The 144,179-nt window shown below is 42.9% G+C and overlaps 3 protein-coding genes across 4 annotated transcripts; 1 reads left to right on the forward strand and 2 right to left on the reverse strand.

Moving 5' to 3' along the window:
- The first annotated feature begins 15,845 nt into the window (after positions 1–15,845).
- Positions 15,846–20,935, forward strand: LOC140899399 (uncharacterized). Its single transcript, XM_073315277.1, has 3 exons — positions 15,846–16,309; positions 16,685–18,520; positions 20,932–20,935. Exons 2-3 carry the CDS (start codon positions 17,397–17,399, stop codon positions 20,933–20,935), a joined length of 1,128 nt encoding a protein of 375 aa, XP_073171378.1. The 5' UTR covers positions 15,846–16,309; positions 16,685–17,396.
- On the reverse strand, positions 20,413–47,121 carry LOC140914981 (arylsulfatase D-like). Of its 2 annotated transcripts, XM_073354172.1 has the most exons (10): positions 47,019–47,121; positions 42,324–42,473; positions 39,811–39,932; positions 35,285–35,407; positions 30,412–30,835; positions 27,995–28,131; positions 27,644–27,778; positions 24,931–25,093; positions 22,625–22,746; positions 20,413–21,831 (listed from the first exon to the last, which is right to left on the reverse strand). In XM_073354172.1, exons 1-10 carry the CDS (start codon positions 47,090–47,092, stop codon positions 21,461–21,463), a joined length of 1,821 nt encoding a protein of 606 aa, XP_073210273.1. In that variant the 5' UTR covers positions 47,093–47,121; the 3' UTR covers positions 20,413–21,460. The 2 variants fall into 2 exon arrangements, with proteins under 2 accessions (XP_073210273.1, XP_073210284.1); XM_073354183.1 differs by lacking the exon at positions 35,285–35,407.
- A 3,970-nt stretch (positions 47,122–51,091) lies between these two features.
- LOC140899890 (arylsulfatase D-like) lies at positions 51,092–84,530 on the reverse strand. Its single transcript, XM_073316592.1, has 10 exons — positions 84,511–84,530; positions 81,099–81,248; positions 79,701–79,822; positions 77,416–77,538; positions 71,047–71,470; positions 68,009–68,145; positions 67,073–67,207; positions 56,770–56,932; positions 52,148–52,269; positions 51,092–51,649 (listed from the first exon to the last, which is right to left on the reverse strand). The coding sequence occupies exons 1-10, from the start codon at positions 84,528–84,530 to the stop codon at positions 51,279–51,281; spliced, it is 1,767 nt and encodes a 588-aa protein (XP_073172693.1). The 3' UTR covers positions 51,092–51,278.
- Between the last annotated feature and the right edge of the window lie 59,649 nt (positions 84,531–144,179).

Genomic DNA, 144,179 nt, shown 5'->3' on the forward strand with positions numbered 1-144,179 from the left:
AGGAAATCGATTTTAAGAGCCCTTTAAGTCGAAATAAAGGGCTTCATTGTGTGGACGGGTGCAGGTTTAAATCGATTTAACGCTGCTAAATTTGACCTAAAGTCCTAGTGTAGACCAGGGCTTAGAAACACTGAGTCTTAAAATGGCTCTGAGTAATCAGACTGTCACTTTGAGAAAGGTACATGAAAACTCTGTAAGCAAAAAAAAAAAAAAAAAGAAATTGTTACACCTTATGTAAAAATGGATATGGATAATGTTGTAGAAGTTAAACTATGGAAGGAATGGTTTCAGAGTAACAGCCGTGTTAGTCTGTATTCGCAAAAAGAAAAGGAGTACTTGTGGCACCTTAGAGACTAACCAATTTATTTGTAGCTCACGAAAGCTCATGCTCAAATAAATTGGTTAGTCTCTAAGGTGCCACAAGTCCTCCTTTTCTTTTTATGGAAGGAATGTGCATTTGCCCCAGAACATGTGCAGGGTATATTGTAGAAGGGGCAAAAGAAATGCAAACATACCATGCTACTTAATTAAAATGCTATTAGGGCTCCAAAGGGAGCCACAATAGGTTGGGATTTCTTTTTCAGATTGCTGTGTGTTTTGGAAGCAGAAGTTAAAAGTAATCAAAACTCTGGTGAAAGTTGATTGTGTCCCTTTTAAGATAGAGTCTCTGAGCTGCTGATGGCTTTAAATCCAAAAGCAGGAAGCGTCTGTGAAAATGCAAATGACGTAAATGATAAAGGAAGGAAAGAACTAGCAGCACAAAGGAGCTGCAGATAAAGGACACACCTGGTCAGCAAACAAATTGTCTAAATAAAAGGCATGGGATAACAAGATAATTTTAATAAATTTAATGATAATAAGTATCCCTGTAACAACGTATAGTGTGTATGATTTTTGGAAAAACCCTTTAAGGTCGTATGGTAATGATGCTTCTCAGCTATTACCTGTAAATAAAACTTAAAGCTTAACACAGCAGGAAAAACATTATAAACTTGGTCTGCTGTATAAGAAGGAAAACTCAGGGATTTAATGACTAAACAGTGGGATAATTTCCCCATAACCCTTAAAAGATAAAAGCCATTGAAACCTGGCCTGCCTATAGAACAAAAACAGGAAAATGTGGGGGCAATTCCTCTGTTTTTCCTGCAATTAGCAAGGAAATTTGTAAAAGAAAGTGGTATTATTATTAAGCAATAATCTGTCCCCACCGGGGGGTGGGGGGGTGGAAATTGTTTCTTTTGTTTTTAGACTCTACAAGCAAGCTGGCGCCAGAGGAAGAAAAACTCAGAATACCATGGATCTATGTTTTGTGTTGTTTGTCTATGGTGTTTGTCTTGTTGCTAGCATTGTTGTGTTTTAATGAACAGAAAACCTCATGACATGGGTGTGGGATGGCTTCAAAAGGCTGACCTTGGGGGGAGAGGGGGAAGATGTGTATGGGAATGCAAAAGGCTAACTCAGGAGAATCCCAAAATTCAGTGGCCACTGTTAGGATCTTGGGACAAAGACCGAGTAGACGTCTTAAAAGACAAACTCAGCCAACTTAAAACTAAATTGGCAAAAGGAGAGGTTGATTGTTTCATGCAGTGGTGGGAAGAGGCAAATCATAGGTGGACAGAATCAAAACTTGCCTCTCTCAAAGATTCTGGCTTCTATCTCACCAGATGCAACTCATTTTACTGTTGTTGATTTGTGCTTTGCTTTCTTTTCTGTCCCGGTTCACCCTGACTCCTAGTTCCTGTTTGCCTTTTCTTACAAGGGTCAACAGTACACATGGACCACACTGCCCCAGGGGTATACTGAAAGCCCGTCATATTTTCCCCAGGCATTAGCCTGAGACCTTGCTGACCTTGTTTTCCTGTCCAGGTCCACACTAGTCCAATATGTAGATGATCTACTCCTCTATTCCCCTTCATGGTCTGCCTCTGAAACTGACTCTTTCGTGCTCCTTACTGCCCTAGCAAATAAGGGTCACAAAGCTTCTCACTCTAAACTACAACTCTGTCACATACCTTGGCTTTCTCCTCTCTCAGGGTTCCCATGCACTTTCTCTCACCCGCGTCCAAGCTATCCTTAGCTTTCCCCGACCCCGCGCCCCACGCCAGGTCCGGAAGTTTTTAGGCATGGCTGGATTTTGCAGACAATGGATTTCCTAATATGCCTCCCTTGCGAAACCTCTCCAGGAACTCACTCGATTCTCTGTGCCTGACCGCATGCCGTGAGCCCCTGAGGCCAATTCTGCCTTTGTTTCCCTCAAACAGGGTTTGGCTTCTGCCCCTGCCTTAGGGCTGCCTGACTATTCTAAGCCTTTTACCCTTTTCTGCCACGAACAATCTGGATGTGCACTTGGAGTTCTCACTCAGATGCACGGAGAAAAGAACCGCCCAGTGGCTTATTTCTCTGCCACTTTAGACCCTGTTGCCCAAGGCTTACCCCCCTGCCTACATGCTGTGGCTGCTGCAGCACGCCTAGTCAAAATGTCTGATTCCCTTGTTCTCTGCTCTCCTCTTACCCTCCTGGTCCCTCACTGACCTCGCCCTGCTCCAAGACTCTGCCCCAGAAACCGAGAAAGAATCCTGGGTTGCCCAAGGTTGCTCTCTACATCCTGATTCTCTTTGGCGCTCGCCTACTGGCGCCTTTGTAGCCCCCTTTTCACTCTACCCGTCTCTGGCTACCCTGCTACACGGTGTTTCGCATGTCGGAAAGGAGGGGATGGTCTCTGCTGTAACTAAGATAGGATGGTGGGCCCCCCATTTTAGCTCTTTTGCAGCCCGCCACTGTGCAGCCTGTACCATTTGCCAAAGCCATAATATTAGTAAACCTGTAAAAGTGGCCCAGGGGTTCCGGGGCCTGCCTCAAGCACCGTTCTTGCACAAATGCCTAAGTGTCAACAATATGAATTTATATTGGTTATGGTATGTTTATTCTCCGGTTGGATTGAAGCCTTTCCTTGTCGCAAAGCTGACTCACTGTCTGTTGTCAAATGTTTGTTAAATCATATTATGCCTGCCAAGGGAATTCCTGCTACTCTGTCCAGTGATCAGGGTACACATTTTACTGGACAACTTGTTCAACATCTGGACCGTATATTGCATATCAAACACCTGTTGCACTGTCCCTACCACCCACAGAGTGCAGGTGCAGTTGAAAGACGAAATGGTGTACTTAAGAATAAGCTTGCTAAAATTTGTGACTCTACAGGATTAAGCTGGCCAGTAGCCTTACCATTAGCCCTTATGGACATGAGATCCACTCCATCCCAAAGGCATAAATTAAGTCCCTTTGAAATTGTTATGGGACGCCCTATGCGAGCTCTGACTGCCATTACTCCCGTTCCAGATTTGAACTTGACTCACAGTGCGCTCCTTCAGTATTGCAAGGGACTAATGCAAGCTGTAAGTCACTTCAATTCACAGGTTCGAGTCGCCTGGCCCACAGGACCCACCTCCGACGCTTGCCACAACCTCGAGCCAGGTGATAGGGTCTACGTACGGCGCCATCATCGAAAGCACACCTTGGAGCCCCGGTGGAAAGGTCCTCATCACGTACTGCTTACTACACAGACGGCTGTTAAACTATCTGGCATCGCAGCGTGGATACATGCTTCACAGTGTAAGAAGGCACCATCCCCAGAGAACCAATCGTCACGTCAGGACAACACAGAGTCAATTTTGACTTCAGAAGAAGACGTAGAGGAACAGTCTGCAATACCTTACAATCTACGCTCTCGTAAGGGTTGCCAAAAGCAGATGACGAACAAAAAAAAAAGCAGTAGCAAGCCTAGCGCCTACTGCCTGGTGGACGTAAAACTGTGACTGCGGTTTCCTCAGTTGAGGTTGTCAGAACCAGAAGAGCCTTGCCTCCAACATGCGCCTCTGCCTGTTCCTCGGCTGCTGGTATCTTACGGTCTGGGGAGACCATGATGACAATTCTTTTATCCAGCAGCAGGTGTGGATAGCTCAGACCCTTAATATTTCTAATTGCTGGGTCTGCAGCCACATCCCAGCCCACTCTCAAACTGGTGTTCCTGTCCTGGCTATCCCACTCAAGTCCCCAGACCTCACTGGAGGGCCTTGTCCGTTTAACAAAATATGGAACAGCAATGACACTTGGGAAGCGGTGGGAATAAATGCAACTAAATGGATAAGTGTGGTGGAGGGAAAAGGTCATTGGTGTTGGGTGTGTAATGGGACAGGGCTGGATCTGGGGAAAAGCCGTTGTCTTCAGGATATTGTGGCCAATGGTGTATGGGATTATTCAAACAAAACTAAAAAGTGGCGCGCTGGGTATGGAGATATGGATTTTTTTCTCAACCTGGGATCAAACAGAGAAATCAATCTCAGGTTCCCCCTACAGTAACCTTAGTGAAAACAATACAATCTTTCAATGTCATGCAAATAACACCACTCCTCATAAGGAGAATTACCCTGTACCCTTTGGGGGATACTCCTCCTCCTTTGCAAACACCTATACGACAAATGGGTGCAACCGATCCTTCCTGGCCTTAATAGGCCATCACTGGGTGTGTGGGACCAGAGCTTATACCGAACTAACAGCTAATTGGTCAGGAACCCGTTATCCTGCCCGACTCTTCCCACAATTCCGAGTGCTAGGAACCTTCCCTCGAGAACGCCTCCGCAATTTCAGGCGAAAAAGAAGGGACTTAACAGATGTCCAATGGCACGTAAATAACATAAGCCCCTTAACCTGGGAAGAGGCCATTGGCAGTTCCTTAATACCATTAGGGGGAGTAATACACCATACAAAAAAGGCTCTTAAGGTTACAAGCAGTGGTTGAAATAATGGCAAATGAAACCGGAGAAAGTTTAAGAGCCCTGTCCAAAGAAACGGGCAATCCGACAGATGGCCCTCCAAAACCGTCAGGCATTGGACATAGTGCTGATGGCAAAAAGAGGGACTTGTGCTCTCATTGGAAAAGACTGCTGTGTGTATATACCAGACAACACCAATGAGGTAATAGATCGTGCTAGCCACTTAGAACAAATCGCATATCTTCCCCACAAAGAGCCAAGTTCTTTATGGAAGTGGCTAAGTAACCTTTTCAATTTCTCTGGCATAGGAAACTGGTTGTTTCAGGGAGCCCTAACTCTCCTGTTTGGAATCCTAATAATTTTTGTATGTTTTCAGTTACTTTCCTGTTGTATCCAAAATTGTGTCAGGCATGCTACACAGATAGCTGCCCCAAACCAGAGTGCTAATTTGATGATTTTAAATATCACTGATGAACAAAGAGATAAAGAACGCTTGATATGTGGAACCCAGTAATTGTTGGTCATTGCATAGCTTGACCAAAAGGAGGGATTGTGAAAGTAGAATGAATTATATTGAAATTATAATTCATTAAAGAAATGCTACTTGAAGGGTTTGCTGAAATATAGTTGTCAGGAAGAGAAACATTAAGGAGTGTGAGACAATGGGTCCTCAAACTAATTAACTTAGAGCGCCTACTGAGCTAGGAGATTGGTAAACGTTAGTATGCAAATAAGATATGTATGTTTATTTGTCAGTTTCTGCTTTCTTTTGTCTCTTATGTTAAATTGGCTTTGGCTTAGCTGTATAAATAGGTTATCTTGGGCCTCAGAGAGGGGCTTACATCTGGGTGCATTAGCAAGGCGCTTTGCTAATAAACAGAGTTGTCTGACAAATTATGTGAGTCCTGAATCTGACTTTGACAGGTGCTTCCAACACAGCCACGTCACCGGCCTGATGGAATTCTGCCAGTATCAAGCATCCCAGTGTCGGTGAGGATGGGGACCTTGCCCATATTGATCTCTCCAGTGATGGATGGGCCAATGCTGCTGGAGGTACTGGTGTCAGCTTGCATACCAGAAGCATCTTAGGCCATTTGCCTTTATCTCCCTGCACTGAAGATTCGGTGCCTGTGCCCAAAGTGTCCATGGGCCTATCAATGGTACAGGACACCGATGGTTGCCATGAGACGTAGGTGCCAGATGATCTTGGTGCCGAGGATACCGAGCGAAATGGTGATCGCTTTCAGCTATCCTTAGGCTCACTGAGGAGACTTCCCGCTCTCTTTTTCGACTTATGAAAGGAGTCCCAGGACCATTTCTTCTACTCACTGTCCTTCAAAGTCAAGGTTAAGGGGAAGACTCATGCCTACTGGAGGGTTGCGTTCAGAGAGCTGCCTACATAAAGATTATTTTCTGGCGGAGCTCTCTGTCCTTGCGGGATCTTGGTCAGAGCTGCTGGCAAAGGGAACTCTTTTGTTGGATATGGCCCTCACCTAGGCAGCGAATGCATTGGGAGTGCTTGTCTGTGACTGGGATCACCTTGCTGCAAGTGCAAGACACTTCTTGAAGCCCAGAAAGCCGGGTATACCCTTGTCCAGGGGAGACTCCCCTCCTCCCCCCACACTGGAGGTCGACACAGGAATAAAGTCTTTTCTTTCTTCTCCTTCTTCTTCTTCTTTTTTTATGGCATGGCCAAATAAAGACTCAAAAGAAAGCTAAAAGGTTCCTAAAAGCTAAAGATTAACAAATGAAAAGGAGAGTTAACAATCTGCTAATGGACAGTTAATGGCTCCATCTGTACCCAGGGGTGGCTGAGAAGGAACAAAGGAGCATGAGGAGAGACAGCGCATGTGCTGGCTTAATGGAAACTGTTAGGATATAGATATTCAGGCCTGTCTGCAAAGGCCTGTACTTTAAGAATTTAGGGGTATTCTTATCACTTGGCTAGTTCTAGAGGTATAAAAGAAGAATCAAAATCACTGTCTGCTGGTGTAAGGGCCTTCTCTTACTGTGACAGTCTGAGGCCCTGTTCTTAGGCTAAGGCCTTTGGCTAAGCAGCAGAGGCAGCCATAAGCTAGGAAGCGACCGGTCACATCCTCACATTCCAAACTAGTCACATTGAAATAAGGTGCTATTGGGCTGTCAGGCACTATCAGGACAGGATTGTATTCCTATAACTTCCAGAGAAAGGGAAGTGCCTAGAAAATGTAAAAGAAAACTTAGTTTGATAGCATCCTGTCTGGCAAGAACTCACTTATCAATAGCTGGGATGTGAAATCCTCACTTCTGTATTGTTTTGTCATTATAGTTCCCACTTTGCTATTGTTTGTCTGTATAATATCTGTCTGGTTCTGTGATTGTTCCTGTCTGCTGTATAATTAATTTTGCTGGATGTAAACTAATTAAGGTGGTGGGATATAATTGGTTACATAATCATGTTACAATATGTTAGGATTGGTTAGTTAAATTTCAGGAAAATGATTGGTTAAGGTATAGCTAAGCAGAACTTAAGTTTTACTATATAATCTGTAGTCAATGAGGAAGTGAGTGGGTGTGGGGGGGAGTGGGGGTTGGTATGGGAGATGGGAATAGGGAATGGGGGTAAGGAAATTGCAATCATATTTTGCTAAAGGGGGAAATGGGAACAGGGAATGGGGGTAAGGAAATTGGAATAATGTTTTGCTAAGGGCAGGAATGGGAACAGGGACACAGGTGTAAGGCTCTGTGGTGTCAGAGCTGGGAAGGAGGACACTAAGGAAGGAAACTGGAATCATGCTTGCTGGAAGTTCACCCCAATAAACATCGAATTGTTTGCACCTTTGGACTTCGGGTATTGTTGCTCTCTGTTCATGCGAGAAGGACCAGGGAAGTAAGTGGGTGAAGGAATAAGCCCCCTAACAGAAACTGCTACTGAAGTACAGAGACAGCTACAGGGTACTGCTCGAAGAAGAAATCATCTTGAACAAAGTCTGTATGTTGCTAGATTTTAGACTTTTAGATGCATTTTCACTTATTTGCTTTTAACCATCTCTACCTTTATCCCTTTTAGTTGATATTACTTAATCCATATTCTGTTGTTAATAAATTTGTTTTCCTTTTATTGTAAACCAATTCAGAGCTGTGTTTGAAGAGAAGGGTGTATTTATCCAGTTAAATTCATAAGCTATGATGTACTGACTCTTTAACAGAGCAGCAAATTTAAACACACAAACTTGAACACACAATGGTAGAGGCTGTGCATTGCAGAGAAACATCTATGAGGAGCTTGATGGCTGGAGTTCATTGACCGTTACCTGCAAGGTGAGGTTTGGGTCAGGAGAGCCTTGAGGAGTTTGCTGGTGAAGAAGACAGACTGGTGTGACAGAGAACTGACGCACAATCTAATCACCAGCAAAACTCATTCTTGCTGAGGCAGAGATGTAACACAGTGGCTTACAGCTCTTGGTATCCTCAGTAGGTTTAAAGATGAAGCAGCTTGAGCCCAAAGCACAAGATACAGAATATTGGCAGGGATAAGTTTATATTTTGTAGCAGTTCTTTGCCTGTAGATTATCTTGCTAAAAAATGGAACATTAGGGATCGTGTAATAGGTCTCTGGGTCCAGAGAATGGTTTCTGGATAATTATTTCTTGTTTGTGGGAGGATGGTATGTTCTCTGCTTCAAAGGAAATGTTACACTGCTTCAAAGATGATGTTGATGCAGTCTCCGGCAGCATGGGTCCTAGGTGCTACTGTGCATCTTTCAATAATCACAGTGGCCATGAGTCCCCATCACATGTGGTGGCTCAGATTTCTCTCCACATTTCTAGTATGAGTCCCTCAATCCTGGCATAAAAATCACTGATTAAGATAAGGAACCTTACAACAACACTGAATATTTAATTTGTAGGAGAGGGTGCATTTTTCTAAAATATACAACTTGCATCAGACTGTCTCTCATTACTCACCAATTAGTTACTGAACGTATGCTAAGACAAAGATTCTGAATTGGCATTGACTTCAGAGGAGCCAGGATTTCACCCAAGATATTTTATCAGCAAGTGCAATATTGTAATGGTATACTGGCTGTTGTCAGTTGTTGGCTGTGTGTGTCTGTTCTCTCTGTGTGCTGTGCCGGCTCTGCACAGATAGCTGGCCCAGCAGACCTTGTTTGAATGCCCCAAAGAGACCACACACTTGATTCAGTGGCGGAGGTATTCGATCAGGTTTATTGTCAATAAATCAATGTCTACTGTTACACTAGCACATGTATGCGCGTTGCAGTGGACTCAGCTCAGTGGATGGCAAGACTTTCTGTTCCCCCCTCAGCTGGACAAAGACATACCCCCTGTAATCCCTCTTTTACACACTGACACAAACAAATGACGTGGTTTGTTACCACCCTTTACCTTGTACCTGTTGGTTTGATCAAAACATCTCTATCCATCACCCAGTCATCTTGGCCTATTCTTTAAAAGGGGTCAGTGTGTCCTTGTGTCATCTTCAGGGAGTGTGTTTATACCATAACCTTATATTGGGGTGTTCTGGTATTACCTTTCTGGAATGTGTTTACGTGAGTGTCCTGTGCCTAGCACTTCTAAGGAAGGTTTGTATTTTTGCAAGTAGGCATGTTTTGTAACAGGGCAGGGCCTGACTTGGCCTGACTCTTGCTAATTCTGCTTTATATGAGCAGGGCTTGTCTCTGTTTAGGCCAGAGACCTTACACTAGGACTTTTCTACCGGGCCTCATGTCTCTCTCTATTACACTGACCTAACCTCCACTTTCAATTACTCTTTTTATACCTTTTGAGCCTGCCGTGTTTTTTTCAGAACCTGATCTACAAAAGCTCTATTAAAGCAAAGTTTGTGATGGTGGCTCCACTAGTTAAGGCAGCTGCTGCTGTCCATCTGCTATTAAATTTAGACAGTCAGCAGGTATGGTTGAATTTTGGGTCATTGTGTGCTTTATGTCATCTTTCCCTCCTCCTCTCCCCTCACACATCTAACTTCCGGAAGTATATTCTGATATTCAAAACTTTAGTTTTTCATCTGACAAGTTATTTACTGGGGAACATATATTGATCACAACAGTCAATAATAAAACTCAATATTGGAATGCTACAGGAATGGGAAAGAATATATAGAAATTGTTTCTCATTTAATACCTTTTTGAGATGAATAAGACAGTTTCCTTCCTCGCTTTGTAGCATGACAACATTCTATTCTGTTCCTTTTCTGCCAATCAATTGAAATGTGTGAGTCACATGTCTGCAGGATCAGTCCTAAATCTTAAAAACCATATGTAAAAATCACTTTCCAAGTCCCAAGTTCTTCCTACAGCAATTGGTAACAGAATTAATGCCTACAAGCAGGCGAAACAATAAGCTCCCTGTATGGTTTAGGTACTGTAGTTACAATAAACTGTGGCTGCACATATATACACCATGCAGACACCATAGTCCTCCATGGGGATCAAACTGTTGTACCAATAAAATAAAAACCAGCAGGATCTTATTAAAGGGAAAAAGGCAAAATACCACATTTATTGTGAATACAGAAAGAATCATAGTAAGCAGTTAGTTATAGTTATAACATTCCATTCAATCTCAAATTTATTCTCACATTCATTCATACAAACACACACACACACACACACAGGTTCTGCAAGGTTGTTATCATAGTTACCAGCCTTAGAGTTGCTCATGCCAAGCCACTGGCCAGGTGGCCTGGACATGAGGAGGGAGCAGGGCCTTGTCAGATGCTCATCTGATGCTCCTGGAAGTTGGTTTGCAGAATCAGACCCCCCAAAGTTCTCACTTTTTAGAGTCTATTTTTATAGGAATTTCTTCCTATGCCAGTCTATGGGAATTGCTTCATCATGCTGTTGCTGAATCAATCAGCAGATAGCACATTCCTGACGGCTCCAAGATGTTATCTTGTTCTTTGGTTCTCCCATTCTTGAGGCTGTTGGGTGGATTCCAGTCTGCCCTCCGGGTGGGGTCCTCTGGTTATTTCCACTTGACACTTTCTTCAGCCGATGGACACTGGATTCTTAGGCTGGCACCTCCCTGATCATTCAGTTATTATCCACACCAAGCATCCATCCACATACATCCTCTATCTCTATTTTAATGACAATTGTTAATACAACAAAAGGGCGGGGAGTCTCTGGGTGCTGTTTCTGTTGTTAGAGTATTGCTTTGAGTCTCTCTCTCTGTGAACTGCTTTGAGAACAGACTCTGTCTTAGAATGTACTAACACAGTTAGCAGCTTGCAAGTTTCACACATAGAGGGAGAGAAACAGTACCAAAAACCAAGAGACCTCTTAATTAGTAATACCCTGGAATTTAAACTCTGGGGAATCAAACTCATTTGTGATTTTAATACAGAACTTCTTTAATATGATCCAACATAATCCCCCTTTTGACACTAAGATTTATAATCGTCAGTGTCACTTTCTATGTAGCCTATTCAAGAGAAAGTACTGTGAGGCAATTTGAGTTTGTGATTCCAATTCATGCCACATACATGATCCTAGTGATGTATCTTTACTACAAGGTTCTGGGGAAACAGGCAAGGTGAGGCACACCCACTTTTGAGGAGTCCATTCGGTACAACCTCTAGTGTCCAATAGCTTCCCTCCCTCCCCAGCCCACTGGCTCAAGGTCCAGGGTAGCCAAAAGGATCCCATGTGTAATATGGGGAGTGGGTTAACCTTCAATACCTTTGCCTCCAGGGACTGTTGGTGTGCAATTTTGACAACAATTTCTCCGATTAACAAGTCTGGTTTACAATAGTGGAAACATATTGCATCCATTCATATTGATAGGTGTCAAACAATGATCTCTTTCTTTTTTAACAAATGCATCAAACCCTTAATATTTCCCAATATGACCCAGAACATTTTGTGTTCCAAAGTAGCTAGTGCAAGTATCTGCATTTCAGTGCATCCCATAGCTATGGCTGTGTAGTTTCCTATTTCTAATATATATATTTTTTTCTTATGGATAAGCCATGTGGTAGTATTAAGCCATTACTAAAGATTCCATTGGCCTTTTAGGTTACCCAGACCAATTTGGACCAAGTCTACATTGGCATGTACTTGTTTTTGTATCAGGCTGTCCTGTAGCTGGGACAGAAAGCTTAATTTATTTTTAAGTTCCTGCAGGTCTTCAGTATTTTTTTTTTAAACACACAACAGTGCTAGCAACAACACAAAACACAAGACAAAACATAGAACACAGAACACAATTTCTATTGTGACAGTAGATTCATGGTATTGGGTTGCTTTTCAGCTGGCAGCTTTTCCTGATTTTCTGAAAGACAAAAAGAACATGTTTCTACCCCTTTTGGGGTGGCAGATTATTGCTTAAAATATTTCTTTTACAAATACCCTTGCTGATTGCAGGCAAAACAGAGAAATTGCCCCCATATTTTCCTGTTTTTGTTCTATAGGCAGGCCAGGTTTCAAAGGCTTTTATCTTTTAAGGGTTATGGGGAAATTATCCCACTGTTTAGTCATTAAATCCCTGAGTTTTCCTTCTTATACAGCAGACCAAGTTTATAATGTTTTTCCTGCTGTGTTAAGCTTTAAGTTTTATTTACAGGTAATAACTGAGAAGCATCATTACCACACGACCTTAAAGGATTTTTCCAAAAATCATACACACTATACGTTGTTACAGGGATACTTATTATCATTACATTTATTAAAATTATCTTGTTATCCCATGCCTTTTATTTAGACAATTTGTTTGCTGACCAGGTATGTCCTTTATCTGCAGCTCCTTTGTGCTGCTAGTTCTTTCCTTCCTTTATCATTTAGGTAATTTGCATTTTCACAGAAACTTCCTGCTTTTGGATTTAAAGCCATCAGCAGCTCAGAGACTCTGTCTTAGGGACACAATCAACTTTCACCAGAGTTTTGATTACTTTTAACTTCTGCTTCCAAAACACACAGCAATCTGAAAAAGAAAACCCAACCTATTGTGGCTCCCTTTGGAGCCCTAATAGCATTTTAATTAAGTAGCATGGTATGTTTGCATTTCTTTTGACCCTTCTACAATATACCCTGCACATGTTCTGGGGCAAATGCACATTTCTTCCATAGTTTAACTTCTATAACATTATCCAGATCCATTTTTACATAAGGTGTCACTATTTCTTTTTTTTTGCTTACAGAGTTTTCATGTACCTTTATCAAAGTGACAGTCTGATTACTCAGAGCCATTTTAAGACTCAGTGTTTCTAACATTGCTTCTTTTTGTTTTGTGCACCTCACCCCTGCTGTTGCTTCAGAGAGGCACTGTCTTTTTTTAATTTTTTTTTTACTACAACTCTCATCTGCTATTTTGTTACAAAAACAAACAAACAAAAAACAAACAAAAAGAATCCAAAATTTTTTTTTTTATATTCTCCTGATTTTGACTGCCCTGCTGCAGCCACAACTTAAAAACATTTTAAATTTTGTAAAGCATTGAGTTACCTTTTAAGGGTTAAATGCCAAATCCCAAAGCCAAACAACACTAATTACCTGTGTCTAGCAAAAAGGTGTGTCAGTTTTGCAACTTTGAATTAAAGAGTCAAATAGATTTTTAGTGGCATTATTTAAAACAAAAACAAAACTAACTGGTCCTTAGAACTTTACATATTTACACACACACAGACAGATACATACACATTTTCTTTTCCTTAACATCCCTTCCACACTGCTCTGTTTTTTACATCTTACATTCCCTTTATACATTTGAGGCAGTTAAGTTCCAATAGAACCCTCTTATGTTCTTTTAGCAAATTTGACTAAATTGTCCAGTCAAATGATTTTAATCAGATAGTTTATTTTTGCCTGGCTAATTTACAGACATTCCTTTGGAAAAGGGCCCATTTTTCTTTCAGAATGGCTGCAAAGAAACCAAGAATGCTCTAACACTTTTCCTTTTTAACATTTTTGGGTTAAAAGTTGTTTGGGTGAAATACAAAGTTTAACTGCTTAATTCCCTCCAGCCTCTGCAGAGTTAACTTTTTTTTTTTTTACTCTCTTTTCTCTTTGTAATTATGCCTGGGGGTGCCGTACATAGGACCTTCTCCCCCTTTACCTGCCTCCCTCCAGCCTCTGCAGAGTTAACTTTTTCACTCTTTTTGTATTCCTGGAGTGCCTCTTTCACTATTTTCAGCTGGCTTTGGATATTTGTAGCCAGCACCTTCCAATTATCTGCTCCCTTTTCCATTTGTGCCTTTTCCTCTTTACATGAAGACAAGCGGAGGGAAGAATCCTTACATGCCTCCCACAACAACCAAATTGCTGCTGCATCTCTTTTGGCAGCACTAGAAGGTTTGTATATGAGGATATACTGAGCCAATCTATCCTCTAGGTCCGAAATAGTGCAGACATCAGCTAGGGCTTGTTTAGTCCAAGGACTGTGCCCAAATTTTTGAAGGATTTGTTTAAAAGGTGTAATTTCTTTAACAAAAGGTGAGGTTGGAGTTCCTTCTGACTCCATTCCTCCCTCTAGTACTGGCTTACCCTGTTTTCTTTTAAACATCTTAACATGGATATTTCAATCTCTTTGTCACTGCTGGTATTACTTAGCAAGTGACACAGCCTAGATTCTGAAATCATAGCTTAATCTATGCGTTTTTCCCCTGCTACCTTCCCGGAGGCCAGCAGGTCCCCTGCTACCTTCTCGGAGGCCAGCAGGTCTGGTTAACCTGTTTCTCCCTGCTACCTTCTCGGAGGCCAGCAGGTCCGGTTAACCTGTTTCTCCCTGCTACCTTCTCGGAGGCCAGCAGGTCCGGTTAACCTGTTCTTCCCTGCTACCTTCTCGGAGGCCAGCAGGTCCCCTGCTACCTTCTCGGAGGCCAGCAGGTCCCCTGCTACCTTCTCGGAGGCCAGCAGGTCTGGTTTAATCTGTTTTCCCTACTACCTTCTCGGAGGCCAGCAGGTCTCCTGCTACCTTCTCGGAGGCCAGCAGGTCTGGTTTAATCTGTTTTTCCTGCTACCTTCTCGGAGGCCAGCAGGTCCCCTGCTACCTTCTCGGAGGCCAGCAGGTCTGGTTAACCTAATAGAAATGCCTAGCTCACTAGAGCTGGCGGTGTGCACACCAATATTTACAATAACTGAGGTTTTTTACCAATATTCCCCCTTTCGCAATTCTCCACCAAAATGTTGTACCAATAAAATAAAAACCAGCAGGATCTTATTAAAGGGAAAAAGGCAAAATACCACATTTATTGTGAATACAGAAAGAATCATAGTAAGCAGTTAGTTATAGTTATAACATTCCATTCAATCTCAAATTTATTCTCACATTCATTCATACAAACACACACACACACACACACAGGTTCTGCAAGGTTGTTATCATAGTTACCAGCCTTAGAGTTGCTCATGCCAAGCCACTGGCCAGGTGGCCTGGACATGAGGAGGGAGCAGGGCCTTGTCAGATGCTCATCTGATGCTCCTGGAAGTTGGTTTGCAGAATCAGACCCCCCAAAGTTCTCACTTTTTAGAGTCTATTTTTATAGGAATTTCTTCCTATGCCAGTCTATGGGAATTGCTTCATCATGCTGTTGCTGAATCAATCAGCAGATAGCACATTCCTGACGGCTCCAAGATGTTATCTTGTTCTTTGGTTCTCCCATTCTTGAGGCTGTTGGGTGGATTCCAGTCTGCCCTCCGGGTGGGGTCCTCTGGTTATTTCCACTTGACACCTTCTTCAGCCGATGGACACTGGATTCTTAGGCTGGCACCTCCCTGATCATTCAGTTATTATCCACACCAAGCATCCATCCACATACATCCTCTATCTCTATTTTAATGACAATTGTTAATACAACAAAAGGGCGGGGAGTCTCTGGGTGCTGTTTCTGTTGTTAGAGTATTGCTTTGAGTCTCTCTCTCTGTGAACTGCTTTGAGAACAGACTCTGTCTTAGAATGTACTAACAATGTACTAGAATGTAACTCCCAGGAGTTTGCCTGGGACTGGTAAGTATCCGAGTCTGTGTTTGTTTGCTTGCTGAGGAAGTATCCGAGCGTGTGTTTGCTGGGGGGGCAGTGTGAGAGCCTGAGTGAGTGTCTGATTGGCTGCTAGCCTGCAGGGGGCGGGCAGTAGGGTGTCTGTTTGTTTGCGACAGGGAAGCCTGGCTGTTTAAAAATAGCCAGAGCTTCGCGAACCAGCTGAGTGGCGGAGAACCAGCTGAGCAGCGGGGACAGCAGAGCAGCACACAGCAGGAGTTTGCCTGGGACTGGTAAGTATCCGAGTCTGTGTTTGTTTGCTTGCTGAGGAAGTATCCGAGCGTGTGTTTGCTGGGGGGGCAGTGTGAGAGCCTGAGTGAGTGTCTGATTGGCTGCTAGCCTGCAGGGGGCGGGCAGTAGGGTGTCTGTTTGTTTGCGACAGGGAAGCCTGGCTGTTTAAAAATAGCCAGAGCTTCGCGAACCAGCTGAGCAGCGGGGACAGCAGAGCAGCACACAGCAGGAGTTTGCCTGGGAGTTCGCCTGGAGGGAGCCCAGTGAGGCTTACGTCTTGCAAACTGCTCTGAGGAAGCTCATAGTAGGAAGGTGATATGGAAGGGGGGGGTTCAGCTGTTGTGACCTGCACTGGATGTGCCATGTTTGTCTTTCTTCCACAGGACAGAAGCGACTTTGTCTGTACAAAGTGCAAGCTGGTCTCCATATTGGAAGAGAAGATTGAAGGTCTGGAGCAACAGATAACAACCCTGCGTTGCATACGGGAAACTGAGGATTTCCTGGACGAAACTCAGGATAGGCTTCTAGGGGCACAAAGCTCTACAGATATAGAGCAGGTTGCACAGAGGAGCCAAGAGACCAGTGAAGAAGCTTGGCAACATGTGACCTCCAGAAGAGGTAAGCGGAATGTCCGGGTTCCAGTAACACAGACACAGGTAACTAACCGCTTTCATGTTCTCTCCACAGGTATCGTTGCGGAGAGTGGACCAGATATGTCTGGGGCGAGAAAGCAGAAGGAGACTCCGCTGGTTGGAAGGCATGAGATGCGCTGTCCTGAGGTTGGGGGTTCCACGACCACCACCCCCAAGAGGAGAAGGCGGGTGGTGGTGGTCGGGGACTCTCTCCTCCGGGGGACTGAGTCATCTATCTGCCGCCCTGACCGGGAAAACCGAGAAGTCTGCTGCTTGCCAGGGGCTAAGATTCGTGATGTGACGGAGAGACTGCCGAGACTCATCAAGCCCTCGGATCGCTACCCCTTCCTGCTTCTCCACGTGGGCACCAATGATACTGCCAAGAATGACCTTGAGCGGATCACTGCGGACTATGTGGCTCTAGGAAGAAGAATAAAGGAGTTGGAGGTGCAAGTGGTGTTCTCGTCCATCCTCCCCGTGGAAGGAAAAGGCCTAGGTAGGGAGCGTCGAATCGTGGAAGTCAACGAATGGCTACGCAGATGGTGTCGGAGAGAAGGCTTTGGTTTCTTTGACCATGGGATGGTGTTCCATGAAGGAGGAGTGCTGGGTAGAGACGGGCTCCATCTTACGAAGAGAGGGAAGAGCATCTTTGCCAGCAGGCTGGCTAACCTAGTGAGGAGGGCTTTAAACTAGGTTCACCGGGGGAAGGAGACCAAAGCCCTGAGGTAAGTGGGAAAGCGGGATACCGGGAGGAAGCACAGGCAGGAATGTCTGTGAGGGGAGGGCTCCTGCCTCATACTGGCAATGAGGGGCGATCAACAGGTTATCTCAAGTGCTTATATACAAATGCACAAAGCCTTGGAAACAAGCAGGGAGAACTGGAGGTCCTGGTGATGTCAAGGAACTATGACGTGATCGGAATAACAGAGACTTGGTGGGATAACTCATATGACTGGAGTACTGTCATGGATGGTTATAAACTGTTCAGGAAGGCCAGGCAGGGCAGAAAAGGTGGGGGAGTAGCACTGTATGTAAGGGAGCAGTATGACTGCTCAGAGCTCCGGTACGAAACTGCAGAAAAACCTGAGTGTCTCTGGATTAAGTTTAGAAGTGTGTGCAACAAGAGTGATGTAGTGGTGGGAGTCTGCTATAGACCACCGGACCAGGGGGATGAGGTGGATGAGGCTTTCTTCCGGCAGCTCACGGAAGCTACTAGATCGCATGCCCTGATTCTCATGGGTGACTTTAATTTTCCTGATATCTGCTGGGAGAGCAATACAGCGGTGCATAGACAATCCAGGAAGTTTTTGGAAAGCGTAGGGGACAATTTCCTGGCGCAAGTGCTAGAGGAGCCAACTAGGGGGGGTGCTTTTCTTGACCTGCTGCTCACAAACCGGGTAGAATTAGTGGGGGAAGCAAAAGTGGATGGGAATCTGGGAGGCAGTGACCATGAGTTGGTTGAGTTCAGGATCCTGACGCAGGGAACAAAGGTAAGCAGCAGGATACGGACCCTGGACTTCAGGAAAGCAGACTTCGACTCCCTCAGGGAACGGATGGCCAGGATCCCCTGGGGGACTAACTTGAAGGGGAAAGGAGTCCAGGAGAGCTGGCTGTATTTCAAGGAATCCCTGTTGAGGTTACAGGGACAAACCATCCCGATGAGTCGAAAGAATAGTAAATATGGCAGGCGACCAACTTGGCTTAATGGTGAAATCCTAGCGGATCTTAAACATAAAAAAGAAGCTTACAAGAAGTGGAAGGTTGGACATATGACCAGGGAAGAGTATAAAAATATTGCTCGGGCATGTAGGAATGTTATCAGGAGGGCCAAATCGCACCTGGAGCTGCAGCTAGCCAGAGATGTCAAGAGTAACAAGAAGGGTTTCTTCAGGTATGTTGGCAACAAGAAGAAAGCCAAGGAATGTGTGGGCCCCTTACTGAATGAGGGAGGCAACCTAGTGACAGAGGATGTGGAAAAAGCTAATGTACTCAATGCTTTTTTTGCCTCTGTTTTCACTAACAAGGTCAGCTCCCAGACTGCTGCGCTGGGCATCACAAAATGCGGAAGAGATGGCCAGCCCTCTGTGGAGATAGAGGCGGTTAGGGACTATTTAGAAAAGCTGGACGTGCACAAGTCCATGGGGCCGGACGAGTTGCATCCGAGAGTGCTGAAGGAATTGGCGGCTGTGATTGCAGAGCCACTGGCCATTATCTTTGAAAACTCGTGGCGAACCGGGGAAGTCCCGGATGACTGGAAAAAGGCTAATGTAGTGCCAATCTTTAAAAAAGGGAAGAAGGAAGATCCTGGGAACTACAGGCCAGTCAGCCTCACCTCAGTCCCTGGAAAAATCATGGAGCAGGTCCTCAAAGAATCAATCCTGAAGCACTTGCATGAGAGGAAAGTGATCAGGAACAGCCAGCATGGATTCACCAAGGGAAGGTCATGCCTGACTAATCTAATCGCCTTTTATGATTACTGGTTCTGTGGATGAAGGGAAAGCAGTGGATGTATTGTTTCTTGACTTTAGCAAAGCTTTTGACACGGTCTCCCATAGTATTCTTGTCAGCAAGTTAAGGAAGTATGGGCTGGATGAATGCACCATAAGGTGGGTAGAAAGCTGGCTAAATTGTCGGGCTCAACGGGTAGTGATCAATGGCTCCATGTCTAGTTGGCAGCCGGTATCAAGTGGAGTGCCCCAGGGGTCGGTCCTGGGGCCGGTTTTATTCAATATCTTCATAAATGATCTGGAGGATGGTGTGGATTGCACTCTCAGCAAATTTGCGGATGATACTAAACTGGGAGGAGTGGTAGATACGCTGGAGGGGAGGGATAGGATACAGAAGGACCTAGACCAATTGGAAGATTGGGCCAAAAGGAATCTGATGAGGTTCAATAAGGATAAGTGCAGGGTCCTGCACTTAGGACGGAAGAACCCAATGCACAGCTACAGACTAGGGACCGAATGGCTAGGCAGCAGTTCTGCGGAAAAGGACCTAGGGGTGACAGTGGACGAGAAGCTGGATATGAGTCAGCAGTGTGCCCTTGTTGCCAAGAAGGCCAATGGCATTTTGGGATGTATAAGTAGGGGCATAGCGAGCAGATCGAGGGACGTGATCGTTCCCCTCTATTCGACATTGGTGAGGCCTCATCTGGAGTACTGTGTCCAGTTTTGGGCCCCACACTTCAAGAAGGATGTGGATAAATTGGAGAGAGTCCAGCGAAGGGCAACAAAAATGATTAGGGGACTGGAACACATGAGTTATGAGGAGAGGCTGAGGGAGCTGGGATTGTTTAGCCTGCAGAAGAGAAGAATGAGGGGGGATTTTATAGCTGCTTTCAACTACCTGAAAGGGGGTTCCAAAGAGGATGGCTCTAGACTGTTCTCAATGGTAGCAGATGACAGAACGAGGAGTAATGGTCTCAAGTTGCAGTGGGGGAGGTTTAGATTGGATATTAGGAAAAACTTTTTCACTAAGAGGGTGGTGAAACACTGGAATGCGTTACCTAGGGAGGTGGTAGAATCTCCTTCCTTAGAGGTTTTTAAGGTCAGGCTTGACAAAGCCCTGGCTGGGATGATTTAACTGGGAATTGGTCCTGCTTTGAGCAGGGGGTTGGACTAGATGACCTTCTGGGGTCCCTTCCAACCCTGATATTCTATGATTCTATGAACACAGTTAGCAGCTTGCAAGTTTCACACATAGAGGGAGAGAAACAGTACCAAAAACCAAGAGACCTCTTAATTAGTAATACCCTGGAATTTAAACTCTGGGGAATCAAACTCATTTGTGATTTTAATACAGAACTTCTTTAATATGATCCAACAAAACTAGGCACTAAAATGACAGGCTTCTACTTCAGCAGGAGCCATGGGTCAAATTTGTCGCGGTGAATCTGAATGGAGTTACACCAAGGATGAAACTGACCAAGTATTGCTGAATCCTTTACGGAACAGCACCTCATTCACTTAGATATTTGCTTATTATATTACATTACGTAGATTTCTCCAAACTATGATTTTTTTTCTTGTTCACTAACTGAAGTGGTAAATCCCACCAACGATCACCATACTTCTTTACCCAAGATGACCGTAAACATATAAAGTAAGTTTATTTATTTTATACATTTTTATTAGTGTCATTTATCAGTAAAACTGCCAGTTACAATCTAGAACAGGACCCTTTGCTCACCAACCAAAAGCTACTTTTAGTAATGATTGTGCAAATGACAATAAAAAAAAAAATCTTAAAGAGCAACATTCTGCTTTCTGGCGTGCATGATTATTTAACTTTACTGTTATCCAGTTAAAGCCGTAGTTTGTTCAAAAGCTGTTGAAAAATTGCAGTCGGTTCTTTCCTAAGCCAATTTTACTTTTTCTTGTGTATATCTCTCTGACGGTTTCAAATATTTATCTATAGCTAAACGCCCAACAGAGAATGGAGTTATACCTCTGCGAGGCAGTGATGTGCTGGGAAACGGAAGTAATTGTAACACAGAATCCACTGTGCCTGGATGCCTTATGGCCAAAATATTCAGACCTGGGTGCCTAAAGTGAGGCTCCTAAATACATATTGGAAGGCACAAGTCTCTCCAGGTACTATTCCATGTGTACATGGAGTGCGCTTTATGCACCTAGCCAGTAGTGGAGAGTAAATGGGAGAAAGCGCTACCATAACCCCCTCGTCCTCACTTAAGGCCTCTTTGCTCCCCAGAGAGGCATATTTTAGGTATAATTTGGCCCAAAAGAAACATGATTTTTCAGAAATGATGTTATTACAAGTTGACTGCACCAGAGCATTCACAGTTGCAGGGTTTTATGAACAACCACCTATTTTACAGAGCAGGGTGTGCACTGTCACCTTCTTTATCACACCAGCAAAACGGGAATGTCCCACAGCACGGCTGCAGCCAGGGCTTCCACATAACGTTGTACAAAGAGAGCTGTTGTGGGACTGGAGTCAGTGTCTGGCGATGCTCCTGAACAGCTCTTTCTATTCTGCTTATTACTGTGTCAAACAGGGGCTCAGTGCCAGGTGATAGAGGTTTGGCCTCGGAAGGGTCTCTGGAGAGATCAAAGAGTAAAGGAGGGTCATGATGGGTTACACCTTCCCCAAAACAAGGGCAAATTCCTCTTCCGTAACACGCTCCAGCACCCTCTGGATGGAATATTGGGGTCACATAATGAGCCTTCCACAGTGCCCCACCTGCCAGGAGAGAAATCAGATATAGGGACTAAATGATGAGTACAACATAGCACTCTGGTATTTGAGAGTGCTCCTTGAAGGAATACAAAGACATTTACCAACGAAAACACACAAGGTTACAAGGCTTCTTAAAGTCCTTCAGAACAGATACTGATTTTGAAAGCACTAGATGTTGTGGAGATGAAAACGTCTGTAGGATGGTACAGTAGGTGTTTTCATTAAACTTCCACTTACATCTTTTCTCTATGTTGATTGCAAAGAGTCCTTTGTTGTGGTGCACCTTCTGCTGGCATTAGACATCACTACAACTTCCATGACAGTTCTGACTTACCAAGAACCTCAGGAGTCAATCCATAGGTTCCACAGAACTTGGGCCAAGCACAGAGAACTTCACTGAGGCTATGTCTACACTATGCAACTTTTAGTGACACAGCTATGTCGCTACAGCTGTGCCGCTAAAAGTCGAGCAGTGTAGCTGCTGTTTGTCGACTCTCCTGCCAACAAAAAAAGCGGCATTAGCATTGTCGGCAGGAGAGTGCTCCTGCCAACAAAGCACTGTTCACACCAGCGCTTGTTGTTGGCAAAACTTTTGTCTTTTGGGGTGTGTGTGTTTTTTTTAACACCTCTGAAAGACAAAAGTTTTGTTATTCAGTTGCCAGTGTAGACCTGGCCTAAGTATTATTGCAAAAAAAAAAAAAAAAAATCAGTTAGTGGTTGCTATGATGACTGCTTCTATGAGGAGAAAATATTTGCTAGAGTTTGTATCCATCATGGGGAGAATGTCTATACTCACTGTCCTTTTGGTGCCATCGCACCGCGTGTAAGTATGACCCACAGTAGTGAAACATGAACTCATGCTCTGACTGTTGAACTTTTCCTTGTAGTAAAGGCATCAGGTTCCGGCCATCAACTACCCTAATGTGATGGAGATAAGAGAAGTCACCAAACTGGGACAATAAATATTGTATTTATTACTCACTCTGCAGTAAAAAATTCTTAGTGCCACTGGCACTACGTCTACAGATGGTTTACATGTTTATATGTTTATAATTTCCCTGCTGCATGTGGCCTACGTTTAGAACAGCTATTAGAGAAAAGTTAAGCAAATACTGTAAATCCCTAAATAAAATGCTTTCTAAAACAAAAATTCAGACTTATCCTATTGAATAGTACACAAACAGTTTTTACAAAGAATTAGTTCTTATGGAAAACTAAGACCCCTATTCAGGAAAGCATCCCTAAAGAGAACAGCACTTAAGCACGCTTTCCTGAATAGGGGTGGATTTAAGCACATAAGTGCATCCCTGATTTGGGGCCTAAATTAGTATTTAATAGTTTTCTTGTAATAACACTGATGAATAATTTTTTCTTTCCTATGTAACTTAAGAGTCCCATTTTTAAGGCACTTAGGTGCTTTTGAAAATATTACCCCGGCGTGTATATTTCTGACACTTCTGCAATTAAGAGCAGTGTGGCATTCGGGGGATGGCCTCCCCATTCAGAGTTCTACACTGCAATAAAACACCCAGGGCTGGCCCCTATCAGTTGACTTGGGCAAGCGGAACTCGGGCTGCGGGGCTGTAAAATTGCACTGTGGTGCTGTATGACTAGAGCATGACTGTTTATATAATTAATATTGCCACTCGTTGGACAGTTGCAACAAATCTTATACAAAGTATATCATGTAAGGTGTAAATGGAAAAGTTATGATTTGATGAGTAGGATTATCCTGTTTATGCGCATGTATCATTTTGTACCTGAAGTTATGAATACTGGCTACATAGATCTAGATTTCAAATGTGTTTGCTCCTGGGATAACACCCACAAGGTAATTTACGTCCAGTCTGGCCAGCACATTGTGAATGAGCTATTCAAGGTGATGGCCCATTAAAGAACACTTAAATATCACAATGGGCCACAGAAGAAGCTTGTTCCCACCCGGTAAGCCTTCCTGTGGATGCTTGAGCCAGAATATGGGTAATGGCTCCTATGAGTCATCAAGGCATGCAAGGGCATGTGACAAGCTCATGTGACCCTGGACTCCACCTTGTGCCCCTAATTTTCCACAAACTAAGACTGAGAACAGTCCCTCCACATGGGAGAAGGTATAAAGGACCCTGGAAGCATCTCCATTTTGCCTCTTTCCTGCTCTGATCTCTGGGCTATGGACTTACACTAAAAGGAGCATTCCAACCAGGGGACTGAGGACCTTCCAGTCGTTTGGAAGTTACCAGAGACTTTACAAGCCAGCTGTCTGATCCAAGAACAAAAGCTGATCCAAGAACTTTTCAATGTATGTATATAATTTATTTGACTACTTTAACTCTCCTTCTTTTCTCTTATAAATAAACATTTAGATATTAGATACTAAAGGATTGGCAACAGTATGATTCTTGGGTAGGATCTGAGTTATATATTGATCTGGGTATGTGGCTGATCTCTTGCGATCAGAAGAACCCTTTGTTTAATGAAATTGGTTTTCAATAACCACTCATCATAAAGTCTAGTGTCTGGGTGGTGAAATAAGGGCTGAAATGCCTGCGGAGACTGCATTTTTGACTTCTTTTTAACCAGTGTGGTGAGACAGAAGTTTACTTTTGATACTGGTTTGGAATATCTAATGATTGAATAACCAGCAGCTGGAGGTGAGTCCAGCCTATTTCTCAGCAGTTTATCCTGAATCTGGTGTTCTCAGATGTGACTCACTGAGGCATGGTGACATGCACTGTAGGCTTTTGGGCTTGGGCTAGAACCTGGGACCTGAGAATCATGCGGGGAGGGTTTCAGAGGCTGGGGTCCATTCCAAGCTCAGACATTTACACAGCAATGTTATAGCCCCAGAGCCTGAGCCCTGCGAGCTCGAGTCAACTGACATGGGCCAGCTGCAGGGTTTTTATTGCAGTTGTAGACATACCCTTAAATAGTTCATTTCATACTCTCTGCGGTTTCCTTGTTCTGACAACTATCCTACCCCCATGCACTACATGCTCTAACCCATAGTGTGCATACCACACAATGAATGTAAAGTTTAGCAAGAGCATAAGCAGCAATATTGTTGTTACAGATATAGGGAGTGAATATACTTTGTTGTCTCCATACCTGTCCTGGGGCACTATCCCTCCACCCAGATGAGCCACTGTGGGATAAATGTCCATAAGGCTTGTAGGTTCATCAATAACTGTGTCAGCAGGAAAGACTCCTGGCCATCTAAGTATCCCTGGCACACGGATGCCTCCTTCCCAGCCTCCCATGCCTTTTCCACCTACAGCAAAGTGACATATAACAGTTATGACTCATTAACAGACATTAGACTTGTGCATGAAATTAGAGACAGATGGCAGCAGCACATTGCAAAGGTTTAATTCAGTGGTTAAGTTCTGATTTCATAAACTTCGAGAGGGATGCACAGAATCACTCAAAAAGTAAAAATCAAACACGCCCTCAAACTGGGAGGGTGTGTGTAATTAATGTCTGTTGCAATGACTTGCAGCTTGGGACAGATGGGAAAATGGGCAAGCAAGCTTTCAAATATATGTTCTTCGGCAATAATTTTCTCTCTCTTCCCCTCACACAGCTCTTCCTGCACTCAGCTGTTAGTCTACATCCTTATGTAGGGTCAGAATGGGGCGACATGAAACTTTTGAGAGCCTACACCAAATAGCCCCATGGCCTAGCAAAAAGGGAGAGACTGGAAACGCTCTGAGAAAACACAAGACTGAAGGGTATGAAATACGTCTTAAAAAAGCATATAAAGAGCCTCATCCCCCATTTTAATTCAGAGTTTCAGTACAGATTGGTTCTGTTTAGACATGGGCTAACATTTTCAAAAGTGACTCAGCATGTAGGATTTAGTCACTTAGGAGTCTAAAACCTAAGTGCCTATTTCACTTTTGAAAATGAGATTTAGGCTCCAAAGTCACTTAGGTGGTTTTGAAAAAGTTACCCAAGAACTTCAAGACCAGAAACATGAATCTCAATAATACAAAAGCTATCATATATCCTTATTTGAACTTTCAGTCAAATGTTTTTCCCTAACCACATTGTACACAGGAATAAGACAGATATAGATAGAATAAGATTTTTACACAGATCAAGCATCAGAATGCTCAGATTGCTTATGTGCTGAAGAAAAGATGTGTACTGTGGTACAGTTGGGTACACCCAATATAGCCATCAGGTTTCCATGTCTTTTCGCTGCTCGCCCTCCAAATCCCATCAGACTCATTCACCAAATCTATAAGTACTGCTTCCATTCAATGGCAGCAATCAGAGCCACTTAACAGTCCAACTGCATAAGGAAGAGCCAGGAGCTAGGAAAAGTTCCTCCTTCCCCTCTCTAAAAGCAGGCAAACTCTCCCTTTCAGTAGAACACAATTTCCACAGCTCAGGGAGTCACAGTTTCAAGTCTTTGCCCCTGGCTCTGTACTTGGCCAGTGCTGCACTAGAAGTCAGGCCAGGTTGCAAAATTAATACAAGCTGCAGTTTGAAAAATGAAAACATTTACATGCTTTCTGATCAGCATTTGTCTTGTGTAGAGTATACTGAAAGCAACAAAACTGTGCAGTGATTGCCTTGTCACTGTGAGGGACAGCACACTCCTCCTTTCCTTTTCTGTTCTGATTACCCATGTATCTATGATTTCTGGGGTACAATAAGTAACCATAATTGAATTTGTCTGACTGCATGGAAATCATTCACATTTACTATCTAGTAGGAATGATTCCATAAAATGCCATTGAAGCTTGTGAATGTCAAGAGTTTGTATACACAAAGAAGAAAGCTTTTTTTGGTACCACTTCTCCTTACGATTTTCCCTCGCTCTCTACAAAAGATCAGTTAATAACTATTTTAATACAAATATTTTTCCCTTCTCTGAAGCCTTCCATCCAAGGAACTCACAATGATTTACAGGTGTTATGCAAGCTTCACAATACCATTGTGAGACAGGCAAGGTTAATACCTTCATTTCAGAGAAACAAGATGGAGCACAGAGAGATTAAGTTTGCTGTCCATGGTTACACATGACATCTATGCTAGAACCAGGAATAGAATAATAGAATATCACGGTTGGGAGGGACCTCAGGAGTCATCTAGTCCAATCCCCTGCTCAAAGCAGGACCAATGCCCAATTAAATCATCCCAGCCAGGGCTTTGTCAAGCCTGACGTTAAAAACTTCTAAGGAAGGAGATTCTACCATCTCCCTAGGTAACGCATTCCAGTGTTTCACCACCCTCCTAGTGAAAAAGTTTTTCCTAATATCCAACCTAAACCTCCCCCACTGCAACTTGAGACCATTACTCCTTGTCCTGTCCTCTTCTACCACTAAGAATAGTCTAGAACCATCCTCTTTGGAACCACCTCTCAGGTAGTTGAAAGCAGCTATCAAATCCCCCCTCATTCTTCTCTTCTGCAGACTAAACAATCCCAGTTCCCTCAGCCTCTCCTCATAAAACTCATGTGTTCCAGACCCCTAATCATTTTTGTTGCCTTCGCTGGACTCTCTCCAATTTTTCCACATTCTTCTTGTAGTGTGGGGCCCAAAACTGGACACAGTACTCCAGATGAGGCCTCACCAATGTCGAATAGAGGGGAACGATCATGTCCCTCGATCTGCTGGCTATGCCCCTACTTATACATCCCAAAATGCCATTGGCCTTCTTGGCAACAAGGGCACACTGTTGACTCAGAAGAAGAAAGCAGCTTTTCACCCCAGATGGGACCCAACTCACATTGAGCCCATCAGTGTTAGTCAAGCACATTAATTTTCTATTGCATTTCTAACCTTAAAAGAAATCGTAACATATTTCTTACCTTTATATATGCCATTCCAGCCACCTAGCTGAGTTTTTCCCTCTTGAGCCTCCAATTGTCCTCCATGGTCAGAGGCAAAATACGTGAATGTGTTGTTTTTCAAATCTTCCTTGTCAATAGCATCAAGAATTTTGCCTGTAAATTAAAGAAAGACAGAAAAACAGTCAAAACTTTGCTATGAATCAAACAAAAAGATCAAGATCTAATTAAAATGATCAGAACACTAAAGCTTTGCAGAGCCCTTGCAGAAACCTTTAATAGCTTTTAAGACTCTAAAAACTTGGTCGATATCAGTATTTCACTTTTACACTGATACATTTAAAGAAAGTCTCTTTCATAAAGGACACTTACCCACCAACCAATCCATTTCTTCTACATTGTCTCCATATAAGCCGTGTCTGCTCTTCCCAAGAAATTTCTCCGTGGTGAAAAGGGGTGTGTGAACATGTAAAAAGGAAACGAAGAGGAGGAATGGTCCATGCTTGTTTCTTAAAGAATTAAATGAATATTTTTGTTGTGCATTTGGAAAATTCTAGAAGCTTTCACATTCACACATGTACACACATACATTATAACTAGCACCGTATTCATCCTGACATAATGCCACTGACCTTAATTTGGCCCGTCCAGAGCATTCTGTCTCGTAATGTGCACAATGGATGACACTAGCTATTTTGGGGGGTAATGTCTCTCCTCAGAAGGGTTTGCATTACAATGCACCAAACAGTATATATTTTCAAAACAATTTCCCTAGTGAGAATGATCTCAGAAGCTCCTCACAAGAGGGCTTTACCTCAACACAAAATTTAGCTATTTTCCACTCCGTAATAAAGAGAAAGAGAGAGCGTGGCACCATGGAAGGCTGTAAACTGGGTGAAAGAAAAAAGAGGGACACATGATAATAGAACAGTTAGGCAGAAATAAATGTCAGACTTCAAGGTATCACATGTAGTCAGGAAGGGTAAATTTTTAAAAAACACCTCTATGACTGAGGCTTCTAAGTCCAATTTTCAAAGCAATTTATGCACCTTTACTTACAAAAGTATTTAGATGCCTAAAGATGCAAATAGATGCCTAGAGGAATTTTCAAAAGTGCCTAAGTAAGTTAAGCATCTAACTCAGTGGTGGGCAACCTGCGGCCCGCGGGCTGCATGCAGCCCATCAGGGTAATCTGATTGCGGGCCGTGAGACATTTTGCTGATGCTGACGGTCTGCAGGCCCAGCCCCCCACAGCTCCCAGTGGCTGCAGTTCACCATTCCCAGCCAATGGAAGCTGTGGGAAGTGGGAGCAAGCATGTTCCTGCGACCCACCACTTCCCGCAGCTCCCATTGGCTGGGAACGGCAAACCGCGGCCACTGGGAGCTGCAGGGGGCCAGGCCTGAGGATGGTCAATGTCAGCAAAATGTCTCGCGGTCCGCAATCACATTACCCTGATGGGCCGCATGCGGCCTGCAGGTTGCCAACCACTGACTAAAAGTCACTGAAAGTCAGTAGGACACAGGCTCCTAAGTGTCTATGCCACTTTTGAAAATGGGACTTAAGCACTTCTGAATTTTTTACCTGAAGTTTTATTTGCTATGTATAGCACAGTACAGTTATCTGGATGTCTCATGGGGCTTTTTGTAGTTTGTTCCCTTCCAGATGAGCACCAAAGGGGATGAGCCACTGCAGGAGGCAGGATACCTGACCAAATAGATCAAACAGTCAGATTTACTATGGTTAATTAGTCTATATTCTTATGTTAAAAAAAAAAAAGATGTCTGAAAGGGAGTAAGAGAATAAGCCACAGAGAGAATAGCCTGGCAACCACTGTAGGAGAATTGCTGGATTATGTAGCGCTGGACCAGAAACAGCCCTCCATTAACAGAGATGGGGGGCTGGCAAGAGAGAAAGAGCAGCCTGAAAGCTAAAAGAGGGGATGACAGGATAGTAGTGTGTGTGTGTGTGGGGGGGACAATAATGGAAACCTAAAAAATAAGCGATTGCCAAAAAGCATGTTTTATTTGCAGCAGTCTTGTGCTGTAATGGTGCCACTCTTCACTGGCACAATGGAGAGTATGGGCCATCAGGTTGCAGCCCATCACAAGATCTCCATACAAATTACTTATTCTCTCACTACAGCTTTTCAAAAGCATTTAAGTGATTTTGGAGCATGCACCCCACTGATTTTCACTGGGACTTATGAGCCTAAATCATCTGGCACTTTTGAAAATCCCACCCATGTGGGTTAACAAGGTGGTCCCAATTCTGCGAAGACTTACACCTCAGATGATACCATGGACTTTGGCCCAGCATTCTTTCATGATAAATATGAAGAGATAGATTTAGTTAGAAAAAATCTTTTAGCGTTTGGTTGATAGCTGGAGAAGCTACACAGTGTTGTTTTGCAAATAATAAAAAAATTGAAAAACAAGTCCTTGGTGACATATGTCACCTGGTTAAACTCTACCCTATCTGAAAAGCTCCAGGTAGTTCCAGATCCAGGATTGCTGAAATAAAGTCGAATCCGTGGTGTACTCATTTGTTGTCAATACTCAAAATGCTCTCCCCATTAACACGTCATTCATACATGTTTTCTTGGCTCCAGAAACCAAGTCAGTGAGCAATGTGTTTGTAGGCAGAAATTTCTTATGTGTTTCAAAAATATCTGAAAAAGAATTATCCAGAGACATTAACAGCTTATGCAAAAAACTCCACTTGCACCAAGGATCTTAAAAAACTCCTGGGATCTTGTCTCCTTTAAGAAAAAAGGAAGGCCTTTAGTTACCTTTCAATAAATGAAACTGCTTCCTTAAGCATGAGGGCAGACGTCCTTTCCAACTTCATAGGTTGTTCAGTAATATCATAGTTCCTCATCAGGATACAGTTCCAATATTGCACAAATCCATAACTGGAGTACCAGGAAGTGAAAAAAAGAGAGCCAGCTAAGGCAAAGAAGGCGACTATTTTCCAGCTGGCGGAAATCAAGTCAGTAAGCTTTCCAATGATAACTGTGAGCACAGCAAGGGCAATTATTTGAGTGTAAAGCCAGAGTTTGGCTTGAAGGACTGCATCCAACTCGGGAGGTTTGTTTTTCTGACAGTTGTTTAGGAGAGTAAAAGGCATGCCGTAAAAATAATCAAAACCATGGTTTGAAGGGTGGTGGCAGTGATCATTGAGGGCTTCACAGTTCATACCCTGATGCCACTTCCCTGAAAGTTAAATAAACAAAGAAAGGCAATTGTTAGGGTTGGGATTTTCACAGAAGCCTTACGAGAGCTAAGTGCCCATTTAAATGGCAGTTGGGCACATAAACCCCCTAGGTTCCTTTGAAACTTCCAGCCTAGAACATTAAAAAGCACTTGTAAAAGATGGAGTTAGCACTGCAATGCAGGTGCCTGCTGTGCAAGACTCGGAAGAAGAACCATGGATTTCAGTCCCTCCCTGTGTCTGCAGTCTTTTACGGTGCTTGTCTTAACGCAGGCCCTGAATCTAAAAAGAGATCTTCATAGGTGGATCCTTGCACCTATGTGGAATTCCACTGAAGCCAGTAGAACTCCATACTGGCATAAAAGTTTCTGTGGACTCTGTCAGGGTTTCTGGGGCCATAGATTAACCTACCCAGGGAAGGGATTTGTTTTGTAAAAAACATTAGTCTGCATCTATGCAGCCATATAAGAAATGAATACTGAAACATACTACAGGAAACACATGTACCAACATTTATGAAATAATAGTTTTCTACAAATGTAGGCAATTGTAGCTATAATAAATGTGAAGTGAAAGCAATGCCACTAGTTTGCTGTAGATGTAACTCTTCCCCCAAAATGAATACCAGTTATTCTTTCAATTTTGGCATATGGCAATGTACGATTCAGTTTATATATATTTTATATATAACCCACAAAAAACGACGTTAAAACATTTTTAAGATTGCAAAGGCAAGCACTCAGAACTTAATCCTAAACAAAGAAACATTTCCTATGTCCAAGTGTATTTAAGGAGATTTATAAATCCACATGCAATGGTCTACCTAAACTTAATTCCAAAATCTCTGTGCATTATAAGCCTCCTCCCCAAATAAGTCTTCTCAGGTTGTCAGACCCATACCAGTATCTAATCCTCTATTCTTTCTTCTGTATAAACCAGTAATCCCAAATTCCAACAGAAAATGCCTGATTTTCCTCTTATTACGAATCCAGAAAAAATATGAAAGATGAATTTGCAAGCACTGCAAACTGTTTTCTTGTTGACTTGATATGCACAAAGAATTGCTTCCAGCTTATATAAAATGAACACAGCTTCCAGTAAGGGGATGTGTACGCCGCAACGTAAGCCTGGGCTCAGACTCTGGCTTGAGTCCAAATCCTCCTTCCATCTACATACAAATCTCTCAGACTCGTGCTCAGACCTAGGATCCTAGCACCATCTGGAGCTAGAAGGTCCGAGCCTTTGTCAAGCCAGGATCCAGAGTTAGAGCCCTATTGCTTTGCAGTGTAGACACAGTCCTGGTTAACTCACATCCTGTAAGTCTGCCAAAAGTATCCTACAATTCCATGGGCCAGCTTCCTTTGTCCTCTCTATCCCAACAATCTCCAATCACCTGCAGTGAAAATGGAAGCCACCCCTTTTGGTGAGCAGCAGCAGCAGCAGCTCAGCAAGTCAGCATTAAACCTTCCATTGTCTCCTGACCACCAAGCTGCAAATACCATCAAAGAACCTTCTGTGTTTACAACAGAAACTGAACAGAACAGGCCTTTTGCAAAGCACGCTGCCTAATGATCATGGGAGCACAGCCAGATTTTGGTGAATCTCTGGTGCGAGGCCAGTAAAATCGTAGACTTTAGTAAGACTACCTGGAATTATCCCACATATCAGCAGATAGCTAAAAAGCTGACAGCGCTGCAAATCTTCTGGACTGGTGAGCAAGGCAGGGAGCGGATTAAGAGGCTGAAGAGCAAGTGCCGGAAGACCAGGGACCAGAACTGCACCTCAAGTAACTCGCCAGCCAAATGCCCATTTTATGAGGGGTTTGATCAAGTGCTGAGCACTGTGCACGATGACCTAGTCAGCTGGGATAGTGCCGTGTAGAAGTCATGTTGGCCCCTGAATTCATCATGTGAAATTCTTTATGCGAAAGTTCTGGATCCACGGCTGGTCATCCCAGTTCTGCATGCAGATGTGATCCCACCGGTCTGTGCGTGTGACCCTGTGTCAGAAGTGCCGGTGTACGTGGGGGCAATCAGAGGCTAAACTGAGTGTAGTGAGCAGCATCAGCCAGTGAGAGTCTGCCATGCCTGGGTACTCTGCCTCCTCCTGCTCTATCATAAAATCAGTCAGGTGCATTTGGTGGGTCAGAAAATGCCACCAAAAGGTCCACCAGTGTCTCATAGAAGCTCTGCCCATTTCCTGACACAAGCGTGAAAGCACAAGCAAGAGAAGTTTCTTCAAAAGGCACCTCCTTCACGTGGCTGGCTCCAGTAGCTCAGAGCGCACAGGCCACATTGAGTCCTCGGCAGGCTGTGTTGGCGGGCTGTTCAAACTTCCTCTAACATGCAAGGTGGACAGTCAAGTTTTCCCACAGTGCATCACAGTCAAAGGAGTGGAGCAACCACATTTGGGGAGGGCGCTAGGGAATTTGGGATATGGCTGGTTTGACTCGGGGCTGTGTGCTGCGGTGTAGATGCCAGAGCCCCAGTTTCAAGCCCAGATTAGAAAATTGTCAACATAGGATTAAGAGTTAATGTAAATACTCAAGCCCCAGGTTTTCAGCTGACTTGAGTTCCACTAACACTGGGATTACCCTTAGACCAGTGGTTCCCAAACTGGGGTTCGCAGAACGTTACTGGGGGTTTGCAGAACGTCACTGGGGGTTCGCCAGAAAAATTTCACTAATGGGGGTGAGAGGACCCCGGGCATTGAAGGCAGCAAATGAGGTTTGCAACTATGTTAATACTAAGTTTGGTTCCTCCATTACCTGACTTTTTAATTTTTTAAAAAATGTGGGTTTATCACATACTTGGGTATGTATTAAAGGTTCACGAGTCTCAAAAACTTTAGATCCAAGATGGCAAAGGTGGAATAGCACACTAGATCACATCAAAATCCATCTTGCGAGCAAGTAAAACAAGATGCGAGGAATCTTCCACTGGTGTCAAAAAGCAGACTGCTACCTGAAGAAGGATCATTTTGATTCACTGGAAGAGCCAACAGCCAAAATGAAAGTGGTCACTGAGTTTGTATCGGGAGCTGGTAAGACTGAGTTAAAAATAACCTTTGCTGAGGAAAAAGTTTGATGGTAATGGTTAGCAAGTATGGAACAGTCCAGGGAAAGGGTGAAATTCACCTAAACAAATCAGCACAAAAATATTCTGATGAAAAATCAAAACATTCTCTTTTTCGTGATGATTCGTAAATAAGCAAATTCAAGTGATTTCATGTCCTCGGATTTTTTGGCATCTCTGCTTGTGTGTTTACATACTCATCTTTTATTGTTTGCTTTTATTCTGTGATCGGTAAATAAACAAATAAATAAATAAATTCCTGGATTAGTCTTCAGACCTCCTCCTCAGAAAAAAGCACCTGCTCTTCTCACCTACCATTAGGGGTTACAAAGGCAAACAGTACCAATGACTTGACTTCTATGCTATACCATCACACATTTGGATAGTACTTCACATTTTCAAATGCTACTTAATAATCCAGAGGCAGAACATGCTATTTCTGAACACGGCTGGACTTACCTACCTATGAGTGGGGAACATATTATATTAGCCAGTTGTGTACTACCTACCTGCTGTTAATTTCTATATCCCTTTCCCCCTCTATAGCCAAAAGAAATGATTAAAGTCCTTCCTTTGTTGGATTTCTGTCTCTGTCTCTGTGTGTATATCTATATCTCAAAGGAAGCACTGAGAGAGTTTTGTTAAGCTTTGGAAAGGCTCCTGGACCTAGTACAAAGCTCAGTTGTTCTAACCATTGTAACCATGCCACTTCTTGTGACATATTTTACTTCTCCTATTTTATGCTCCCTTGGGTTCAGATGATTAAATGTTCAATGGGAATGTTAGATCTTTGGGGTAGGGGCTGTCTTTGCATTATGCATGGGTAAAGCACCTACCACATTAGGGCAACAAGCCCCAATTGGGAGTCTCTAGGTCTTTCCACACTACAAATATTAAACAGTGCTAGTTTGCTACAATATAGGATGAGTGTACAGTTATCATAAATATCAGAGAGGCAGTGTTTCCTAATGGATAGAGCACTGGATGGTGACTTAGGAAATCTGGGTTCTATTCCTGGCTCTGCTGCTGGCCTGCTGGGTGACCTTGGGCAAGTCCTGTGTCTCAGTTTCTCCATTTGTCAAATGGAGATAATAATACTGACCTCCTTTGTAAAGCACTTTGAGATCTACTGATGAAAAGCACTATATAAGAGCTAGATGATCACGATGGTCCCTTCTGGCCTCAAAGTCTATAAGGTATTATTACCACTATTATTAATATAGACACCTGCATCTATTAGGTATTTTTTTCACCTGCTCAGGGGCTACCCATCTGTGACTGACAGACAGTTAAGAGAAAATAAAAACCCAAACAGTCTCCCAAACATCCGGGTAATCATTCCTGTGCCAACTCACGATAAAACATATTCCTACATACCTATAAGTCCCGTGGTGTAACCCTGCTGACGCAGCACCTTGGCAAAAGTGGTTTCATTTACAGGGAGTCCTCCTGACCCAGCATTCCACTGCAGGGCACGATACCCATTACTGGAAGCCATGCCTGCAGTACATAACAAAATACACCGAGTATTTTCTGCTTGATTTTTCATTGTTTTCATTGCTTAAGCCACACTCCTGCCAAGATTTAAGCAGGGTTAGGTAATATCTTTTATTGGACCAACTTCTGTTGGTGAGTGAGACAGAAGAGCTCAAAAGCTTGTTTTTCTCACCAGTGTAAGTTGGTCCAATGAAAGATATTACCTCACCCATCTTGTCTCTCCAATGTACTGGGACCAACACAGCTATAACGACACTGCATAGAAGTGCCTTGCATAATGACAGGTTTCAGAGTAACAGCCGTGTTAGTCTGTATTTGCAAAAAAGAAAAGGAGTACTTGTGGCACCTTAGAGACTAACCAATTTATTTGAGCATAAGCTTTCATGAGCTACAGCTCACTTCATCGGATGCAGTGAGCTGTAGCTCACGAAAGCTTATGCTCAAATAAATTGGTTAGTCTCTAAGGTGCCACAAGTACTCCTTTTCTTTTTTACTGCATAGAAGATTTATGCATGCACTTAACTTTGAACCTGTGGAACTATTCATGGAGCATAAAGCACACCCACATAAGTCTTGCAGGATCAAGGCCATAAGAATAAAATGTAGCAGTCCCAGATTGTTTATATACTAATGTATGTATTTGCACCACATGCATTATTGCGGTATCAAAGTGCTTTAATGGGTCAAGGACAGAGCAAGACAATAAACAAATAATATTTGGCACTGTTTTTTGTATCAGAGAGGAGGGATGGCCCATGCTTTAGGGCATTAGCCTGGGAATTGGGAAGCCTGGGTTCCATTCACTGCTCTGTCACAGACAGCTCTATCTAGCCAAGGGTAGTACCATGTGACTTGCAGAATTGCTAACATCATACTTATAGCTAAGAAAAGGGGAAAAATACATGATCTGGGCAATTACAGACCAGTTAGTCTGCCCTCAGTAGTATACAAGGCTTTATAACAAATTGTGAAGGACAGAATAATTAAATTAATGGAGGTAAATGGTAAAGGGGATGTAACACAACAAGGGTTTGCCAAAGATAAATCATGCAAGTCTAACCTGATTTTGTTCTTTGAGAAAATAACTGATTTTTAGATAAAGGAAGTGCAGTAGATATAATATACTTGGACTTCAGCAAACCATTTGACATGGTACCACATTGGAAATGTTTAGTTAAATTAGGGAAGGTGGGGATCAGTACAAGCATCGTAAGGTGGATGAGAAATTGTCTAAAAGGGGAGAAGGCATCAGGCTGAAAGGTGAATTATTGGACCAGAGGGAGGTTACTAGTGGAATTCCTCAAGGATCAGTCTTGGGACCAATCTTATTCAATATTTTTATTAATGACCTTGGTACAAAAAAATAGAAGTGTGCTAATGATGATCATTTGCTGAAGATACATAGTAGGGAGGCATCATCAATTCGGAGGAGGATTGGAAAGGTTACACAGGAAGATCTGGATGACCTGGAAGACTGGAGTGATACAAATGGGATTAAATTCAACATCACACACTTCGGATCTAATAATAAGAATTTCTGCTACAAGCTGAGGTCTCATCAGTTGGAAGCGACAGAGGAGGAGAGAGACCTGGGTGTGGGGTTGATCACAAGATGACTGTGAGTCACCAATGTGATGTAGCTGTGAAAAAGGCAAATGCAATCCTAGGACGTAACAGGTGACGCATTTCCAGTAGAAATTGAGAAGTATTAACGCCATTGGACAAGACCTCATTTGGAATACTGTGTGCAATTCTGGTCACCCATGTTCATGAAAGATTAATTTAAACTGGAACAGGTGCAGAGAAGAGCTAATTGAATGGTCTGGGGAACGGAGAGCCTATCTCATGAGAGGAGACTGGAAAAACTTGGCTTGTTTAGTCTAGCAAAAAGAAGGCCAAGAGGGAATATAATTGCTCTCAATACATAAGGGGGTAAATACTAGTGAAGGTGAAGAACTATTTAAGCTAAAGGACAATGTCAGCCCAAGAACAGTTAGATATAAACTCACCATGAACAATTCAGTCTGGAAATTAGAAGAATCTTTCTAACCATCAGAGGGGTGAGGTTCTGGAACAGCCTTCCAATAGGAGTTGCAGTTAATCTTAACTATTTTCAAGAGAGAGCTGGACAGATTTATGAGTGCAGTTGTCTGACAGAATTACTTGTGCTGGTAGGAGAATCTCAGCAACCCTGGGACTGACATCTGGTTTAGGTCTTCTTTTCCTAAAGCTCATGCTTCAGGCTTTCAGCTGGCTACCTGCCAGGGTCAGGAAGGGATACCCGCACTCCAATGTATTTTGTTGGGAGGTTTTTTTGTTTGTTTTTTAATCTTCTTCCTCTGAAGCATCAGGAATGGCCAAGCTGGAGATGGGACACTGGACTTATCTTTGGCAAACCATTGAGGTGGCACCAAGCATAATCTCTCTCAGGTATGTGGCTGGCTGGTTCTTGCTCGCATGCTAAGGGTCAAAATGATACTATATGAGCAATCGGGAAGGAAGTTTCTTCCAGTCAGATTGGCAGTGACCTTTGGAGGTTTTCACCTTCTTCTGCAGCGTGTGGGTCATCTGCCATAATTTTCTGGCTATATCTCACTCAATCTTTTTCATACTGCTGCAGGGGCCGCAGGCACTGGGCAGTTTGTCCCTTTTATTCTCTGCCTATGATACATAATAGTCTCCTGTGGGATTTGGTCTAATTTCAGTTGTTGGGTTTAGTGTGTGGGTCCTGGGTGGTGGTGGTGGCCTGTGATACAGAGGAGCTCAGACTAAGTCGTCCCGTCTGGCCTTAGTCTTGATTTGCCTCCATTCCCCTTTTGAAAAATGCAGATAATATTTCCCTACATTGAAGGTTGCAAGACACTCAGTAATGCCTTGTGGTAATGGGGCCAGATAGATCTCCACCCAAGAGTCTCAAAATTCATCACAAACGTCAATTAAGTCTCATGACACCAGCATCAGGCAGATAAATATTATCCTCATTCTGCAGGAAGGAATGAAACCCAGTCCCTAGGCTTTAAACACAAAAGTATATTTATCTCCTCCATGTCTTTGGTTTACACAAGTTTAGGCAAGCTAAGACCAATGTCAAATCTGCATACCACACAGTTTATAACTCTCAAATATTTTGTGCTAGCGTTCACATTTATATCAGCTTAAAAGTCACTTCTATAGTTCTGTTTCAGAGTAACAGCCGTGTTAGTCTGTATTCGCAAAAAGAAAAGGAGTACTTGTGGCACCTTAGAGACTAACCAATTTATTTGAGCATAAGCTTTCGTGAGCTACAGCTCACTTCATCGGATGCATACTGTGGAAAATACAGAAGATGTTCTTATACATACAAACCATGAAAAAATGGGTGTTTACCACTACAAAAGGTAAACCAGCAGGAGAGTAGGGTGGGGGGAGAGAAAACCTTTTGTAGTGGTAAACACCCATTTTTTCATGGTTTGTATGTATAAGAACATCTTCTGTATTTTCCACAGTATGCATCCAATGAAGTGAGCTGTAGCTCACGAAAGCTTATGCTCAAATAAATTGGTTAGTCTCTAAGGTGTCACAAGTACTCCTTTTCTTTTTTCTATAGTTCTGTAGTTAGAAGGCCTGCAAATGATATGAGTATATGATAAAGACATAACCACTCAAAACAGCACAGGGAAGTCAAGTTCTTCCTCAAGAGACTGCTAGGACTACAAAGAATAATTAGCTGTCAACAATATCTTGAAAAGCTAAAAGTTTACATATTTGGTCTCTTTATAGTGTCAAAACACAATTAGAGTCTATAAAATAGCTGATATTCTCATCTGATAACAGCCCTTTGCTCCCTTGCAATGTTGACCTAAAATACAATAATTTCTCTCTTTTTGTATAATTTTGTGATCTTCCACTCTATACAGAAATTATTGTGGTATGTCAATCACCCGCTGCAAAAGATTTTAAATAAATGGGAAGGGTTTTCTAAACTGTCACAGCTTGACCATTGCTTGTTAGAACCCACTGTATTCCCTTCGTCCATAGCTTTCAAGCTCAGCAGAACACAAGGAAGTGGACACAGCATTCTCTGTAAAAGCTAAAGATGTGAAGAATCTCATTTTACATTGGCATCCTTTCACTCCTACACTAAGACACTTAAATGTGACTCTGACTTTTTTCATACGGTTATGCTGAAGGTTTGTAAAATGATGTTAACCCCTCCCAGCCCCAAAAGTTCATTGTTTACCAAGTGTTACCATCCAAATCTGAGATACCAGCAATAGAGTATTTTCTTCTACTTAGGATAGAAAATTACTGCATTATCTTATATTTCACTATTTGGGGACTGTTGGTAGATGTTGACTTGTTACTGATGATCACCAGAGCTCAGCTGATTAAATAGACAGCATTGTATCACTAAAAACGTGCCCAACCTGATCTGATGGCGTATCTGCCAGTCAGGAAAGCTGCTCTGCTTGGAGTACAAAGTGGAGCTGCAGCAATGTGCTGAGTAAGTTTCACCCCTTCCTTGGCCAGCTGGTCAATATTAGGGGTCCTACAAAGAACAAACAAAAGAGGCATATGTTAACACAAGTAGGTAGCAAGTTGAAGGATACATACATGAAACTTATTACAAGAGAAATCGAAACTAACTCAGCTTTTACATGGTTTCCCTGGAAGCATTGCTCTTTTATGCTATATGTATACTTTAAGAATGTTTGGTACAGTGCTGAGTAGCCTTTCACCACTAGAGAACTAGGACCAAATTAATCCCTGAAGTAACTCCACTGATTTGAATGAGTTAACACAGGAATAAATGTGGCCAATGGTTTCAAATATAGCTTAGTCTGCAAAAATGAAACTGCTGCAATTACACATGTAAGTGGAAAGGAGTACTAGTGGTACCTTAGAGACTAACCAATTTATTTGAGCATAAGCTTTCGTGAGCTACAGCTCACTTCATCAGATGCGTTCAGTGGAAAATACAGTGAGGAGATTTATATACACACAGAAAATGAAAAAATGGGTGTTATCATACACACTGTAAGGAGAGTGATCACTTAAGATGAGCAAAGTAAAACTATTTCCCCATGTTTATTCCCCCCCCACACCCTCCCTCCACTGCTCCTCAGACGTTCCTGTTAACTGCTGGAAATGGCCCACCTAAATTTGTTAGTCTCTAAGGTGCCACAAGTACTCCTTTTCTTTTTGCGAATACAGACTAACATGGCTGCTACTCTGAAACATGTAAGTGGGATGCTGAACATAGAAGGAATGATTTCCCATTCAAATGCTTTGACTACAGTAGAACCTCAGAGTTAAGGACACCCCGGGAATGGAGGTTGTCTGTAACTCTGAAATGTTTGTAATTCTGAACAAAGTGCAGTTCGGGCTCCAGTTTCAGCAGCTGACACTCCAAGCCAGGTTCCAGCAGCTGCTGAATCCCCTCCTCAGTGCTGGCATCTTTCTTGCAGGGAGCTTCTTTCCCTGCATCGGACTGCAACCTTGTCCCCTTCTGGCCAGAGGAGGGAGGTGTGAAAACAGCTTGTCCCCCTCCCATCCGGGGGAGGGGTGTGAAAACAGCGTCCCCATCCTGGCCTGGGGAGGGGTGTGTGAAAACAGCACCCCCCCCACAAACTCCTGGCCGGGGGGGACGGGGGAAGGTGTGAAAACAACGCAGACCCCAGTGCTGCTCCTGCTCTGCCAGCTGCCTTGGGCTGGCAGACGCAGCGTCTTCACTCCTAGATGTAAGTGGCTACCCCGCGGATGGGAGTGGGGTGAGGGGAGGACAGGCAGCCCAGATGTGCCTACCTTTAAGATGTAATACAGGCACAGTACAGTATTTGCTTTCTTTCTTTTTCTTTTGTCTCCGCTGCTGCCTGATTCTTCTGGTTTCACACGGTATCCGGTTCACCAGTCAGTCCATAACTCTGGTGTTTGTATCTTTAAGGTTCTACTGTATGTCACTTTTATAACCCTATATTTTGGAGTTCACTGAACCAAAACCTCCAATCAGGTATCTGGAGCTTTTGTGAGCCAAGCAGTTACTGTTCAGTGTTGACACTACAGATTATATATGGCAGCAAATAATAATATAGTTACACAATGATATTTTTATAAGGTTCTAACTCTCCCAGGGGGTAGGACTGCAGCAGTAGGAGGAGGGAAACAGGCCTTACAGACCTTCCTACCTCCACGAATGGCAGATCTGGACAATGGGGGCAGGAAGTCTACAGTGCTCCTTTCTGGAACCCCAGCACCGCCATGTGAGGCAGGAGGAGACCCCCTACCACCTCTTTGGGATTGCCTATAAAAAAGGCGGAGCTTCTTCAGGTGGAACAAGCCCTTCTGCTCCTGCTACAGACCCAGGCTAACTGGGAGAGTACAGGCCTTGTGGGCCATCCCTCATGAGTAAATTAGTGAGTGCCAGCCCACAGGATCCAGTGGGCAGAGGCCTCATGTACTCGGAAGAAAGGAGTGAGAAAATGGATGAAGATTGGAGGAAAAGCATAGCACAGAAAGAGCCAGGTTTATAGATAAAAAAAGTAGAAATGGGTAAAGTGTAAGATATATGTAGAGATAGACAAAGGGTAAATAATAATGATACAACATGTAGTCAGAGGTTAATGGACAGAAAATAAAAGGAAATTCAGATCGAGTGGAAATAATAATGTTGCTTCCTTCCCCCATTTCTTTTTTTATTGTATATGTAGGCCCTAATCCTACAAGTATATACACATGGACTTAACTGTATGTGAGCTGGCCCCATTGACTACAAGAAGACTACTCATATGCATTAAGTTAAGTGCATGCATGAGTGTTTGAAAGACTGGGGCCTTGGACTGTAAAGTCATTGGGGCTGGAGCTTCTCTTATTTTATGCCTGTAAAACATGTAGCCTACTTGAAAAAATTAAACACATACATATATTATGAGAGAGCCTTTACCTTATGGTATTGTTACCATAGCAACCTATGTCTCCAATGCCAAGATCATCTGCCATTATCAGTAAAATATTGGGTTTAGAATCCACAGCGACACTCATTCCACATGTCTTTGGAAATATGCATAATGCCAGCAGAGCAGTTAGGTAGCTCCTGAAATATAGTAAAACAACTTAAGTCGTTACCCGTATGAACCACTGTACTGTTCCCAATGGAAATGCTAATATGAGCCAAGGTTTGAATTAACTTAGGACAAAATGTAGCCCCTGCCTCCACGGCCGAGGAGAGCGCTGCTGGCAGCGGGTCTGCTGCATGAGGAAGTGGGAACTAGATACAGGGGTGGGTGTAGAGCAGGGGTGAAAGTAGCTTAAATGACTTACCAGTATGCAGGGCAGCCGGGGTCCAGGGCAAGGTGTGGGGGGAGGGAGCGACTCTGGGCCCCCAGAAGGGGCGTGGCCTCTGGCAAAATCCCCCAGCCAGCCCTTCAGCGCTGCCTGGCCTGTGCCGATTTAAAGGGGCTGGGGCTCCATCCACAGGTGCAGTGGCAGCAGTGGCAGCTGGAGCCCCAGGCCCTTTAAAATGCTGGGCCCCAGGGCAGCTGCCTCTTTTGCCCCCCTCCCCATCAGCTGCCCTGCTGGTACGATCAGCACTTTCTTACCAGTATGCTGTACCGGGCCATACTGGCTTACTTTCACCTCTGGTGTACAGCTAAACTCCACAGGGCCTGCTGTGAACAGGAGACAGAAGGGCAAAGGCTCCATTGTTGTGTGTACCCCCCCATCTGTTCCTTCCTTCCACGTACTGGTCTCCCTGCTCCCAAGTAGGTTACTCTAGTCATTGGGCTGCCTCTGTGGAGGAGCTCTGCAAAGGTCTCCCACTACAGGCCTGCATGGGAGAGAGGATTCCTTTTCCCATTTACCTGGCTTTCATGCTGGCCCCAGGATTATAGTCTGAAGGTAAAATTTTCAAAACACAAGAATTAGGGGTCACCAAATGAAATTAATAGGCAGCAGGTTTAAAACAAACAAAAGAAAGTATTTTTTCACACAACGCACAGTCAACCTGCGGAATGCCTTGACAGAGGATGTTGTTGCCAACACCATAACAGGGTTCAAAAAAGAACTAGATACGTTTCCATCAATGGCTATTAGGCAGGATGGGCAGGGATGGTGTCCCTAGCCTTTGTTTGCCAGAATCTGGGACAGGGGATGGATCACCTGATGATTACCTGTTCTGTTCATTCCCTCTGGGGCACCTGACATTGGCCACTGTCAGAAGACAAGATACTGGGCTTGACGGACCTTTGGTCTGACCCTGTATGGCTGTTCTTATGTTCAAAATTGACTTAAGCTCCTAAATCCCATTTTTTTCACACTTTCTAATATACTAAGTATGTCTGTCTCGAACAGGGTCAGCTTTTGAAGAGTTCTCAGCTGCTCCAAATGTCAGTTAAAGATTACATTCCTTGAGCCTGACTCCACATTTCTCTCTCTTGCAAAGTCCTTGGTGAGGGAATCAGTAATTTTGCTGGAGTAAGAACAGTAGCAGTTCTATAGTACTGCATGAGAAAAGAGTCTCCCAATATCAATCCACTCCTAAGCCTTTAGCTTTTAAAGAATTGCTGTCAAGTTGTTTACTCCAAAAATGTGATGTATGGAAAGAATAGCTGTCACCCCACAAACAAGCTGGAAACAAAAGCATATTTAGAAACAATTCAATGGTATAAAAGATAAATCTGCTTCATACTGTAAATAAGGAATATGCAGCTGCAGCCAATGAATTGCTTAAGAGCAAAGTTCTTGTCCTTATGCAATCGTCTATTAATAATTTTTGGCATGGCTATGTATTGTCATGTGAGAAACTTGGGTCTGGACGCAACTTTGAGAATTCCACTTACTCATACTACTTGTCCTCTGGAAGGGAGGCTGCTGATCACAGTACAGTTGAAGATAGCTCTTAAAAGTTACACCATGTTGTACTGGTATTATGAACTCCCGCAAAGAGCACAAAGGGTGATACAGTAATAGCCATGCAAGATATTGGAGCGTAATACATTACACCGGAGGAAAAACAACAGCCCCTAGGAGGGCAGATTAATTCATGCAGGCATTTTTTTGTCTGAAATGGACTGACAGGAATAACTCTCTCTTCTCTCCTACTACTAAAATCAAGGCAGTTTGACTTTATGAAAGCTGCTTTTATTAGTATCTACAAATGTCTTAGCCCTTAATTTTTGCACAGCGTGAGGCTCTAAATATTTGTCGATGACACTGGAGTTATCAACCCAAAATAAATTCCTGCTCAGGGTAATAGAATTTTGCTGCCTAATGTACATTCCAGCTACAGTTTCAAATGGATGCCCTAAGCTGCTGTGCTCATACCTAGAGATGATGGCCTTTCAGTAGTATTTCCCCAAGTATGGAACAAGGGCATTGTGAGATCTAATTATGTATTGTTGGAGTAGGCTAGGGTAAAAAGGAAATGTGGAATTGGAATGTACCATGTGCAACAATATTTTTATTGTTCATTCACCCACAGCATGCATAACCACTCATGTTTCTTAAAGAACATATGTGGTGTCAAAACATTATCATATCCTCCTTTAAAAAGACCCCCTAACTGTCCTTTCTAGTTAATTTAGGGTGAGCAGATGTCCTGATTTTACATGGACAGTCCCAATATTTGGGGCTTTTTCTTGTATAGGCTCCTATTACCCACAACGGCGGACTGATTTTTCACACGTGCTATCTGGTCACCCTAAGTTAATTCTAAGTGGAATGAAGCCTACATGAGAAATTGGCATCCTGCACTGCTTGTCTAATCACAAGTGAGGAACTGATCAACCTAGGAATGTGTACAAAAGGCTGAAGGAATAGGCTCCACAAGCAAAAGGAACAGACCAGGAGAGAAAAAAATATATATTTTAACGTAATGGAATTTTACAGGGAAAATTACAACACATGCAGAATTTCAGGGCACGCATTGCTGCAAGATTCATCTGGATCTGCATCGCTTGGTGAGCTGGGCCCATTTTAAAGCAAAAGCATTTTAATACTGCCAAATACATACCAAAGTTATCTATTTGGGAACAAGGAATGCCGGCCAGGTGATTGTGTCTTGGAAGGCAGTGACTGTGAAAAAGATTTAGGGATCATAGTGGACAAGCAACCTAACATGAGCTCTAGTGCGATACTGTGGCAAAAAGGGCTAATGCTACCCTTGGATATACAAAAAGGGGAGTAGTTAGTAGGAGTACAGAGGTGATTTTACTTCTGCATACATCATTAGTGAGACCAATACTAGAATACTCCACGTAGTTCTGGTGTCCACATTGTAAAAAGGATGTTGAAAAAGCAGAGAGGGTGCAGAAAAGGCTACAATGATTCAAGGGCTGGAGAAAATATCACAGTGAGAGCCTTAAAAAGAGCTCAATCTGTTTAGTTTATCAAAAACAAGATCAAGAGGTGATTTGATTACAGTGCATATGTACCTTCATGGAGAAAATACTCGGTACTACATGGCTCTTTAATCTAGTAGAGAACAGAACAACAAGAACCAATGGCTGGATGCAGAAGCCTGACAAATTCAAAGAAATAAGGAGCATATTTTTAACAGTGAGGCTGATTAATCATAGGAACAAACTACCAAGGGAAGAGGTCATCAAATGATGATGATGTCTTTCTGGCAGATATGCTTTGGCTTTACATAAATTATACTTTACATAATCACAAGTAATTGGCCTCAATACAGGGATAACTGGGTGAAATATAACAGCCTGTGATACACAGGAGGTCCAACTACATGAGTGAATAGTGCCCGCTGGCCCTAAACCTTATCAATCTATAAACCTGCAGATTTTCCTTCAGATGGGACAGCAGGAAAAGAGAAGGGAAGAAAATCAGTGATAGAAACAAATGTAACAAAGGAGATGTATGAGGAAAATAGGGCATGTAAGAGTAAATTAACCAGAGAATTACTACAGGTCACATGAAATATAACTAGAGTGCAAAACTCTCAGATACTCTAGTATAAATGCACAGGTTTCAGAGTAGCAGCCGTGTTAGTCTGTATTCGCAAAAAGAAAAGGAGGACTTGTGGCACCTTAGAGACTAACAAATTTATCTGAGCATAAGCTTTCGTGAGCTACAGCCGAAAGCTCATGCTCAAATAAATTTGTTAGTCTCTAAGGTGCCACAAGTCCTCCTTTTCTTTTTATAAATGCACAGTAACTCCACTGATGGTGAAATTGAAAGCAAACTTTTCCCCAGTGTATCTGTGCTTGTCACAATCCAGCAAATCCCAAACTGGATAGAGCTGAGTTTGTAGGGATCAAAGAAGGAAAGAGGAGAGGAAATAGGGATGAATTGCTATTTTCCTTTCTTAACACTGCCCATGTTGTTTTCCACTGTTTATGACACAATGAGCCACCCCGTCTGAAGGCAGCAGTTCTGATTAAGCAGACAATTGGAGACAAGGGCAGATAGGAGCTAGCAGAGAAGAGATGCAATTTGACTTGAAAGCCAGACAGAAGTCAAGAAAAACAGACTTTTACTGCCTAGGGTTTACTATTTTGAAACATCCTGTAAATAAAATTCTGCATCAAAACAGAGTATGGCTCAAAAACACCTGGGAGCCTGTGCAGAGGGCACAAAGAATACAAAGCTCTGACCATGTTCCAGAGGATCTGGACCTACACACCTTCTGGACAAAGGAAAGGTCTTCGAGTGCGACCCCTTGGTACAAGTGGCAGAACACTGCTGGTCGACTCCCATCTGAAAGCCAGATTCCTGCACTGCAAATCCGGAAGCAGGAACTCTGAGAAAGAGAGCCCTGGCAAAGCTAATGTTATGAAGGCCAGAGAGGGAATAAAGGCAAATTAGAGTCTTCCTTAAAAAGCGTAAACTTCTCTAAGGGATTGAGGGAAAATTCCTCTCTGGAGAAAAAGCATGGAGCAGGTTTTTAAAAGCAGAGGTTGTTTAGCTTTTTCATTTTGCAAGCCATAGTGAGAGAGACAGATCCTTTCTCTGCTCTCTCCCACAACTGCCACTCAAGTTCCAACCCTGGGGTGGTTTGTTCTTAAAAGGGACAGATTTTCAAAAGCACAGCTCCTATTGTTCTCAAAGACCAGTTGGGTGCTAAGCCCTTTGGAAAATCTGGCCAAAAGTGTTTCATCCTCTCTGACACCAGGAATGGCTGCACAGAACATTACTGCAATGCACCCTAAATAAGAACTGTTTAAAGGAAATATGGGCAAAGTAGGATCTGACACAGCCCAGGTGACGAGTCAGACTTGGCATGACCACTGATAATGAGGTGGGGTGAAGATCAGAATTCAGGAATGGTGAGATTGTACCTCTGCTTCTACTCAAAGTTTGGGTATGGGGACACATTCTCAGCTTAGATATATTTTTGGGAATCCCTAATAGGTTTAGAGGGCCAAAGTAGATATTAATACAAGATATCTTAGCAAGGTGCAGAAATCAGGCAATGTGGGAAGGGTCAAATGAAGAGCTAAGGTTTTAGAATTTTAAAAGGAATTTAGGCATGAATGGAATATTGACTCATAAGTGCCTAAATCCTTTCAAAAATAAGAGTTAGGCTCCTAAATCAGTTAGATGTTACAATGCTGAAGGCAGCAATGGCTAAATACTATCAAAAATCTTGGCCCTAATAAGTAGAAGCCAATCAAAAAAGAAGCCAGGAAAAAGCTGAGAAAGCAGCTCAGACAGGTTCCAAGCAGGCAAGAGAAAGTTTCCATCTAGTAATTTATAGGTTAGCGGAGTCTTAGAGTTGTTAATATTTTATATACATATTTTAAATATAGCCAAATCAAACATATCCAAGGGAAGGTAGAGGTGTCTGGGTGGTCTATGAGGAGAAGTGCGTAGGATCCACATAGTCACTCCCTTTGGCCCCATATAAATTAATCAGCAAAATAATGCAGCCTTAAGATATTATTTTTTCTGCACAGCCCCTGTCATGTCCAGGAGATAGCTTTGTTAGTATGGCTTCAATGGAGATGTGCTGCCAGGGATGGGAGTGGGGAAAGGTATGGGGGTCAGAGCTGGTCTAAATGATGTGGGGCGATTCACGTTAGGGGATCCTCAAAGGGATTCTCTCCCTCTGAGCCCTCCCATGGGCTTTTCAGTAAGGGGGGGGGGGGGAGGAGCTGAGTCATTATTTTTATTAAAAAGAAAAGGAGTACTTGTGGCACCTTAGAGACTAACCAATTTATTTGAGCATGAGCTTTCGTGAGCTACAGCTCACTTCATCGGATGCATACCGTGGAAACTGCAGCAGACTTTATATATACACAGAGAATATGAAACAATACCTCCTCCCACCCCACTGTCCTGCTGGTAATAGCTTATCTAAAGCGATCATCACGTTGGGCCATTTCCAGCACAAATCCAGGTTTTCTCACCCTCCACCCCCCCACACAAATTCACTCTCCTGCTGGTGATAGCCCATCCAAAGTGACAACTCTTTACACAATGTGCATGATAATCAAGTTGGGCTATTTCCTGCACAAATCCAGGTTTTCTCACATCCCCCCCACCCCCATACACACACAAACTCACTCTCCTGCTGGTAATAGCTCATCCAAACTGACCACTCTCCAAGTTTAAATCTAAGTTAAACCAGAACATCTGGGGGGGGGGGGGGATAGGAAAAAAACAAGAGGAAATAGGCTACCTTGCATAATGACTTAGCCACTCCCAGTCTCTATTTAAGCCTAAATTAATAGTATCCAAATTTGCAAATGAATTCCAATTCAGCAGTTTCTCGCTGGAGTCTGGATTTGAAGTTTTTTTGTTTTAAGATAGCGACCTTCATGTCTGTGATTGCGTGACCAGAGAGATTGAAGTGTTCTCCAACTGGTTTATGAATGTTATAATTCTTGACATCTGATTTGTGTCCATTTATTCTTTTACGTAGAGACTGTCCAGTTTGACCAATGTACATGGCAGAGGGGCATTGCTGGCACATGATGGCATATATCACATTGGTGGATGTGCAGGTGAACGAGCCTCTGATAGTGTGGCTGATGTTATTAGGCCCTGTGATGGTGTCCCCTGAATAGATATGTGGGCACAATTGGCAACGGGCTTTGTTGCAAGGATAAGTTCCTGGGTTAGTGGTTCTGTTGTGTGGTATGTGGTTGTTGGTGAGTATTTGCTTCAGGTTGCGGGGCTGTCTGTAGGCAAGGACTGGCCTGTCTCCCAAGATTTGTGAGAGTGTTGGGTCATCCTTTAGGATAGGTTGTAGATCCTTAATAATGCGTTGGAGGGGTTTTAGTTGGGGGCTGAAGGTGACGGCTAGTGGCGTTCTGTTATTTTCTTTGTTAGGCCTGTCCTGTAGTAGTTAACTTCTGGGAACTCTTCTGGCTCTATCAATCTGTTTCTTTACTTCTGCAGGTGGGTAGTGTAGTTGTAAGAAAGCTTGACAGAGATCTTGTAGGTGTTTGTCTCTGTCTGAGGGGTTGGAGCAAATGCGGTTGTATCGCAGAGCTTGGGTTACCAGCAGGAGAGTGAGTTTGTGTGTGTATGGGGGTGGGAGGGATGTGAGAAAAACCTGGATTTGTGCAGGAAATAGCCCAACTTGATTATCATGCACACTGTTTAAAGAGTTGTCACTTTGGATGGGCTATCACCAGCAGGAGAGTGAATTTGTGTGGGGGGGTGGAGGGTGAGAAAACCTGGATTTGTGCTGGAAATGGCCCAACGTGATGATCGCTTTAGATAAGCTATTACCAGCAGGACAGTGGGGTGGGAGGAGGTATTGTTTCATATTCTCTGTGTATATATAAAGTCTGCTGCAGTTTCCACGGTATGCATCCGATGAAGTGAGCTGTAGCTCACGAAAGCTCATGCTCAAATAAATTGGTTAGTCTCTAAGGTGCCACAAGTACTCCTTTTCTTTTTGCGAATACAGACTAACACGGCTGTTACTCTGAAACCTGTCATTATTTTTATTGTTACTTGACAGCAGGAATTGGTTATCACTGGGGTGTGGCGGCAAGAATAACTTTCACAGCCCTCTACCACAGTACTAAGACTGGCTATGCATATTACAATTTTCAGCCTCCACTAGGGTTGGGTTTGGTGCTGACTGTTCCTCACTCTGGCAGTGCCAGGTATGCCACCCCATTGCTCTGACAGCTGCTGAAAAGCGAGCTTCCTTCCCTCTTGCGTCCTCCACCATGCTCTAAGGAATGCATTAGGGACTGGACTGACAGCCCCATACCAGTTAGAGGAGATTGCCATCAGCCAGGAGAGGCCTGTCCTCTTTAAGAACCAAAGGCGAACCATTTCCCAAATGGTCTCCATGGGAGAGCTAATCCCTCAACCAACCAGCTTCTGGACAGCCAGAGGATATATCAGCCACCACCGCTGCTGCTAGAAGAGCTAGCTGCAAGATAGAAGGATCACCTAGAGGAGCCTCTATGGGGATCTAGTGGTGGACTAAGCGATTCTTCTTCCATGGGGTATCAAGGGAAATTATTTTGGGGGTGGGGAAGTATTTTACACAGGACGTGTCTTATATATGACCAACTGGGCTGAAACATTGCAGGCAGCCCTTTGCTAGAATGTTGGTAGTACATCCTTGCATAGAAATTCAGTATAAAAATGATGCTGAGCTAGTGAACCTATATCCACAGATGTCAAGAGATTCAAAGTTATGGTTACTGCAGCATTTTTAATTTTGGCACACTGCAATGTATCTGAGCTATATCTTCAGCAGTGGATAGATACTCCTAAGACTTGCCATACTGGAACATATTAATTTTGTCCATCTAGACTGGTATCTTGTTTCACAAAATGGCCTTCATTAAGCCCTATTTCATATAGCTAGCCAACTGTGTAATCCTAAATCAACAAAAAGAGAGTCCATTTGCTCAAAAAAAAGCACTTGATTTTAAAGCTTTTCATACAGTTAACCTTCAATATATTTTCTTTACAGAGCAGGGTGTGCACTGTCACCTTCTTTATCACACCAGCAAAACGGGAATGTCCCACAGCACGGCTGCAGCCAGGGCTTCCACATAATGTTGTACAAAGAGAGCTGTTGTGGGACTGGAGTCAGTGTCTGGCGATGCTCCTGAACAGCTCTTTCTATTATGCTTATTATTGTGTCAAACAGGGGCTCAGTGGCAGGAGACAGAGTTTTGGCCTCGGAAGGGTCTCTGGAGAGATCAAAGAGTAAAGGAGGGTCATGATGGGTTACACCTTCCCCAAAACATGGGCAAATTCCTCTTCTGTAACACGCTCCAGCACCCTCTGGCTGGAATATTGGAGTCACATAATGAGCCTTCCACAGTGCCCCACCTGGTAGGAGAGAAACCAGATGTAAGATGATGCATATAGACATAAAATGGCATTAGAAGAGTGAAAAGTCTTTCAGCACTGAACATATTTTTATCACTTAACAAGTAAAATTTTTAATTTGTAACACAAAGTGCCAAGCTTTGCCTTCATACTGCTTAATGCGGTATTCAGATTTTGGGTCCATCCAAACAGGATTAAGTCAATACTACCCGTCCCAGAGCAATGGAGCAGGGACAACCTTAGTTCTGTACCCAATATTCTGGTCAGCATACTTGTGCCCATAGTGTGTATATCAAAATATACATGCAGGACAACAGCAAATTATTGCTGCTCTGTGGGTACCCGCATTGTTCCTAGGTGGCACAGCTACACACTGTTTCCCATCCCAGGCTTGTTGCAAAGCTACGATCTAGCCTATATTAAAATTGCATTATACAATACATATGCTTTCCTAGAGATTGAAGCCATCATTGTTTTTGGAAGAATCTTTATACTCACTGTCCTTTTGATGCCACCGTACTGCATGTAAATACATGCCACAGTAGTGAAACAGGAACTCGTGCGCTGAGTGCTGAATGGACCCCTGCAGTAAAGGCATCAGGTTTTGGCCATCGATCACCCTAATGTTGATGGAGAGAATGGTAGTCACCAAACTGCAGTGAGTTGCAGGATAACAAGTTCTGTACTCAACTGTCATTGCATATGAAAACACTTGCAATTGAAAGCACGATTGAAAAATTACATTTGGAACAAGAAACATTTATGAGTAAGGGGTGAATCTCAAACATGTAAAAGATTTATATGAACTATATGCAGCTTAGGCAGAGGTGAAAGTAAGCTGGTCCGGTCTGGTACGGAGTACCGGTAAAAAAAGATGCAGTAGTGTACTGGCAAATAAGTGGAGTATTCAGTACTGGCTTACTTTCACCTCTTTTGTCTGCAGAGCAAAAAGTTCAAACTCAAAGCTAATAAAAGCTTGGAAAGGGAAAAGTCTTTGTCACATTTGTTTGTTGTTTCTCCCCCTCTCCTCCTCCAGCCAGGATGCATACGCGGCTAGGCTCCCCATTCCCCCAGCCCTCCCACTCAGCAGGGGCTGCAGGGGCTCCCCTCTAGCTAATAGCAGGTAGCAGAGGGACTGGCTGAGGGAGAAGCCTCCCCAGGATGCCTGCTGTCTGCATAGGAACAGTTTAAACTTAGCTGTTCACTCCGCGGTCTGAACCGCGGCATTCGGGGCTATTTCTGGTTTTCTTGTTAATTTCACTCAGGGTTGTTGCTGGGAGCAGGGGAGGGGGGGTTGTGTGAGACCAAGGCAGGGGCAGAATACAATAGCCATCTGGCCGCACAGCTTAAATCCAGAGCTAATAAAAGCCAGTGGAAGGGGAAAACTCACTGTCACATTCGTTTCTCTCCTCCCTCCTCCTCCAGCCAGGCTGCTGACAGGGCTAGGCTCAGTGCTTCACCGAACCCCACACTCAGCAGGGGCTCCCCTCTAGCTTGTAGCAGGGAGCAAGGGGACTGGCTGAGGGAGAAGCCTCCCCAGGATGCCTGCTGTCTGCATAGGAACAGCTTAAACTTGCTGCTCCCTCCCTGGTTCAGACTGGGATTCTGGGCTCTTTCTGGCATCCTTTTTAATTTCATTCACAGTTGTTGGGGGGGCGGGGGGGGGTGGGGTGGAAGGTGAGACCAAGGCAGGGGCAGAATACAATAGCCATTTGGCTGCACAGCTTAAATCCAGAGCTAATAAAAGCCAGTGGAAGGGGAAAACTCACTGTCACATTCGTTTCTCTCCTCCCTCCTCCTCCAGCCAGGCTGCTGACAGGGCTAGGCTCAGTGCTTCACCGAACCCCACACTCAGCAGGGGCTCCCCTCTAGCTTGTAGCAGGGAGCAGGGGGACTGGCTGAGGGAGACGCCTCCCCAGGATGCCTGCTGTCTGCATAGGAACAGCTTAAACTTGCTGCTCCCTCCCTGGTTCAGACTGGGATTCTGGGCTCTTTCTGGCATCCTTTTTAATTTCATTCACAGTTGTTGGGGGGGGGTGGCGGGGGGGGGGGGAGGGTGGAAGGTGAGACCAAGGCAGGGGCAGAATACAATAGCCATTTGGCTGCACAGCTTAAATCCAGAGCTAATAAAACCCAGTGGAAGGGGGAAACTCACTATCACATTCGTTTCTCTCCTCCTCCAGCCAGGCTGCCCGATGTGGCTAGCCTCCCCGTTCCCCCGACCTCCCCCCCACCTCAGCAGGGGCTGCAGCGGCTCCCCTCTAGCTTGGAGCAGGGAGCAGGGGGACTGGCTGAGGGAGAAGCCTCCCCAGGATGCCTGCTGTCTGCATAAGAACAGTTTAAATTTAGCTGTTCACTCCGCGGTCTGAAAACTGGATATTCAGGGAAATTATTGTGCCTCCTTTGAAAGAAACAGTAGTTTTCATTCCACCCTCTTTATATAATGAATTAAACACCTGGAATGTCCTTAGGACATAAGGCTCAGATCTCTTTTGTTTTGTGGGTGTCGGTGTCCTGCAGAGTGCGGAGGCTGAAATTGACAAAACTTTCTCTAAGTATCTAAATGTGCTTCTGCTGTTATAGTTATTTTTGTACAGGAAGGGGAAGGGGAATAAGTGATACTGGTATAAGGCACCTTAATAACAGTATCATTGCAATAATTTCCCTGAATATCCAGTTTTCCCCTCCAGACCCTTTGTGGTTTTGTCTATGGGGCTATTTGCTTTCCCTGTGAATCTTTAGTTGTTTTACCAAAATTGCTTTGCCTAAAATAAACCCCGATCATCAGAACACATCTTCCCACCATGTTCTCCATGTTTTTTTTTTAAACAGTAACATTTCAAAGAGGATCTGCAAGCAGTTTGGACATCACAACCATGATCCTCTGCTGCGGAGGGAATGGGATAGATTTGAACTTGGAAATGGTTTCTGATTTTGATTGTATTTTTTGTGTATTATATTATTGAAGATCGCCTCATCCAGGGGGCAGAAAAGAATTGCCCAGGCTTTGGTATCCCTCTTCCTCAAGAACCGTGAGTGAAATTAACAAGGAAGCCAGAAATAGCCCCTAATTTTGCAGGTTTCAGAGTAACAGCCGTGTTAGTCTGTATTCGCAAAAAGAAAAGGAGGACTTGTGGCACCTTAGCGACTAACCAATTTATTTGAGCATAAGCTTTTGTGAGCTACAGCTCACTTCATTGGATGCATACTGTGGAAAATACAGAAGATGTTCTTATACATACAAACCATGAAAAAATGGGTGTTTACCACTACAAAAGGTTTTCTCTCCCCCCACCCCTCTCTCCTGCTGGTAATAGCTTATCTAAAGTGATCACTCTCCTTACAATGTGTATGATAATCAAGGTGGGCCATTTCCAGCACAAATCCTTGTTGGATCATATTAAAGAAGTTCTGTATTAAAATCACAAATGAGTTTGATTCCCCAGAGTTTAAATTACTAATTAAGAGGTCTCTTGGTTTTTGGTACTGTTTCTCTCCCTCTCTAACAACAGAAACAGCACCCAGAGACTCCCCACCCTTTTGTTGTATTAACCATTGTGATTAAAATAGAGATAGAGGATGTATGTGAATGGATGCTTGGTGTGGATAATAACTGAATGATCAGGGAGGTGCCAGCCTAAGAATCCAGTGTCCATCGGCTGAAGAAGGCGTCAAGTGGAAATAACCAGAGGACCCCCTGGAGGGCAGACTGGAATCCACCCAACAGCCTCAAGAATGGGAGAACCAAAGAACAAGATAACATCTTGGAGCCGTCAGGAATGTGCTATCTGCTGATTGATTCAGCATCAGCATGATGAAGCAATTCCCATAGACTGGCATAGGAAGAAATTCCTATAAAAATAGACTCTAAAAAGTGAGAACTTTGGGGTCTGATTCTGCAAACCAACTTCCAGGAGCATCAGATGAGCATCTGACAAGGCCCTGCTCCCTCCTCATGTCCAGGCCACCTGGCCAGTGGCTTGGCATGAGCAACTCTAAGGCTGGTAACTATGATAACAACCTTGCAGAACCTGTGTGAGTGGGTGTGTATGTATGTGTGTGTGTTTGTATGAATGAATGTGTGAATAAATATGAGATTGAATGGAATGTTATAGCTATAACTAACTGCTTACTATGATTCTTTCTGTATTCACAATAAATGTGGTATTTTGCCTTTTTCCCTTTAATAAGATCCTGCTGGTTTTTATTTTATTGGTACAACATCCTAATTCCGCAGTTCAGACCAGGAGTGAACAGCGGAACGGGCAGCCTAGCCAGAGGACGAGACAGGAGAGAAACCAATGTGATAGTGAGTTTCCCCCTTCCACTGGGTTTTATTAGCTCTGGATTTAAGCTGTGCAGCCAAATGGCTATTGTATTCTGCCCCTGCCTTGGTCTCACCTTCCACCCCCCCGCCCCAACTGTGAATGAAATTAACAAGGATGCCAGAAAGAGCCCAGAATCCCAGTCTGAACCAGGGAGGGAGCAGCAAGTTTAAACTGTTTCTACGCAGGCAGCAGGCATCCTGGGGAGTCTTCTCCCTCAGCCAGTCTCCCTGCTCCAAGCTAGAGGGGAGCCGCTGCAGCCCCTGCTGAGGGCGGGGGTCAGGGGAATGCAGAGCCAAGCCGCGTGGGCAGCCTGGCTGGAGGAGGAGGAGGAGGGAGGACAAGGAGAAAAATGTGATAGTGAGTTTTCAGGCTTATTCCAATAGTAAAGTTTTATTCCAGACAGTACTGGTAGTAGTAATAGTAGCTTTATTTTCTATAGCTAAGTCACGCAATGGGAGGGATCCATGAAGTATGTAGGAGAGGTGGGTTGCTTGTGTTTGGACTGTAAGGGTAAGAAATGTAACTTACTTCCACCCCTGGCCACGCCCCCTTCTGCCTGAGGCCCCGCCCCTTCCGGGGGTTGGGGGAGAGAGAGAGAGAGAGAGAGAGAGAGTGGGACCCGTACCGGTAAGAGCTGTATTTTACTTTCACCCCTGAGCTCAGGGATCTGAAAAAGTAGGCTAAAAATGGCATGATAAACATCCAATATTGAGCTCTAATGTTAGGATCATTTTCAAATAAGATTCCATATTGGGAATTTAAAGTAATGAATATGTTTTACAATTTCTGTACCTGTCCTGGGGCACTATCCCTCCTGCCAGATAAATCACCGTAGGGTAAATGTCCATGAGACTTGTAGGTTCATCGATAACTGTGTCTGCAGGTAACACTCCCGGCCATCTAAATATCCCTGGCACACGGATCCCTCCTTCCCAGCCTCCCATGCCTTTTCCACCTATTGTTAAACAACAAGGCAATAGAAGATATTTTAGAAACATGAAGTATTGCTTACTTAACCTGCCTAACGTTACAGGTTTGTCCTTAATTAAGCCCCTCAAACTTTTTTCAGTTTTAACATAAGCCCATTCTCCTCAGGAACACATTTAGTTGTTTCAATCCATTAAAATGGATTTTCTTCAGCTGCCCCCTCAGTAGCTTACCTATCTATTGATTCCCCTTTGTTGCCATACTGGACCATAGCATGGATCACATTTTACTACGTAGATAGTCACATTGATGCCTCCGTCCCCATTCACAATTCAATGGATTGCCTTCCATTCACAATCATGTAATATCCTGTGAGAACTATAGCAACTGTTTAATATTGTAAGAGTATTTAATGTGTCTTAGAGGTTTTTAATGCAATTTAGCATGTGACCAGCCAGTTCTCCATGGAGCACCAGTTTGAGGACCTCTGAATTAAAGTGTTCCATCCCGTCACCTAGTTACGTATGTACGAGTGTATCTCCAGGAATTTTTTTTTTAACATTTTAATAACATAAGAAAATAGATGCAGCTTTATCAATTCCTTTCACAAAATATTGAAATCCTCTTATACCCCTACATTTTGAGCAGTCTAGCTTCAATTAATTACTTGAACAGTGGAGTGATCAGCCAGTGAGGTACCAAGACCAGGCTGGTGCAGAGGGCAGTGGAGAGGTGGGAGCCGCGGTTCCAGCAGCAGCAAGTGAAACTGAGGACCCAGCAGCAGAAAGTGAGTGGAGAAGCCTAAGAGGTGCTGCTGGAGGAGAAGTCCCCCCGTCCCTTTGTGCTGGGTGATTCAACTGCGTTAGCCAATACATATATGCTAGGCATAGTATACACCACATTAATAGATATTATGTGCATGGTATTAATGTAACTCACAGGGGTGTTGGGAAGTTATCAGGGCCAGGGCCGGTGCAAGGAGGTTTCATGCTCTAGGCGAAACTTCCACCTTGTGCCACCCCCCCGCCCTATGGTAGCTCCCCGCCACCCCCTCCACCCTGAGGTGCCCCCCCTGGCGGCAGCTCCCTGCCGCCCCTCCCTCCTTCCCCTCGGCCTGGGCAGCCCCCCCACGGCAGCTCCCTGCCACCCCCTCCCTCTTCCTCCTTGGCCCGGGCAGCCCCCCCGCGGCAGCTCTCTGCCGCCCCCCCTCCCCCTCAGCCCGGGGAGTCCCCCCCTGTGGCAGCTTCCCGCCCCAGCTCACCTCTGCTCCGCCTCCTCCCCGAGCATGCCACTGCTTCTCCTGCCTCCCAGGCTTGCGGTGCCAATCAGTTGTTTGGTGCGCAAGCCTGGGAGGGAGAGAAGCAGAGCGGGGCAGTGCTCAGGGGAAGAGGCGGAGCAGAGGTGAGCTGGGGCGGGGAGCGGTTCCCCTGTGCGCCCCCCCTTCCCCCCATTACTTGCTGCAGGTGGCCCTCCCCGCGCCCCCCTGCCCCAGCTCACCTCCACTCCACCGCCCCCCCAACCACTTGGCGCCCTAGGCGACCGCCTAGTTCACCTAGTGGTTGCACCGGCCCCGAAAGTTATGTTTCCTGACTGTATTATGCTCTTCTCACAATTCTGTCCACACACGCCACACACCCCACAGCACTTTGCAAACCTGAAGTCAGCTTTGGCATTAGAAAATAGAAACTTGCCAAAGCAAAGATGCATGAATACTTTCTACCAAGTACAGTTAGAGAGTCCCATCAGCACTTGGAATGTAGTATTTAAAATGAGATATGGGAAAGTATAGGGAGGTACCAAAGACAAAGCTGGCACAAACTGATGGGTTAAACTTAAACTTTAAGTGATGTATAAAGAGTTTTGCAACTTGTAAAGTCATACTATAAATAGTACTAGCCGAAATGCGTACCTTGAAGCACCCCTTCTGTGTCAGGTGAACATACTGTGAGGTAAGAATTGCTTCCTGGATGGATGGTATATATGTCTTTGTTTGGTATTGTACTGCTTTGTCTTTAGACAGGAAAGTCAGATACACCTTTTGGTCAATAACTAAAGGTGAAGAACCAACTGAATAAGCTGTTAACGGAGAACTGACTAGCCGGTCAGTGCACATAGGCCCCCTCAAGAGCCAACAAAGTGAAGCCAGTAAAAGGACACGCAGGGGCTTGGAACTCCATTGCTATGGTCCCGAAGGCAGAGGTGGTCCAAACATCAGCTGCAACTGACCTTTGTATGTGGGAGGCCCCTGCCTCCAGGCAGTGGTGAGCTGCCAAAATCTTAACAACCGATTCCCTCCTCACCCCATGAGGGGGTTGTGGCCTGCCCCACCCCGTCCCGGACCCCTGCCCCATTCAGCCCCCTCCCCTGTCCCCTCACTGCCCCCAGAAGTGGGCAGGAGTCTTGTGGGCCACCGTAGTGGATGCCCACCCCACCCCTAAGAGCCAGAGGGACCTGCCGGGGGGCGAGGTGGGGAGTCCTGGCGGTGCTTACCTGGGGCGGCTCCCAGGAAGCATCCAGCAGGTCCCTCTGGCTCCTAGGGGTGGGAGAGCATAGCTAGGGGGGGAGTAGGAGGAGCGGCCACTCCCCCCACTTATCACATCAAAAGTGGCGCCTTAGGCACCGACTCCGTGGGTGCTCTGGGGCTGGAGCACCCATGGGGAAAATTTGGTGGGGGCAGAGCCCCCACCAGCAGCTCCCCGCCCCACACCCGTCCCCAGCTCCGCCCTGCTCCACCTCCTCCCCTGAACCCGCCGCCCCGCTCTGCTTCTCCATGCCCCCGGTTTCCTGCGAATCAGCTGTTTGCACGGGAAGCCTGGGAGGGCTGAGAAGCAAGCAGTGGCTTCGCGCTCAGACCCAGGGAGGCGGAGCGGAGGCGAACTGGGGCGGGGAGCGGTTCCCCTGCGTGCCCCCCGGGCTACCTGCTGCGGCGCGGGCGGCCCTCCTCACGCCCCCCCCCGCCCTAGTTCGCCTCCGCTCTGCCTCCCTGGGCCTGAGCGCGAAGCCGCCACCTGCTTCTCAGCCCTCCCAGGCTTCCTGCGTGAACAGCTGATTTGTGGGAAAGGGGGGGTGGGAGGAGTGGAGAAGCAGAGTGGTGTGGAGCGGAGGTGAGGTGAGCTGGGGCCGGGTGGGGAACTGCCAGTGGGTGCTCTGCACCCACCAAATTTTCCCTGTGGGTGCTCCAGCCCCGAAGCACCCAGAGAGTCGGTACCTAAGGCGCCACTTTTGGCCAGTTGTTAAATTTAGAAGCCAGGACTCTAAACCGGTTCTAAAAGGGCTTCTAAATTTAACAACCGGCTCCAGCCCACCACTGCTTCCAGGTACTGGAGAGATTCCCTACTGCTATTGATAACCTATTGTGAAGGTTTGGGTGATCTCTTCCCCATCCATCCCTTTTGGTTTCTGGGATTCTGGTGAGGGGAGCTCTGCTGTCCTTCCCAGGGAGGGAGCTGCCAGCTTAACATAGGGAGCATGGAAAGAGCCACACAGTCCCAGAAGGAGGAGTCATATGGGAAGCAATTTTACAGATTTTATAACCCTCATACCCATGGCAAGGGAAAGCCTGCAGAGGCCCAGATATTGCCACAGAACCTTGAAATCTCCACAGAACCTTGTATGCCAGCTCCCACCCTTCTATTTTTTGGAGAGGGGATTAGGGAAGATAGAGGTCACTTTACCTGATAGACCCTTTAACTCACTAGTTTTATCATCAGGTACTCATCCTGAGGGTTGAATCTAATTTCCTAACTTTAATCAAGGACTAGGTAATGTCCCCAGTCAACGATTAGACAGTCTCCCCATGATAATGTGTCTCATAGACACACAGATTTCCTTTTTATATCTACAAGAACACTTGCTCTCTCTGATCCTATGCTGGGAGATAATCCTGATTCTTCTCCTGGATGATTAGCAAAGCCTGCTTTCTGCTGTGAGAGTTGTCTGTTCATTGGGAAGTTAGTAGATACCATAATAGAATCGTAGAAGTATAGGGCTGGATGAGGCCTCGAGAGATCATCTATTCCATCTCCCTGTGCTGAAGAAGTATACCTAGACCATGCCTGGCAGGTGTTTATCCAGCCTGTTCTTAAAACCCCCCAGTGGGAATTCCACAACTTCCCTTGGAAGCCTATTTCAGAGCTTCCCTACCCTTATAGTTAGAACATTTTTCCTAATATCTAACCTCAATCGCTCATGCTGCAGATTCTGCCCATACTTCTTGTCCCACCTTTAGTGGACATGAAGAACAATCGATCACTGTGCTCTCTGTAATAGCCCTTAACGTATTTTAACACGGTTATCAGATCCCCACCTCAGTCTTCTTTTCCAAGGACTAACCATGCCCAGGTTTTTTAACCTTTCCTGATAAAAAGTTTAGAAAACCCAGCCTATTGTTTTTGTTTCTCTCCTCTAGACTCTCTCCAGTTTGTCTACATCTTTCCTGTGGCCCCCAGAATTGGAAACAGTACTCCAGCTGCGGCCTCACAAGGTTTGAGTAGTGGGACAATTAATTCCTGTGTCTTACTTATCCATATGATACTTTTGTTAATGAGTAGAACAATTTTAGTCTTTTCTGAACTACATCACAGTGTTGACTGACATTCAATTGGTGATCCACTATAATCCCCCGATCCTCTTCAGCAGTACTAACAACTAGCCAGTTATCCCCCATTTTGTAGTTGTACATGTGATTTTTCCTTATTAAGTGACGTACTTTGTATTTGTCTTTACTGATTTTCATCTTGTTGATTTCAGACCAGTTCTCCAATTTGTCAAGGTTGTTTTGAATTCTAATCCTTTCCTCCAAAGTGCTTGTGACCCCTCCCAGACAGGTGTCATCCCCAGATTTTATAAGCATACTCTCCACTTCATTATCCAAATCACTAATGAAAATACTGACTAGTACTGGACCCAGGACAGACCCTTGCGGGACCCCACTAGATACATCCCCCCTGTTTGATAGTGAACCATTGATAACTACTCTTTGAGTATCGTCTTTCAACCAGTTTTGCACGCACCTTGTAGTAATTCAATTTAGACCACATTTCCCTAATTTGCTTATGAAAATGTCATGTGGGACTATCAAAAGCCTTATTAAAATCAAGACATATATCTATAGCTTTCCCCTATCCACTAAGCCATAACCCTGTCAAAGAAGAAATTTGTTTGGTTTGCCATGATTTGTTCTTTGTAAGCACCCTCTTATCCTGTGGGTGCTTACAAACTGACTGTTTAATAATTTGTTCCAGTATCTTTCCAGCTATTGAGTTACGCTGACCGGTCTATAATTCCCTGGGCTCTCTTTGTTCCCCTTTTAATATTTAAAGATATTTCAGAAATCAAAGAATCTTTCTTGGATCTCAAGGTTATGCAGGGGATTTATGGCAGGTTTGGCATAAGTCCAGAAATTCTAAAGGAAGCATTTTCCCTGAGGGTCCCTCATTATTAGCTGTCAATTTGAGTAGAGCAGTGGTTCCCAAACTTGTTCTGCCGCTTGTGCAGGGAAAGCCCCTGGCGGGCCGGGCCGGTTTGTTTACCTGCTGCGTCCTCAGGTTCGGCCGATCGCGGCTCCCAGTGGCCACGGTTTGCTGCTCCAGGCCAATGGGAGCTGCTGGAAGCGGCACGGGCCAAGGGACGTATTGGCCGCCACTTCCAGCAGCTCCCATTGGCCTGGAGCAGCGAACCATGGCCACTGGGAGCCGCGATCGGCCGAACCTGAGCACGCGGCAGGTAAACAAACTGGCCCGGCCCGCCAGGGGCTTTCCCTGCACAAGCGGCAGAACAAGTTTGGGAACCACTGGAGTAGAGTGTTTAGCAGCAACTCTGTTCTAGACCAGCTTGATGACCCTGGTGTGAGACCTGTGACCATCACAACAAGGCTCGAGGTGACAACTTCCAAATTATTCCTGCTATCCCTCCTGTACCTCTTAGGTTAGAAAGCAGTCTTTTGAGTTGCTTCATCTTTTCAACCCAGTGTAAATGAAAGTACCCCTGATTTAAGGGGGTAGAAATTCTAAGTATTATTGGTCAGTGGTCCTGTTTATAAAAAAAATTGGGAAAAGATAGTCACAAGCCAATTTGCAGTACCATATATGCGTATTACTGAAACGATCAGTGTTTTATTTTATACCCAGAAGACATATTTTAAAAGGTAAAAAGGCTCTCCAACTGGGGTTCGCAAGAGAGAGTGAAGGTGGAGTTTAAAGACTAGTGCATGGCTAAGAAAGTCTGGAGTATGAGAGCTCTTCCTAGACAGACACCATTCAATAGAAAAAGTCAAAGGGAAACAGTCTATGAATGTACAACCAGAAAGAATTTCTGTTCCTTTTAACAAAATAAGTGACCAGGTCATAGAAGAAAAACCTGTTGGACTATATTCTGTTATTTAGGTGAAACCAAACAGCCAGGCCTTAAACCCTATTGCTTAAGACCTACAAACCATTCAGAAGGTTGAAGATCAAAATCTTGGGAGAAGTAGGCTTAAAATAGATTTTGACTGGAGGTTCTGAATGACAGATGGGACAATGATTTGAGGGTCATTTTACATTCATATTTGCTAAAAGGGGAAGTGTGATTGATTATATCACAGTTCCAATTAGAAGTAGGTTTTGTTTCTCAGATCTTTTAGTGACAGCAATCATCAACCCTTGTAGATGAATTTCTGCTCTCTGACCACTTTCCCCCAGATGGATTTAGACAGATTGTGTCTCACTTCTGATTCTGAAGCTGTAAATTTGTTGTGAATTAAGTTGCATCCATAGTTAAGAATAAAATCGGAGAGAAACTTGAATGCAGTGAGTTGTTAGTTTTGAAAAAACACCTTTTGAATATTAATGATCCAGCACAGGATCATAGTACTTATTGAGAAATACATATAATATTTATTGTTAAAAAATACAGGTTACCTGACTCCTAAAAAGATTATTTTCATATAAGAATCTAGTATGAGTCAGCTTACTTTGGTCATAAGAAACAGCTTCAGATAATGTGTGTCAGAAATCATGGTTCTCCAGATTCTATTGAGAAATTAGTTATCCTCAGAAGGAAATATAGCAAATAGCTGAATAAAAGTTGGAGCATCAAAAGGCCCTTTGGAAGCAATTTGAACTTGATGCCACAGAGAAAAAAAATCATCTTTATTTTGGAAGCTGGTCGCAATGGGCTATGACAAGATTAAAGTTAATATTGAAGCCTTTATCCCCAAACCTTTGTTCCTTTCCAGAATGGCTTCCAGTCTCCAGATAAGTTACAATTTTGATAAACCAACAATGTCCTAACAAAGCTCCTAGAGAGGATGTTATTGCAACAGAATTTTATAAGGACAGTATAAATTTGTGGGCCCTTGACCCCGGTGTTACTAAATTATTTACTAATATAAATAATACAGGAATTTCTCCCCTCCATGTTGGTCCACCAGTTATATTGTTCTTCTTTACAAAAAAGGTGACATCAATGAGTCTGTGAATTACCAACCAACTTGCCTTTTATATGTTATTTTTAAACTACACTAGAGCTCTCCTGTGGATATTAAAGGTTTAGGTAGAAAGTTGTAATTTATTTGCTGAGAAACAAGCTGGTTTCAGGAATGGCTGCTCTATCATTGAAAACTATTTTACCCTGCCACTGCTAGTGGCGTCTCCTGATGGCCATCCTGGGGATTAGCTTTGACCAGACATTGTGCCCTCCTCGGCAGTGTCTCTCCCATGGTCCTCTCAGTGTGTAGACCCCTCTTATTCCAGGAACCGCAGTTTCTTTTTCATGACTCAACCCTCCAGCCAAGACACCATATGTGTTCCCCCCTTCCAGGGCTGGAAAGTCTCTCTTCACAAACAGACTCAGGCAGTGCCCCACTGGTGCCACTTCATCAGCAGCTGGTAGGGGGACCTGGACCTTCCCTCTATTCCAAGTCCCTGCTCAGGGGCCCTCTCACTCTCACTACCCCATTCCTTGCTGCTTTTCCCCTGAACTTTGCTTACCTCTTTTGGCTCTCTCCCTTTTCTGGGTTTACCAAGCTCCACTCTCTCCTCCTGAGGAGTAACTGTAGGCTTCTTGCCTCCAGCCTCAGACACACTTCCCTTCTCCCAGGGAGTGACTGGAGACTCCTTCCTTCCAGCCCCTTCTGTTGCTATCTTCCTGGCTTATATAGTTCCTGGCTCTTTCTGCCCAGTTTAGCCTCTTCTAATTAAATCTCTGTTCCCTGTTTCCTCTTCCAGGTGAAGCCTGGGCAGTTAATAGGCCAATTTATCCATCTTAATCCCTTCAGGCCTGGTGTGGGGTGAACACCCCATCATATACCCCTATTCATTTAATTAATAAATATTGCTCCCCCCGAAGGGGGGAATTTTTTGTGGTCCTTATTGACCTGAAATTGGCTTTTGATTCCACTGATAGAAGTCATCTCTGGGAGAAACTTGTGAGGGCTGTCATAGCTCTTAGGCTACTCTCTCTTCTGAGAGCCCTTACTAGCCAAATGGTGGCCAAAGGTAGGATAGGGCAATGAGGTTAGTTAACTGACCCTATCTCCCTCATAAAGGGAGTCCATCAGAGTTGTTTATTGGCCCCTTTCCTATTTCATGTTGTTTATTGGCCCCTTTCCTATTTACACTAATGAAGTTCTGGTGACTTTAGAAGGGGTGTAGTGTTTCCCTTCCTGAAGTTTTCACCAATTTACATTGGCCTTTCTTTATGCAGATGGCATGGTTTTGCTGCCTCAAATACTTCTGGGCTTAATGTGTATGTTAAAGGATTTTAGCTCTTTTTGCCAGCAGGAGTACCTGACCATAAACTACCAGAAAATTAAAGTAATTTCCTTTGGCCACAGACCAAAGCTTCTTAAATGGATGATTGAGGGCTATTATATTGAACAGGAACATTGAAACCCTTTTGGGTATTTGTTTCACCTATAATGGCTAATGGGATAAATCTACAGAAGAGGTAAAGAAGAAAGCCTTAAGTTCTATGCCACTGGTGCTTTATTTTACATGGGTGCACGGGGGTAATTTAATCATTCTGGCTTTTAGAGTTTTCAGGGATAAAGTCCATGTCCAAATATTATATGGTGTGGACATTTGGAGCTGGAAAACGCTTAATGTGTTAGAGGTGGTGCAAAAAAAGTTTTAAGGAGAGTGCCCCGCTTCCCAAATTACCCACCATCTGCTTTACATAGGGCAGATGTAGGAGATTGTACAATTTCAACTAAGGCTCAGTGCTTTTGCATTAATATTGGCTATGTGTTCAGCATATGGATCTACAGAGTCTTGGAAGGCTATGTCTGGAGGAACAGCTTAACAGGACACATACCCTAAAATTCCCCTGGCTTTCGCAAGTCCATTGTTCTCTCCATTCCTTGGGCGTCTCACAACTTGACCTGGCAGGGATGTGAAATCTTTACTCAAGTTTAGAGCAGGAAATATTTGCAGACAACAGGATGTCAGTTGTCCACCCAACAGATATGTCCCATTGGCTTTCTCATTTAAAAATATTCATAGTTACAAGAAATATTTAGATATTTTGAATAATAAATTAAGGAGAGCCTTTACAGCTCTCTGTTCTCAAACCATGCAAGCAGTCTATTTGGAAGGGAGATACACTGATATTGAGAGACATAGTTGTCTTTGCCAAGCAGGTGTGGCCAGGTCAAAGATTTACTATGCTGTCTACTTTCTTGTCACCTGGAAATGAATGGTTAGCCCCATTCCTTGCTCAGATGCTTTTTACCACACCACATCAGATACTGGATTACTTTTTATGGGGAGAAAATGTCCAGATTATATGGGCTGTTGCCATATTTGCCTGGTCAGAGGAAAAAGAAAGTAGATAAGACCTAGATCTTTAATCTTTAGCACTTAGAACTTTAATCCTTGTTATGTTATTTCTGTATATTGTTTCAGGGGTATCTATATAATTTTAAAGATGTAACTGATTTTGTGAGAAGGGTTAATCTTGTGTTTTCAATTTTTCAATTTTTAAAATTTATATCTATTTTACTGAGTGCAGTTGATTTTTACAATATGCCTTAATTTGAGCTGCATTATGGCCTAATGCTAAGATGCTATTTTAATAAATCTGATTTGATTACTTACTTGCTGCCGATGGTACCATTAAATACTCTGTTGATTATATCAGGAAGACAATTTGCATTTTTAAGGAATTCACTCTGGATAACAATCCTCACCTTTGTATATTCCATTCCAACCACCTAATTGGGCTTTTCCTTCTTGAGCTTCCAAGAACCCACCATGGTCAGAGGCAAAGTATGTGAGTGTGGTATTTTTCAAACCTTTCTTATCAATAGCATCCAGGACCCTGCCTGTAAATAAAAATAGTGATAAGTACGTACCAAGAAACAAAAGCAGAGCTAGAACTAGCAAAACAAATATTGACTCCAGTCCTACAAATATGCACACACTTAACACTACGCATGTGAGTAGACCCACTGAGGTCAAGTGGACTACTTGCAAAGATAAAGATAAGCGTGTACCGAAGTGTTTGTGAGATCTGAACCTTTGCTTGTGATTTCATTGGCAATTTATAAATGCAAAGGAAAGGTATGATGTACTATTATTATCAGTAGGAGTAGAAGTATTGTGGTAGTGCCTATGATCCCTAGGCTTGGACCAGGACTCTGTTGTGGTAGGTGCAGGACAAACACAGAGCAAAAAGTTGGTCCTTGTCTTGGAGACCTTACAATTTGAGGGCCATCTACACAAATGCTGACTGTGTGGCTAGCAGAGGTGTAAATCTGCAGTTCTCCAGTATGCCAGGCATTAGCTGTCTGTGTGGACCCTGCTGCTATGCACTGAACATTTCCTAGTCTGCACTGACGTATTGCAGTTTGAATCAAGAATATGTCCATAGACAGTCCACAGACAGCCTGGGTCAGATTGCCAGATGCACTAGGGAATGGTCAGTGCAGACAACTGCCCGGTGGAGAGCTGTACCTTTACACACCCCAGCTTACCGCACAGTAATGGTTTGTGTAGATGAGCCCTCAGCAGCAGACTACCACAGTGAGTAAACAGAAACCATGACTCTCCTTTTATGAATGTTGTGAGCATTTTAATTGTGTGTTAGGTTGTTAGAGCAAGTATCATTTGTTAAATTGACTTACCCACCATCCAGTCCATCTCCTCTACATTATCTCCATATAAACCATATCTGCTCTTCCCAAGAAACAACTCCGTGGTGATGAGGGGTGTGTGGACATGTAGAAAGGAAACAAAGAGGAGGAACGGCCCATGCTTGTTTCTTTAAAAGAATTAATCTGTTATTTCCTTGCAAAGAAGTACCTTACCTTATACACATACTTTGCTTTTTTTAAAATTGAAGTCACAACTCTTTTGTGAAGGTAATCTGTGATATTAATTTGTGCTAATGTTCCAGTAACTAGATGCTTACGGGGTTAGTTTCTGTGAAATCATAGACTCATAGGACTGGAAAGGACCTTGAGAGGTCATCTAGTCCAGTCTCCTGCACTCATGGCAGGACTAAGTATTATCTAAACCATCCCTGACAGGTGTTTGTCTAACTTGCTGTTAAAAATCTCCAATGATGGAGATTCCATAACATCGCTAGGAAATTTATTCCAGTGCTTAACCACCATGACACTTAGGAAGTTTTTCCTAATGTCCAACCTATACCTCCCTTACTGCAGTTTAAGCCCATTGCTTCTTGTCCTATCCTCAGAGGTTAAGAAAAACAACTTTTCTCCCCTCTCCTTGTAATAACCTTTTATATACTTGAAAACTGTTATCATGTCCCCTCTCAGTCTTCTCTTTTCCAGACTAGACAACCCATTTTTTTCAATCTTCCCTCATAGGTCGTGTTTTCTAGACCTTTAATCATTTTTGTTGCTCTTCTCTGGACTTTCTCCAGTTTGTCCACATTTTTCCTGAAATGTGTCACCCAGAACTGGACACAATACTCCAGCTGAGGCCTAATCAGTGCAGAGTAGAGCGGAAGAATTACTTCTCATGTTTTGCTTACAACACTCCTGCTAATACATCCCAGAATGTGTTCACTTTTTTTTTTGCAACAGTGTTACACTGTTGACACATATTTAGCTTGTGGTCCACTATGACCCCCAGATCCCTTTCCGCAGTACTCCTTCCTAGGCAGTCATTTCCCATTTTGTATGCGTGCAACTGATTGTCCCTTTCTAAATGGAGTACTTTGCATTTATCCTTATTGAATTTCATCCTATTTATTTCAGACCATGTCCAGATCATTTTTAATTTTAATCCTATCCTCCAAAGCACTTGCAACCTCTCCCAGCTTGGTATCATCCACAAACTTTATAAGCGTACTCTCTATGCCATTATCTAAATCATTGATGAAGATATTGAATAGAACCAGACCCAGAACTGATCCCTGTGAGACCCCACTAATTATGCCCTTCCAGCATGACTGTGAACCACTGATAACTACTCTCTGGGAATGGTCTTCCAACCAGTTATGCACCCACCTTATGGTAGCTCCATCTAGGTTGCATTTCCCTAGTTTGTTTATGAGGAGGTCATGCGAGATAGTATTAAAAGCTTTACTAAAGTCAAGATATACCACGTCTACCACTCCCCCCATCCTCAAGGCTTTTTACCCTGTCTAAGAAAGCTAACAAGTTGGTTTGACATGGATTTGTTCTTGACAAATCCATGCTGACTGTTACTTATCACCTTATTATCTTCTAGATGTTTTGCTTTATTATTTGCTCCATTATCTTTCTGGGTACAGAAGTTAAACCCAGTGATTACAAAATTTCATTAATTTTTGAATATTTAAAATATTCCCCTTTGTCTTCTATTCACAAGTAGAGAGGTTCCATTCTGGAGGCCAGATTCTTTGCTGATTTAAATCAGCTGAAGTCAAGAGAGTTATGAAAATTTATACCAGGTGAGAAACTGGCCCTAATTTGGTGCCTGACTATTTTAGGACCCCAGTTCATTGCTGCGACAGAGAGAAAAGGAGGAACATAATGAAGCACCAATATAGATCAGTAGCTGAGTTGAGCTGCAATCATTTAAAATACTCTGGTCTCATCAGGACAAAAAGCAATTCTATAAATAGAGCCTGGAAGTTTTCTGTCCAAAAGTTGAAAATTTTGAAAAGTTAAGAGTTCCTGAAAACATTAAATTAGAAGGAAAACCTTCAGGCAGCCTTAACTTAAGAGGAAAATGTTGGCACAAGAACAAATGGATACAAACTGGCTATGAATACATTCAGACTGGAAATTAGAAGAAGGTTTCTAACTATTAGAAGAGTAAGGTTTTGAGCCAGCCTCCCAATTGGAGTTGAAGAAGCAAATAATGAGTTTTAAGAAAGAGATGGACACATTTATGAATAGAATTGCATGACTGGGTAGCCTGTGGTGGTGGTGGACTGGCCTTGACAGCCTGGAGGTCCCTTCTGATCTGCGTCTTATGTTCCTAAAATCTCATGCCTCAGGGCTTCAACTGCTTACCAGTAACAGTCAGGAAGGGAATTCCCCCCCCGGCTCCCCCAGTGTATTTGTATATTTTGTCTCCTTCCTCTGAAACCTCAGAGATAGCCCTGACTAGAGATGGGACACTGAACAGGATGGGCAAGTGCTTTGAGATGGTACTGAGAATATTTTTATTTCAGGTGCTTGCTCATATGCTCAGTATCTCACTGATCGCCATATGTTGGGTAAGGAAGGATTTTTCCCTCAGGTCAGACTGGCAAACCTTGGCAGTTTTCACCTTCCACTGAAGCAAGGGGCACAGGTCACTTGCTAGAATAATCTTGGTATACCTCATTAAATCAATTCCCTGCCATTGCAGGAACCTCAGGAATTGGTGCACCTCACTCCCTTCTGTTCTGTGCCTGTGCCACACACACGTTTAGTCGTCTAAGGACTGTAATATTTTAATCTAGCACTGGTTGTTAGTTTGGTGTGGGGGTGGTGGTTAGTGGCCTATGATATTCAGGAGGTCAGACAAGGTGATTTGGTGGTCCTCTCTGGCCTTAAGCTCTATGTCCTTTGGAGTCAAGATAATAATTACATATAGAGGGCTTTACATTTGAAAGCATTATTTAAAAATTAACTAATCAATCAATCAATTAGATAAGTAAACAATGTAGTGAGATATTCAAGAACTAAAACAAATATGTTCAAAATGAAATGTACTTTACCTTTCAATAAAAGAAATGGCCTCCCTCAGTATAAGGGATGTAGTTCTTTCTACCACCATTGGCTGCTCAGTAATTTCATGGTTTCTCATCATAATGCAGTCCCAATATCTTATGAATCCATAACTCGAGAACCAGGATGCAAAGAACAAAAAACCAAACCAAGCAAAACAGGTGATTATTTTCCAGGTGACTGAGGCCAAGCCAATAAGTCTTGCTATTGAAAGGGTGAGTACAGCAAGGACAATTGTCTGAGTGTAAAGCCAGAATTTGGTTCTCAAGACTCTGTCCTTCTCTGCAAGTTTTGTTATTTGACAGTCATTCATTAGACTAAATGGCATGCCATAAAAATAATCAAACCCATGGTTTAAAGGGTGATGACAGTAGTCGTTGCGGGATTCACAGTTCACACCTTGATGCCACTTCCCTGAAAATATATATATTTTTAAATGTAAAGTTACAATACAATACAATCATTTAAAATATTCTGGTCTTGTGAGAACAAAAAGCAAAAAACACCTCGCTAATAAAATTACTTTTTCCTCTTATAATAAGACCCTAATTATGTAATCTGTTCCAAGAGGCTGAGTCTTTACATCCTCACAAGTCCCTCTGAAATCATTGGGGCTCTGCTTGGGTACACAGTCTCTCTTGCCTGGGTCAGTTTAGGCCCTAATCATAGGCCCTAAAATAGGAGCCAGTAATTGAGAACAGCCAGGATTTAAAGGGCAAGGCAGAAAATATCTGGCATTCTTTGACTTCTGCCAGCTATGAAAAAGGGGAAAGAAGTCCTTTTGTAACACAGGCTGAAACAACATTGTTCTCTTGCCTCTGTACCCTCCAGAAAGCCAATATAATGAATGAGGGAAGTAAGTAGGATATTGCTCTGGAAAGCTTAGAATAGTGTAGCAGTAGATCTATGTAGAAAGTCAGATGATGTGTGGGTTACAAAGCGATAAGGTGTGATTTGGATATAAAGATGGAGCCAATTATAAAGTGAAATAGGCTCAAGACCCCTTATACCAGTGAAAGTGACATCTTTTCTGGCTATCTGCCAAATAAGCCATGAGATGCTGGGAGATGTCAGTGCAAACCCTATACTGGATGTAAATAGCTTTAGTGATGAGAATATATACAGTGAATGGGCATAAAGAAATACTAGTTTATGATAAATTACAGGCATTATTTTTAGTTATTTTGACTTAAAGTTAAAAAAAAAAAGTACCTATCCAAGCTCTAGATACCCTTTCCAACTCAAATAATAAAGTCATCATGAAACAAAAGAACAGCCGCTCCTCCCCTGTAATATATACTCATTACTCAGAGAAAAAGACCACATCAAAATCCAGCTTAGACCTCCTGCAAGGGCCCACTCAAACAGATGGGCTTTGAAGCATACTCAGAAGATCTCTAAATTCAAGATGGTTTGAACCAAAGCATGGGGGCTGTGAATTCCGAAAACCCAGGGGCCAGCTGTTCCCTTTCATCTATAGTAAGGGAGCTCCTCAAGTGCCACTGCTGATTGCCAGGGTGATACGGGGGAAGTTCTAGTCCATCAGATAGGCCATTTCAATGTCATGGATCAAAAATAATACCTTGAATTCCGCTTTGGAATCAACGCACAACCAGCCCCAGCTATGGAGCAGAAGGGTCATGCGCTTAGAGCAAGAATTTTGCTAAACAAGTGGCCCACTGTATTACTAGTGTCATACTAACTTCAGACTGCAATTGGATTTAAAAGTTTAGCCGCAGATAGAGAGCACTGTAGTATTCTAATCCTGATCTGACACGAGCATGGATCACAACCAAAAGGTCTATATCTGAGAAAAAAGGATGCAACCTCCTTGCCAGATGCAGATATGAAATGATCAATAGGTGGGTGAACATTCTAATCAGGAAGTCTGGATTGCCCTCAGCTAAATACTCAAGGTATTTCCCAATCCACCATGATCAATTCCACTTTGTGATGAAAATATAGGCATACTGTTTGTAAATAGATATAATGAGATTGAATTTCAGAAGTGCTGAACGCTCAAATCTTTAGCTGAAGGTAATGGTAGCTGCGGATTCACAGATTCTCTTTAAAAAAACCCAGGTCCACAGGGAATAAACATATAAATAAGAGAAATAAGTTTTTGGCAGACATGCAGTAAGCCACATTCTGAAAGACAACTCATCAAAAGTTTTTAACAAAAATATTTTTCTCAAATCACATTGCTGATTGTTTAATGGGTGCTCTTGTTCTGCAGTTAAACCCATTTCAATTTTAAAGAGACACAAAAAGTGCAGCCCTTAGACACTTAGAAAATCCAAAGTTGTGATACACATCTTAAAAGAAATTGTGAGTTAATTTAGTGCCCAGCTAAATGCAATGTGGGCAGGAACTGTGCAAGATGCCTTACTTAATGGTTGTGCACTTCAATCCTGCTATTTATTGCCAATACTGCTTATGATCACCAGACTCTGTTCAACAAAGACTAGCAGTCTCGCTCAATTATGTGATGCTTTTGATGCCTATGTTGGGACTCAAACTTAGGCACCCCTGGGGAAAAAGTGAATGTACTCTGCCATCTAAATCCTCAGAATGAAATGCCATGGGCTCCCTAAGGGATAATGTCTATGGTGAAGTACAGGAAACTGAACACGGTTTATGTCAGTGATTCAGTACTGAAGCCAAGCGGAAGCACTTGGCAGTATCGGATATGATGTTTATCAAAATTCTGAAACAACTACAGCATTATTCCTCTTATATCACAAGGAAAATGAAGATTGAACACAACACAACTTAAATAAAAATAATAAAAATCCTGTTTTCTAATGCCTTAAGGGCTACATTTTCAATATCTTCTGCTAATTTTGGTGTCTGATTTTGAATTTACACAAATCAACGTGTGCATGCACATTAGATAGCAGATGTGTAATTTATGTGTGTAAATGCTGTTTTGTACATGTAGGCCAGAGTTTTTGGCTGCCCAGACTTAGGCATCCATATTAGGTTGGGTTGAGTCCTCTGGAAATTGAGTCTTGAAAATTCTCTGTTAGGGAAAAAGGTTTCCCCTCCTGTCTAGGGTTAGGAGGGTAGCCTTCCCTGGACTTCTGTATTAGCCAAACAAAACACAGAGTCTTGGCTCTTTGATAAAGTGAGGCACTTTAATGCTAGCAAGTACGACAGCTGAAGGGCTCACCAATTCCTTTACAGAGGAAAATGGTGAAGCCCCGAACAAAGAACAGAGATGGGCTTTTATAGCCTGGTTCAACATACAGTGTGATATCTCTTCCAGTTCAAGCCGGTTAGCCCAGTCTGTTTGAAGTTCTGGGGTAGGTATGAACATGGAGGCTTATCTGTATAAGGAATTCTTTCCCCAAAACGGGGAGTACAGGTTACACACAGTTCACATTCCTTCTACCTATAACCTTAGAGAGAAGACAGATAAGCATAGAAAAAAGACAGAGGCCTAGCTTTACATGATTATAGGGTTGTTTTCTGGTTCTTTTCTTTATCATTTCTGTTTATGCTTTTTCAGCATACCCTTATGGTGGGGGAGGTTAGATCAGAGGTGGGCAAACTACGGCCCACAGACCACATCTGGCCCGCAGGACCGTCCTGCCCGACCCCTGAGCTCCTGGCCCAGGAGGCTGTCTCCTCTCCCCCACAGCCACATGGAGCAATGCTCTGGGCGGCAGGACTGCAGAGCCTGGTCTGACCTGGTGCTCTGTGCTGTGCGGCGCGGCTGCCTATCCTGGTGCAGCCGCGCCGCCAGCCACCGGTGCTCCAGGCAGCGTGGTAAGGGGGCAGGGAGCGGGGGGGGGGGGGGGGGAGTTTGGATAGAGGGCAGAGGAGTTCAGGGGATGATCAAGGGTGTGGATACGGGGCGGGGCAATCAGAGGGTGGGGACTGGGGGTTGAATGGGGGCAGGGGTTCCGGGGAGGCAGTCAAGAAGACGAGGAGGGGTTGGATGGGGCGGCGGGGGGTGGTCAGGGGACAGGGTGGGTGGATGGGGCAGGGGTCCCGGGGAGGCAGTCAGGAAGGGGGGGTTGAATAGGGTGGTGGGGGGCAGTTAGGGGAGAGGGGTCCGGGGGCGGTCAGGGAGAAGGGGTGGTTGGATGGGGCTGGGGGGGGAGCAGTCAGGAAGGAGGGGGGGTCGGATGGGGCGGCAGGGAGCAGTTAGGGGCAGGAGGTCCAGGGGCGGTCAGGGGACTAAGAGCAGCGGGTGGTGGTGGATGTGGCAGGAGTCCCGGGGGGGGGGCGTTAGGGGGCAAGAAGCGGGGTGCGGGGGGGGGTCGGATGGGGGTGGGGACCAGGCCATGCCTGGCTGTGTGTGGAGGCACAGCCTCCCCTAACCGGCCCTCCATACAATTTCAGAAACTCAATGTGGCCCTCAGGCCAAAAAAAGTTTGCCCGCCCCTGGGTTAGATGAATCATTTGAGGGAATTCCATTTCAGGTCATGACTAAAAAGTGAATAGTTGTTTTAGCAAGTGGCCTTATGAAAACTGAGTGGCACAATTAGACATGTACAAATGAAACTGACATCTTTATTCATTTTGTAAAAGGATGTTTTTATCTGGGCTGTACTGAAATCTTGTTCAAGTACAATGTAGTATACTGTAACTTTTGAATAACCTTAACTGACGGTATTGCTATATGTGAAGGGCCAAATCCTCAGATGGTGTAAATTAGCTTCGTTTCATTGATTTCAATTGGAGCTGTGTCAACTTATATCAATTTATGTGCTTCTGGCCCAAAGTGTCTAAAACCTAGGGTGACCAGATAGCAAATGTGAAAAATCGGGACGGGGGTGGGGGTAATAGGTGACTATATAAGAAAAAGTCCCAAATATCAGGACTGTCCCTATAAAATTGGGACATCTGGTCACTCTACTAAAACCTAAAGATACAGGCTCAAAATGTAACTCATTTGTACATGTTAATGTAATATTATTGACAATCACTAGATAGCACTATTACTGGTACGGTAATCTTGCAAGGTCTATTTAACTGAATGCATAAGCAGTTAGATCTTGGACAAGTGGTTGTGGTTGGGTATGATACGGTTCTATTTTAAAGGTGAGTGTATCATCAGTATAATTTATTCTTTCCAGCTGAATGTCTTTCTGAGTGGAATAGTTTCTCTGGTGCAGAATTAGTGCCTACAGGATATGCCGACTGTGTATAACAGTCCTGGTACCAGATCACGCCACGGACCCAGGCCTCATTGAACACTGACAAATGCACAGCTGGAAACCAGTCTCACTCACCTGTGTGTTAGTGTTGCTAAATACCACTAGAGTTACAAGAATGTGTTTAGACTTTATGGAATGCTTGTAGGATGCTGCATGCATTAATTCTACCCATAGTCTCTGTATCCCCTGTTCTAAGGTAATGTTTAAATGTTTGCTAAGACTGTAAATCCCTCCGCAGTCAGCAAAGAAGCATTACCAAGTGTGAAATGTCAGTTTACCACAAAAGGTGTTATCTCCTCCCCAGCAAAAGGTGGTCTACTGTCATCAGACATGCCACTGTGGACAAAAGACTTTGTTGATTGCTTTCCTGTCACCCCTGAAGAGGGTATGTACACAAGCCCTCCTCCCATCACAGCTTGAACCCTGGGGGAAGGGAATAAAAATGCCTGTTAAGGAGAAACTGTTATCTTTATGCTGCCTGGACTCTGAGGGGCAAAGATTCCTAAACATAAGCAAGAGATCCCCAAGGTGCTTGGCTTGGGTTCACCCTAAAGGACATAAAACCTCGCTTATTATAGAAGCTTCTATTATCTTTTGAAACTTGACTAATTCACTTGTGGGTGTATGTTTACCTGCTTTAACCGCATAAATAACTCTCATATTTCTTTTTCTTAGTTAATAAACCTTTAGTTAGTTTATTACAGGATTGGCTACACGTGTTATCTTTGATTTGAGATCGGAGGTACAGTTGACTGGTTCTTTGGGACTGGGAATAACCTGAATACTGATGTGGTTTTTGGTGTAAAGGGACATCTATTACAAAGGCAGGCTTGCTTGGGTGGCAAGATAGATTGGAGTGCCCAAAGGGGGACTGTCTGTGACTCCGTATTAAGGCTGTTATAATGCTTTAGGAGGTCACATTTGATACTTGGTTGGTGAAATCTAATTATAGAACATACAGTCAGTTTGGGTTTTGTGCCCTGTTCCCGATCAGTCTGCCCTGAGGTTGGCACTCATGTTTGTGAGCCACTCCAGACAGTTTGACACTGACACAAGGGAACAAAGACATGTTATATGATATGATGTCATAAACAATAAAACTAAGAATTGATCAATCCCCTCACAATGACATATTTCAGGGCTAAATGTTTAGATAACACCTTTTACCCAAACAATATTGAGTCTACATACCTATTAGTCCTGTGATGTAGCCTTGCTGCTGTAGTATCTTGGCAAAAGTGGTTTCATTTGGAGGGAGCCCTCCTGAGGCCCCAGCCCACTGAATAACACGATAGTCATTAGTGGCATCCATACCTATAATACACAATTTTTAAAAGTACTAAACACAGCAATGTGGGTGCTTTAGTCAAAAGCAAATTTTGTTTGCATCCGATGAAGTGAGCTGTAGCTCACGAAAGCTCATGCTCAAATAAATTGGTTAGTCTCTAAGGTGCCACAAGTACTCCTTTTCTTTTTGCAAATACAGACTGACACGGCTGTTACTCTGAAACCTTTGTTTTTATAATAGCTCACTAAAGCTCTCTTGTCTGCACAGTCAAAACTTGCTAGACTTAAAAATCAACCTTTTGTATCTTTACATTGTCTCTCTCCCTCCTGCCGCTAATAACTGAATAATTAGCAGGCCACTAGAAAACAGTCTTACATTCTTGGGGCCAGATACTCAGCTCATCTAAATTAGCATAGCTTCCCTGACTTTAATAGTCTGGTACTGATTTACACCAGCTAAGAATCTACCCTATGTTGTCTGGTTAAGCCCTGGTGAAAATAAATTAGAATCTGGGTGAGAATGGGGAGATGTAAATCTCTTGCTTTATATTACCAATTTCTCATTTGCACCTCACACAGATGTGTGTGACGTTTTCCTTCTATCTTTTAATCATTATTTGCAGCAGGACTTGGAAAACATAGAAAAAAAATCTTTTTACAGATTTTTAGAAACCAAAGTTGTGGATCTGAGTGATGATGTGGATCTGTTTGATGGTGTGAAAAAGAGGAAAGCTGTAAACACAACAGGGAATGGAGACGGTCAAACATAAGTCAAATGTCAAGTTTTCTGGAAGACTGAAGTGGGACACTAATATAAGGGCTATTATATATTACAGTATCATCCAGACTTTACGGGTTCTGCACTGAGATATAGGAACACAGACTAGACTGTAGGTATCTGTGCACAATTCCCACTGAGCTCAATGGGAGGTTAAGGGTGGAAGTGGGGCAGCATATTAACTTCAAACTTCCTGGGATACACACTGAAATAATTTGCTATAATGCAATGACTAGGGAATTGCAGTCTAGAAGCTTGCATAACTATTTTTTTTTTCCATCCCTGGAACTTGTATCATCAGGAGAGAAAAGAATGCTTCTGTCAACCTGATTATTATTGTGTTTGGCTGACAGTTACAGAATTATAAGTTATTGACATTTGTCTTGCACGTCTGTCATTCCTGCTTGTTGACCGGAGGGAATGAAACTAGTCTGAGTATATTGCCTACATGCACTTGCTATTACATTACTATTGCAGGTATTTCTGTTTAGGATTTAAGGCTAAGGTAAACTGTGTTTACGAAACCTTTTGCCGTTTGAGCACTGTGCTATAAATTGTTGAGATTTAGCAACTTTATACGAAAACATTACTATTGGCATCACTATTACAGAGCAGCATTATTCCATGATCTTTCGTGCCACAAAATATACTAGTTTCAGCAGAAGCTGCTCCCAGGAATGGCTGTTTATTTTCTACCCCACTGCATTTAATGTGGGCCAGCCACATCTGCTTAATATCTGTGGACCTTCAAAATTGAATTACCCATGTGGAGAGGCTTCTGGTGGCAATTCAGTGGGAGACATCATGGCTCCTGCTCCCATCTGTTTGCACCTCCTAGCCTCCTTTCATGTTAGCTACATGAGTGCTCCTTTCTGTCCTGTGCAGAGGCAGGGATGAATGGATCCATGTTGCAATAATTATAACATAAAATAAACAAATATCCCCAGCAGCTGGTGATGGGACACTAGATGGGGAGGGCTCTGAGTTACTATAGAAAATTATCTCTCAGGTGTCTGGCTGCTGGGTCTTGCCAAAATGCTCAGGGTCCAACTGATATTTGGGGTTGGGAAGGAATTTTCCCTTGGGTCAGATTGGCAGAGAAAAACCCTGGAGTTTTTTTGCCTTCCTCTGCAGCATGGGGGCATGGGTCACTTGCAGGTTTAAACTGGAGTAAATGGTGGATTCTCGTAACTTGAAGTCTTTAAATCATGTTTTGAGGACTTCAGTAACTCAGCCAGAGGTTATGGGTCTATTACAGGAGTGGGTAGGCAAGGTTCTGTGGCCTGCAATGCGCAGGAGGTCAGACTAGATGACCCTGATGATCCCTTTGGCCGTAAAGTCAATGACTCTAAATGTTTAAAAGCTAAGATCTCTTGCTAAGACAGCACTGTACCATGAAACAGGTCCACACCTGATCTGATTGGGTATCTGCCAGTCAGGAAAGCTGCTCTGCTTGGTGTGCAAAGCGGAGCCGCAGCAATGTGCTGAGTAAGTTTCACTCCTTCCTTTGCCAGCCGGTCAATGTTAGGGGTCCTAAAAACAAAATCAACACAACCAAATTTCATTACAGTGGTCTGCCAGCTAATAGTGATTAGCAATGTTGTGTACTGTATTTTTTCTTTCTTTTTTTTTTTTTAAATAGACCTAATAAACATTTCCTGAGCTCTCTAATAAAGTTAGCCGTTGGCTGTTTCCTCTGCCATAATTAGGATAATGGATTTTTTTATTTTTCTCTCTCTTAGTCTGGTCATTACAATTGTTTGGACATTTTTAAAGTGAATAATTCCTAAGCTTAGACCCCATCGCTACAAGCAGCGCCACGCAGGTGTATCCTAACGCTGGTGCACAGCCATATGGAGGCCACTGGGGCTTTGTGGCTGCAGAGGCCCATCCCCGGGTGGCTGCTCGCAGGAACACAGCCTTACTGAGGAATTGACAGAAACCTGCTGATTAATGGAAATAGCAGGTGACAATGAGATGTCACCTGGGACTTGGTGGGAGGCTGAAGGTTATGTGGATCTTTTTCAGAAAATAATTATGTTGTCCCACTATTATGGTAGAAAGACACCTGACACTGTCACACCAGCACTCTTTATGCAGAACTCATCACAAAAGGCAGATTGTCCTCCCTTGTGCAAAATTCTCTTTGAAGTCAATGCGAGTTTTGCCCAAGTGAGGACTTCAGGATTGGTTCTCTACTTAAACAACCACATATAAAGTCTGTAGAAATGGGATGGAAAAAAATCAGCATATCACTGTATGTCAGAATTACCTTCCATTTTGTTAACATTAATTAACTCCTTAAATATTCTCAGCTGATGAAGTAGGCTGCCCTTAGGAGCATAAGGAACATTTATTTCTCCTTTTCTTTATTTCATTTTCATGTTTAACTATTTTTTTATCTGAGAGTCAGAAAAAAAATCGCCTAAACTTATACAAATGAAATCAGGACTATTTTTTTTTTTTTAGAGAGGCTGCTCACCAATCACCCCCAGTGACTTCTGCTGGCGGTGCAGGTGCTTAGCATTTCTAAAAATCAGACCCAAAATAACACAAAATAATTCTTAATGATAAATAACTTACAATAAACATAGCCATTGCCAACAGAGTATGTCATTGTGCGGCTTTTACAGTGTTGCGAGAGAGATGGTCCAGTTAGCACCTTTAACCTACTGCTGGTGACACCGGCAGGGAACCCCGTCCTTCCGCCAGCCAGTGGCTCAACAGAGGAGGAACTGGACAGAATATGACATTCTTACAATAAAAAAGTAAATTAAACATCTTTGATTACTATGCTTAAATCCTTTACCTTATAGTATCATTTCCATAGCAGCCTACATCTCCAATACCAAGATCATCAGCCAGTATCAGTACAATGTTGGGCTTGTAACTGACTGAAGCATGTGACCCAGGTGGCTTTATGAACAGACATAAAACTAGGAGGATGGTCAGAGAGGTCCTGAAAAGGTTAAAAAAAAATCAATATAATTTGGCTATTCTTATTTTTTAAATACACCCAGAAGGAAATTGCAGGTGAAATCAGATAATTCTAACTCCGGACGGAACAAAGTGTGAAAAGTTTTATGAAGAACTGACAACAGAAATATTTTAAAAAATACATTGTATTACAGTAACTCCTCACTTAAAATCATCCCAGTTAACTTGTTACGTTGCTGATCAGGGTTGTGAGTTCAATCCTTGAGGGGGCCATTTAGCGATCTGGGGCAAAAATTGAGGATTGGTCCTGCTTTGACCAGGGGGTTGGACAAGATGATCTCCTGAGGTCCCTTCCAACCCTGATATTCTATGATTCAATTAGGGAACATGCTCGTTTAAAGTTGCGCAATGCTCCTTTATAACGGTCCCTCCGTTTGGCAGCTGCCTGCTTTGTCCACTGCTTGCAGGAAGAGCAGCCCGTTGCAGCTAGCTGGTGGGGGCCTGGAAACAGGGTGGACCGGCAGCCCGCTTTCAGCTCCCTGCTCCCCTAAGTTCCCTGTGCAGCAGCTGCCCAGCAGGCTATCAATTCGGGCAGTTCAGCTGTCCCTCCCCCACTGCCATGTGCTGCTCCTGCCTTCTGCCTTGGAGCTGCTCCCGGGAGCCTCCTGCTTGCTGTGGGGGCAGGAAAAGAGGGGGGCTAATGTCACGGTGTCTCCATCCCCCTTGCTCCTGCCCCACACTTACCCCTTCTCCATATAGAGCAGGGTTGGTTCACAACAGGGCTCAGGAGGGAGGGAGCTTGCTGGCCAGAGCTGCTGTCTCAACTTGCAGATACACTTAAAAAGGCAGTGTACTTAGAGTGGGGTCAGCGTACTTAAAGGGGCAATGCACATCTCTCTCTCACAAACACATCGTGTGTGTCTCCGTCTCTGTTTGCCATGCTGTCTCCCCTCCCTCCATTCATGCTGCCTTGTAGAGTGTGAGGCTACATTAACAACAATGTGTTAACCCTTGGGGGCTCAGCCGAATGCCAGTTCATCTTTTAGCAGTAAGGCATTGCCTGGCAAATATCCCATCCTCTTCCACCCTCTGACTTCACCACCTCACCCAAGCTTCACAATCATCATTGCTGTGTACAGTATTAAATTGTTTATTTAAAACTTATACTGTGTGTATATAAAATATAGTTTTTTGTCCTGTGAAAAAAATTTCCCTGGAACTTAACCCCCCCCCCCCTTATTTATATGAATTCTTATGGGGAAATTGGATTCGCTTAACATCATTTTGCTTAAAGTCGCATTTTTCAGGAACATAACTACAACATTAAGTGAGGAGTTACTGTATTTATATTATTATACATGAGCTTTCAGTGAAATTCAAACTAAAAAATGACCCCGGGTTACCTATTCCACTACAAAGCAACTCACTTATTCCCAACACTTTCTATTTACTGCTTGAATAGAACCAACAGAGATTTCCACTGTGTTCAACACCTAGATAAAGACAGCCAATCTGGTTCCGTGTGTCAGCAAGAGAGCAATAATTTTATCCCTTCATTTCTTTCATAGCCATGTAATGAACTCCAAGGAAGAAGATAGCAGGATCATACTATAGGAAGAAATAAAAGTTGAACAGGGCTAGTCTGTGAGCAAACCACATATCTATTATTAGTTGGGGATTTCTGAGAGAAATCAGCACAAATATTAACAAAACCAATATGCCCCTTTGTTTCCCAATTGGTGTTATGGCATCATCATGCAAGTTTTGCATTTTGGGCATACAAACAGGTCTATAAATCTTTAGCTAGAAGTAAATAAGTGAGGGGAAGAATACAGATCTGATCAAGTATAAATTTGTCCCTCCATTATCTATTTGAATATATAATGTGCCACTACACTGAACAAATTAAAGCATTTTGTATTTCAATCAGCTTTATGCATCTCAAACACAGAGTTTCTATGGGTTCCTGAACCTGCTACAGTTTACAAGTTTAAAGTTCTTAACATTTGGCCAAGAAAAAGAATTGTTAAGTGTTGATCCAACATTCCGTACTCCAAAGAATTAAAGTTGTGGATGATACATTTTTAATGGACTAGCCTAAAATACATGGGACAAATTTTCAATTATCACCCTCATATCGTCAAGCCAATTCAAGAGCTAACTAACCAAAATTTCTCCAATTATGATGATTATTTTTCTATTTAATAATTTTTTCCTGCAACGTTTACCCATCTTTTCCTCATGATTATTTAAATTACTGAAGTACTATAATAATTTGTCTGATTTTACTTTGCACAATAACCATGAAATTTTGCCTCACTCCTTTGTATTCCAGAGTTAACAATATGTCTAATATTACTGAATGATAATAAATGCTGCATTGAAAAGAATGACGGGACAGTAATACCTACACCCCCAATATGCACGTAACAAAAATGTATTGCAAGATGACAGTATCCTTCTTGTACATACCATGATAAATGACTTGACTAAATTATATAGATTTTCCAGATTACCTGCTTGTAAGGATCCATGCTAGATCAATTCAAAACTCCAGGAAAGCCCGCCTTAGCACAGAAATTACAAGGTCTACTTTAGAGCTTATATCCATATATATATATACGAGTGTGAATATTCTTCTAGTTTGGAGTGTTTGAATTTGGAGTTTCATTAGAGTCCCAAAAGTCAAGGCATAAAATTCAGATATTTCAGAATAAGGATTTGGATATGGCATTTCATTACAATCCAATGTCTGTCTTACACACAATCAGATATTACACACTGAAGACACACATCAATTAAATAGGTTAGAAAGCATCAGGATGTCTACTGCCACTTAACTTTATCATGAAAGAACAGGCTATTCCTCCTACATACTTAACTCTCATCTTCTGTTTATCTGAAATGTACTGAAAAGTATTGCATCAATCCCTGAAGCAATGCTGGAGTCTGAAGACTGTCTGCCTTCATTACACATACAGACTGAAGTTCAAACCTCCTACAGATTATGCAAAAAGTCAAAAATACTTATGGAATGATGAAATAACTTGTGTGTACTGGATGACCGAGATTTGGAAAGATATGTCACAGAATATGAAAGGGTTTTAATTCAAGAAACACATGTAACTCTCCAAATGACAAAGATCTAAATAAGGAAGAAACGTTAAAAGATTAGCCAGCTACTACTTTCTGCATCAACTACTTGGCCATAACTTAACACATGGATAAATTATAGGCCTCCACTTGGTAATTAAGAAGTGACAAAGAGAGGAAAACTATTTTACCTTGGCATAGTGAAACCCATAGCTCTGCTTGTCACATAACTCCAAAATGTTTTGTGCAGTATTATACTACAAGTCATTTTACCCATCTAATTTGGCAGATGAATCCCAGTCAATCAAATCCTCTTTAACAGTACCAATGAAGAGGCTTCTGCTAGGGTAATACTTTTACCCTGGAGAAGGTCAGTGAGACAACAATATATCTAGTGGATAAAATTCTGTGCTAAGCCTCTAAAGGTATGTCTACAGTTCGAGCTGGGGTTGAGATTCCCAGCTCAAGGAGACAAACCTGTGCTAGCTCTGATGGAGACCGCACGCTAAAAATTAGAAAGTAGCTGTGGTGGTGAGAGTGGCCAGCTGCCCAAAGTTTGTGCCCATCAGAGACCTAGGTAGGTACTCGGGGCACCTGGACCCTCTCACTACTCGCACTGCCATGGCTACATTCTATTTTAATGCACCAGCTACATCAGAGCTAGCATGGTATGTCTCCTCGAGTTGGGAATCTCAACCCCAGCTCAAAGTGTAGACATACCTTTAGAGCCACAGCGCAAAACTCACAGCCCAGGGAGAGGTAGGGGGCCCTGTAGGCCTCTCTAAGTTACAGCAGCCTCACAGGGCTGCCCACTGGACAACTACGTTGTCCAGAATGTCCACAGTATTGTGCACTGTGGCTCCACTCCTTCCATTATGCACGGGGATCCTCAAAGGGCAGACTCACAGCTGTACTTCACAGTACTTCTGTGGGAGCAAGCTCCAACAGGCAGTATCTAGGCATCAGTTTCCCCAACTATAAAATGGGAATAATGATACTTATGTCCTTTGTAAAGTGCTTTGAGAGCCACTGATAAAAAGCCCTATGTAAGAGCTAGGTATCATTATTTGGGCCCCTTTACGCCAATGTAGCCTTTTACCCACCATAGGGGGTCTGGAGTGTCTTTACAATAAACAAATGGTTTTTCCTAGAATTCTCAAAATCATCCAGAAAACACGTGCAACCAATATATTGACCTTAAATAGGTGTAACAGAGGGAAATCCAGTCCCATAATTTTAAACTGCTTTTCTGATTCTTTCTAAACTTCCCAGAAAAATTGAACTTGAGACATTTACACATGACATGTACATTTAAATGGAATCGGTTTCTTTTTGGGGAGAAGTTGGGGAAAGGGGTTAAAATTCAGGCTTATAATGTGAATGTGGTATCAACCTTCACAGTACAGCAGCTTCTGCCATTGGTAATTTGAAAAGATTAAGAAGAAACAGGATAAAAATACCACCACACCAATAAATCACATGATTATATTTTATTATTTATTTTTATATACACACTACTGTTATATTTATGATGCTGATGTAGACTTTATGATGTCATTCAACTCTAATGAGCTTTTACTCATAAATAGGAAGAAAACAGTCATTTGTTCTAGTGATTTTTTTTTCTTACCAGTAGCCTGTCAGGTGCCACATGATTTCTACCACGACACAACGGTTGGTATTTCAGGATTCTGTAAAAAAACAAACGAACAAACAAAAACCCCATCACATTAAAATAAAAAATGTAATCATGTAAATGATTAAAGAGCCTGATCCAAGCCCCACTGAAATCAATGGGAGTGCTCATTCACTTCAATAAGCTTTGGATCAGGCCCAAAATGAAAAAAAGCAGTGACAACAATAAGAATAGACATTTAAGAACAGGTCATGACACACCGATATTATAAATAGTTACTTCCAGTAATGCCCACAGTGTTCTAGTTGCCATCTAAACAGAGAAGATGGCATGATCCATGCTCTGAGAAGCTGGTACCCTAAGAAAAGACAAATAGACCAAGAGGAAAGTGAAGGGAGAAACAAATTATATTATCCTGGTATATGGGCCTTATCCAGGGCCTTTTGAAGCCAATGGAAAGAGTTCCATTTGAACCAGGCCTTATGTAACATACACATTTCAGGTTTCAGAGTAACAGCCGTGTTAGTCTGTATTCGCAAAAAGAAAAGGAGTACTTGTGGCACCTTAGAGACTAACCAATTTATTTGAGCATAAGCTTTCATGAGCTACAGCTCACTTCATCGGATGCAATACACATTTCACTGAGTCATGCAAGTCCACAGAAGTAACCAGATGCCACAAGAATGGCAACTGGAATCATTAACTCCCATAGCATTGCACCAACACCATCATATTAACTTGTGATGGAGATTAAAATGACAGTTGGTTTCTCTGTCTCCCCTGCAATTTTCAGACAGAATCCCATTATCTCCCTCTCTTGATGTATTTATTCTCTTTAGTTTAGGACAGTTTCCCCATTGACTGGGTAATAATTCTCTTTCACTGTACTACAAGATTATATTACCCAGTCAATGTCCACCCTTTCTAAGTTAAGGAACTGTAAGAAATCTTCTTAAGCACAATAATAGTCTGCTAGCTCGTTTTACAATATATTTTCTTTTAGTCTTCCTAAAGATATGCTTAATTGTTAGAATTTCTAGTCATCCACTATTACAGATTACCAGCTGATGTCATCGTCACAATGATGCTGACAATTTGGTTCTCTCCCACTCTTTACCTTAAGTTTTGAGATGTACATTTTCCTGATTGGTACTTCTTTTTGCATCATTTCAGTTGGTTACACCTTTTCCCTCTGTGTACATTCTCTGGAGGTTGTGTCTCCATAGCTCTGATCTGGGTATTTTACTTTCACACATTTCCTCTAAGCTCTCCTGTACCGTTGGCATGGTTTATACACATTGAGAACAAGATACTATTGTTACAAAGAATTAAAATAGCAGTCTAATGATCTTGATTCACAGGCATCTGAATAGGTTTCTTAGAGCTTACTCAGTGATTGCCAATTCAACCTTAAATGCATCTCAAACATCCCGGTATTGTTTACTTTGTTTGTTTAACCTTTTCCATAAATTGTAGCATTCAACAGCTTAGTTAATGTATACATGAAAAACAAATACAATGCCTATAATACTTGATTCCATTTCTTAGATCCTGTTTCTAACTCTTGCAATCGCAAATTACATTTAAAACCATCAATACCACATACCATAGAACAGTGGTGGGCAACCTGCGGCCCATCAGGGTAATCCGCTGGTGGGCTACCATACAGTTTGTTTACATTTGCACGGCTGCCCGCAGCTCCCAGCGGCCGCGGTTCACCGTTCCCGGCTAATGGGAGCTGCAGGAAGCGGTGGCCAGCACGTCCCGCCGCTGCTTCCTGCAGCTCCCATTGGTCGGGAATGGTGAACCATGGCCACTGAGTGCTGCAGGTGGCCCACCAGTGGATTACCCTGACGGGCAGCAGGTTGCCCACCACTGCCTTAGAACAAGAATTGCAGTTTTTACAATCAGGGTTTAGAATGGACGTGGTACCAATACATGGCCTACGCACACACAGACCTCACAATAACTTCCCAAAAGTTGACTAAAAATACTGAAAACAATTATTTTGTTAACAAGTACCTAACTGCATGTACTGCCTGCAGTTAGTCTGGGGCAGACCCAGATTTAGGTCTGGGCATTAGTATATAATGAACCATATGAAGATGAGTGAAAATTTCTTGCTGCCTTCAGATCCCTCCTCTAGTCACAATTTTATGACCTTAGTGGCAGAGGTGCTAAGTCAATGATACGCAGACCTCAGTACAATTGGTTAATAACATAGTAAAAGCATCCTGATTGATTAATAATTAAATCACACAGTGTTTTAATATCATGTGCTGCAAGGAGCTGCAGGAGACACATTAATGAGCCACTTGTGGCTTCCTGAGCCTTAGTCCGAGTATCACTGTACTAAGCATCTTTAATACCTACTAAAGTAGAAGGAAGTTGCAGGTACTCAGCAGCTTTGAAAGTTAGGTGCAGTTATTGTGCATTTAGCTGCTATTCAGGTCTGGACTGGCCTGTGAAGTCAGACCTTTGTATTTACCCTCCTCACATTTACTCAGAATATGGGACTGAGAAATTGGTGGACTTTTCTGTGGAGGTGCCTATGAAATAAAAGACAACATTGTGATAACAGGGAACTAAATTAATTTATCTTCACCCTCTCCAAGTCTTCCCCCCTCCCAGATTAAGGGGAAATAGAGTATGGTCAGAGTGCCTTTGTGCTCTGGCAATTCCTGGCTATCCAAACAGCTGCTCTGGGGCTGTTGCATCCACCTGCAAGTATGGAGACCTCAGGGCTACTCTAACCTCTAACTCCCATGAGCTCATATTACTATCCCCCAACTGCTCTTAAACAGACTAGTCACTTTTTATTATCCAAATTGTATTAAATTCAAATAGAAAAAAATAGTAAAGCCGATGAAAACAAAATTGGATCTCACCCACTGTTCCCTCTAAGCTGTGCGCGTCTGCACGCGCACACACAGATCCTAAACTCCGTACACACGGTGAAACACCGCACGCACAACAATTTGCACAGAAGAAATTTTTTGCTCACGCGGCCTGTCAAGAATTAGAGGGAACATTGATCCCACCCCAATTTTAACAATTTCAGGTGTTATACATAAGAGGCCTTTTATATTTTATTAACTACACAAGACTTATACTGACAGTGCCTCTAAAACTTCTCCCTATTTTGCTATCAAAGTATTCAGAAGCATCTAGCTTCAAGTGAAATAGCACAACCCTAGGCAAAACCTATAGGTATTTTTAAACACATGAATCCTTTTCTTAAGGAGGACCCCAGTCTGTAGCACACAGTTCAACATTACTCATGGAATTCTCTTTTTTTATTTGATTTTGTGCCACTGAATTGGTTAAAACGCTCCTAACTGTAGACTGAGTGCATACACAGTAAACCATCTCATAATTCCAGATCAACTGGTATGCAAAATGTACCGTATGCAAAATTCAACGGATTGCTCCCACTTTATGCAGCACTAGCATGGGCAAGACAGATTTGTGTATGGTAGTCATCTCTGTAAAAAGAAACGTTTTTCAAAAGCTTTAATCAAATTATTTTATTCTGAGGGAAACAACAAACTTTTTGGAATGACTGTTAATATTTTCCTGTACATTTTCAAACAAATGTTGCTACAGTAGAAAGTGACCAATACAGTACCTGGTGCTGTCACGCTGCACTCCGGTAGTTTAGAATAGAAGGCAGTCGATGCATTTGTCTGTGAGCTCAGTTTCAGAGTTGATTTTAAGTCATTTCATATTCGTCAGTGAAACCACCTCTGTCACAGCACAGCATTTACCATCAGTTTTAGCTGTTGCCTGGAGGGCAGTCTTCATATCTGCTCATGCACACAGCTCTGCAGCACGGAAGGCAGGGCACTTCCCCAGTGAAGGAAAGCTTAGCCTAACCAGTACAGCACTAGAGAAGCCAAGCCAGAAAAACCTTATTACGTATCTCTGCTGCTGACAACAAGGCTCAATATGCTAAACTTCCCTAAAGTGTACCTCCTGCTGATGTTTGCACAGTGGTAACATTCATAAACACATGTGGGCCTGATCAGTGAACAGTAGGCCTTTCATTAGAGACCTAGCGAAAATGATTTCTGCTGTTCACTGGATTCCAGAAGAAGATTAAGGGGTCCCCCTTCCAGCTCAACAGCGTTCCACTGAAACTCTAATCATCCATTAACAAACAATTTCCATTAAATCATTCATCACTGCAACTCGGGCCTGGGAAAAAGAACAAATGTAACACTTTCTTTTACACTTTTAGTAAAGCAGCAATTCCGTAAAGTTTACACGAAGTGAGGGAAACGAATCTTTTTTAAACAGCTTTGAGTGACTGCAACAATGAGCAGGAATTGCAATAGATATTTTAAAAAGAAAATAAGCTTCTAATAGCAGACAGAATTTACAATATTTCTCTATAATGTCCCACTTTTGCCTTTAGAAAAGAAGGGATAATATACTGACCATTCTTTATTCTGGTTACTGGGTATCTAAAGGCACAATGGGCATTACATTTTTTAATCATGTTATTTTTAAAGGCAGTTCTGACTCTGTATTGGCCTGAGGAATACATACAAAGGGTCTGTCTTCACTGCAGAGTTAACTACACTTGCGTTACTTCTCTTGAGTTAGCATAGCTTGAGTGAACGCAGCCATACCGCAAAATAACACTTGAGCTGCTGTCCATAATGTTGCTGTTTTCAGGGCTTGTCTATATAAACCTGTAGTTTGTTACAAGCGGGGGTGTGAATCTAGCCTGCGATGCACTACTAGACACCCAGGGGTGGCCCATGCCAGCTGTCTTGGGCTTGTGGGGCTCAGGCTGCAGGTCTGTTTAATTGTGGTGTAGGTGTTCTGGCTTGGGCTGCAGCCTGAGCTCTGGGATCCTCCCACCTTGCAGGGTCCTAGATCCCGGGCGCCAGCCCAAACCCAAATGTCTACACTGCAGTTACACAGCCCCAGCCCCACAAACTGAGCCAGCGAGCATGGGCCAGTCATGGGTTTTTAATTCCAGTGTAGACATACCCTACCTGTCCATGTGGACCCAGCTGATGCACACAAACAGTTTGTTAGTGCACTTTGATCTGCCCTGCTTTGGAATGGGAGTGGATTAACATGCACTAACAAACTATTAGGGTGTATCATCAGGCTCCACATGGACAGTGTGTGGCAGGCTAGCGCAGGACAGATTCATATCCCCGTTCACCTAGACAAGCCCTCACTTGTGTGTGGCATTAAGGGCTTGTCTTTGCTGCCCCAGTTAGCTCAAGTTAGTACACTTGAGTTATTGCGCTCAAGCTAGTCTAGCTTCACTAAGAGCCGCTGCACTTCAGAATAACAGAGTTGTTACACAGAGTTACACAGAGTGATTGGATTAGCTTCTGATGAGTTGCTGTAACTCAAGCAATCCCCACTGCATTCCTAGCTCCAGCATCACTCGAGTTACTGCACCCCTCCCTCTGAGAGTATGTCTTGCAGCCAGTGGCAGCCCTCGGCAGCAAGCATCAAAGCCTGGGTCAACACTCTTGGGCTCATGCTACCACACTGAAAATAGCTGTGCAGACAGTGCTTAGGCTGGAACTCAGGCCCTGGAGCCCACATCCCTCTCTAGGCTTCAGAGCCCAAGCCACAATGTCCACATAGGTATTTTTAGCGCAGTAGCATGAGCCCTGAGAGCCTGTTGATCTGGGCCGTATTATAGATGTACCCTGATGGGCCAACTCATTTGAGCTTAAAGCACCACTTAACTCAAGATGGAGATTTTTGTATGTGGACGGAAGTCGAATTGGGGTAACACTTCAGTGATCATTCTAGCTAACTGTGCTGTGAAGACACACCCTAAACCTTCTGGGTCTTGTGGTTCTTTGTACTGCAGTATGCTGAGGCACACTATGAATTCTATCTCACTGTACTGTGGGCGAGCCTGTCTGTCCTTTCTGGGCACACTGGGGGAATTATGGGAAAGCAATGGAAGACTATCAACGCTCAAGTGGAGCTTGCCTGCATCCCAGAGTGCGGAGTGGTGGTGTTAGCAAACTGACAAGCCGGCCAACTCAAGTAAAAAGCACCACCACACCTGAGTTAAGGGCTTTAGTGTGTGGACAGAACTCAAGGTACAGGCAACATTTGAATTAACTTAGCAGTGAAGACAAGCCCCAATGTGTTGGATCATATTAAAGAAGTTCTGTATTAAAATCACAAATGAGTTTGATTCCCCATAGTTTAAATTCCAGGGTATTACTAATTAAGAGGTCTCTTGTTTTTTGGTACTGTTTCTGTGCCACTCTGTGTGAAACTTGCAAGCTGCTAATTGTGTTAGTACATCCTAAGGCAGAGTCTGTTCTCAAAGCAATACTTTGTAACAACAACTACTCACACAGAGAGAGACTCAAAGCAATACTCTGTAACAACAGAAACAGCACCCAGAGACTCCCCGCCCTTTTGTTGTATTTATCTCGCTTTGTCAACAATTGTGATTAAAATAGAGATAGAGGATGTATGTGATGGATGCTTGGTGTGGATAATAAATGAATGATCAGGGAGGTGCCAGCCTAAAAATCCAGTGTCGATCAGCGGAAGAAGGCGTCAAGTGGAAACAACCAGAGGACCCCTGGAGGGCAGACTGGAATCCGCCCAACAGCCTCAAGGATGGGAGAACCGAAGAACAAGATAACATCTGGCAGCACGGAGCCATCAGGAATGTGCCATCTGCTGATTGAGTCAGCAACAGCATGATGAAGCAATTCCCATAGACTGGCATAGGAAGAAATTCCTATAAAAAATGGACTCTAGAAAGTGAGAACTTTGGGGTCTGATTCTGCAAACCAACTTCCAGGAGCATCAGATGAGCATCTGACAAGGCCCTGCTCCCTCCTCATGTCCAGGCCACCTGGCCAGTGGCCTGGCTTAAGCAACTCTAAGGCTGGTGTGATATGATATGATAACAACCTTGCAGAACCTGTGCGTGTGTGTGTATAAATGAATGTGAATAAATATGAAATTGAATGGAATGTTATAGCTATAACTAATCGCTTACTATGATTCTTTCTGTATTGACAATAAATGTGGCATTTTACCTTTTCCCCTTTAATAAGATCCTGCTGGTTTTTATTTTATTGGTATAACAAATGCACAATCCATTCTGTGTTCCCCTGAGGAAGGGTGGCCCATGCCACCACCGATGCAGGGCCGTGCATAAATGACACAATTTAGCCATTTGTTTATGTAACCCTTCTGCAAGGGGAAGTTAGCAGCAACAAGGGCCAGCATCCTGCCAGAGATCCCGCCCCAGGACCCAACCACAGAGAATCCTGACCCACAAGATAGACAGCAGGCTGACCACGCAGACTTTGAGTCTGCACCAGACGAGGTCAAAGACCATGAGGGCCAGCAGCCGATGGTGAGGGCTGCCACTCCGTGGCAGACTGCCTGGACCGAGAAGCTACAAGCAGCAGCTTCCTTTGATGACTTCGACGCCCTCGTAGACAGGCTCACCCAAGAACTGTCTGCGGAAATTGCTCCCAGGAGAAGTTCGAACCAGGAGAACGCCCCGCCTGCCCACAGAAAGCCTGCTCTAAACCACAACACCATCACTGGGGAGCCAGAAATAGAGATGCCAGCCACCGCTACGATCCAGCAGTGGCTTCAAGGATCCAAAAGCTGTACTGGGCAAACTGCTCCAAGGCCATGAGGAAGATCCTAGATGGGCTCTTGCCCTACTGCATGATCCCATTGGAGCATCTCTACAGCTACTTCAAGGATATATTAGACTGCGTAGCCCAGAATGACGTGCAGCACCCAGAGCGCCTCCGCCCCCTGCCCCATGTCGACGAAGCAGGTATACTGGAAACTGACTATACGCCCAAGGAAGTGATGGCCAGACTCTCAAAAACAAAAAACACAGCTCCTGGGAAAGACGGCATTCCCTACAGCCTCCTGAAAAAGTGAGATCCCGGCTGCCTGGTCCTCGCCACGCTCTTCAACCAGTGCAAGCGATTCCGCCGGACTCCCAGCTTCTGGAAGAAGGCCATGATGGTACTCGTGTACAAGAGGGGCCAGCGGGATGACCTCAGAAACTGGAGGCCCATCTCCCTCTGCTCCACGATGTACAAGCTCTGTGCCAGCCGCCTGGCGTCGAGGATCATGGAGTGGTCGGTGAGTAGGGGAGCCATCAGCTCCATCCAGAAAGGCTTCATGTCCTGCGAGGGCTGCTATGAACACAACTTTGTCCTCCAAACCACGATTGAAATGGCCAGAAGGGCGTGGAGGCAGTGCACAGTAGCGTGGCTCGACCTGGCTAATGCCTTTGGGTCCATGCCCCACCACCACATCTTTACCACGCTCCAGGAGTTTGGGATGCCAGAGAATTTCCTTCGTGTGATCTGAGAGGTATACGAGGGATGCAGCACCACCATTTGCTCGGTCGAAGGGGAGACCGCCGAGATCCCGATCCGGAGCGGAGTTAAGCAGGGCTGTCCCCTCAGCCCCATCATCTTTAACCTTGCCATAGAGCCATTGTTGCAAGCGATCTCCAATGGCACAGATGGCTTCAACCTCCATGGTGAGAGGATGAGCATCCTGGCTTACACGGATGACCTGGTCCTGACTGCGGACAACCCAGAGAACCTCCAACGTATGCTAGATGCCACCAGTCGAGTTGCCGATTGGATGGGGCTCCGCTTCAATGCAAAGAAGTGCGCAACTGTCCACATCGATGGCAGCAAAAGGGACTTGGTGCACATGACAGCGTTCCAGATCCAGGGCGATCCCATCATCCCCCTGGCAGAGGGGCAGGTGTACCAGCACCTCGGCATGCTGATGGGTTTCCGTGTCCGGCAGACACCCGAGGACACCATCCAGGAGATCTTGCAGGACGTCGCCAAGATCGACGCCTCACTGCTAGCACAGTGGCAGAAGATAAACGCCCTGAACACCTTCCTGATCCCCCGCATCTCATTCGTCCTAAGGGGATCCACCGTGGCGAAGGTACCCCTCAACAAGGCAGAAAAGATCGTCCGGCAGCTGGTGAAGAAGTGGCTGTTCCTTCCCCAGAGAGCCAGCAACGAGCTGGTCTACATCGCCCACAGGCATGGTGGTGCCAACGTCCCCCGCATGGGTGACCTGTGTGACATCGCGGTGATCACCCACACCTTCTGCCTCCTGACGTGTCCCAACTCCATGGTAAGGAACATCGCGGCAAACGCCCTCCATGATGCAACAAAGAGGCGGATTGACAGAGCCCCCTCCAGCCAAGACATCACCACCTTCCTGAGCGGTTCCCTGGATGGCGAATTTGGATGGGACGGGCGCGACCTGTGGGTTCAGTCGATGCTACGCATGGCTCATGCAGCACCTCATGGTCTTGGACACCATCCGATGGTCCAGGGACATCTACATCAAACACATCACCGGCCACCGACAGTACCAGGAGGTGTGAGCCAGTACGACATCGTGCATCAACTATGGGAAAGGGACTGAGAGACTTTTTCCATTGGACAATATGAACTGGAACAATAAACTCACTGAACATTAAATCCCACCAAATGAGGGTAAATCCATCCTCATCATCGTATCCATTCATTATACTCCACACCTGAACATAGCCATTATATGAACATACCCCCATATCTCAATGTCTGTACTTTGTCCCATTAACCTTTGTCCCATTAACCACCCCCAATCAGGGAGATTGCAGATTATGTATTCCTTACGCCACTCATTCCGAAACCGAATTTCGCACCCCTTGATAATCTGTACCTTATTCCCTGATAACCAGGAACTTCTATGCTTAAACTCTGTATCGTTTTCTTTTTACTTCAACATCATCTTAATGAAATTATTAAATCTAAGGATTCCTTTTATCACTCCAACACAAGGCTGGCTCAAGACCTCATCCAGTAATCTGGGAAAATTTACCACCACCCCCGGGCGCCACTGTGAAGCAATACTTGCAAGCACGGAGTCTGAATAACAAAAACAAAAAAACAACAACACACCCCTTGTATTAAAAGGGAAAAGAAACCCAGCATTAGTTTGGGAAAACACCACAACCACCTTTCCCCCTCCCTATCCACCCCCCATAGCCCCTTGGAAACCGCAGTTCAAAAAACCCTTCAATTCAGCCAATGAGGGCCAAGGCCTCTGAAGGGGGAAACTGCTTCTACTCTGACTGCCATAGGGTCAGCCATGCCCTGTGTCCGCTCTGGGCCTTTCTTCGTACAATTTGGAAAACTTCCTGCAGACTCTGTCTCCATACCCCCAGGGTCAGGCTTGTTACAGTTGGGTTCTCACAATATTTAATTCTGGGCACCACCAGCCAGCGTTTTACAGTTTGATAGCCACTGCAATCACTCATTTTGTTACACTCATCCAATTATACCTACATGTGCCACGTTCTCAGTCTTGTATTTGGATTTTTATTTATTAAAAAAACAAACACTCCTGTTTCTTTCTGAATTGATGATCTAGACCTGAACCTGAGAAAAGGATGAGAAGATAGAAAATCCGTTAAAATACACCCCTTTTCTTGTTATTCTCTTCTACTGGCTCTCCCATTCCCACTCATTCCCTTTTCATATGCTCTTCCACAGCTTGTTTTAAGCTAGTGGTGTTGGCTATGTAGAACCACAGGATATGACTACCATCTTATTTCCTAAATGTTTTACTAAATTTAGAGTCTAGTGAAAAACCTAGTGCATGTCTATAATTTTAGCATAGAATTTCCTCAGCTTTTAAAAACACATACTCTCCACTGGCACAGAGAGGGAGACCTTGAAAGGTTTATCAATGATCCCTGAATGGACAATAAACCCCACAAGTTAAAAACTTCCACAGCATAAGCGAACAACCAGATTTATATATACAGTTTACTAAGCGGTAATTTGTACACATGCGTAGTCAAATTGTTAAAAAACCTCCTGCTTTTAAGGGACATGAACATTTGTAGTACAGAACAATAAAACTTCCACTGGCAAAAGACATTCATTTATTCACTCCAAAGTCAACTAATGCAATTCAGCCAGTGCTAACCTCATGAAACACCGATCAGTGGAAAAGTAGTAAAATCTTCTCAAATGAACTCTGATAATACTCCAAGCAGCTATTACACTGTGAAATGCTGGCTACCATAAAATTCTTCTGGAACATGAATAAATTCTAATGATCAGTGAGCCTTTAGAACAAATTCTGTTCTTATACACACCCCCTCATTTAAAAATCATATGCAAAAAAAGATCATTAATGGGTGGGTCAGCTTTAAAGGTATACAACCAAACAATGAGAAAGTTACTTTCAATTTGGCCTTTGCTCTGTAGAGCAAAACTTAAATTTAAGAGTACATCTGTTTTTCTCAAGGATGGGATTTTCAAAAGTTCTCAGCATTGGCTTAATTCTGCTCCCACGCAAGTCAAAGATAAAACTCACAGTAACTTCAATGGGAGCAGAACTAGGGCAACACTGAATGTTTCAGAAAATCCCATCCAGAATCCAGCTCAGGATGAATCAGAACACTTAGTTCTGAATCTCTCAAAATATATATCTCCAAAAACACAGGCATTTTGCTTAGCCTCAGTTTTTCCATCAGTAAAATGGGGGAAGCGATATAAACCCACCTTTGTAAGGTACTGGAAAAAAATGTTTTAAGCATCAAGTACACTGCATATTTTAACTGGTGATTCTAATATGGTGAAGACCAGGGTCCCTCTAGTGGCCAATTTAATATCTGAAAGCTTATATGTCAGAATAAAAGTTAGAGTCATCCATCCTGCCTCGAATCTTGTTTAGTTGTTTACTCTTGTGCAAAGAGAGGGAAGTGGGTCTAAAATACTAACCATCTTGATTTCACTAACATTTCAAGAGGAATAATGATTACACAAGATACAGGACAGCACACAATGAAGCCAAACATCTCTCCATAGTCTAGTGCAGTAGTTTTCAACCTATTAACCATTGTGGGCTGCATACCTGGGCCATAGGTTGAGAACCACAGCACACCCCGCAACTCTCCCCACACACACTGCTATGCCCAGCTTTCCAGCCAAGAGACCTCTCCACAGAGTGGGGCAAGGAACAGAACCCTGGTGGCGGGGCCGGGTGGCAGGGACCCTGGACTCCAGTGTGCGGGGCCAGGCAGTAGCCCCAACCCGACCCTGCCACCAACGCTGACCTCGACCCCTGCTGCGTGGGGTCGTGAGGCAGCCCTGATCCCGGACCCTACTGCTGGGGGCAGGAGCCCTGACCCTGGATCCTGCCATGCAGGGCTGTGTGGCACCCCTGACCCTGATCCCTGCTGTACGGAACCATGTGGCAGGCCCGACCCCGATCCCTGCTGTGGGGGCCAGGCAGCAGCCTCGACCCTGATCCCTGCTGTGCAGGACTGGGTGGCAGCCCTGACCCTGACCCCGACCCCCACTGTGCAAGGCTGCACAGCAGCCCTGACCCTGGACACTACCATGCGGGGCTGTGTGGCAGACCGGACCCCAGACACAGCCAGACCCTGGACCCTGTTGTGCGGGGCTGGGCGGTAGCTCTGACCCTGACCCCGACCCCAACCCCCACTGTGTGAGGCTGGGCAGCAGCCCCGACCCCAGACCGTGCTATGCTGAGTCAACAATGCAATGCTGTTGCAAACAAAACAAAAAACCAACAATCACAAATGCAATTTTGGGTTGCATTAACAGAGGCCTAACATGAAAGTTATGGGAGGTGATAGTACCACTCTGCTTGGTGCTCGTTAGGCCTCAGCTGGAGTACTGTCCAATTTTGGTCACCACTGTATAGAAAGGATGTAGAGAAACTGGAAAGGATCCAGAGGTGAGCGACAAAGATGATCAAAGGAATGTACAAACCATATGAAGAAAGGCTGAAGGAAAGGGGTATGTTTAGTTTGGAAAAGAGGCAATAGAGGGGGACATGATGGCAGTCTTCAAATACTTGAAAGGTTTCCATCAAAGATGGAGAAAATTGTTCTCTCTTGCCACAGAGGGCAGGATAAGAGGCAAGGGGTTCAAACTACAGCATAGCACATTTAGATTTAATCTCAGGAAAAAACTTCCTAACTGTAAAAACAGTAGGACAATGGGACACACTGCCTTGGGAAGTTGTGGAAGCTCCTTCACTGGGGGTTTTCAAAAGGCGGCTGGGTAGCCATCTGTCTTGGATGGTTTAGACACAACAAATTCTGCATCCTGGCAGGGGTTAGACTACATGACCCTTGTGGTCCCTTCTAATCAGATGGTTCTATAATAATTATTTTCCTAGGCAAGTAACAAAGGGGAAAAATCTGACAGTAAAGCATTTACTATGGAATTATCAGTGGTAGGAGGAGTTAGGCAGCTAATTTATCTTAACACCAGTGAAAATCATGAAAGTATTGATACTGCAATAATAATCACTGAAGTTACACTGAGTAAAACTGGTTTATTCCAACTCTTAATAGCAGAGAGTCTCCTGCTTCTCACCTTCAGTCTAACTCTCATAGTGACTCCTAAGACTTCCCCTTTTCTTTTCATCATTCATGTAATCTTCCCTTATTGATTTAGGCACCTCTCCACTTTAGAATCAGAGTCATCAGGGCCCATACCAGTGCTGCACAATGGAGTTTTCGGGAACCATTTAAAATATATAACATATACAAAGAGCCAAGTTAGAAGAGTCAGTTGTGGGGATATTTCACATCATTTAAAAATACTATGCTTAATCACATTAAAAGCTTTGTAATCCTAACAGTGAAAAGGAAATAAGTTTCAGTCCTAAGTGACCTTTACTCAGGATTTCATTTATGTACACTTGTGTTCATTCTTATGATATATGCCGTTCATGTCAAGGCATAAAAACCTAACTGCTCCTACCTGATAATTGCAAGAACTTTCCTATCTTGATAATGTAGCACTAATTATTTCACTTGCATTGGCAATCTTATTTCTCTTTTGTTTTAAAGTTAGTCAGAACTTCCTTACAAATCCAAATGGGGCAGAGGGGGGGACCTGTAGTTGATGGCATAGGACATTCAGAAAAATTTATGAGGGAATGTTTCAGCCACGGAGAAAACAGAAGGGGCTTACATAGATGCTAAGGATAACATTCTTGGAAAAACTAGCTAGGAGCGTAATGTGAGAGTGGATGTGTTCAGTAAAATCCACCTAAATGAGCAAAAAGAAAAGGAGTACTTGTGGCACCTTAGAGACTAACCAATTTATTTGAGCATGAGCTTTTGTGAGCTACAGCTCACTTCATCGGATGCATGCCGTGATGAGCAGAGATTTCTGTAAACATGTTCTATAATCTTCCTCCCAGCCTGGGAAAGAGGAGAAAAGGACCTGCTGCAACTGCCTCCTAGGTTTGAGAGGAGGGTAAAGAACCCCAGGAGAGGCAGAGGTGTGCTGAGGGGCAGATGTGTGTCAGGGTGGAGCAGAGATTTAATTATAATTTTGGGGTTGAGGGAGAAGCTGGAAGCTCCACACCATCAGGCAGACAGCAAGAGCTCCCGCAGCCAAGTTCAAAGTCACCTTAGTCTATGGCATTTGGGAGCGTTGGTGACACTAATCGTCACACACACCGGGGGGAGGGGGCAGAGGGAAGAGAGCGGGAGTGGGGGAGGGGGTTGGTTCAAAAATCCAAAGGCTGACCAAAAACATAATATAATATAGTTTTGTTTTTAAAAAAAGTCATAAATTTTGGTAATCTGACTCGTGGGTTTTGAACTTTTGAGGTTGGCAGTACCTGAGTTGAGTTCCTGAATAGCTTCTGACAGTCGGCTGCTTCAATTGCACCAGTAGCTAGGCTCCAGTGCCTCCCACACTCCCTGGCTGCAGGTAATAGTCCTTTACATGGACACTAGCCCCTTCTTGTGGGTCCAATACCCAGTCAGAGTGTAACCACTAAGCTTTGGTTACACAGGTATCTGCTAGAATTCCATTCTACTGCAGGAACAATGAGCAGGCTCAGTCTGTTTTGACAGTGGAACTCCCACCTGTGGATAATAACACAAGAAAAATATGCAGATGTGGATGCCTGTATTCTAAGTTATTCTGGTTTGAAATAAAGATATCACAATGTAGTAAAGCTACCTGGACTAAAAAAAAAACAAAACAAAAAACCTTTACATTTATAAGAAGACAATTTGAGGATTAACTAAGACTTCTCATAAATCTAAACAGAAGCACAGGTTACAAGAGCACATCAAATATTTCTCAGACTAGTCTACCATGTCTGTCCACCGTATCTAGTGCATTTTATCTGCAACAGCCTTCCTTATCCCGCTAAGAGCCTGAGCTACCCCCCCCACCTCGAGTTCTTTTCAGACTCCTCTCTGCTCAGCCTTCTGACTGCAGACCCCTGCCTCCCCATTCTCTACTGCTTCCCCACAAGTTCTGCACAGATGTAAACCCAGTTACAGTGTCTGCCCATCACAGCCTGCTTTACATGTGGCTCTCTGGCCTTCTCAGCACTTTCCCTTGCAGCAGCCACATGCCAAGCCTGGAGCACCGCAGGGAAGCTGGCTGTATTTCTTCCTCGCAGAGAAAGGTTACTTCCTGCGTCAGAATCTTTCATTCAGTTTCTACCCCTGCCCCTTATTAGGCAGGACAGGGGGATCTCTACATGTCCACCTTGGAGGGTCATCATAGGTTAGCGGGGAGGGGATGGGACTGGTGGGTTGCTGCTTAGCTAGTTTATCGCAGTATTATTATTTGCAGTCCATCCAAAGTTGTGCTAGACCCATTGCATATAGCTTAACATGATTCTGGCCCAAAGAGTTTAGAATTGAGGATTTGGATATAACACAGAAAGTAAGGGAGAAAACACGAGAATGAAAGAGGTAGGGACAGCGTTACATAAATGTGATCATGTGGTGACTCAGCCAGTTAGAATCATAGAATATCAGGGTTGGAAGGGACCCCAGAAGGTCATCTAGTCCAACCCCCTGCTCGAAGCAGGACCAATTCCCAGTTAAATCATCCCAGCCAGGGCTTTGTCAAGCCTGACCTTAAAAACCTCTAAGGAAGGAGATTCTACCACCTCCCTAGGTAACGCATTCCAGTGTGTCACCACCCTCCTAGTGAAAAAGTTTTTCCTAATATCCAATCTAAACCTCCCCCACTGCAACTTGAGACCATTACTCCTCGTTCTGTCATCTGCTACCATTGAGAACAATCTAGAGCCATCCTCTTTGGAACCCCCTTTCAGGTAGTTGAAAGCAGCTATCAAATCCCCCCTCATTCTTCTCTTCTGCAGGCTAAACAATCCCAGCTCCCTCAGCCTCTCCTCATAAGTCATGTGTTCTAGACCCCTAATCATTTTTGTTGCCCTTCACTGGACTCTCTCCAATTTATCCACATCCTTCTTGTAGTGTGGGGCCCAAAACTGGACACAGTACTCCAGATGAGGCCTCACCAATGTCGAATAGAGGGGAACGATCACGTCCCTCGATCTGCTCGCTATGCCCCTACTTATACATCACAAAATGCCATTGGCCTTCTTGGCAACAAGGGCACACTGCTGACTCATATCCAGCTTCTCATCCACTGTCACCCCTAGGTCCTTTTCCGCAGAACTGCTGCCGAGCCATTCGGCCCCTAGTCTGTAGCGGTGCACTGGATTCTTCCGTCCTAAGTGTTCCTGAACACTTTGTGCGCAGTACAATTCCTGTTTAACATAAACGTTAATTACTTCACCTCTTGGAGGTTTCATGCTATTCTATTTAATCTGCTGCCTTTAGTAGCTGTATTTTTAATCCTATTTGCACTGCAGAACCAACATAGCTGAGAACAGAGCCCATCTCACTCTCCGTCTTTTACAGTGGAGTGAGTGGAAGTTTATGGCATATATATACAAAAACACATGCATGCTCGGACACACACACACACACACACACACACACCCCTTTAAAATGTCTATCCTATTTCATGTATGGAAAATAAAAAAGAAAGAAAAAAGAAGTGGGAGTTCTGCAGGCAGTTGAAGCTAAAATTACACAGACAAATTCAAACTGCCAAACCCAACTAGTTTTTGTAGGGCATATAATCAATAAAGAAGGAGTGAAGACAGATCCAGAAGAATTCAAAGCAACAGCAGGATTCTCCCTTCTTAAAAATATATCAGAATCAAAGCAGATTCTTGGTGTGACCATTTCTGGAGGCAAAATCTGTACTCAGAATGCAGATTCTTTAAAACTACTTAAATCAGCCTCTTTGTGGGTCTGGGATAAAGTACATTAGCATGTGTTTGAAGTGCTAAAGCACTTATTGACCTTATCCCCAGTATGTGTTTCCAAGACTACAGCTGTTTCTGCAGATACCAGTAGCTATGGTCTCAGTGGGGTGCAACTCCAGCTACATGGGGGTGATTGAAAGCCCACAGCATATTGCTTTAGACAGCTTACAGATTCTGGGACCAAATATGTTCATATAGAGCAAGGAAGAGACTATCTGGTAAGCATATGAGTATACAAGAATTTCACAAAATATTTGCATCCTCTTGATAATTATACGGTGTGACAGTCCACAAGCCACTGGTACCACTAAACAATGGAAAAGAGCTAGATAAGAGACTCAGATGCCAAAGACTATTCATATGTCTAAGATTTAAATATGTTCTTAGTGATAAACATATACCTTATTAAGGGGCCTAGAGACTACCCTGATCCCTAGGGCAATATAAGAGCCGATATGGGCTTGGTTTGGGGTTGCCTGCCAGTCTCACCACAGAAGCTAGAACTGATTAAAATGGTCATCAGTGTTGATATACAGCTGAAAGCTATGTCAAAAGTTATTTGAAATGGGTGGCCTAAAGACTTTGACATCCCGTACCCAAGTCATTAATACTATCCACTGAAGGAGGACTTGTTTTCACCTATAAACAAATGTACCATAGCCCCACGGCCACTGAGGCATGCTGTCATCTGGGCCCCACAAAATGTTGGGAGAGATCCTAAACAATGTTGTGGTGGCCAGTCATAGTGCAGGACAAAAAACACAAGATAGAAATGTATAAGACAGGCAGAACTCAGAGGACACAATTAAAAGAACTACGTACCACACTCAAACATTTACATTAAAATCCTTGGAAAACAGTAGCCTAAAAGCTATGTTCAATATTTCAGTGGAAATACTCAGTGATGACAACAAGCTACACTTCATGAGTTCAGAATTCAGAGCCCTGGGATGCAGTTTAATTCTTGTCACTCAAAGAAATGGATAGGCAGAAAGGGCAACATGGACCTGCAAACTATAAAACCTAAAAACTCATTCTAGCCAGATTAAAGGCCTTGATCTATTCTTTTCCCACAAGTAATTACTGATTGAGTTCCCATCTTGATGGTTTAAGGGTGTCTGATTTTCAAAAATTGTTGAGCACCCAAATTTTAAAAATAGGGCTCCTTAGGTACGCCAAATCACTGGTGATATGCCAATCTTGCCCCTTTGTCTATAGTACTTTTTCACAATTTGTCAAGCATCAGTGCAGCTCCGCGGGCAATAGCAATGGTAGAAGTGCTAGTGTAGATTGAGTGCCTGTGTTTCCATCCCCGTAACCCCACTCCAAGGCCAATGGTGGGAAAAGTGTTGAAAATTTTCCATATAGACACAGACAAAACAAGCACAATTTTAACAGTCTACACAGAACTTATTAGGAAGTCTAAGTATTGCTCTGTCAATCTCATTCTCAGTCTCTCTGTTCATGTACATACTGTACCTTTTCTGACCCCAGAGGGAAAAAACATCTGCTGCTTTTGGTGAGATATGTAGCCAGAATTTTTAAAGTAGAATACCATATTGAAATTCTTTTGGAATTCTCACTTGCTTGTACATCATGCTGTGGGCTGGGGAATACACTATGGAATCTGTAGCTTTATAAAAATTGTTAAGTACTGTAGTTCTTGTGTCTCTCATTTCACTATGTTCAAAGAGCTCTCTGGGCTCTCTCTCAAGGTTAATGACCCGTCAGTTCATGAAATTTCAGATTTAATTCTTTCCCCCACAGTGAGGACATCAGATTTTAATGTCTGATTTCCCCCCTTTGTGAGGTTTTTATTCAATAAAGTAGATCAGTTTTCTTAAATGTAAATTGAATTGAACTTTGTTGCTATCTCCACTGTGGGAAATAATCACTGCTTTAGGATAAGACCCAACATGTAATATGAAGATTCACATCTTCTACCCCCTCAAAATATATACATACTAAGGCACAAGAAAATATCTCAAAAATTCACACATTGTCTCTTTCAGCTTTCACTTATTATGAGAGCCTAAGTAGTGACTTCATAGTTATGGTTGTGTTGAGATTTGAACCTGAAACAGAACTAAAAATGTTTTGTTTCACACTTTAATTATTGAATGTAGTCTCGAAACTTGGCATAGTAACTGAATTTTCCTCGTAAGTTTTAAAGAAAAATATGTACTGACTTTAGCAGAGAAAATACATTTGAAATTTTGCTCTGATGGCCAGTTATTTTAGTCTAACTGGGGAAAGAACCAGAGATCCCTACACATTCCAAACTTCACACATCCACACACCACAACCCAGACATTTTTGGAACGTTACAGTTAACCACATAAAGCAAGAGTTTCCCTCTTGCCCTTCATAACCTAACTGATCACTAGGAAGAAAAGCGGATGGAACTGCTCAGAACCATCAATTCCTTCCCTTTCCCAATGTTAAGAGGACAGCTTGTCTCTGTACTGGAGCTACAAACTCTTAATCTCTAGCAACATGGGCTACAACTCTCCCCCTTTCAGTGCCCACTCCTATCCTGTTCTAGTCCTGGATAATAAGGACAGTGGAGGAAGACGGGAGTTGAAGCCCAAATTCTCAGAGACCTGGGATGAAATCTTCCCCCCACCCCCCATTGAAGTAAATGGAAGTTTTGCCATTGACTTTACTGAGGTCAGAATTTCACCACTGGAGTTTGCAGCTGTGCTACAGAGGCAACTGCTTCCTCTGACAAGCCACCAGCATTCAACAGAGGGCAGCCCTGGTCTTAGGGCATAGATGAGCGGAGTGTAGATGGGATGTTGAATGACTTTCCTACTGATCTCCTGGCTTTTGAGCGTATGCACCAGCGAGCTTTGCACCTAGCAACCCCAAACCTAAATGAAGTTTCTTGTGGGGGAGTTATAAAGCATTTGGGAGAGTTCCTTTACATTTATTATTATAAAAAATGACAATTAAAAACAGGCTGTCGTAGTGGAAACAGTGTTAGAAGCCGCAAGTAGGCAAATATTAATTGTGCCAATAGATACGAAGTGTTTAGATAATTTGTTTAAAATGTAGAGTGTGTTTGAATAAATATTTAATATTACCCAAGCCCATGTTATCCAAACAGTTTGGTGTACTGGAGTGTGGATAACAAAATGAACAGTATCTGGGATTACATTTGTGTGTGAATTTCTATCCATTTGTTGCTTTAAGTCACAACAGTAACTTCTTTTAACCCTTAGATTACTGGAATTGTTCCAGACTGCCAAACCTCCTGACTGCTTAGAAGGAAGTATTATTATTAACTATATATGCGGTGGTAATGCCCATAGGCCCCAACCAGGATGGCAGCTGCTACACCTAATCCCTGCATGAAAAACTAAGAAAAAACAGACAAAAGGTGGGTGAAATCCTATTCTATGTATAAAATGATCTGTTTTAATTCATATATATTGTACATCATGCACACAGCACGTGTAATGGTCGTATCAGTGTGATAAATTATGGAACTGTGTCCAATCTCCAAATGAAATTAAGCTTTTTAATGCAAACATGAAGGTCTCCTTTCTGCAAGCTGTTCAGCATGGGCAGATCCTTACCCCTCTGTAGAGACAACTGACTTCAATGGCTTGTAGGACTGAGGCATAATGTGTGGAATACTTGTTGAACCACAAGAAAAGTCATTGTTCTGGTTAGAAGCAATGTGCCTCGAAAAAGCCTTGTTGTGGTTGAAACCTACTTTCTCCGTTTCCTTATAATGGACAGTAATAGGTTATGTATTTATAACAGAGGATTTCAATGAGGACACTGTAAGAATGAAATAAGCAATTCTCAATTATCTGAGGTATACTGTGTTTTTTGTATGCATACTACAGTATATGGATAAGAATCAACAGTAAATGTTTTAATGCAGTAATAAATTGAATTTTATGTGGTAAAGCCCACTACGAGATTGGGATTGGTTGGCATGGACACCTCTGCTTGTGTGGAGTGCCATTAAAGGCTGGGTCTTTAAGTTCTTTTGTATCTCATCACCCTCTTTAAATAAAAAATATGGCCTCATCTTTGCTTTTTATTAAGACTCTTTTTTCAGCAACTGCCTCCAATCTTTCATGTATTCTATGGCTAAAAACGGAATGATGCTTTTAAAACTGGTTTCAGAGTAGCAGCCATGTTAGTCTGTATCCACAAAAAGAAAAGGAGTATGGAAACCACTGCATGCATCCGATGAAGTGAGCTGTAGCTCACGAAAGCTTACGCTCAAATAAATTTGTTAGTCTTTAAGGCGCCACAAGTACTGCTTTTCTTTTTGCTTTTAGAACTGTTACTGAATGGATTATTTTAACTTGTTTCTGTTAGGGTGTTTTGACCACAAGAGGGTGTAAAGACACAGTATTTCACACTAGGTAGCAGTGTGCTGATCTACAATAAACTTCAGTTATTGCTTTTCATACATAGGCCTCTTTACTCTACTCTCCCCATCATGACTATTAGGGAGTAAGGTACTGCTCAATGGGTGTAAAGGTGGCAGAATAGGGATAATAGGCAGTAGAGGAATAAAAACAATAAAATAATTGCAAATTCACCTCAAACAACCTCCCCCACCCAGATATCAACAAATCTGAACTTCAGGATTCAAACCCAAGCCTGAATATGAATGTTGCAAATGCCAACATCTATATAGTGAGTTGAACCAAAACATTGGATCAAAATTTGATATGTCTGAAATCTGGATCTGGATCTGAATTATGCATCTTGAACCCATCACAGCTCAGTCAGAAAACTGATATGAGATCTTGCATGATTCACTTGTCTTTATGCACCTCAGTTTCCCTATCAATAACTTGGGGATAATATCTATGTTTGGCAGCTATAAACAGCCTCCTAACATACTCATCAAGAAATCAGATGGCTCTCCCTGCTCATAAGCACATGAGTTCCTGGACAGATGGAAAACACATTATGAAAGCATGCTGAATCTGCTGATGGCCGTCTAGAGCTGCGTGACCCAGCAAACCACGTGGCTGCAGACCCAGGGATGAACACTGATCTTCCATCACTTGAGGAAGTATGAAAGGCCATCCAAAAGTTATGGAATAGATGTGCTGCTGGACCTTATGGTATTCCACCCCAGCTGCTCTAAGGTGCTTTGGAATCAATGAGCATTGGCCTACGTCAACTGTTTCTAAAAGTGTGGGCATTAGGAAAAGCAGAACAGAAAGACAGCATCATATGTCCCTGTACAAGGGCAAAAGATCCCAGACAGATTGTAGCAACTAGACTCCAGTCTCATTGTTATAAGTCCCTGGAAAGTCTTTGCTCACATTCTACTTGGTAGGATGTAGCTGCCCCTCTTAACAGACATTGTCCTTCACAGCAATGAGGTTTCACTGTTGGGTGGTCAACATGAACGCTGTTCTTACCCTTCAGTTTCTGGCAGGCTGCACAGAGAATTTAAATGCCTACTTCATGTGGCTATGTCAACATCAAAGTGACTTCTGATTTGGTTGACAGGTCAGTGCTTTGACTCACAGTGAAAGGAGTTGGCATTCCAGATGTTCTGTTGAATCTGGTGTGCACACTGGTACTGATGCGAGGGTGCACATTGGTTCATGGCTTTCACAGCATTTCTATACAACTGCAGGTGTTCATTCTCACCCTGGCACTATTCTGTCAAGCTATCAATTGGATATTAGAACTTGCTTCTCCACATGTCAGAAGAAGACAAGGGTGGTCAAGAAGTGTTTACTAAACAAGGCCAATGTCACTGCCTTGCTTGTGGAGAAATCAGAGAATTTCAGCTTCACTCTCCACAGTCTCCAAGAAATTGCCCATCCTATGTGGTTGGGCATTTCATGGCAGATGACCAAGGTCCAGAATCTGAATGCTGGGTCACTGGAAGCCCCAGTGCAGGTGGGGTCAAGTATCCTGGAGATCGTTGATGAGTTCATCTACCTAGGCTGCAAGCAGCATTCAAAACAGTCACAGCAAACCAGATAAGCTTTGATAAATAGGACTCACCACCTCCTGTATGAAGTCCATGTCTCACTTATGGATGTAAGAACATCTTGCACTGTGGATCTGTGTACTATCTGTATTGCTATATGGATCAGAAACCTGGACACTCTGACAGGCAGACTTCTAGTTCCTAGAGGCATTCCAAATGTAATGTCAGTGCCAAATCCTGGCCATAAAGTAGTTTGACTTTGTGCAAAATGTCACAATTTCACAGAGATCTGGCCTTTCTTAAATTGCCCATTATATTCAAAAGTATCATTGCATGCTCTTCAGCCATGTTGCCATGGTGTTTGATGATGATGATGATGATGATGATGATGATGATGATGATATCTACCTTAGTAAAGTGATCTGAGATCCTTAAATAACATCTCTCATTCATATGCAAAGTATGCAGCACAGGGCAAAGATGGATAGATGGAAAGAAATAGATAATTAGTTTGTTCATTATCATCAATTGACATGGTTACAAATAAGTGAGCAGATTTTATACATGGATTAATACCTTTTAGTTCAACCTTGAAAAGTTGTTAATTTTCCTATAATTCTGAGGTTTAATGAAGGCAACCTGAAGTTACAGGCTAAAGGTTACACAAAACAGTACTGGTAAAACAAACCCTTTAAAAGTCTAAATGTTCAAAAACAACTTCTTTCCAACATATGTTGCAGAAATGCATCACACAGTGGTATGTGGCTATATACAGTCTTTGCTGTTCAGTGCGTCGGTCCTAACTCTTGTTAGTAAAACCTGTCTGCTACCACAAATAGACAAGCACTCTACCTCAATGGGTGAACTTTGGTGTAGGCACCTCAGACAAGGCCTGATGCAGCACTTAAATTGCACATCCTCCATAGGGTTTTATGTGGGCCCCCTGCATCAGGGTGAACTTCAACCTATGTTAATCTCTTTTAATTTCACCCTGATGAATTTTCCAAAATTCATCAATCTCTAGGTTTTAGCTCTTATGGCCTGGCCATATTCCAGTTTGAATTATTGTACATTCTGCCTATTTACATTCCCCATACCATTTTCAGTGGATACAATATTCTTCTTCCTACCTTAAAATGGTTTGTAATGCAGTGCACACTTAACAGTCACATTCCACTTAAAAATATCCTCCAAAAATGAACTGGAGGATCTGTTTTACGTCTCTTATTAATAACACCAGCAGTAACACAGTGCTGGAACATAGGTTCAGTACCCAAGAAGACGCACGCAGGTTACTGTATCATCACCAGTTTTTCAGCACCATGGTTTTCCTTAAAAGCCTCTGTATCAGAATGACAGTTTCTAGGGCCCTGCTCTGCATAGTTGAGCTAAGCAGATCTCAGATGCTAGAACCTGGTGTAAAGATGCAGAATAATTACTGCTGATTTATGCTGTCAAGAGGATCTTGTTAGTTCCAAGTAGGATATAACAGCAGCTGGGATAGTACATGGAAGGTCATGCAGAGAAGCCCTACGAACATTTATGGGTTTTTTCATTCTTATTTGAATTACTAATAGCCACACACCATTAAGGCCCAATGAGCCATTATCTGTCAAGTGTCCATGTGGACAACAAATTCCAAGAAGTAAAAGGAGGATGACAGAGAAGGCAGATAAATGCATCTTTTTACAGAGCAGAATTTTTGTATTTTTCAAAGCATACTTTCAGTTCTGTAGAGTTTCTTATAAATCCATTCGGAGAAAAAGCAACTTTATTTAAAAAACAGCTGCTATAGAGAATTCCTCTTTGAAAACATTCTCCTTTCATAACCTCCTGGCCAGAAGTAACTTGGTGTTTAATGTCAACAACTCTGCTTTGAGAGTCAGCAACAGCTGAGGATAACTGAGAAGGAGGTGGAACAGAACCAAGTTGTGGACCTTCACTCTGGTGTAGTTCCTCAGAGTATGTCTTCACTGCAGGGTTAAATCAGATGATTGGCATCTGGGTTAGCATAACCCAGAAGAGAGCAGCCACACGGCAAAGCCCTACCTGAGTTACTGTGTCCTCACTGGTGCTGCACTCACCTGAAGGTGTTGCTAGGACTTCAGGAAGCATATCATAGAATCATAGGACTGGAAGGGACCTTGAGAGGTCATCTAGTCCAATCCCCTGCACTCATGTCAGGACTAAGTATTATCTAGACCATCATGATTTTTTGTACTGCACAAAGCTGAGCTGCTCTGTGATTCTTTCTCAGTGAATTGTGGGGTAACTTGTCTTTCCTTCTAGGTACATGCTGGGGTCTGTGGGAAGGCACTGCAGGGCTATCACTCAGCACTTGAGTGGTTTAACCTAGATCCAAACTGCAAAGTGTGTGGGTTTCCATCCCAAGTGAAAGTGGAGCCCAGGCTTTAGTCTATGGTCCCAGCTTGGCCAGCTAGCCTGGAGTGAAATCACCACTACATTCAGGCGAGAGGGGTTTGTGTGTGGATGAGAGGGGGGGTCAGGGGAAAAACCAAAGGAAGCGGCTGAGTTAACTGTGCACTATGCTGCTAAAATGTGTTAACTAATGTGTTCTAGTAGTCTAGTAAGACAAGGCAGACACATACAAGCAACCAGTGCAGGTAAGCAAGTTTGCAGAGTTCCCTTTCATTATAAAATAAAAGTCATTGGTTCAAGACTGGGTGGGGGGGGGAGGGAGGGAGAAGAGCCAGACTGGCCTGATAGGATTGAAATATGTGGAGTCTTTGTCCTTGGCAGCCTGCTAACGGGTAAGGTATTGTCTGGTCAGAAAGCAACTGAAAGCTATTGTTTTTCTGAAGTCTCATTTTTCATACTATTCCTGCATACTGTGCTGTTTTCAATGAAGTCAAACATATGTGCTTTGTTGCTGAACATATGAAAAATCAATTATTTTTCATGCTGGTACAGAAAGTCACTACTAAAACTCTGTATGTGTATCTAGTAGTGTTTCCAGTTCTCTGTTCATAAAATTAAACACTCAGTTTGTAGCAATATGCAACATCAAATATTTTAGTGTAGCGTCCTTTGGTTTCAAATATAGATGATATAATTTCTGAGTTTTCCTCTCTTTCTCTGTTTATCCTCTTATGTATAAATTTTGGCAGTCTATAATACAAAAAGCCAAGATAAGACCTCCCCTCATAATGGCTTGGAGGGTGTATGTGAGTGAGAGAGAAGTTATATCATCATCCTTTTAATGTTTTTGGCAATAATCCTAAGCAGCAATTTAGGGATTTGATATTTAATATGGTATCATATAACAAGCTTTAGTCACTCTGGACCTCATGGGGCCAAAAAACTATGTTATAAAGAGAACCCAGTCCTGCACCATTGAATTCATGAATCACAGCTCTCTCATTTACTTCAATGAGAACATAACTGGGCTCAAAGTAGCTCTCTTCCTAGGTTCTTATATGATTCCTATCAGCATAATAGCTGAGCATACAGATTCTATGGGACAGTGATTTCTCCGCCACATCTTTTTTTTTTTTGTGGATGCAATTTTCCACTGTCATTACAGGCCCAAATCCTACCATTTATACTGCAAGCACAAAAGTGGTGGGCATAATTAGAGACATAACTTTCATACCTGCAATCAACTAGGAGTTTAAAATGCAAGCACAGTTTACTGCAGGTGCAAAACTGAACCCCTAAAGCAGCGAGCTGGTGCTAAAAGTATGACCACATGAGTATAAGACATTGTAAGCCCTCATCTCAAGTATATGAAGCTGAAGTAAATACAATCATGCAGTGTACCTTTTAAGGCCCCAATCTTGCATTTGATGGTAATTATTATTATTATGGTAGAGTCTATAGGCCCTGTGTAAGATAAAGGACCTATTGTGCAAACACATAGTGAAAGGCAGTCCAGGCCACAAAGAATTTACAATCTAAATAGAGACAAAGTAAAAAACAGAGGCACAAAGAAGTGAAGCAACTTGTTCAGGGTCACACAGCAGGTCAGTGACATAGCCAGAATTAGAACCCATGTCTCTTGACTTCAATAGGACCAGATCCACAAAGGGACTTAGGCACTATTGTGATTTACAAACCCCCCCATTCTGCTGCAACCTAACATTGTAGGTATCTAAACTCATTCAGTACCTATATTTTCACTGTAAACGTTCCCTCAACATCTACATTTCTGCCTGTGGGCATGCACCCTGCTACCTCACTCTAAGAGTCTGGGTGTTCTCTGCTGCCTAAGTCCCAGCATGATTGACAAACTGGGAGAAGACAGGCATTCCACTACTTAACTCACCTGCAGGGCCCAACCACATACATGTGCTCTTGGCTTTCCACACAACATGGTAGGGTGAAGGACCTCCCTTAAAACCTTTATCCCAGTGATTAGGAGACTCACTTCGGATATAGTGCGGGAGAGCTTGGTTCAAGTTCTGCCACTGCCTGATGTTGAACAGGGATCTCCCACCTCCCAGATGAGTGCCCTCGCCACAGGGCTACAAAGTGATTCTTACTTTCTTTGGCCCAATTAATATTTAATTATTTAATCCAAGTGGAAGAGCTTCAACAAGAGAGGTTGAGAGAGGGAGACCTGCAACAGAATATCCCATAACCCAGAGGTTAGGGCACTCACGCGAGAGGTGGGGAACTTCTGTTCATCACCAGGCAGAAGGGGAACTTGAATTGGGGTCTCCCACATCCCAGATGAGTATCCTCAACACTGGGCTAACGTTTATAAGGGAGGTAGTCCTCTTCCCATCTCATCCCACTTCTGTCCCTCTACCCTCCACCCCCAGCCATTTTGTGTGGAGCCAGTCTAACTCATTCTTAGAAGAAATGATTTTGGCACCTAAGCTGCCCAAGTCCAAGAGAGGAGTTCCAGATTGTGGACCACAAGCAGAGATCAGTGCTTAAGTCCAGTTCAGTGCCTAACACACAGGGGGCAGTGGTTAGGACACAGTCTTCTCCTCAGCATGTCCCATTAGCTAGCGTAGACAGCTCCCTGCCTAATTTATTGGCTTTTGTGGATCCCATTCTCAGAAACCTATCTTTCCCCTTCCGTTGCACAGGGAGCTTAGGCACCTACCGCTTTGTGGCTCCCATTGTTGTTCCAGTTGATATTCTAGATGCCTAAAAGTTAGGTGTTGCAACATGAAACTCTCTTTGTGGATCTGGGGCTTCTTTACTATAACCCAGTGTTTTCCTATTCCCATAGCATTGCAGTTTCCTTTGAAGTCAATAGGAGTCTGCACAAACACAACGCCCACTCATGCAAAGTCAGCTGCAGGGCTGAGTGCCAAATTAAGAAGTGAGGTTAGCTGAAAGGAAAGAAAGACAAGCTCCCTCCAGAGTAGGAGGCCAGTGCCAGAGTGGGACCACAATGTTGATTACCATCTGTTCAGGTAACCAAGAAACATTCATCTATTGCTCTGGGTCAGGACTTCCTATATGGCTTTTGTGTATTGGATTTGGTTTAATTAGTTATATAAAAACAGCAGCTAATTTGACCCCACACTGCTTGTGTATTTTGTGACCTGGTTTAATTAAGTGATGTTTTAGGAGGAGGGTGGAGCTTGGAACAAATTAAATAATTTTGTGGGGGGGAAACGGCGTGCTTGTCTGGAATAAAAGACTTGTATATGCTCTACCTGCACCATTTAACTTTCCATGTGGGCTCTCAACGTAGTTTGATTTTGTTAAAACTGATGAATGACCACACCTCACTTAAAGCAGGACAGACACTGTCCAGGCTTTCCAGAGGAAAGGAGGGAAACAAGGCCAGAAACTGCTGCAAACAGGTGGGTGTTGGTCAGCTTTGCAGCACTGACTCAACCCCTGAGAATGTAAGGGCAGAAGGCTTTAAAGGTGCAAGCCCTGGCATTGGAAACACCTTTCTCTGTGCAGCATGAAAGGCAGCACCCACCCTCTCTCCCTTTGAGGTGTGATTATCAGGAGGGGATTGAACCTGCTGTGGGCATTGCGCTAGTCGCTCCTTTTCAGGGGGGCTGGGAAGAAAATTTTTCCCTCACCACCATACTGGCTTTGGTGGAGTGGTGTTTTTTTGCCTTCCCCACAGTGGGTGTCAGGGAAGACCTATTAGGGTGAGCACAAAAACTGTGTTAGGCCGTATGTTGCAACTTATTTGGCAAGTGTGGGATGGATGTCCAGTGCAGGTACTCCACAGGGAAGGCATCCAGTGACCAGGCAAATGGCCTGGTAAAGGACTTAAAGAGGAGGTGCTAATTAAAGGCGTAGAATGGTGTGGGGTTTGGGGCTCCTATGGTTGGAAGAACAGGGAGCCAACCCCCTTTCTTATAGCCCATCTTACCCCTCCTATGAGGGGGGGGTGGATGGTAGGTTCCAGCAATGGATGTGCTGGAGGGACCAGGATGGAAAAAAGAGGGGAAGCTGGTGGAAGCCCCCCAGGTAATGACAGAATAAACAGGGGCTTACCTGCACTGTACACTTTTATCTGCCGGGTAGTCCCAGCTGCAGCCTGATTAAATCCATATCAAGTGTCTCCTGTCCTTCTTTCGTTATAGCCAGACAATAGAACAATTCAAAGAATTCAAAGTATGACTAATATTAAAAATTAGTATTAAACCATTCAACACCCAACATCATTGTATCTGTGTCCTTTTCCCTGTTACCTCAGTTACCACCTTTACACAGAAGCCCAATTTTTCGTAGCATATAAGTAGGCTTGGGAAGATTAGAATTTTATTGGTAAATGTCAATTTCACCAGGCACACCCCAAAACTGTTGAAAAATTATTTCTTCAATAATAATTGAAATTTACAGATAGAGTAAGAAAAATGCTGCTTGAGAACTTAAATCAAACTAAAGATATTTACTTTGTATATTTTGAAACATGATATTGACAATGTGTGTTTTGATAGTATAGAGCTTTAACTTGTTGGATCTCAATGTCCATTGTCATTAAGTAATTGCTTGCCCCACCCACAATTTCCTGCAACTGTGAAAATTTAAAATTGATAAAAACTGAAAAAAAAGCGCTTAAAAGTAAACATCAAATTCTGCCAAGCCTACGTATATGATCCTCAGTCCAAGATGCAAAGGAAAGGAGGATATGAGAGCAATAAAACAAGGACACTTCAAAAAAGCAGACTTCAACCAACTGAGAGAAATAGTAGTCAAGATCTCCTGGAAAGAACAATTAGAAAGAAAAGGAGTTGAAGGGCATTGGCAGTTTCTAAAAGATGTAATACTAGAGGCTCAACATCAAGCTATTCCGATGCAGAGGAAAAATAAGAAGAGCCACAGGAGAGCAATGTGGTTGCACAAGGAGCTTTTTAGCTATCTAAAACCCCAAATGGATACATATAGGAAATGGAAGGAGGACCATGTCACTAAGGATGTATGTGTGGGAAGAGCAGGAGTGTGTAGGGACAAAAATCAGGAAAACCAAGGCAAGGAAGGAGTTACAACTGGCCAGAAATGACAACAAGAAGGGATTCTACAAATATTTCAGACAAAAAAAGAAAGATCAGGGATGGTGTGGGTCCACAGGTCAATGGAGAAGGTGAGCTGGTAATGAAGATAAGAAGGCAGAGCGGCTCAATGCTTACTTTATTTCAGTCTTCACACAAAAAATAAACATGTGACCAGATGACTAGCAAAGTTATCATAGACAAGAAAGGGGAATGGATGCAGATCAGGATAAGTAAAGAACATGTCAGAGATCTTCTGACTAATTTGAATGAGTTCAAGTCAGTGGGGCCTGATGCTATTCACCTCAGGGTGCTGAAGGAATTAGCTGAAGAAATTGCAGCCCCATTGGCAAGAATATTTGCAAACTCATTGATGACAGAAGAGGTCCCAGAAGACTGGAGATGGGCTAATGTAGTGCCCATCTTTAAACATGGGGGAAAAGGAAAAGCTGGGGAACCATAAATCAGTCAGCCTGACCCCCATAAATGGGAAGGTACTAGAGCAATGTATAAAACATTCCATTTGCGAATATGTGTAAGATGAAGGGGTGATTGCTAGCAGCTAGCATGGATTTACTAAGAACAAATCTCGCCAAACCAGCTTGATTTCCTTCTTTGACAAGGTTTTGGTGGATGGGGGACTATGCAGTGGACATAATACACGTGGACTTTAGCAAGGCTTTTGACGCAATCCCACAAGACATGATCATTGCATCAGAGAAAATGAATGAAAAAAATTATCAGAGGTTCTGAGATCCTAGCATTCCAATGGACTATAATGGGACAAAATTGCAGCCTTCCCCTATACGCAGAACAAATATAAAATTCCATTGCCACATTGTTCATTTTATCAACAGTTGTGTACACTCATTCCTACAGAGTTAGGAAAGTGGTGGCTCAAAGCAACATTATCAGATAGCAGATCAGAACAAAAAGCTTGGCAACATTAGTCATTTAGGTGGGAAAACACATAGGTGGCTCAGTTCATTTCAATACCCTCTTGAATTAAGACTGAAGGAGAAAAGAAAAAAAGAACTCAGCTTGATTCCAAATAATAAACAGGAAAACATTTGGCAAAACATGAACAGTATTTAAATTGAGCTCCTAGGCTTTTAAGATTTTTCAAAAGAAAAATTCTAAATCAATATATTTGGTCCCCAGAGTAATTCTTAATAGAAAAGTTAGGAAAACTTAGTAAATGTTAAAGACAAGTTTAGAACTTATAATGCATGCATTCCATTAACTACATTCTTACTGGAGTAAAGTATGCTAGCGTCTATCGTAAGATTTGGAAAGAGCTATACTCTACTCGCTAAAACTGAGTTTGATTATTTCAGCACTTCTAATTGGCATGATTAACAACAACAAAGTGGATTTGTGCTACAATGATTGTAGCACATTGTGTCATATGTAGAAGATGGAGGTCAGTCCCCTATTTATGCAGACAGGCTCATGGGGGTAGGCAACTATCTAGGAGAAATAATTAGTATCATGTGACTTCATGCCATAGTGTATCAATATTAATTACTTATAAATGCTCTTTCTTCCCCAACTTCCCTATTTTCTGTAGTTAAATTCCACAATGGCTGCCACTCCAAATCCTCTTAGTACTTCTCTTAGTGCATTTTTGTCTTTTGAGTGTCACGCAACACTGTGTCTGTTTCCTCTTATACACTCTAGTGTTGTATGCCCACCTTAGAAATGTATTGCTTTGGTTGTCTATCACATGTAATTACATGAAACAAAATGAATAAAGCTTAGTGGTGAGAGCACTCACCTGCGAGGTGACAGATCCCAGTTCAAGTTTCTTCTCCCACCTCAGGCAGAGAGTGGCTTAAACTGGGGGTCTCCTACATCCCAAGTGAGTACCCTAGCAACTTGAATAAAAGTTATGAGTGAAGCCCTCCTCCCTCTCCCCGGACATGCTCTGTGAACTCACCTGAGGGGCCTGATATGGTAGGCATGTTCAGAGGTCACCTACGAGGTCAGGCCTCACATATGAGTTAGGTGGCTGAACGCCTATCTTCCCCGGGATGTGAATTGCTCTGGGGCTTCCGTGTCCTGATGCCTACGGTGAGGCAGCAGGGCAATGCCCACAGGAAAAAACAGAGATACCTAGGAAGTTTTTACTGTAAAAATTTAGGCACTGAATGAGTTTAGGGGCCTACATGGCTCAGCGGGAGTTTTCTGAATTGCAGTGGAGCCTAAAACTGGGGCTTAGGTGCTTAAACTCCCGATTTAAAGGTGCCTAAGTACTTTTGTGAATCTAGGCTATTCTCACAGACTAATGCTGTGGTGCTGCTACAAAAATGCTGATGCGCTTTGTATAAAAATAAGGATCAAGAAGGAGCAGAGCGGTTAACATGAGTGAGAAAATTATCAAGATTAGGAAGTGAGATGTTAGCAACTGTCTGATGAAACTAGACTAAAAATGACTCTGTGTGAGCTGGTGTGCCAGCAATCTGTTGGTCAGATGGCGTGTTGCACAGAGTTTGATTGGTCAGGCAGGGTGATTAGTCAGCTCCTGTTGCCTGAGTCCCGGTGGTAGTCTCATTCTAGGCTATAAAGGGTTTCAGTATCAGTCTCACTGGGCTGTGCAGTTTTTCCCCCTTGTACTTTGTGAGGTCAGCTCAGTTCTTAAGACTCTGAGGGATTGGTAGGGGAACCCAGCAGTCCTGGGTTTACAATGGTGCCGGTGGCTCCATGGAGCCAGGCCCATGCTCAGAAGGGGCCCCGGGCTGCTCCCCTTGCATTGCACCCCCAGCCCACCACTTGCTTCTCTTGGCCTGCCCGCCAGCATTTGTGGGAGGTATGGTTGGGGGGCACTGGGCATAGGGGGTCCAGAGGGACTCTGGCCATAGGGAGTCGGGGTGGGGGGGTTGGGCGGCATTGCGTGGGCCTGCCACATAGGTGCCAACTGTGTGGGTGCTCCAGGGCTGGAGCACCCAAAGGGAAAAATTAGCAGGTGCTCTGTACCCACCGGCCAAACTCCCCCCACCACCTCCCTTGAGCGTGCCGCATTGCTGCTCCTCCCGCTCCCTCCCAGCACTTCTGCCCAGTCGAGCACCCACCGGTGGGAGCAGAAGTTGGCGCCTCTGGCCCGCCCCCAAGGGGAAGGGGCATGCTGGCAGCACAGGGCCAGACAGGCCACCGTGCGTCTGGCAACTGCTGGTTTGTAAATAGTGCCCTTGCACTGCGCTAGGCGGAACGGAGCTGCCCCTGCCATGCCATGCCATGCCCCATTGCCTCTGGCTGGTCCCTCGCTCTGGGGACTGACCTCCCCATGCCATGCTCCATTGCCTCCATGGGGGCCCACAAATATGTTTGGCGCAAGGCCTATAAAAGGTTAATCTGGTCCTGGAACTCAGGCCTACCCACTCCCATGGGTTCCAGCTCAGTGCCCTTAAACCATGCAGGCAGAATCAAGCCTCAACAACTCCTCCTGCTGAGCCCTGAGTTCCTTCCTACCTCCCTAGGTTCTGTAGGCTTCTCCAGTTTATAGATCCCTCATCCCTTCTCAGCAGTGTCATCTCTGGGCAGCTTCTCACCAGCTTGTTGGCAGGACTTTCCTTCTCCAGCCTGCTTGCTCCTCTGGCAGCTGCCCCACCCCTCTGCTTTTCAGCTCTTTTAAAAATTTTCCCAGCTGCTGTGAGGCTGCCAATCAGCACTGGCTGGTGGTTGCACCATTCATTTCCTGGTCACCAGGCCAGCACAGGGGTCTATACACCCCATGACACTCTGACGTTTCGTTTAGACGGATGTTGAATTAATCTCTGCCCTTAGCTAATGCATTTACCAGACTTTGCAACACCATGGATGAAACCTAGATTCCTTTGTGAGTATTTTCAGAGTTACATGGAAAAGATCATTAAATCAAACTAAATTCCCAGCTCAGCTCATTTAGAAGCCAAATGGCTCAGATCACTTCCTGCAGAAGGTGGGATGAAAACTATTCACTAAGTCACTCCATACACTACATTACTGATCAAAATATCCTAGTCCCTAGATAATTCATTCAGTGGTAATACTGGAAGGAATATAAAAATCATTGAAACAGATAAAGCATATCAGAAATGTCAAAAAGGAACTTCAATAATGTTCTTTAAAACTACAAGCAAAAAATGAACGAAAAGGAAATGGTACAGAAAAAATTTGTTATAGGAAAAATGGCGTATAATATAAATACTTCTCAACTATACTTTTAGGACAAAACATTCTAAATATACCATGTAGCACTGTGTGAGCAGCGTAGACATGTTGTTTTATGCAAGATATCTTAGATATTACTAATGTAAAGATAATAGACCAAATACTCGCCTAAACCTGGTGGTAAATCTGGGATAACTCCACTGGATTTACATTAATTTAATTGAAAGCACAATTTGATCCATTTATAACTGTAATTCAGGGCAACGTGCTCGCAAGTCAGCCCGACTGAATTCCTTTAGCAGTTCATTAAAAAAGCAGGCAGGAATTTGTAACAATGCCAAACATTGTGATATCACATTTACTGAGGTTTGTAAATATATTATACGTTAATTATTTAGAGACTGAGATAATCTGGAAAAAAAGCTGTGTTATAAATTAAAAAGTCTTGGGCTGCCAATTTGACAGTTATATGGTGAAGTTTTCTGCAATACAATTAACACTAAATATGAGCCATAATTTCCTTTTAATTCACATCACCTCTTAGCTTTAGAGTATCTCTTAAGTCAGTCGTGGTCCTTAGATATTTCAAAGATTATCCAGACCTGCAGCTATACAATTTAAGACTGTGATTTAGCCAGATTTCATAAATTAGGCAGGTCAGTTTGCGTGAGACATTGAAGGAAAACCCTGCAGGAAGTAATGTTGGTTAACCAGTAGGTGGCACACTCCCCTCTGAATCAAGGCTTGGGCATGGTAATAGGGTGCCCTTACTGTGCTTCTGGAATACTTTCTCGATATTAGGGCATGTTTTCCAGAAGATGGGTGTTAGATCTGTTAATCTAGCCAAATTTCTAACAGGCTAATTACCTTCTCCCTGAATTCTCCCTGGAATTTCAACTGGACTCAGTATTCTTTTTCACTCCAAGACTTACACTGTTCTGTAGTGTTCCTGTTTCCCTCAAAAAGAATATACACATCAGTGATGAAGTGCTTCCTGCGTATATAAGTAGTTTTGGGATCTTCTGGGGGTGAGAAATGATACCTGACTAAAATATTATACTCAGCTGTAATTTGCTTCTTTATAGAGAGCCCATTGTAAATCATAATCCCAAAATTGAGCACTTTCAGATAAAAGATTGATTGCCAGCAAAAAAAGCTTACATTGATAAATAAATGGATAAACCATTTACATTCATTGTTTCAAATTGGAGACCATCTGCCATATGTGGATCTATGGTTTTCATCTATTTATTTTAGTGGGATTCACTATTCTTTAAGAATATTTCATTTTTGCCATGAGCACTTTAAATATATATATATATATATGTCTTTTTACATCAAATGATGATTAGCTCTGGGATCAAGGTGTCGGACAGTCCAAGTGTTTCAAAAGATATACTTTGCAGCTATTGACATGCAGTATTATTTTAAGATTATGCAGAATCACAAAACAAATTGCAGCAGACCTTGAAACAATATTTTTCCAACTGGTTCTCTGTAAAAGATTAAAAACACAAAGAAAGTTAGGGAAAGATTATTTCAATATCAAAGAAAGGTATAACACGATCCAATGGCAGGAAGTTGAGGCTAGACAAATTCAGACTGGAAATAAGGTGTAATTTTTTTTGTAAACTGTGACAGTAACCAGCCATTAGAACAATTTACCATTAGTGGCAATTTTAAAATGAGGTTGGATGTTTTTCTAAAAAAGATTCTCCAGGAATTATTTTGGGGAAGTTCGATGGCCTGTGTTATACGGGAGGTCAGACTAGATTATCACAATGGTCCCTTCTGGCCTTGGGATCTGTAAATCTGTCTATGAATATACATCAGTATTGAAATTCACAAAATGTCCACAGGTACAATGTGGTTAACTGCATTTGCTGTAAATCTCAGCAGTGTAGGACACTGTATTTAGGCGTGGCAGAATTCAGATTTTATTTTTTTATAATTTCAATGAATAATATCAATTTTTAAGCACTTTCTCACAATTTCACAAAATCATGAGTTTTAAGCATTTTTAATTTTTTTTATTTAAATTTTTACAGTTGTGGGAAATGATGGAAGGGTAAGACAATAATGATTTAATAACAGATATTGAGATTAAAAAAGTTAAATGTATAACCATTAAAATACAAACTGTCAATATCACATGTCAACATATAAAAAGTAAATGTCCTTAAATTCTAAGTTTTCAAATAGCATTTTTCTTACTTCGGCTATCTGTAAATTTCAATGATCATCAATGGACATATTTTTGGTCAGTCTGTGTGTGTATGGTGAAATTGATGGTGACTGACGGGAAGAAGGAAGATCCTGGGAACTACAGGCCAGTCAGCCTCACCTCAGTCCCTGGAAAAATCATGGAGCAGGTCCTCAAAGAATCAATCCTGAAGCACTTGCATGAGAGGAAAGTGATCAGGAACAGCCAGCATGGATTCACCAAGGGAAGGTCATGCCTGACTAATCTAATCGCCTTTTATGATGAGATTACTGGTTCTGTGGATGAAGGGAAAGCAGTGGATGTATTGTTTCTTGACTTTAGCAAAGCTTTTGACACGGTCTCCCATAGTATTCTTGTCAGCAAGTTAAGGAAGTATGGGCTGGATGAATGCACCATAAGGTGGGTAGAAAGCTGGCTAAATTGTCGGGCTCAACGGGTAGTGATCAATGGCTCCATGTCTAGTTGGCAGCCGGTATCAAGTGGAGTGCCCCAGGGGTCGGTCCTGGGGCCGGTTTTATTCAATATCTTCATAAATGATCTGGAGGATGGTGTGGATTGCACTCTCAGCAAATTTGCGGATGATACTAAACTGGGAGGAGTGGTAGATACGCTGGAGGGGAGGGATAGGATACAGAAGGACCTAGACCAATTGGAAGATTGGGCCAAAAGGAATCTGATGAGGTTCAATAAGGATAAGTGCAGGGTCCTGCACTTAGGACAGAAGAACCCAATGCACAGCTACAGACTAGGGACCGAATGGCTAGGCAGCAGTTCTGCAGAAAAGGACCTAGGGGTGACAGTGGACGAGAAGCTGGATATGAGTCAGCAGTGTGCCCTTGTTGCCAAGAAGGCCAATGGCATTTTGGGATGTATAAGTAGGGGCATAGCGAGCAGATCGAGGGACGTGATCGTTCCCCTCTATTCGACATTGGTGAGGCCTCATCTGGAGTACTGTGTCCAGTTTTGGGCCCCACACTTCAAGAAGGATGTGGATAAATTGGAGAGAGTCCAGCGAAGGGCAACAAAAATGATTAGGGGACTGGAACACATGAGTTATGAGGAGAGGCTGAGGGAGCTGGGATTGTTTAGCCTGCAGAAGAGAAGAATGAGGGGGGATTTGATAGCTGCTTTCAACTACCTGAAAGGGGGTTCCAAAGAGGATGGCTCTAGACTGTTCTCAATGGTAGCAGATGACAGAACGAGGAGTAATGGTCTCAAGTTGCAGTGGGGGAGGTTTAGATTGGATATTAGGAAAAACTTTTTCACTAAGAGGGTGGTGAAACACTGGAATGCGTTACCTAGGGAGGTGGTAGAATCTCCTTCCTTAGAGGTTTTTAAGGTCAGGCTTGACAAAGCCCTGGCTGGGATGATTTAACTGGGAATTGGTCCTGCTTTGAGCAGGGGGTTGGACTAGATGACCTTCTGGGGTCCCTTCCAACCCTGATATTCTATGATTCTATGATTCTATGACTTTTATCGATAAAAATTTAATCCTTCCAAACCTAATTACATTGCATAATACATATTCATGGAGGATAGGTCCATCAATGGCTATTTTACCAGAGGCTGGGAATGGGTGACAGGGGATGAATCACTTGATGATTACCTGTTCTGTTCATTCCCTCTGGGGCACCTGGCATTGGGTTCAGCAGGCTTTGCAAAAGGCCCTACACCCTTATGTCACTTAATGGAAGTGTGGCACATACTCAATGGCTTTCACCAGTTACCAAAATCTAAATAAATGTAACAATTGCCCATTTATCTCTATATTGAAGGTACTTATATGGTTCCCATTACCATAGTATCTCAGCACTTTACAATATTTAATGTATTTATCCTTACAACACACCTGAGTGGTAAGGAAGTGATATTATCCCCAGTTTACTGAGAAACAGAGATGCTAAGACCCAGATTTTTCAATGTATTTAGACATTACTCCATTCAGCATTGAAAGGCCTAAGAAGATGACTAAGTCCAACTTTCACAGTGATTTAGGCACTTAAAAGCCTAAGCTTCACTGAAAAACCTAAATTTTAAAGGTATTTTGGTGCCTATAGATGCACCTAGGAGGATTTTCAAAATCATCTAGGCATTTAACTACTATTGATTTATAGGTCATTTTTCCTTCTCTTTATCAGTTTACCTAAGCCCTACAAAGCACTTATTAAATTACACCTGTGCTTAAAATTAAACATGTTTCTAACTGTTTTGCTGGATTTGGGCGAAGGTGCTGCTGATTCTGCGGCTCAAACTCTTGTTTTCTAATCCAAGGATCTCTTAATTTACCTGATATATAGATTTACTCACTTAACTTATATTGAGATAGTTCTGCATACAACTGCTCCTGTTAAACTTTAGTTTAGGTATAAACTCACCAACTTAAAAATACAGATATTATATTCCTGTTAGATGGCAGTTGAAGTCTCCAACTGCCAGAATAGTATGTTATTAAATAATGTCAAATGAAAAGCAGTCATATTTATTTTTCTTTGGCGTTCTGCCCTGGAAGTTCTGTAGTTTTGTATTACTATTTTATCTTGAATGACTTACAAATACAGAGTATACAGGCTCCATGATACAAAAACATTTCATGCACCAGTTGGCTGGTTGCAGACTATGACAGAGCAGCATGAATAAAATTTATTTTGTATTTGTTTGATTCTGACTGCCTGAATTTCAGGAGAGAGGAAAAAGGGTGACCAGGCTAATTCTTTAAAAAAAAAACAAAACTAAACAGGACAAATTTTGTGCATGAAAAATTTAAATATGGTTCTCACTAGCTCATCATCAGCTGGAATTTATCAAGAATAATATTAAACTATTCTTTGTTTGTACTGTGGAAAGTGTAGCTGCCACTTTAAATTCTCAGTCACTTTGACTCTGTAGGGCCTTAGCTGACAGGAATGAGTTGGTATTGAAACTGTTAATGCTGCATTTCCTTGTTTTTGCTTTGTGTTACAACCTATGTGATATCCAGATGTATTTGTTTTTTGCCCAAAGAGTTATCTTGGGATACAAAGTCACTGCTTATGAATCTGAATATACTGGCTCAGATCCCAGTGCAATTCTCTGGAAAATCCAAATACTATTACCTCAGATGAGCCGAGCCTTAATTCGTTATAGGCTTTGAAAAAGTAGGGTTAGTGCACATGCCAAATAACCATTGATCATACCAAAATCTGTTTCTTTTGTTTAACAGCAAAGGTAGCATAGTCTGGGTAATGGATTAATAAAGTGGCTGATTTTGTTTTATTTTTAAACTCAGCCTGTCTTCCTTTGTTCTACCCCCAAATTAGGGTGACGAGTGTGAAAAGTCAGGATGCTTTTTTTGGGTGAGTGTGTGTGTGTGTGTGGGGGGTATAATTGTCTATACGAGATAAAGCCCCTAATACTGGGACAATCCCATTAACATCAGGATGTCTGGTCACCCTATTCCAAATCTCTACCTATTTTAAACAAATGTGGAGGGATAACCATTCTCTCCTAGACTAAAGAACACATAGTCCAAATTTCATCCCCCCAAAGCATTTATTTTTCCACTAAGTTACAGCTTAGACATCTGAAATTACAACTTTATAATGAGAAACCTGATAAAATCCTAGCTGTACTGAAGCACTGCCAATACAGAGTTATATTGCTATTATTATTAAGAACCTTAATAATTTAAAACAGAGGTGGAGGAAGCAAAGCTAAGAGCTTAGCTGTTAAGTCACTCAATGCTTTATGACTGAATTATCCAGAGATGACAGTAAACTTATTTCCCTTCTTTGTTTTTCCTCCAGTACAGATCATCTGCAATAATCTCTTTCAAGGCTATCCATGTGTTAGATCTTTTTGTCACTATTTTGAAAGCTCTGCTACTAGTGCTTTATACCAAATTTTCCTTTCAAAGCATCACACCCTGAGGTGTAGGCAATTCAACTTCATGGTCAGAACAAGAGTCTGGCCTAGTGATTGGAGGAGAATCAGAGGCGTGGTCACGAAAAAAGCCACTGGTCAGAAGGTCCGGTGGGGCTGCATATGTAGAATTCATTGAGCAATCACTGTGATGCTGTTGCTTAAATGGCAATCTGTTGGCTCTTCTGACCAATCAGGGAGCCCAGTCACTTAGTGAGGGCTTATTGGGCCCAGAGGAGCTCATTGGGTTGCTAGGTAACCGAGCCAAAAGGCAGCTGAGTTCCTGACACAAAAGTAGAATTGCTAAAGTATCAGCTGCTTCTAGTTAGTAGAGACAAAACTGTGGAGCAGTATTAAGTATCAGCATGTGCTCACCACACAATGCTTACTTGCTCCCTTTCCCTTCTGATATTATTGCATTTCACAGCTTTGTTAATTGGTAAGTTTGTCGGCATAGAAGCAGACTCTTCCATTAATAACAGCTTCACAATGGGAAAAAGTACAAAAGCTACAAAAAGTTTCCAGTCAAAAAAATTAAGACACTTTTGGAATGGAAACAGAAACATCTGAAAAAGTTGGCAATTGAAGTTTTCTCTTAACCAGTCTAGAGGTCACATACTTTGTGTGCTAATTGTTGGAGCAGTAATAGCACACCAGCATCAGGGGTCTTAGATGAGCAAGGCTAATATATGTAAGGCCTGTTTTTGGTGGTGCAGAGGACATGCAGCTATGGTTATCTCAAATTAGGGTTGTGTGTGCTCAGACCCTTACAAATGAAGACTTTAATTCATCAAGAATCACAGGTGCAGAAACAGGCACCCTGCACAAATTTGTTTTAGTACCGTTGCACGTAACGTTGATCAGGTTTCTGCATTCCTGTAGGGAAAATAGGACATTATCATCTTACCAGAAAAGTCTTAAATCATTACCATATTATTATTACAACTTACATTACTTATCCTCTGATGAATCCTAAGGAAATATAAAGCCAAAAGTCATATCCTCAGGGGTGTAAATGATCATCATTCCATTGCAGTGAACAGATCTGTAACAACTTATACCTACTGGATTTGGCTCAATGTCTAGAAATGGGAAAACTGGTTCATGTAAATCAAGAAACTTTCTTCTTTTAATCTTTTTCTATTTTTTAGAGTCATACTTAATCAAACGTTTCATGAGATTCTGTAGTGTTTGGATAAGTATTTTTTCCACTTCTGGTTTTCTGGGAATTAAAGTGGAAGTGCTGAAATTCCACACAAAAAGATGTTCTCAGAAGTTTTTTCAGCTAGGGCTGGAAATAAAAGGGCCAAAAATCTGAACAGAAGGCCTGTTCTTACAAGATTCAACACTGATTTCACAGACAAAAGATTCAGATGAGCATCCAAACACCTAATCTTTTGAGGATTGACTATCATATAAAGAACCTTTTATTAAGGAAAGCTGCATTTCAATGTACATGGTTTGCCTTGGTCTCTTGCTGATCTCCGGGGATCTGCTGAGTTTGGCAGTGGGTCCTGCAAGCTTTTCTGCCACCTTCTCTGAATGATCAATGAGGAACTCCATGAAGAGATCTTTGCAATTTTTTCTTCCCCAGACCTCTCCTATACATATTGCAAGGAGAGAATTAATCCCTTTGTTAGATACTTGGATTCAGAAGAATGCCACCTACTGAATAAATCATCAATACCACTTCCTTCCTGAAAAACCCTGGGTTTTCATTGGAGGTTTCTAACCACAGTACTGACAGGTCCCAACATGCCATGCCATGTCCTGAGCTAATAAGCACACAGCTTGAGGTGATATAGCTACAAGCTCTAAAAAGACAAAGGCTGAGATTCAGTGGGTGTTGGGTACCTGACTCCTTATAAAAACTTGGTCAAAGTTACTGGCTTTTTCTGAATAAAACCAAGAATGGCTCTGAAGCAAAATCCTAGTTCCAAACTTCCTCTGTAGTTTAAGGCCTACCTCTAAATACATGATGTTATAGACACCCTACTTTCCACTATCTGAGTAGAATCTGAATGAATTGAATAATTTAAAAGGTCAGGTTTTCAACAAAATCTGGGTATAAATGGTGTCCTGGTATCATAAGTTACTCTAAGCAGCACAAGTCTCTAACATTCATGTAATGAGTTTATTAATATTTATAGCACTTTGTTACTGATCGTTTAAAAATGTAGAAGATCTTTGAACTCCTTTGTTTTGTTCATTCCACTGGCTTGGGAAGCCTGATCTGATGCCTGCTGAAATTAATAGAAAGACCGCAACTGACTTCAAAAGACTTTGATCAGGCCTTATTTGAATTCAGTAACTTAATTTAAATTACACAGAAGCTTCCATTTTCCATAATGGACTCTTCCACAAATGGGTTGAGATTATTATGTGATAATGTAGAAGACAATTGACTTTTGCCTTTTTTCCCCCCCCTAACAAATTAATTTAATGTACTTGTTAAGATGCTGGATTTTTTCCTAGTGAAGAAACTCCATATATATAGTAGTATTTTCATCTTTGTGATAAATTAATGTCTTTACTTTTGGACCAAACTAGTCATTTAGAACATTTTCAAGTGAAACAGAATGTTCCTTAAGTATGCTCCTCAACCTTATTTTGCTTCTTCTGCAAATACAAATAATGCTGGGAGATACTGCAATTTGAGGTTATTGTAGCCATGTTGCTGTATTAGCAAGGTAAAATTTACATTGTGGCTTGTATGCATGCTTGAACTGTGTCATAGCCACTTAATAATCATCATATTTTAAAAAATATTTAAAAAGATATTTGCACTTCCTGTCACATATTTTTTTTCCATAGTGTGTGCTAGAGAAATGTGGTTTAGATGAATTTACTATAAGGTGGATGCACAGCTGGTTGAAAGACTGTGCTCAAAGAGTAGTTATCAATAGTTTTCTGACAAATTGAGACAGCATATCTACTGGGGTCCTGCAGGGTCAATCCTGGATCCAGTACTATTCAATATTTTAATTAATGATTTGGATAATGGAGCAGAGAGTATGCGTATGAAATTTGCAGGTGACACCAGGATGGGATGGGTTGAAAGCACTCTGGAGGACAGGATGAACATTCAAAGGGATCTTGACAAATTGGAAAATTGTTCTGAATTCAACAAGATAAAATTCAATAAAGACAAGTGCAAAGTACTTCTCTTAGGAAAGAAAAATCAAATGCACAACTACAAAATGGAGAATAAATGTCTAGATGATAGTACTGCTGAAAAGGATTTGGGGGTTATAGTGGACCAAAGTCTGAATATGAATCATCAATGTGATGCAGCTGCAAAAAAGAATAATAGGATTCTGGAGTGTATTAATAGAAGTGTTGTATGTAAGACACAGGAGGTAATTGTCTTGTTCTACGCAGCACTGGTAAGGCCCTAGCTGTAGTATTGTGACTAGTTCTGGACACCACAATTTAGGAAGGATATGGACAAACAAGAGTCTAGAGGAGAGCAATAAAAAGGATAAAAGGTTTAGAAAACCTGATCTATGAAGAAAGGTTGGAAAAACTGGGCATGTTTAGTCTTGAGTAAAAAAGACTGAGGGGGGAACCTGATAACAGTCTTTCAATATGTTAAGGGCTGTTATAAAGAGGATAGTGATCAATTATTCTCCCTGTCCACTGAAGATAGGACAAGAAGTATGGGCTTAATCTGCAGCAAAGGGAGATTTAGATTAGATATTTGGAAAAACTTTCTAACTATAAGAGTAGTTAAGCTCTGGAATACGCTTTCACAGGAGGTCATGGAGTCCCCATCATTGGAAGCTTTAAAAAACAACTGGGACAAACATCTGTCAGGAATGGTCTAGGTTTACTTGGTCCTGCCACAGTGCAGGGGGCTGGACTTCAGGACTTCTCAAGCCCTACCTTTCTGTGATTCCATGGTCTCATGATTTTTGAATGCTCGGGGCAATTTGGCAGTGTCAGGTGGGGAGTTGGGAGCAGTGGTTGGTGAGCCTGATCTCACACTATCTTGTTGCTACTGGTGCTAGAACATTCTAGAACTTTGGTTGTAGGAAAGTAGAATTTAGGTTTTGCTTCCGTAACCCACAGTCAATGTGTCACTCTGTCACCATGTAGAGGTTGATGAGCTTCTTAGCACCTTGCCTAATAAATCTGGGTCCTTTAATTCAGGTGGTTGAGATATAAGATCTAGAGGCCCCAGTTTCAATCCTTACTGCCAATGACCTACCGCAATGGATGGCACAACACTTCTAGATGGGAATGCAGAGTTGGATTGCCCAGCAGTGCATTGAGTTGCACATAGTGTATGCAAGTTTTTCTAGCTGATCAAAAATGCTACTACTTATTTTGTTGCATTGCTTTTGCAGCAAACTACTTTTTTATGGTCACCCATTTTAACCTGCAGTGGGATTCAGCAAATGTTCTTCTTCCCTTCCCCCAATATGTTAAAAGTAGTACACTAGATGATTACCTGAATGTTCTCTTTTATGGCTACCTAGATATTATACATAGGGCAAAATAAAACAGCAGCAGATCCATCAAATGTTCTGCTTTGATACTGCAGAGATTGAAATTCAGTAGAATGAAGATGTTCAACCCAAAGGAATTTGTTTGAAATAGTGATTAGCAGCTGAAAACATGTTGATAAGTAGAAGTGGAACATGGTCATCCTTACTCAGAAGTATCATCCACCCAACAGATTCTAATTTCTAGTGTGTATACATGAAAAAAAACCCCAGATTTAAACACTCTACTTTAAAACATTTCAACTACTTTTCTTCAAACTTACCTCATTCCTTAGATCTCACAGAGATCTATAAAACAATCCAGTTGTTTATTTTATGCCTTCACCCACTATTGAGTTATTCCTGCCATGGTTGCCAGTAATTACAAATGGAAAAGGATGTAGTTATTTAATATGTGCATAATTCAAAACCAGCACAAATGACTTTGCACATGTTCTCTAAAATATATAATCTCCTTGGGGTGAGGGCAACCACCACAAATTTTAGCCCCAAAGGAATTTGTTTCAGAAAATTACAAGCAATTGAACAAGGAGCATTAGAATAGATGTTGAAACTTGGCCTTAGCTACTTCAGCGGCAGTCCTGCCACCTGATATAGTAAAAAAAAAAAATCAAAAAAATCAAGAAGCCAACTTTATCACTTCCAGCGCTGACATAAGCCAAGTGCTTTTCCTTCATTTTGAAGCAAACGGCAAGCCACTTCAGCCAGAATCTATTGTCTTATGGCAGGTAGCTTAGAATTATAGAAAAAAACAGCATGGTACATCTCTGAAGATAAACCAAAGCTATTTGGTTTTCAATGATTTTTACTATTGACTTTGTACTGTACGAATACAATGAAAAATAGCATCCTTTGTGACAGAACAAGGAAGCACTCAGCTTATACAGAGTATCCCTGGTGCCTGTGTTCACTGTTATCCTAGTTGTGCCTTTTTGAAACAAGAAGACCATTTCCAACAGAGCTCTTACAGAAATAAGCTACTGCACATTTATGACTGCCTCAGTAACAACTGGTACAGGTGAAAGGTTTCAGAGTAGCAGCCATGTTAGTCTGTATCTGCAAAAAGAAAAGGAGTGATGAACTCTGATGAAGTGAGCTGTAGCTCATGAAAGCTTATGCTCAAATAAATGTGTTAGTCTCTAAGGTGCCACAAGTCCTCCTTTTTTTATTCAGATGAAAGTTGATTTTAAAAATAAAGAATTAACAATAAAAGAGTTCAGTGAAAGATCCAGCTACGAAATTCTTCTAGTTACTACAAAGCTTGAAAGGAAGAGCACCTGGTGGGACAAGTCTCTTTATTAATCTATGTTAGAGGTAAGGGGGGTGATGTTCAGGAGTTTGGGGATGGGGAGAGTGGAAACCCTAAGTTTTTCTTATCAGGTGGATTGCTTCCCAGCCCAGCTCTGAAGTAGAGAATTGCATTGTCATAGTTCTTGGAGCTTAGCCAAAACTGAAATGTCCTTTCTGACTCCCCGTCTTTGCTTTCTGAGAGGAATTTGATTGAAATCCTCAGAATTGAAATTCCTTTTGGTTCTCAGTTAAAACTTAAGCTATTTTTCAATTCAAATTCGGACATGGCCCAAATCTTGTGAGAATAGCCACTTTCACAAGATTTTGGTCTAGGATGGTGGAAATAATGAAATTTCTTCCATTATGGGCCAAAATTTTAGAAGAGCAGTTTGTGATTTTGAATCTACAGAACTAAAGGGATAGGGGGGTGGGGAGAGGAGGTTATATCTGTTTGCAAAAGAAGAGAAAGTAAATTAAATATATTTAGATGACTATAAAAACTTTAAGGAGAAGGGGAAATATCATTTTCTGCAAACGTACAGTTGCTGCCAAGTTAACATACACTGTACATTTGCTCTGTAGTATTAAGATCCCCTACTGTTGGTGCTAATATTATTTGGTGTGTAGTTAAGCTTATATCATGGCACTGATGGGCAGATTCTCATAGCTCAATTGGTTTCAATGGAGCTGTGATAATTTACACTTGCTGAGGATCTGCCCAGGAGTACTTGGACAGTGTTGCAGGGTGCTGAAGTCAATGAGAGTGCAGGATACTGTACATCTCAGGAGTTGCTCAGCTTCCCAAAGGATCACATCTATAGTGCATTTTTTCAATACATTCTATGTATAACTGTCACAGATCAAGCTTTGCCTTAGATTCCTTCTCAGTTCCTGTCTCGGGTGCCAGGCATTGCTTCATGTATTCTTCTTTCTCAGTGGTGGAACTCCATTGTCCCATGAGTCTTAGGCTACAGCTCTGGGTTGCAACCTCCCTGTTTCTTAAATGTGTTTACCCAACAGGCCCCACTGAATTTGGCAAGAAACTTCTCTCTGGGAGTGTGTGACTAGTGGTTGATTAAAATGACTCAGAACAGCTTCTTCAACAGTAATGGTACTGTTTATTTACCCAAAAGTACACGGCAATCAGAGAAAAGGTTTAAAACTACATAAAGGCCTACATGCCTGTTCTCAACCAAAGGTTATTATTTCTCTCAAAGCTTAGGGAAGCCCAGCTGCCTCAGATCCATCCCACAGGGCCTGTGTCTGAGCTAGTCTGCTCTCTGGGAACAGCCCCAAAGGACAAAGTCCCTCCCTCTCTAGAGAGAGTTTTTAACTGTTTAAACAATGAGCCCCTGATGGTGTGGCTGGTGTGGTTAGGTCCTATGATGGTGTCTCTTGAATAGATTGGTTAGGTCCTATGATGGTGTCTCTTGAATAGATATGTGGACAGAGTTGGCAACGGGGTCTGTTGCAGGGATTGGTTCCTGTTTTTGTTGTGTGATGTGTAGTTGCTGGTGAGTATTTCCTTCAGGTTGGGGGGCTGTCTGTAAGCGAGGACTGGCCAGTCTCCCAAGGTCTGTGAGAGTGAGGGATTGTCCTTCAGGATATGTTGTAGATCCTTGTTGATGCGCTGAAAAGGTTTTAGTTGGGGGCTGTAGGTGACAGCTAGTGGCCATCATAAGACCTAACCACAACAGCCACACCATTGGGCTCGTTCACCTGCACATCTACCAATGTGATATATGCCATCATGTGCCAGCAATGCTCCTCTGCCATGTACATTGTCCAAACCGGACAGTCTCTATGCAAAAGAATAAATGAATACAGATCAGACATCAAGAATTATAACATTCAAAAACCAGTAGGAGAACACTTCAGTCTCCCTGGACACTCAAAAATAGACTTAAAGGTGGCAATTTTGTAACAGAAAAGCTTCAAAAACAGACTCCAACGAGAAACTGCAGAACTGGAATTAATTTGCAAACTGGAGACAATCAAATTAGGCCTGAATAAAGACTGGGAGTGGATGGGTCACTACAAAAACTAATTCCCCCCTGTTGATACTCACACCTTCTTGTCAACTGTTTGCATGGGCCACCTTGATTACATTAGCCTCATTAGCACTACAAACGTGATTTTTTCCCCTCCCTTGGTATTCACCCCTTCTTGTCAACTGATGAGAATAGCCCATTTCCACCTTAATTGAATTGGCTCATTAGCACTGACCCTCCACTTTGCAAGGCAACTCCCATCTTTTCATGTGCTGTGTATTTATACCTGCCTCTGTATTTTCCACTCCATGCATCTAATGAAGTTTGTTTTAGTCCACAAAAGCTTATGCCCAAATAAATTTTTTAGTCTCTAAGGTGCCACAAGGACTCCTTGTTGTATTTGCTGATGCAGACTAACACTGCTAGCTCTCTTTAACTGTTGAGTGTCCTTTTGATCTTTGGTTCTCAGCTGTGTAACTTTGGTGGGGACCTGAAAATAGCATCTTCACAATTAATGGCCCACCCACTTAACCTCCCTGAAGTTATTTAGTCAGAGGTGTCTTATCTTTGGCCATTGTTTCATTTCCTGCTTGTTCTTCCTTACAGGCTTTTGATTCAACTCCACATAGCGAGACAAAATAATATCAAACAGGTAAACTGAGGCCCACATAATATTCATAAAAGTGTTATAGCTTAGCCCCTCATTCTCCACTGTAATGCATTACTTTTCACTGCAGTCCTGCAGCAGATTAATCTCTAAGGAAAACGATCACTGGTCTGAGTTATATATATGCCTAGATAGAACAACACCACAAACTTCTCTCTCATTTTGTTTTAAATGATTTAACTCAGGCTTCCATGGATAGAACAATATGTTTTTACCTGACTCTCACTCTCAGAAAAGACTATTTTCATTCATGGTGGTGGAGATAAAAAGGGGGATGTTTCATAAATTTGTATGCTTTGTTTGCTGCAGAAATGTAATATGTTCTTATTAAAGATGAGTCACCTAACAAGACACTGGTCATTAAAACGTTCCTCTCCTGGCTATATATCTACTGATGTTCTTAGATTCTATGAATTGCCACAAGGTTGCCTGAAGTTTTAAAAGGTCATAAAGGCAAAAAATATTGATCTTCTACTGGCTTGACCATCCCTTGTTTAAATAAAAATAATCCTTGGTTGCATTCATTTACATTTAAACAAAACACATTCTAGAAGAACTGCATTAGATGTGGAGTTTTGTCTATATAGAAAACAAATCCAGCTGACAGCCACGGCCTTAAGGACTGACAAAGAGCCCTAAAAGTCTTGAGACTATAAAACCAAACTGTCCCACTTTTCAGGGAGAAATATTTTGCACCCTGGGTGACCTACTGTTTATACAAATTAATGTCAAAGATGGATTTCAACTTTATGATGACAGATCTGGAACACACAGTGCAGTTTGCATGCCAAATAAAACTAAGTGAACATCCTTCCCTTTCACAGTGGCAATTCACAGAATCTAAAAACATCAGCAGATTTATAGCCAGAAGAGGAGGAAAATTGTTTGATGACCAGTGCCCTGTTAGATGTCTTATCCTTAATAAGAACATGTTAATTTTCTGCTGCAAACAAAACTGGCTCCTGGCAAAATTAAAGGTTACACTAGGTCTTAAAAGCCTTCCACCTAGAAATGCAAAGAGAAACCAACAAGGCTTGTTTATGGCTTGAGTTTGCATGAGTTGTCAGTTTGGATTAAAGATCACTACAGACTGGGACATGTATTTTCATAGATTTTACGAGTTTAAGGCCAGAAGGAATGATTAGATCATCAAGTCTGACCTTCTGTATATCACAAGGTATTAAATTTCTCCCAGATACCCTATATTGAACCCAATGAGTTTTAGTTAGAATAAGGCATTTCAGTCTCAGACAACTGAATTGTTGTGTTCCACAGGCAGAGATCAGGAAATACCAGTACCTGATGCTTCAGCAATAGTTACAGATTGGGTGATAGATTGATTAGACGAGAGATGCCCAGATTGCTTCGGTCAGAGATGCCCAGATGATCCTAGGAGGTGTTACGTGCCTCATGCTGCAAAAGAAGGCAATGCCCATCCCACCTCCAGCATCCATACCAGTCTGACCTGGGGGAAAATTTCTTCCTGACCCCAGATCTGTAGATCAGTTTGGCCCTGAGCATGTGAGCAAGACCTGCCAGCCAGGTATCTAAGAAAGAGGATTCTCTGTACCACCTCAGAGCATTGGTCCACCCTGTCTGGTGTCCCATCTCCAGCTGTGGCCTATCTTTGTTACTTCAGGCCAATTGTTCATCAGAGATAAAAATCCTTCCTGACCTGTGCAGGTGACACAGATCACCTGTCCCTCCTCATTATTTACTACCCCACCAATCTTTGTAATCATCTTCAAACTTCATTACTAAAGATTCTATATCATTATCCAGATTGTTGAAATTTTATATCACATTGGACCAAGACCCAATCCCTGAGGGATCCTGCTAGAAACAGCCCAGCTTGTTATCATCCCTTTAACAACTACTTCTTGTGTTCTGAGAATCCATGTGATGTGACAGAGAAAATAATTTATATTAATCACTTTGGGGCTTTTTAAAACAAACAAACAAACAAACAAACAAACAAAAAAAACAACTACCCTGTGTTGCTATTCCTTTTTGTATATTAAAAAAAAAGTGGTGGTGGTGGGAAAGGGATTGCAAAGAGTTTGGAGCACAAAAGAAAGATTTATTTCAATCTCCAGGGTAGGTTTATTTTAAATGACACACACTTCATTTTATGCTTTATCTGGTCAATTATGATTTGTCTGGAAATAGTCCTTTATTACAACGTGGAAAAAAGAGAAAAGGGCCTTATATATCCTCCTTAATATGCTGTCTTCCTGGCTAGTTGAGATTCTTCTCACATAATAGGTCTAGGAATCTCCAAGCTCAAGTAGCAATAGGACCACAATACAAGTATTTCCAAAATCTGCAAAGAGTGAAGGCACTTTGCTGGGTATTAATATATGTGGCTTACTTGACTCTTTACTATTCTTATGAGGCCAGATGCTTACTCCATGTAAATTAGTGTAATTCTACTGACTCCAAAGAACTGATGTCATTCTGGCCTGTTGTGTTGTGGCCTGTTGTGTTGTGAAGAATGCACCCAAGACTCTGATCTTCTTGCTCTGTTTTCAAACCACTGGGTTTGTGAGGGGAATTAATTTATTAATTTCCACCAGATGGGATGGAGAGAGTTACCTGAGACGCATTTGAAGCTGTTTTCTTCAGAACCTTTCATTGCTTTATTGTTTTATTTTTTGAGGAGGGAAATGGAAATCAAAATAGAAATCTACCTATCCAAGTCCCAAGTTCTATGTGCCCTCTGCTCCATCTGGGCTTTGTTAGCTCCAATGCACAATTAGTGTAATCAGCTGAGCCCAGCATACTTCAGGATTCTCAGAAAAAACATTATAGTGGGCAATGATGTCATAAAATAATTTCCTCAAGTTGTATTATGTGAAAAACAGGAAGCAAGCTGTCATTGTTGCCCATATTTCAAAGTAGAATCATTCTGTTACAATGCAGTTCACAATTTTTGATGGCTCAACAATCGAGTTGAATTCATTATATGTTAAAACCTGTAACTGATATCAGGAGCACTCTGAAACAGAGGTTTATGATTTGGTTTTAAATGGCCTATTATTAAGCTCAATAATCAATGTCATCTGAGTGATCCAGCCAGCATTTGTTATAAGTATCATATACTTGGCTTTGTAATCAAATTCACTAGCGGACAGCCAATAGTACAACCATGTATCATGAAAATATATCATTCACATGGTATACTTGAGTAAACTTGGGAAAGGAAAGTTAATATTCATTGACAGAGTTTCAACTGGATTTAAAAGCAGCCTTGTCACAATATTTATTTCCTTTAGTGCAGTCTACTGAACTGAACTTTGCAAAAGTCTATTCTGCATGTGCTAGAGCCAGCCTCAGGGAAAATCGTGCCCCAGGTGAATGGGGAGGGAGGAGCTCCCTGTACAGTGACCCCTCCCCCTACAGCTGGGGAGTGATGGGGGCAAGATGTCGGGGGTGAGGAGCTTCTTGCAGCCAGGGGAGGTTCCCAAAGGTAGCTCTGTCCTGGCCCCAGGAGTGAACCATGGGTGGGTAGATGAAGTCAGGTCCCTTTCCAGCCCAACCGGAACTAGCATCTGGAGCCCAGTGCATGGTAGGAGCACTGGCTAGGACGCCCCAAACCCAGCCCCTCCCTGGCTCCGGGCCCAACGCTTGAAGGTTAAAGGGACCATAGGCTGGCTTTGTGTGTGGGAAGGAGGCTGACCACAGCACCCCCTTGACCACGGCACCCTGGGTGGTCACCCATGTCACCCACCCATAAGGATGGCCTCTGCATGTGCACTTTGTGCTTCCGTGACTTGTACACACATGCATGCACTCATTCTAATGTGCATATTGGTGTAGCTATTCACACATGCACAAGTCAGAATCTGAGCAAACATCAGACACTTGTAACTGGCATGTAATTCAGCACTCACACAAACATTTGGCCCAACACTAAACACTTAAACTCCCTCCCGCACTGAAGTCACTGGCAAAACTCCATAAGAGTTTAGGGTACGCAAGGAATACAAATGAGTCCTATATGATGAAGTAATGCTATACAGAGGAAACATGTCAACAACTGAAGGGGTATCGTAGAATAATCACCAAGGTACCAAAGGAAAGTCGATGCTTCTTTTTGCTAATAAGAAAGTCTCTATTTCTTGAGACTAACTACTAATTCTTACTATATCATTTGCCTTAGCCTATGCCACATCACGATAGTGACAAAGTTTCTGCTCTACCTTAGTGGGTCTTGTGCTTATTGGAGGATTTGCTCGCCTTGGAGCTTCACAGCAGCCCTCAGCTTGGCTGTTTTTCTGAACCCACAGTCCAAGTCGATGACTCCTGTGTCTGACCAGGAGTTGAGAGGTTTGGGGGGAACCCGGGCCTGCCCTCTACTCCCGGTTCCAGCCCAGGGCCCTGTGGAATGCAGCTGTCTAGCGTGCCTCCTGGAACAGCTGTGCGACAGCTACAACTCCCTGGGCAATTTCCCCATGGCCTCCTCCTAACACCTTCTTTATCCTCACCATAGGACCTTCCTCCTGGTGTCTGATAATGCTTGTACACCTCAGTCCTCCAACCGTCCCCGTTCTCACTCTCAGCTCCTAATGCCTCTTACTCCCAGCTCCTCACATGCACACCACAAACTGAAGTGAGCTCCTTTTTAAAACCCAGGTGCCCTGATTAGTCTGCCTTAATTGATTCTAGCAGCTTCTTGATTGGCTGCAGGTGTTCTAATCAGCCTGTCTTAATTGTCTCCAGAAGGTTCCTGATTATTCTGGAACCTTCCCTGTTACCTTACTTAGGGAAAAGGGACCTACTTAGCCTGGGGCTAATATATCTGTCTTCTATTACTTTCCTATAGCCATCTGGCCCGACCCTGTCACACTATATTGAATGAATTTAACCTTCTTACACTAGATTCCTCTGCTACAGGATCTGACTGAGAGCATGGTTAAATACAACACTGTATTTTACAGATAAATTCATCAATTCATTTTAGTCCCAACAAAAAATAATTTTTTTTTAAAAGCTGCAAGTTCCTGGTGCTCAGAGAGCTGTCTGCACATGGTAAGTACCCCCATTTTACAGATAGAGAAACTAAAGCATAAGGCCCTAAAATGAGTTGGCCTACATGTAGGATGACTGTGGGAGAACATGGAGCAGAACCCACATGTTTTGACTCCCTTTCTTATGGTTAAAACACTAGAAATTGTCTCTGATGCACTAAAAGCGTCTGTAAACAATAAAGGAGACATGGTCCCTTCCTCCAGTAAGCTTAAGTCGAGTAGAAATGAAGAAAAAATAATTCAAAATGCCAAAAGCATTCTCAGTACCCACTAAAGCATTACACTGTGAAATCCTTACCTTGCATAGTACCTTTATACTCATATGGCCCTATGGAAATCAATGGTATACTTTGAGAAGTAAGCTCACAATTCAACCTTAAATAACTAAGAATACCAATAAGGCAGCTGGTATTTGGTGGCCCTGACCAGTATTCGTTCATGATTACCTTGTGTTCCCCCTAGCGCTTTGTTGTATGCAGCCATTGTTTCCGGTCTGACTAAGCTGTAAGTCTCCTGTAAGATGTTTGGGATAGGAACCCACTTTTTGGTCTGTGTTTGTACAGTTTCTAGCACAGGGGGCCTGGGCTCCACCCAGGAATTGGCTGCTGCAACATGCCTGAGGGATGAGTCACTGCAGGCTCTGCTTGAGGGAGGAGTTGGTGGAGCTGAGTTGTTGCAGGGGTCCAGCAGCAGGCTTGCCTCACATCGGGCAATTTTCAAGCCAAACCAATTTTGCCAGCTAAAGCTGTGGGGGAATAAAAATATGACTTAAAAAGCAATCTGGTTGCCACTTTAAACTATGTGGCAGACTATCATCTGTCCGTAATACTTTCAGGAACATTACCTCTAAATATCAAAATACTTAATCCAACTGTAATTACCTTTTCATTATAGATAGCCTGTATTTTTCAGAATTTAAGAAGAAGTGGTTAGAGGCCATTTCAATTACAGAAGACCTGTAAAAGTCTCCACCACCACACTTGACAATTAAAAAATTATTTTTTAAATGTGTAGAATAGCTACCAAATATATCTAGACTGTAATATTATGTTATCGGTAGTATATCAATTTTAAATACATATACACACACGAGAGAAACGGGAAGATTTCATTGAAACAATATCTTGATTTTTGTCAAAGAAAACGATGAACAAAAGGAAATATTTGAATTGCTGGACACTGAAGAATTTGAACTGTCTATAAAATTGGTGTGTATTTAGTATGGAATTGGAATGTGTTAATATTTTATCTGTTTAGAACTGGCTCTTCCTGTCTAGTTTCTTTCGTATTCCACACGTGACTGTCACACTAAGGGGATTTTTTGTTTTCTTAGATACATTATCTACGTATCTCTGAGAAAGCTGGATGATGATAGCAAATTAACTGTCTCAAATAGAAACTAAAATTAAGTTATTAATCATGAGGATTGAATTAACTGGAGTTTTGTCAGATTCTTGTCAAAATAAACTGTCTACATTGAGAAATACAGGGGAAAAAATGATCATCCAAACTTTTCCATTTGCTCTCAAAGATGAGATACCAGTGCTGCTGTAAAATAGTTACAGGTTTCAGAGTAGCAGCAATGTTAGTCTGTATCCGCCAAAAGAACAGGAGTGCTTGTGGCACTTTAGAGATTAACAAATTTATTTCAGCATAAGCTTTCATGGGCTACAGCCCACTTCATCAGATGCATAGAATGGAACATATAGTAAGAAGATATATATACATACAGAGAACATGAAAAGGTGGAAGTTGCCATACCAACTCTAAGAGGCTAATTAATTAAGATGAGCTATTATCAGCAGGAGAAAAAAAACGTTTGTAGTGATAATCAAGATGGCCCATTTAGACAGTTGACAAGAAGGTGTGAGGATACTTAACATGGGGAAATAGATTCAATTTGTGTAATGACCCAGCCACTCCCAGTCTCTATTCAAGCCCAAGTTAATGGTATCTAGTTTGCAAATTAATTCCAGTTCAGCAGTGTCTGTACAGATCTGTTTCTTTGCTTTTTCAGGGAGTTTCTTGAGAAGATGTCCACATTCTACAGGCCATTATCCTTTGATACCACTCAGGATTACCAGAAGAAACTACACCATCTGCTCAAGAAACTCCCTGAAAAAGCACAGGAACAGATCTGTACAGACACATGCCTAGAACCCCGACCAGGGGTATTCTATTTGCTACCCAAGATCCATAAACCTGGAAATCCTGGACACCCCATCATCTCAGGCATTGGCACCCTAACAGCAGGATTGTCCGGCTATGTGGACTCTCTCCTCAGGCCCTACGGTACCAGCACTCCCAGCTATCTTCGAGACACCACTGACTTCCTGATGAAACTACAATCCATTGGTGATCTTCCAGAAAACACCATCCTGGCCACTATAGATGTAGGAGCCCTTTAAACCAACATTCCACACAAAGATGGACTACAAGCTATCAGGAACAGTATCCCCAATAATGTCACGGCAAACCTGGTGGCTGAACTTTGTGCCTTTGTCCTCACCCACAACTATTTCACATTTGGGGACAATGTATACCTTCAAGTCAGCGGCACTGCTATGGGTACCCGCATGGCCCCACAGTATGCCAACATTTTCATGGCTGACTTACAACAACGCTTCCTTAGCTCTCGTCCCCTAAAGCCCCTATTCTACTTGTGCTACATTGATGACATCTTCATCATCTGGACCCATGGAAAAGAAGCCCTTGAGGAATTTCACCATGATTTCAACAATTTCCATCCCACCATCAACCTCAGCCTGGACCAATCCATGCAAGCAGTCCATTTCCTGGACACTACTGTGCTAAAAAGCAATGGTCACATAAACACCACCCTATACCGGAAACCTACTGACTGCTATGCTTACCTACATGCCTCCAGCTTCCATCCAGGACACATCACATGATCCCTTGTCTACAGCCAAGCTCTACAATACAACCACATTTGCTCTAATCCCTCAGACAGAGACAAACACCCACAAGATCTCTATCAAGCATTCTTAAAACTACAATACCCACGTGCTGAAGTGAAAAAACAGATTGACAGAGCCAGAAGAGTACCCAGAAATCACCTGCTACAGGACAGGCTCAACAAAGAAAATAACAGAACGCCACTAGCCTTCACCTTTAGCTCCCAACTAAAATGTCTCCAGTGCATCATCAAAGATCTACAACCTATCCTGAAAAAAGATCCTTCACTCCCACAGACCTTGGGAGATAGGCCAGTCCTCGCTCACAGACAGCCCCCCAACCTGAAGCAAATACTCTCCAGCAACCACACACCACACAACAAAAACAGTAACCCAGGAATCTATCCTTGCAACAAAGCCCGAGGCCAACTGTGTCCACATATCTATTCAAGTGACATCATCATAGGACCTAATCAAATCAACCATGCCATCAGGGGCTCGTTCACCTGCACATCTACCAATGTGATATATGCCATCATGTGCCAGCAATGCCCCTCTGCCATGTACATTGGCCAAACTGGACAGTCTCTACATAAAAGAATAAATGGACACAAATCTAACATCAGGAATCATAACATTCAAAAACCAGTAGGAGAACACTTCAACCTCTCTGGTCACTCAGTAGCAGACTTAAAGGTGGCAATTTTGCAACAGAAAAGCTTCAAAAACAGACTCCAATGAGAAACTGCTGAACTTGAATTAATATGCAAACTAGATACCATTAACTTGGGCTTGAATAGAGACTGGGAGTGGCTGGGTCATTACACAAATTGAATCTATTTCCCCATGTTAAGTATCCTCACACCTTGTCAACTGTCTAAATGGGCCATCTTGATTATCACTACAAACGTTTTTTTTCTCCTGCTGCTAATAGCTCATCTTAATTAATTAGCCTCCTAGAGTTGGTATGGCAACTTCCACCTTTTCATGTTCTCTGTATG

This window comes from Lepidochelys kempii, chromosome 1 (assembly GCF_965140265.1).
Source record: "Lepidochelys kempii isolate rLepKem1 chromosome 1, rLepKem1.hap2, whole genome shotgun sequence".
In the NCBI taxonomy this organism is placed as follows: Eukaryota; Metazoa; Chordata; order Testudines; family Cheloniidae; genus Lepidochelys; species Lepidochelys kempii.

Coding starts and splice junctions, on each gene's coding strand:
- LOC140899399 (XM_073315277.1), top strand. CDS start 17,397: ATGTCTGTGAGGGGAGGGCTCCTGCCTCATACTGGCAATGAGGGGCGA.
- LOC140914981 (XM_073354172.1), bottom strand. CDS start 47,092: ATGGGAGTCGACCAGCAGTGTTCTGCCACTTGTACCAAGGGGTCGCAC. Junction 28,132..30,411: donor GCAGTTTCATTTATTGAAAG/GTAACTAAAGGC, acceptor TAATTCTTTAAG/AAACAAGCATGGACCATTCC. Junction 27,779..27,994: donor AGAAATGGATTGGTTGGTGG/GTAAGTGTCCTT, acceptor TTTAATTTACAG/GCAAAATTCTTGATGCTATT.
- LOC140899890 (XM_073316592.1), bottom strand. CDS start 84,530: ATGGGTTTCACTATGCCAAG. Junction 81,249..84,510: donor ATGGGTTTCACTATGCCAAG/GTAAAATAGTTT, acceptor TAACCTTTTCAG/GACCTCTCTGACCATCCTCC. Junction 56,933..67,072: donor TTGGAATGGAATATACAAAG/GTGAGGATTGTT, acceptor GTTTAACAATAG/GTGGAAAAGGCATGGGAGGC.